This window comes from Leptodactylus fuscus, chromosome 11, assembly GCF_031893055.1.
Source record: "Leptodactylus fuscus isolate aLepFus1 chromosome 11, aLepFus1.hap2, whole genome shotgun sequence".
In the NCBI taxonomy this organism is placed as follows: domain Eukaryota; kingdom Metazoa; phylum Chordata; class Amphibia; order Anura; family Leptodactylidae; genus Leptodactylus; species Leptodactylus fuscus.
The window spans coordinates 16,875,169-17,019,347 of NC_134275.1; the positions used below are offsets into that span (position 1 = coordinate 16,875,169).

Here is a 144,179-nt window from a genome sequence, read left to right on the forward strand (position 1 = left end):
ATCCTGCATCTCTTTATTCTTTCCCCGTGTACGGGCTATGAGACATGAAGAAAAATGAGGGCGGGGAGGGTGACTTCAAACAGTTGCTAATATTCTAATCTCGACTGTGTTTACAGTGATATCTCTGGAAATAATGTAGCTAGTTCTGCAACTTTAATGTGATTGTATACAGAGTGTATAGGAGAATCTCCCCATATACATACCTGACACACGTCCATATAATACCTAAGGTATTCCGTCCAGAGGAGTCTGCATGGGACCCCCCGAATGGAATACCAAATGCAATTGCTATGCAGTAATAAAAGCACACGGACCCCATGGACTATAATGAGGTCCATGTGCTTGCCGTGCGGTGCCTGCACGAATCATGCGGACAGGAAAGTAGACTGTGAAGTACGTACCTGTCTGCATGTTCCCTGCGGAGATCTGGCGGCAAGCACACGGACTCAGCACCGCACCTCCCATGAGGCGACCTGAAGCGACTGCTTCAGGCGGCACTATGCCAGGGCCATGGGGAGGGCGGCATTTTTGCTGACCTAAGCCAGTCCAGGACAAGCTGTCCTGGACTGGCTTAGGGTCACCGTCACTGAGCGGTGGATTGGGGAGGCCGCTGGAGCAGCGCTGCTCCAGCGGCCACCCCTCACGCTCAGGCAGAGAGCAGGTTCTCTCTGTGCCTGCTCTTTGCCTGCTAAAGACGCTCACTCCCGCGGGGGGGGGGGGGGGCTTTCTGACGTCTGCTTTAGGCGGCAGAAAGCCATGGTTCACCCCTGCACGGACCCCATTATAATCTATGTGGTCCGTGTACTTTTACTGCACAGCGCTTGCAATTGCATTTGGTATTCCGTTTGGGGGTTCCCCATGCCGACTCTCCTTGGATGGAATACCAATGCAGATGTGAACCAACCCTTATTCTGAATACAGAAATATGGGGAAGAGTGAAAAAATGCAGGATTTCACAGAAAGGAGAATTAGTTATTAAAATATATTACAAAATGTATTAATGCCAGAAAATCAAGAGTTGTCTGAAAATTTAGTTAGGGTAAGTTGAGATGGAGATTTTTGGTCAGGCGGTATCCGCCTCAAAATCCTGACCAAAAAGAGAGCTCCATTTGAAATCAATGGGAGCAGCTCAGGAGTTTTTTACGGGAGCCATTTCTTCCGACTCCCGGAAAAAAGAAGTGAGGTGCTCATTCTTCAGGCAGAGTCACCTCGCGATTTGGTCTGAAGACACTCCCTCCTCCTGACAAGGCCCTTTCATTGGGCCTAATCCGGAGCGGAGTGCGTGACTGGGTGCTAGTGCACCGGCTTTCAGTCACAGCTACCAGCTAGCCTCCGCCTCAGGTTCTGGACCAAAAAACTCCATCTGAACTTACCCTTTCGGTTTAAACCCATCTTTCAATGTGATTCCTCTCTGGCTTTCATATGAACAGAGGGCTCAGACCAGTGGCGTAACTACCGCCGTAGCAGCAGAGGCAGCTGCCACAGGGCCCGGGACATTAGGGGCCCGGTGACAGCCGCTACCGCTGCTATCATTATATTCGGGGTCTTTTCAGACCCCCAAGTATAATGATTGGCGGACTGGGAGAGGTAAGAAACATAAAAAAACACTGTTACTTACCTCTCCACAATCCGTGCAGACTTCGGCCTAGTCGTCTGATGTCTCGTGACCTCGGCCTGCGTCCTGGGTCATGTGACGTCTGACGTAATTGAAGATCGACTACTGGGTCTCCGATTATTATACTCTGGGGTCTGAAAAGACCCCAGAGTATAATAATTGTTTATAGGTGTCCACAGTGGGATATAATACTGTGTGCAGGAGCCACTATGGGGCACAATAGAATGTGCAGGAATGCTGAGGAGGGGGTCGGTTGAGGTCTTCGGCATCGGTGTCGGTTGGGGGGCCATGTCAAAAGTTTGCCACGGGTCCCCGCCATTCCTAGTTATGCCACTGGCTCAGACATTTACACAGCTGGATCTTTCTGTTGAGTAAATTCATACAAACCTTTCCAGCTTTGTTGGAATGAACGGCCACTTTAGCGGCCATGTTATATTTTTACACTTGCTTCAAGGTATAAAAACAACTGCTGCCCTCTGAGCATTGAAATCAATGGCTTTTTAACCCATTGATTTCAATATGTTACGCACGCTAAACGGAACCCATTGAAGTCAATGGGATTCTGTTTTGCAGCGCTGATTCTGACACGAGTTGACTTGTCAGAATCAACGTCGCGTTACATCATGTGAATGCCCCCTAAGGGCCTATTCACATGGAGTAAAATGGCGTGTAATTTGGAGTGTAATTTTTACACGTGTAAAAAATTTACACGTGTATTTTGGAGTGTTTTTTTTACACGTGGCGTTTCAGTAGCGTTTATGGAGTGTTTTTTGGAGTGTTTACAGAAGCGTTTTTTTACACGTGTAAATGCTCCAAAAAACGCTCCGTAAACGCTACTGAAACACTATGGTTCCCCCATAGCACAGGTGATAAATGAACCTAGATTCTTCCTTGACACCATCAACCATGCGGCTGGAAACTCAGAGAAAAAAAAGAGAGTGGCCCACTGTTGCTTAAATCAAAAATAAAATCAGCAAAAATATATTTAATTTAATAAATTGAATTTATTGACAAATACAAGATGATTTATGTTACAAATACAATAAAAATAGAGAAACAAAAAGGGGAAGAGGTCGCAACAACACCAGGGAACGACAATAAATAACAATCTACAGTGGCAATTTCATAATCTGCTTAATAATATTACAATACATAATGCAATTCAATCAAGTATAAATAGGAAATGTCATGTAATAAAAGTAACTATAATAGTCCATGACTGAAACTGCAGTGAGGCGACGGTCACACAAAAACTGTTGCACAATGACTAAATATAATATATAAGATTGCGAGGTCGCACGGCATCTAATGATAGTGAATGTTCTCGTGTCCTGACCCCCTGGGCTTTTGTATGACCGCGCTCACTATCATTAGTTGTGACTGGCGGGGCGAGATTTGAGGTTAGAGGTGACACTGCAGGGGCGTAGCCATTATGTCAGTGATGGATAGAGGTGAGTCACATAATAACTATTAGGAAGGAGATTGATCCATCTGCCATGTTATATAATGCACTGACACAATGTCACATAGGAGGAGAACATCTCCAGGACATCAGTAGACAGAAGGTTCCCCGCCTTGTGTCCTGGCAGATCCGAATCATTCTCAATATTTCATGTTAGTGTAAAACCTTTTATACAGAAATGTGGTGTAATAATGATGTAATGTACTATGCATATCATATCAGAAGAGCCTCATGTCAGGATATACACTATAGTCATAGGGGATATCAGCCTCATGTCAGGATATAAACTATTGTCACAGGGAATAACAACCTCGTGTCAGGATATAAACTATAGTGATGGGATATCTATCAGCCTCATGTCAGGATATAAGCTATAGTCATAGGGGATATCAGCCTCATGTCAGGATATACACCACAGTCATAGGGGATATCAGTCTCATGTCAGGATATAAGCTATAGTCATAGGGGATATCAGCCTTATGTCAGGATATACACCACAGTCATAGGGGATATCAGTCTCATGTCAGGATATAAGCTATAGTCATAGGGGATATCAGCCTTATGTCAGGATATACACCACAGTCATAGGGGATATCAGCCTTATGTCAGGATATACACCACAGTCATAGGGGATATCAGTCTCATGTCAGGATATACACTGACTCCAGTGACAGGGGATATCACCCTTATGTCAGGACATACACTCCAGTGACAGGGCAGACACTTTGTGTCTATCACATGACTGTGGGACTATACTGCCCCCTCAGGACGCTCCAGGCTGCACTTCCCCTCTCTCCCTGACTGGTCGCTGCAGAAGTCTAGCGTTGTATTTCCTGGAAAAGCAAAGGAGCCCCGAGCAGAGACTGCGCCTTTAAGAGGAGAGAAAGGCAGGAGAGGAGGAGGAGGAGGGAGGAGGCGTCTGCTCGGTCACAGTCTGTCCGGGCAGCTCAGGAGGAGGCGCAGGGAAACCTTCCTGGAAGGAGCGGGGACGTGACAGGCTCTGCTGGAGGACACAAAGTCCTCACCTGCTGCTGGAGGACTCTCGTATGGGCGGTGGGGACGGTGCCATGTCCGAGGAGCCCCCTGTACCGGCTGCCTGATACACAAAGACCTCCATAGAGAGCAAAGCAGCAGCAGCAGCATCCTCCTCCCTGCACCCTGCTCATTGTGCCCGGGAACCAGGTACTCACCAGCCTGCCCATCATCCACCTCATCTGTACTACTACCCTGCCCATCATATATATAATCTATATTACCACCCTGCCCATCATATATATAATCTATATTACTACTCTGCCCATCATCCAGAACATCTCTATTACCAGCCTGCCCATCATCTGTATTCTATATTACCAGCCTGCCCATCATCCACATCATCTGTACTACTACCATATACCAAACCCATCATCTCTATTACCACCCTACCCATCATCTATATAATCTCTATTACCACTCTGCCCATCATCTGTATTCTATATTACTACCCTGCCCATCATCCTCATCACCTATATTACTACCATACCCATCATCGAGACCATCTCTACTACCAGCCTGCCCATCATCTCTATTACTACCCTACCCATCATCCACATCATCTGTATTACTACCTTACCCATCATCTATATCACCTCTATTACTACCATACCCATCATCTGTATTACTACTTTGCCCATCATCCAAACCATCTCTATTACTACTCTGCCCATTATCTCTATCATCTGTATTACTACCCTACCCATCATCCACATCACCTATATTACTACCCTGCCCATCATCCACATCATCTGTATTTCCACTGTACCCATCATATCTCATCTATAGAGTTGAGCAGGCTCATCCACCACCACATACATGTATATGATTATATGATGTGTATACATTGGAGTGTGACAGTCATAAGCCTGTGCTCCCACTTCATACAATCAATGGGTCCATAGTCTCCGGTGGTCCTGACCATGGGCAGAGTGTCTTTCTGTCATAGGCCTTGCAAGTATTTGTAGATGTAACCTTGGCCTGCTCCGTTGCATTTCATTGCATACGTTGGAAACATTTCTTTCTTATGCCAAATGCAAATCCCATGGACGGAGCCTTCTAATCACTTCTGCTGCACTGCCTTTATATGTGGATAAATGGATGTCCTAGGAGTATAAGGGTGCTGTGCACCGGCCATGGATACCTATCATGTGTATAAGAGATCCAGGAGGATATTATCAATATTGTTATTGTGCTCACTATTTACCTGTATGATTCATGGTGCAGTCTCATGTTCATATGGGATACATATTATTATTATTATTGTTGCTGCTGTTTTTGTTGTTGTTATTATTGCTTTATACACCAGGACTACAGTATATATGTCATATGAGCTCCATGAGGATATCCTTATTGCTGTTTAGACTAGGACTATACATGTGAATGAATAAGAAATCCCTGAGGCATGGTCCAGTATAGGTGTAAGGGGCGGATGTCACGTTCATAGAACATTCTTAATATTATTCTAATAGTCTTGTTTATATGACATCCATGAGGACCGAGGTTCTTGTTTTTCTTGCACTTGTACACAGCACCACGTGTGTTATATGGAAGCCCCAGGGACGTGAGATTGCAGAGACCTCGGTCTACCATACATTAGCAGGCCGGCTATCAGGACACCATGAGGATGTTTGGCAGGAAGAAATCGGGGATAACTCCAGGAAGACAGATGACATTTGCTTTAGTTTTCTTGTCGTCCTTGCATTGTTTAGCAGCTGTGTAGTTCACCTGCGCAGACAGAACGGAGTGACATCTTGCCGTATCCTGGAGGCTGGTTATTTATATAATGGTTTCCTGGCCAGTAAGACCATGTAAATATTAACTTTGGTGGTTTAATACACGTGTTATTGTGAGCGAGGAAACTGCTGCCTTTATAAATGTAGTTTATGTAAAGAACTTCCCCCGGACATCACTGGTGTCTGTGTACGTCTTTGAGCTGTCAAACAATCCCTACGTCTGGGAAAGCTGGGTGACAACCAATGGGTCGATTACAGATTCTGCATGAGCGCTCAATTACAACTTATAGGATTATGATTCACAGATATAGATATTGCTCTTATATGGTTCTACTAGTGTAACATCCCAGGTAACCCTGCACGGTAATACAATATGGTGAGCCCAGCCCGCTCACACAATACTTATTTACTGACCATATTTATTGAGTTGTGTTACATTGATCTCAACTGAAAAATTGGCAGGACTTCTATTAGACTCTAATGGCCTCATCGTACATAGGATGAGCAGGTAAAAGCCTTGGGTGCCATTTTTGGGAGGGAGATTTAGCAAAACTAGTGCAGATTAGAAGTACAGTAGATAGATCAGTAATGTCAATTGTTACTTGATTTGTTGTTATGGACAACTCTTATACTTTTACCCCGCTCTGTTTATTGTAGATATTGTGTAATATAAGGCCAGAGCCCTGGGGTGAGTTCACACAGTGCGTTTTGCAGTGGGACCCACCATACAAAATATCCCGTTCACTACAATGGGAGATGTGGGGAAGAATCTGAAGATCGGACAGGGTGTTTTTTCCCTTCTACTTTACATCTGTGAAGCATGGGATTTTTCAAAAAAACAATCAGGTCTTGAATGATGAAAAGAATCCAAGGAGTTTATTTCAGGAAGTCCAGTTTTAACAAAAAATAATAATTCTTCAGAAAATCTCCATAATGTATACAACAAACACCTTGTACCTCAGGCTGCTGTAGTCTCACAAACTATCCATCATGTGAACTTCACCAACACATACCCAGCTTTCTGGGAATTGGAATCATTTTATACCTTAGACATTTCCCATAATACTCTGCAGTTTTCCCTATAAAACCCTGGAGTTGCTGCAGACTTGCCTCTTATAAGATCAGGGGAGACACACCCAGTGCAACTCCACTACTGCAGGTAAATATACAAAAAACACTTTATAAATCCATGTTAATGTGAACAGTTCCTTAGTGTTAGTATATGGTTCCCAGATGGTAAGACAAGAAATAGTAGGAAAATAGAGCATTAGGTGGCCAGCCTAATGAGGAAAGAAAGAAATAAGAAGCAGTAATAGAACATTCACACAGAGATATTACCAGATCTGGGGACTTATGTACCACCACTAAGGTTACAAAGAAGAAATCACATGGAAACATAACACAAAATAGTTTACCTCTTCACATTCCTCCCCCCTTAAGAAGAAGCTTGTCCTTCTTCAGACAGCTTTCACTTCAGCACCATACCTAGACAAATGATCGGCATTTTGGTGCTTGCACCCTGACCGATGTTGTATCTCAAATTTAAATGGCTGTAATGCTAAATACCATCTAGTTATTCTGGCATTTTTGTCCTTCATGGTATGAATCCAAGTGAGGGGATGATGATCCGTCACTAAAGTAAACTCTCTTCCTAATAAATAATAGCGTAATGCCTCCAATGCCCACTTAATCGCCAGCCCTTCCTTCTCGATTGTAGAATACTTTTGTTCACGGGGAAAAAGTTTCCTACTTAGATAAAGAATAGGGTGTTCCTCACCATTAATCTCTTGACTCAGGACTGCCCCAAGTCCCACCTCAGATGCATCCGTCTGTACAATAAATGGTTTGTCAAAGTTTGGGCTTTGTAAGACTGGTTCTTTACACAAAATTTATTTTATTTGTTCAAAAGCTAAATCACATTCTCTTGTCCATATCACGTCCTCTCTACTGTTCTTTTTAGTTAGGTCGGTTAAGGGAGCAACGATAGTAGCAAAGTTTGGAATAAAACGTCTATAATAGCCAACAAGACCTAAAAAGGATCTGACCTCTTTCTTTGTGGCTGGAATAGTCGCAGATTGAATGGCTTGTACTTTGGATATCTCTGGCCTTACTTTACCACTACCCACAATAAACCCAAGGTACTTTGTTTCTTGGAATCCCAAAGCACATTTACGTGGATTAATTGTAAATCCTGCTTTCCCAATTTCAGTTATCACCTTTTCCAAGTGATACAAGTGCTCTTCCCATGATTTGCTAAAGATTACCACATCATCTAAATAAGCAGCACTGTACTCCGTATGATTCTTCAAGAGTAAGTCCATGGCTCTTTGAAACGTGGCTGGAGCACCATGAAGACCAAATGGCATGTTTCTGAACTGATACAGACCATTAGGCATCACAAAAGCAGTTTTTTCTTTTGATTTCTCATCAAGTGGAATTTGCCAGTAGCCCTTACATAAATCTAGGGTAGAAATATATTCTGCACACCCCAATCTATCTATGAGCTCATCAATACGCGGCATTGGGTAATTGTCAAAACTAGATATAGCATTAATTTTACGAAAATCTATGCAAAATCTTATTGTCCCATCTTTTTTCCCAATCATCACTACAGGTGATGACCAAGGACTTTTAGAGGGTTCAATAACTCCCAATTTAAGCATTTCTTGAACCTCATTTTCAGCCTTACCCTTTAATTTTTCAGGTATACGATAAGGTCTCTGTCTAATAGGTGGATGATCTCCAGTATTTATTGTATGAGAAACTAATGATACACGGCCAGGCTTACTTCCAAAAATATGTGAACTAGACCCTATAATCTTCCTCAGATCACAATGTTGCTCTTTAGATAACTTTGGATTCAATGTTACCTCTGACCAGTGAGCACAATTTTTCAACAAATCATAGATTTCTTCAGACATATCCTGTGAAGACTCTGAGACAATATTACAGGTAGTGTTATCTTTAGGACCAACCTCTGGTTCAATCCAACGTTTCAATAAATTTACATGGTAAACCTTATTTTTTTGTTTTTTATCTGGGGTTTCAATTTCAAAGTCAACAGGACCTGTTTGTCTAACCACTTTATATGGCCCTTGCCATCTGGCCAACAACTTATTCTCACTGCTGGGAAGTAAGAGAAGAACCTTATCCCCAACTTTAATCGATTTATTTTTGGCATGTTGATCATACCATTTCTTTTGGTAAACTTTTGCCTTGTGGACATTATCATGAGCTACCTTAATCAATTTCATTAATCTTTCTCTCATTTCCAATACATGTTCTACCACATTTTTCTGATGACCATCTTTACCTTCCCATACCTCTTTAATAACATCCAAGAGTCCCCTGGGTCGTCTCCCATATAACAATTCAAAAGGGCTAAACCCTGTAGACTCTTGTGGAACCTCACGATAGGCAAATAATAGAAAGGGCAACCATTTGTCCCACAGTTTTGGATCGTTATGTGCAAATTTCCTAAGCATGTTTTTCAAGGTTTGGTTATACCGTTCAGTCAACCCATCAGTTTGTGGATGATAAGGGGTAGTCCTGAGAGGCTGTATACCAAGAAGCTTATAAACTTCTAACAGAAAGGAAGATGTAAAGTTACTCCCCTGATCAGTAAGGATTTGCTTAGGTAATCCAACCCTGCTAAACACCTTCAAAATTTCCTCTGCAACTCTTTTAGCAGTAACTGTGCGCATAGGTATGGCTTCAGGATACTTGGTACAGTAATCAACAATTGTAAGAATGAAACGGTTACCTTTGGAACTTCTTTCTAGTGGACCGATAATATCCATACCCACAGTATTAAATGGTTCATCAATTATTGGTAAGGGTATAAGCTCTGCTTTGGGAGGAGCTGAAGCAGTGTACTGACATATTGGGCAACTACGACAGTAAGTAGTGATCTCATCATAAACTCCAGGCCAATAGAACCGATAGAGTACTCTGGCCAAAGTTCTTTTATAACCCAAATGTCCAGCAACAGGAATATCATGCGCTAATTTCAAAATTTCTGCTCTAAACTTTTTTGGCACAACTAACTGTTGCACTTGTTCTCCTGTTTTTGGGTGACTACACACTCTATATAAAATATTGTTTTCCACCAGATAATAGGGTGTAACAAGCTGCTTACCACTTTCTGCAACCACTTTACTGTTAGTTAAACCGTGTTCATACAATGCATATAAGTCAATGTCCTGTTTTTGTTCAAATGCAATATCAGTGTCCCACAAGTCAGCATTTTTATACTTGCCATCCAGGGAAACTCTTCTCCTAGAGACATCCTGCTGTCCTGGAACTCTCAGAGGCTTGGATGATGGCGGCTCCATGATGTCCTCATGGAATGGGAAAATGTCCTCCAAAGTCTCACCTCTCTTGTGTGCCTTTGCTTTAGCTCTGGTAGTCACAGCAGACAGCTGGCTTTTCCCCATTAGCAAATCTTTGAATCCGGGTGTGGTTCTTCCAAGGATCACTGGGACTTGTAGTTCTGGAACAACAACTACTGGCATAGTAAAACATTTTTCATCCAACTGCAGGTCAATATTTGATGTGGAGTATTTTTTTGTATCTCCATGAACACAAGTAATTGGCACTTTGGGAGAGTCCATCTTCTGAGTTATTAGGTTCTCCTTTACCAAGCTTAGTTTACTGCCAGAATCAAGCAAAGCATCCACGTTCTGTCCATTAACTTGGATTGGCAGCATGAAGTCACTGCTAGCAAAAAACAATCCAGACTTTGTGCCTTTAGTGCTTTTTCTGGGGCAAAATTTAGCTATGTGTCCCTTTTCTTGGCAAATATAGCACATTTTTTCACTGGTGACAGTTTGTAATGGACTTCTGGCTTCTTGACCTCTCCCTCCAGAGAAAGTTCTGAATGGTTTGGCTGGGCCAGTTGCAGACCTGCTTAGGTCTCTTTTTGCTAGGATAAAGTCCTCTGCCAAAGAAATAGCTTTGTCAGCATTTTTGGGCCGATGTTTTTTAACCCAAGCAAGAACATCAGCTGGAAGAATTTGTAGAAACTGTTCAAGTATGATCGCTTCACTAATCTGCTCAGTCGTCTTGTTGTCTGGTTTCATCCATTTCATGTATAAGTCTTGCAGGCGAGTAAAGACTTCCCTTGGACCATCAGTGTAGCTGTACTTGAGTTCTCTGAACCTCTGTCTATAGGTTTCCTCACTGATGTCATATCGCCTTAGAATAGTCTCTTTAACCAAGTCATAGTTATTTGCATCATTCATGTTCATGTGGCTATATGCCAGTTGGGCTTGTCCAGTAAGATATGGCGCCAGTCTTACCACCCACTGTTCCTTAGGCCACTGACAGGTATGTGCAATTCTTTCAAATGTGGATAAATAGGCTTCAATATCATCTTCTGGAGAAAGTTTAGTCATGCGAGGGTCTTTCCAAGCAACAGGCGGTCTCAGGGTTTGAAACAGCTCCCTCCAGCGTTCATCCTGACGTCGCAATTCCTCGCAATTTCTCCTGGCTTCCTCCATTTGCCTTTTTTCTGCATTGATCTGCTGCACAGTTAACCATTTCATAAGGTCAGCAATGCTCTCTGGTAAAGTCTTTTCAGAAGGCTCAGCAACACTTGGAGTTAATGGAGCAGCTGTGGCTCCTTGCCCTTCTGCATCCTCCTCTAGCAGTGCTCTCTGTCTGACACCTTGACTTTCCATATTCACCAGCTTCCTTGCAACAGTTCACTTTGCAGACTTAGTTGGCTGCTTTGCATTAATACGCCAGGAACGTGTCTTGTACATAACTCCTTTGTTTCTTTAGGCTTGAGTACTTACAGCAATACTCCAAAAATCATCCCACTTCTGACACCATATGTGAAGCATGGGATTTTTCAAAAAAACAATCAGGTCTTGAATGATGAAAAGAATCCAAGGAGTTTATTTCAGGAAGTCCAGTTTTAACAAAAAATAATAATTCTTCAGAAAATCTCCATAATGTATACAACAAACACCTTGTACCTCAGGCTGCTGTAGTCTCACAAACTATCCATCATGTGAACTTCACCAACACATACCCAGCTTTCTGGGAATTGGAATCATTTTATACCTTAGACATTTCCCATAATACTCTGCAGTTTTCCCTATAAAACCCTGGAGTTGCTGCAGACTTGCCTCTTATAAGATCAGGGGAGACACACCCAGTGCAACTCCACTACTGCAGGTAAATATACAAAAAACACTTTATAAATCCATGTTAATGTGAACAGTTCCTTAGTGTTAGTATATGGTTCCCAGATGGTAAGACAAGAAATAGTAGGAAAATAGAGCATTAGGTGGCCAGCCTAATGAGGAAAGAAAGAAATAAGAAGCAGTAATAGAACATTCACACAGAGATATTACCAGATCTGGGGACTTATGTACCACCACTAAGGTTACAAAGAAGAAATCACATGGAAACATAACACAAAATAGTTTACCTCTTCACAACATCCTACTAGCATCTGCCCGCGACTTCTTGTGCGGGTTGGTGTTGGTGCTGAGCCGTGTATAGTTAGGCAGGTGCTGCTGTGTATGATCTGCAGCGTGCGCCCCATTCTCCCCCACCCCGCTTGGACTCCTTACCTACAACTTGCCCCAGCCCTTTGTCTATGTCCATTCCCCCATGGCCCTACCCTCCCCCCTGCTCCCCCAGACCCCCCTCTTCATCACGGGCCCCCCTCTGCGGGCCCCACCTGCGCACCCCTTCCTGCGGCGTCCACCACCCATTGTTGCTGAGTTGTCGATAGGCATGCTGCTGAACTTTGCCCCAGTCCCCCCCGCCCTCCAATGTACTCACCGACACGGTTGACCTGAGCCACGCGTTGTACTCCAAAAAGCAAGGCAGCATGCTTGCTGCACTCTGTCCCGCACGTGAGACGCCATCTTATTCACTTTGCTCGGTGGCCGGCTTCTTCCTCTATAGCTCCACCCACACCATCCCGCGACCCTATCGTACAACGGCTGAAGGACCTGAGATGACGTCACCTCGGGTCCTTAAGCCTACATCGAACATAACTCCGGTGCTCGCGGTCGGGATGCCTGGTCCTTCACGGGAATTTTAACCAGCCTATGTTCTAATCCGGGTGCCCTTGCTGGTATGTGTGAAATTTCATGCAAATCGGTTCCGTCGTTTTGGTGTGATCGAGGAACAAACATCCAAATCCACAAACATCCAAACCCACAAACGTTCACCATGCAAATCGGTTCTGTTGTTTTGGCGTGATTGAGGAACAAACATCCAAACACACAAACATCCAAACTATAATATTAGTAGGATTGAAATGACTGAGAGGTCATCTGAAAACCTGAGCACGTAAGCGTGCCCTTAATATAGCCCTGGCCATGGGGGACAGCACTAAATTTCCTTCACCTTGCGTGACAATACTAATTTCTCAGTGACAGGACAATATAAAAGCTTGGGTAAATTTACGGGAAACCGGCTTAGATGCCTGCATGTTTTTTTGCCTTGGTTGGAAGTAACTGGGATTTCCAAAGGAAACGTACAAAGAGAAAAAGAGTTTACGGAAACTTCATGCCGGTGGAATATAAATGCACCAACAACTCATGGAAGATTTCTTGTCTTTTTAGGAGACACAATGGGTCATACTCCCCTCGAATTCAGCGACTGCTACTTGGACAGCCCGGTGTTCAGAGACAGTCTGAAGGGTTATGAACAAGAGCTGGAGAGGACCAATAAATTCATTAAGGATGTGATAAAGGATGGAAATGCTCTCATCAATGCCATAAAAGGTAAGCTGAACCCTGGCACCCATTCAGATCAGCTCTATGGACAATATATCCACAAATATATCAAGTCACATGTACATGCGCTTTCCTGCATCCACATTGTAGTGCGTCTTACAATAGATGGGCTTCAGTGCAAGTGTATTGGAAATAAAGACGGTATACTTATGTACAAAGAATAAGGCACTACGTGAAGGCTGCAGTCATAGTCATGGCAGAACTGCATTTCTGTGTTGGGCTGAAATCACATGTGCAGTTTTTGATGCAAATACCTGGATCCAAAATCAGTCTTTTATTTTGTACTTAGATCCGCTCCTGGCATTGGCTAAAAAAAAGTGCATGTGTGTTTTCAGCCTTACCCTTGCCAATGCAAGTTTATGTATTTTCTGAATTCGCCCTTTAATAATGTGTTTGCTACCGGGAAGGATTGTAGAAGAAACTAAGAGCTGGTTGTAGTGTGTTAAGACGTCTTGGCCTGGTGTTATGTCTTGCTGATGTAGTCATGTTGGGTTTTACCTCCCGTTGTGACTGGCCTTACCTGGGAATCTGCCTGAGGTGTGTCTGGAAACAAAGAGAGGTGTGTTGTAATCTCTGTAAATAACATTGTACACAGTAAGACCAGCCGACGGTTCATATATTATTGCAAAAAATGCCCGTGTTCTAGGGTGACTCATGGTGCAGCCTATAAATATAGTGTATCATCTGAGAAGGTGGTGGTTTTTTTAAAGCGCATATTAAAAAAAAAATATATATAAAAAAATCTGAAATATTCCAGCTAGCCATTGGTGCACTTGCCACCAATATAGGGTATCTGCAGTGCTCCTGTTCCGTCAGGAAGGGGTTAATAGGAGCGCTGCAGATCCCCTATATTCAGCCAGGCTGAATTCCAAGTGGGGGAAAAAAAACAGTCCTCAAGCTCAGGGTAGGGGCAGACAGACAACCAAAACACCCCCTCTCCTTCCCAAGCACCCAGCACCTACTGCACCCAAAAACTCCGACCATTTTAATTTTTGAAATTTTCCAGTAGCTGCTGCATTTCCCCCCCCTCGGCTTATACTCGAGCCAATAAGTTTTCCCAGTTTTTTGTGGTAAAATTAAGGGCCTCGGCTTATATTCGGGTCGGCTTATACTCGAGTATATACGGTACTAATATTTTGCTAACCAATAAACTGTTACCAAGATATTGGGAAATGACCCCCCCCCCTCCACAATAGACAGATGGCACGCTGGGAAGTGCAGTCTTTCAAATCTGTTCAAAAAATGTAGGATGTTTTAGTACCCCCAGCCAGTGATTTTTGGGGTCAGTGTATGTTTAGCAAAAATATCGACCTCTAACGTAATTTGTTATGCCGTTCTCGGAATCCACCACTCCGCCAATCTATATCTTTGTCTTTCCCTGTCCGCCCCCTTCTATCCCTTTCCTGTTTGATAGTTATAGTTTTAGTTTCTCACTGGATACTAAATCTATACCGTGTTATTTTCACATACAGTGCATTTTGCAGCGTGTCACTTGTACTACATGTAAGAATTTAGCGGATGTGTAAGAGAACATCGTCGTGTGGAGAATTTCCAAGCGCTGTGATAAATGTCGTCATCTGTGTTCGGCCCATTCCATTCCCTTATGCACATGAAATATGCGGAGAGAAAAGTCCTGTAAGCAGTACTTTTCTCTCTGCATTTTTCGTGTGGAAACCACACGGACCCCGTTATAGTCTATGGGGTCCGTGGGTTTCGTAAGGTAACCACTTTTTTATGTAGGTAGGTTTCCGTTCCGTTGTGGACTCTCCAAACGGAAACCCGAACGCTGATGTGAACCAGGCCTAAGAGGTCTATACCAGAGATGAGCGAACACTGTTCGGATCAGCCGATCCGAACAGCACGCTCCCATAGAAATGAATGGAAGCACCTGTGACGCTGACTTTGCCGGCGGCCGGCCGTCGTCACAGGTGCTTCCATTCATTTCTATGGGTGCGTGCTGTTCGGATCGGCTGATCCGAACAGTGTTCGCTCATCTCTAGTCTATACGAGTCTGATATGGAGAGACCAATTCCTCCACAGCCTATTTTGCCTTCTTAAGACGCTCCGTCTTCCTGCACGGCTTGTCTTTTGTCTGGTTACCTTTGAGGGTCTTGCCTGGTTCTCTTTTCTGGACTAATCTGTTGTCTTGCGTTCTCACCACAATCATTGACTTTTTTTAAAAAGATTTTTTTTTAATGAATTTGAGGATCTTTCTACTGATTTCCTCCTCCCTGCCATGGAATAGGCTGAAATAGGCTCTTTCTAAAGCCTTAAGTGTCTGTAATATGTCTTCAGCGCTGGACTCATCCTTGCAATAATCCTTACTTGTAAGAAGTGGCATATGTTCACACAGCCTTTGTCCTGCTTCTTTAGTATAAGTGCAGTCCTGCGTTGGGGGTGCTGCTCACATTTAGGCTCGGTTCACATCTATGTTCAGTATTCCGTTTGGGGACCCCCCCCCCCCCCCCCCAGACGGAAACCTATACATATTAAAAAGCTAAGAAACCACATGGACTCCATAATTACATAGTAAATGCGATTGGATGAAGACCTCAGTCCATCACATCCATAGACTATAATCCATACGATTCGTGCGAAAACCACACTGACCCCATTACAGTCTATGGGGTCCATGTGGTTTCTTAGTTAACCGCTTTTTAAGGAGTCCCCAAGTGGACTCCCTCCCTGAATGCAGATGTGAACCAGGCCTTACATTGTTTTACCTCCTCTTGAAGCTCCAGGTACTGTGTCTAGATATTGTCTATCATTTTGAGGATACTTGCCTGGTCTGTCTATGTCTACTGGCACAACGGTTTCACATGTCTAACCCCTTTGTAAAGATTGGTTGGAAATGATCTCTTAAGGCTTCTTGCTTTGCTATAGACGGTTCGGTTTGAGTATGGAAATCTAGTCTGATATCTGAAATTCTCTGCAGCTTTGCTGTGTAGCCTGTGACATGAAGAGCGGTGTTACTTCTATGACATGAATGAGGTTTATTGACTGCTCTGTTGGAGACTTAGATACCGCACTATACAGACACGGATAAGACAATCCTATGTCACCCGAGCTATCTGGAGGAGGCAGCTGTGCTACACCACTTCCTCAGCACTATAATGGTTTGCTTACATGTATGGCCGCTGCTCCGTACACTTCTATGGGAATGACTATGAACTATAGTCTTTGTGCACTATTGCTCCATTTATATAAGGGACCCTTATGTCCTTTCAGTATTCATTTTAATATTTTCTTGGATTTTCCCGGGTGTCGCAGTTTTCTCCCAAGTGCAGGAAATATTGACCCCGATGTGGGAGTCTGAAATCTCTCTGGACGTTGCAGCTTAATAAGATGATGCTGTAGGAGAGAAGAGGAGAAGATAGATGGCTCCCTAGATGATCTGAGCTGTCAGCGCTGTGCACCTTATAAATAGTCTGTCAATCCATCTGGCTGGAGAAGAAGCAATATGGTGCTGAATCCAGTCTGTCACACGGCGCGGGCTATCACTGCAGTACGACATGTCAGCTGCGGAGAATAGAACGCCGCTGCTCTCTTGTTGTGTGGGGGCTGCCGAGCAGGTGGAATGAGACACATTTTTCCATCTGGCTTTTGCAGTTTTTTTTATTTTATTTTTTTTGCACAGTCTAATTATACGACATAGAGAACAAGGCGCAGCCAATAGAAGCCAAGATGGCATCTGCTATTTTAGATCTCTAAACAGTTGTTGCCATGGATATTTGTACGTTGCAGGTAAGTTGGAGTCATGTCTAATGTAAATGCATTTGCTGTGCGGTGGATTCACGTGTTACGTACCTATGGATAAGTATGATCGAGGTTATTATAAAACACGTAATGTACTGTAGGAAGGAGCAGCTAGCAACCTAGATAGCAAAATATTGAGTAGCATTCATTGGGCCCCATATTCATGTTCAGGGAAGAATTCGGTAAGAACTCAGATTTGCAGCGCTGGAGTCCTGGGTTCAAAACCTGCCAGGAACAACATCTGCAAGGAGTTTGTATGTTCTCCCTGTGTTTGCGTGGATTTCCTCCCATTCTACAAAGACATACTGATACGGAAAATAAAATGTACGTTGTGATCCCTATATGGGGTTCACAATCTACATGAAAGGGAAAAAAAAAGAATTCAGATTTCATTTTGACCCCTGCACTAAAGAAATGAAGACTCATTGACTCTGCTTACCATGCCGGGATCTATAGGAGACAATTTAATTTATTTCCTTATCCTGACTCATTGTAAGGCTAAGGCCCGGTTCACATATGCGTTCGGTATTCTGTTTGGGAAGTTCGCATGGGAACTGAATACTGAACGTATTGATAAGCAGTGAAAGTACATGGACCTCATAGACTAAAATGGACGCAGCCATTGGGAGCTCCAAACCTGGACCCGGCATCGATCAATCGATTCTGCTGAATTTTGGCACCAGGCTCTATAGAGACAGACAGAGCCAAAAGCAGTTCTGCTCCTATTCAAGTACTAGTCACAGAGTTATAGCTCCATCCACTGTACAGTGGCCGTGCTGGAGTACTGCAGCTCTAGCCTTTGTACTTGAATAGGATTTTGTTATTTTTTCCACAGCAAACAATAAGATTTCACTAACCACACTGAGAAATCTAAACATGGCCTCTGCTTTCTGTGGGCAACCGTGCCAATATGAGTGTCTGAGACGGTTTTGCTAAAGGAGGCCATTTCCTTATCTTCTTATTCTGACTCATTGCTAAGTTTAGGAAGTACTAAATCATATAACAAAAATTATTTCAATATAGGAAGACCTATTATATAAGAAGACGTATTAAAGTGCTTATTGCTCCAATATATCTAACATAAAAGTGAAGTAACATTACCATATAGTAAAATATGCAAATGTTTTGTGGCTCCATCTCCTATGCAGACCTGTGTATATATGGTGAAACTAGCATATGCCCGCGACTTCGTCTGTGGGTTGGTGTTGGCGCTGAGCCACTTATATTTAGCCAATTGCTGTTGTGTAGATCCGCCTGCTCCCGCATTTCGGCCCTGCTACATCGCAGCATACTCAGTTGTATGTACATCTCTGCATATGGAGAGCATACTGAGCTGTGCTACAGTGCTGCCTAAGCTCTGCTACATCTGGCCATTTGGATTATAGGGGTGTTCTTATGTCAGTGTGTGAGCAGTGTTTGTGTTACAAAGGGCTGAATGGATGTTGCTGAAATGTGCCAAAGTTCGATCAGCCTGCTCCCGCGCCTTGGCTCTGCTACATCGCTGTATATGTGTAGAATTCCAAGCTGTATGTACATGTTTGCATATGGAGAGCCTGCCTACAGAGGTGTGCTACAGCGCTGTGTAAGCTCTGCTACATCGGGCAATTGTGATTACAAGGGTTTTGTTATGTGACTGAGAAGCTTCTGTGTTACAAGGGGCTGAATGGATATTGCTGAAATGTGCCAAAATCCCCCCCTCCCCCATCAGAGGCACAACACCACATTCCCCGTCATACTCACTGAAACTCTACACCAGAAATACTCCTCTTGCCCACACACATCCTGCATGTTCTGTAATCTCCTGATCTTCCATGAGACTCCATTTTCAACAGCTTTCACATAGTCCAATATCATCCTATATAGCTCCGCCCACAAAATAGCACGTAGCTCCGCCCACTGCCTAGCATGATCCTATCCTAGAATGGCTCAAGGACCTGTGATGATGTCATCACAGGTCCTTTAGTGTTGTGTGAACCTACATTCCTTCACTGTGGTCGTGTAGTGATGTCATTTACCGGGATAAAAAGTAGCCTATGTTTTAATCGGGGTTCCTATCTATGTATGTGGCAAATTTCATGCAAATCCGTTCAGCCGTTTTTGCGTGATTGAGGAACAAACATCCAAACCCACAAACTTTCACAAGGACTCGTAGGATAGGATACAAATAAAGAATCGTCTTTTCCCGTATCATCAACACTAAATATCCACTCATGACGCAAAAGTAAAATAATCTGATGGTCCTTAAAGCAATGATAAATTACATTACATTTCAAGCAGGTAAACAAGAAGTGAGAAATGGAGGAGCCATATGCAGATATCATCCGTGTCCTTGTAATTTTTGCAGTGAATATATGTAGTGCTTGTTCCAAATATGAAAAGCCAAACTCCCCATAAAACTGCAAATATAAACTTGCTTACATACACAGTTTCAGCAAAAACACAAAAACTGCCTGCTGCTCAGTAAATCTCCTTTCCACTTCCTTCTCCATCTCTGTATTTCTCTAGATTATTTAGGTACTTGGGTACTTTTTTGAGCCAAAATCAAGAGTTGTCTTGAAAAGGAATTGGAAATGTATAGGAAGCGCTGACATTTCTCCCTTCTGTTATAGTAGAGTTCTGGCTTTGGCTACAATCACATAGTACAGATAAAACTATATCAGAAAAGAAAAAAAAAAACTACATGCAGTACTGTATATAGTGAAGAACTCTCTACTTATACTATGTATACTCTACTCTTCTCTTCCTGTACTACATGTGTGGTATGGATCTTTTCTCATAATACATGTACTGAACTGCTTCTGCCTTTATTATATTGTATACTAGCAGTACCTGCAACCTCGTCCACGCCCCCCCTGACGCCCTGCGCAACTCACCTCCTGTGCACGCCCGGGCCCACCGTCCTCAATGCACCTGCCCTTTTTCTCCTGCGCCCATGTGTCTCCCCCACCGTGGCGCATCCTCTGCAACCAGTCCTGCCCGTGCGCCCCACTGGCCCCTCTCCGCGGCTCGCAACAATGGCACCCGTCGATTGAAGACCTGCAAAGCACCCCCCACTGCACCCCAACCACAGTTCCCTGCGGACCAACCCCTAAACACCTGGCCCCCCTTTCCCCGCTGGACCCCCAACATCCCTTTCCCCCTAACCCCAACAACCAACAACCCTCTTCATCCCCAGACCCACAACATCCCCCCCCCCCCATCCCCACGCACTGTGAAAGCCCCTAACCCCTGCAGCTGGCAACCTCTACCTGGAGCCGCTGTGGTCTCTGAAGAGGTGGTGCGGAGGTATGTGTCCATTCTCCCGCGGGTGTTCGTCCAGACGGCAAGTTACGGGTGGCGATGCGGCCATGTGCCAAATGTGTGGTGATGCAGGCAGAACTTATACCGGCTCCATGCTGCCGGCCGGCTTGGCTGCGTCGCTCCAGAGCCGGGAGAAGCTGCCATTTTCTCCGGCGCGGACTTGCTCACTGGTGCTGCCCACGCAATGCCACCAACGTATCAGGCCACTCTGCTTTCCCTGCGGCCTGCCCTCAGACTGCAGCCAAGCAATCAGAGCCCAGCTGAAAGACCTGTGATGATGTCATCTCAGGGCCTGCAGCGGAGGCAGAGAGAACGTTCGCCGGTCGCGGTCGGGATTCCGGGTGAGTGTGGAACCTAAGAAGTAGCCTGTCTTTACTTCCTAGTGAATATCTAGGTATGTGTGAAATCTCTCCTGAATCCGTTCATCTGTTTGGCTGTGATTGAGGAACAAACATCCAAACACACAAACTTTCACCTTTATAATATTAGTAGGATACTGAATAGTCTTCTCCAGGTGCCAGGATGAGCTCAGCCGTTCCATGGGGCAGATAAGGCCGGTGTTGCACTTGGGTGTTCATATGTTGCCCTATGAAGTGCTGACATGAGTGTAAGAGGAAGCACAGAATTGTCTTCCAGGAACCACAATGTTATGCAATTCTGAATTTGTTTTCCTCTGAAACTCCGGATCTACCATTTGTGTTTCAGCGTTCGGCTTACTAATATATATATAGAGGTAGCAGCCATAGCGATATTTTTGGCTTGACCAGTTACAATTTCTGCCATTACAAATATTTAAGAAGGCTTATTATGGCACATTTATATAACTCACATTTACTATAGACAGAATGGTGAGCCCCAATGGAGTAGGTCTATCGAAACATTGACCGTATAAAATGTTACAGTGTAGGGGCCCGTGCACACAGAGTTAACGCGCGCGCAATTTAGCATAATACACGTGTATAGAATACACGTGTAAAAATAACACTCCCATTGACTTCAATGAAATTTTTTACAGGTGTAAAAAAAAAAAAAAAAAAAAAAAACGCGCATTTTTTTGACATGTTTTAAATATTTCATTGAAGTCAATGGGAGTGTTATTTTTACACGTGTATTCTATACACGTGTATTATGCTAAAATGCATGTGCATTAACGCAGTGTGCACGGGCCCTAAGGCTGGGTTCACACCTGTGACCGGTCACCATTTGGGGATTCTGTCTCCGAATCTGCTTGAAAAATGCAAAGAGAACAGTTTTGCTTCCAGGACCTGTCATTAAAGGGATTCAATCATTAACATTCAATTTTTTTTTCTCTAACAGGTTATTTTTAACCTACCTTTAGATGTCTTCTCTGCGCCCATGTTCGGTAGAAATCCCGGTTTTCTTCTGTATGCAAATGAGTTCTCTCGCAGCACTGGAGGCGTCTCCAATGCTGTGAGAGAAATCTCCAGCAATGCCACTATCTTCATCTGGAACGGCCTCTCCCTGCGTCTTCTTCCAGCGCTGGCTTCATACTTCTAGGCCCGAGGCCCAATGGCAGAGCCGTCTGCGCATGCTCGCAGCCATGTTCTTGTGGCCGCTTACCCCAGCTTACTGTGTAAGCAACCACAGAAAAATTGCTGTGGGCATGCGCAGTCGGCTCTGCCCGAGGCCCAATGGCAGAGCCAACTGCGCATGCCTAGAAGTATGAAGCCAGCGCCGGAAGAAGACGCAGGGAGAGGCCGTTCCAGACGAAGATAGAGGTGTCGCTGGAGATTTCTCTCGCAGCATTGGGGACGCCTCCAGTGCTGCGAGATAATTAATTTGCATACAGAAGTAAACCGGGATTTCTACTGAACGGTGGCTCGGAGAAGACATCTAAAGGTAGGAGAAGAATAGCCTTTAAGGCTATTCCTACATGTTAGGGAGAAAAAATGTAATTTTAATGATAGGATCCCTTTAAACTAGTCACTCAGAGAGGGTTCACGATGCATAAGATCCTATGTAGTAAAATATCTATAAATACTACATGTACTAGCAAAATATATTTTACAAAAGAGGAAGGGACAATGTCTGTAAGCTTCCTATGACGAAATCCACTGCAGTTCAGAAAAAACCCCAAAAACCTAGGACCAGTATTAACCTCAAGTTTCGAGGACTGAATGCTTCTGTTGGCAGCGCTTCACAGGACACACAGGGGCTTGTTTCCACGACGGAGGTCTGTGTTTCCTTCTGTATTATTGGTAAAGAAAGGAACGTTATCCACAGGAAAAATGACAGCAGGTTAGTGTCATGGCATCTCTTTGTTTAATACCGAAGCCGGTGATCAGCTCATTGCTAGGGATCCAGCTTCAGAATCCGGTGGACCTGTAGTCCAATTTTAGGAGCGGTCACTGACCTTACATTTGGGAATGTAGTATTACATGGTGGCATGAATGGACTGTCTAGTTTCTCCGAGGAGGAGTCTGGGATGGGGTTTAGTATTGTTCACTTCTGGGTTCAGAAAAAAATGGCCCTCAAGCTCAGGGAAGGGGCAGACAAACAACCAAAACACCCCCTCCCCTTCCCCAGCACCCAGCAACTACTGCACCCAAAAACTCCGACCATTTTAATTTTTGAAATTTTCCAGTAGCTGCTGCATTTCCCCCCCTCGGCTTATACTCGAGTCAATAAGTTTTCCCACTTTTTTGTGGTAAAATTAGGGGCCTCGGCTTATACTCGGGTCGGCTTATACTCGAGTATATATGGTATATCGGAGGAAAAAGAACGTGCGGCTTCATTCCATTGGTAATGGAAATAGCTGAAATAAAGTACTCTATCTCCGGTGCTCCCATTGAAATAAATGCAGCGGTGGCACACATTCTTTGCAGTTTCTGGGGTGAGGAAGGAGCGGATTCGATGGATGTTCTTGAGTTGGAGGCGGCAGGGTTTCAATGTGCAACTTGAAGGATAGGTCAGAGTCCAAGGTTATCCCAAGGCAACAGATTCATGGGACAGGGATACGCGTGGTTCCATTAACTTTGGTAGAGGGGCCGTACGGGATGGGGTGAAGATGGTGAACTCTGTTTGCTCCATGTTGAGTTTGAGAAAGCGGAAGGAGAGCAAGGAAGCTATGGCCAAAAAACCATCAGGAACTCTGGCCAACATAGAGGTAATTTCCGCTTCAGAGAGGTATAATTGAGTGTCATCAGCATAGCAATGGTATTGAAACCCATGAGATTCTAGGAGTCGGGAAACCGATCTGGTGTAGCTGCCATAGCTCTAGTATAGAGGGAAACCATGACGCTACTATGTGCGGGGTCTTATTGTGCCTGAAAAGCAGTCCAGCTAGGCCTTATATTTGTCAAGATCGTCGCCTGGAGTAAGTTTGTGTATCTTGAAGCCTGCAATATGTGTCAGAGAATGAAGTGAAGCTGGTTTTGACAATTGCACGTGTTACAAGGGATCAATATTGACTTAATGATAAGTTTATTGATAAATCTGCAGCAACTTGGAAAACCTCACAACGTGCAAGAGGGCAGATTTCCTCATATGCTGTACAGAGGGCAGGGGGAAACAATATTAAGCTATTAGTGAGGCCACACGGTGGCTCAGTGGTTAGCACTGCAGCCTTGCAGTGCTGGAGTCCTGGTGTTCAAATCCTGCCAAGGGCAAAAAACAATCTGCAAGGAGTTTGTATGTTCTCCCCGTGTTTGCATGGATTTCCATCCCATATTCCAAAGACATACTGATAGGGAAAAATGTACATTGTGAGCTCTGTGTGGGGCTCACAATCTACATTTAAAAAAAAAAAAAAAAAAAATATTAAGCTATTAGTCAAAATCTTAAAGTCCAGTTGAACACCAGCAGTATGGAGAGGGTTAATAATGCACAAAACGGGTAGAGACTTGTTCAGCTATACAAATGAGTTTACTGAGCAGGGTCACCACAAAGGAATAGGACGCTTCCTAAATTTCCCACCTCCAATGAAGGGATGAATGTGTCCTAGACTATACCATGGGTACTCCGGTGCCACTAGCAGGGATGGCGCTTTAGACGGTGCGGTTCTTGCTGGTGGCAGCACAGCGGAAGAGAAAACAGACTCTAAGCTTCACACCAGAGAAATAAGTTCTTACTGAAGTGACAGAAAAAAGGGGTCCAGACAAAGAAGATGTTGTATGTAGGACACGCTGAGTCTGCTACGTCCACCGCTGAACAAGTGTGCCCTTGTTTACCTCCGCCAAAAAAAGACGTTTTGAGCCGGCAGGGTTACTGAGGGAGTTGCTGACTCTTCATTCACTACAGGCCCAGATGTGCCCGGACATGAGGACTGCTCTGCCCTAGGTCTGCCCACTTACTACATGTCGCCCGGATCTGAAGGGCACTGAAAGTGCAATCTAGTTTATTAAATCGAAGAGTTCTGTATATCTTTCTCTTCTTCCCTCTTACTAAAACTCAGATCAAAACCTCATCTTTCTGCCATCCCACCTTGGCTCCACTCTTTCCCCGGTCTGTAACGTTTCTTAAACTTGCTCTTCCCTAAACTTGGAATCAACAAAAATGCTTGTGCATCTCCTCATCTTCATCATCATATTGACAACAGCTTCTCGGTGGTCTCCCATCTACCACCTGCCAATCCACTCTCATTACTACTGCCCAGTCAATCCACCTTCTTTGCTCCTCCACCCTGTGCCAATCCCTTCACCAGCTATGTACTGTATTGCTCAGTGAATCCAGATTATAATACTAAGGCTGGGGTGAAGCAGTCGGTCGCTGACAGTACTGTCCAGTGCTATCACGGTCTCATACTTGGGATGGGAGATGTTCTCCAGCATGGAGGTCACCATGGACAATGTCCTTCTGTCACCCACCACCTGTACTGGGTCCAGGGGGCTCCCCAGGACAGAGCTGCCCCTTCTAACCAGCCTGTCATGTCTATTCCTATCCCTGGCTGCTATACTACTCCCCCAGCAGGCCACTCTGAAGAATATGGCTGATGCTCCCACAGAGTTCTAGGATCTCTTAGTGTCCGTCCTTAATTTTCTTTCCAGCTAACCCGACACAGATGTGACCATAGTGTAACAATAACATATAGTTCCAGGCCGTCCACAAAATCTCCCTTCATGTGCCTCTAAACTAATCTCCAACCATAACAAGACAACATTCTCTGCTCTCGTCTTATCTGCTCCTCTTGTATTGTCCCTAAAATATCTCCTGCACCTCTCCTATGCTTAGGAACTTTATTGCCCCAACACCTCAGACTGTCCGACATCATTGAAACCATCGAAAGCAACTTAAAACCCTACAACCTACAGTAACACTGCTGCCAATAAAGTCCCATAAGTAGTTTGTACCCTCACTTATTGTCTCGTATCGCCCTCCCTTGTAGATTGTTAGCTCACTAGGGCAGGGTCCTTACTCTCTCTCTGTAACAGTTTGTTCATTTTTTTTTTTTCTACTATATATGTAAACCAGATGAAATGTGTATGGCGTCACAAAACTGCCTGCAGGATTCTTCTAACCTATGACCTTCGACCAGGGGAGCATTTGTTCCTGCAAGGATTTTCAGATTAGTATCTAGTGTGTATGCATGGTCATGGTCATTGAGTAATACTAAGACTGTGGCAAATACAATTTGTATTCGGTTTACTCCTTTCTCCTTTGTAGGTTCAGTATGGTGTTTGCTATGCAGGCGGCTAGATGCAGAACTACGATTGTACTTAATATGTTTATGGCGATAATGTTTAAAGAAGTTGGTTCTTTATTTTATTGCAGACTAGCATGTGCCCGCGGGTTGTTGGCGATGGCGAACCGCGCACATCTGCTGTATGGGGGGGGGGGGGTGACTATCCGCCGTGCTCAAAGACGGATCTCCCTTGCCCCTGCGTACCTTTTTGCCCCCTTCTGCCCTTTCTCCCTGCATCTACCGTGGGCCCCGGAGCACTCTCCCTCCCCCCGCGAACCCCCATCCCGTGGTGGCCCCCTGAACCGTACTCTGGGGCCCCCTCCCGCGCACCACCGTATATGCATGCCCCAGTAATCCCTTGGACAGCCTACTGTCCTGGTTTTCATTGTGCTGCGGGGCCGGGTACCGTCTTTGTAGCTCCTAAAGTGTGGGCCACGCAGCAGCCTCCCATGGACACCCTTGGCCCTGTAATGGCTTGTTTGTTGGCCCCCACTTCTAAATTCTAGTGTTACTTGTCGCCGGCCAGGGCCCCTGCACACATTTGCCCAGAGCTGCAGCCTATAGTCTGGCGTGGTGCTTACCCGGCCGATACAAGCGAGTCCCGCGGTGCTGCCCAGGCCCCCTGTACACCCTAGTCTGTGGGCACGGCTGTGGGCCGTCGTCCCGGGACTGTGGAGACTGGTGGGGTACTTACCCAGGTGGCGAGTGCTGGTGTGGACCCTGCAGATTTTCTCTGCATTTCCACGTGGCTGCATGCTGTGCGTAACACTTGCTCCCGTTGATGGTGTCGGTGGGCCCCGCAGAGCCAGGTGGTTTGGCTGCGGCACGCCACTGCAGCGAGCATCTGCCATGTTGGCCGGCATAAAACGCTCACCGCCGCTCACGGCCAGACAGCTTTCTCACCCATTCAAATGAATGGATGAGAGAGTCCTGCAGGTTTCCATCTCCTGCCTCTGTTTTGTGCAGGAAACGGAAACCTGCAGAACGGACACCGGGCGCAGATGTGAACGAGCCCTTACCCTGTTTATTTTGTTGCATCTCCTTCAATAAAACGAGTTTAAAAAAAAAAATAAATCAGAGCCTATCATGAGAAAACAACTAGAAAAATGCAGGATTTACCGTATATACTCGAGTCTATACAGTAAGTCAATGACCAAGCGCAGTGTTATGCACCCAACATGTTCTGAAGTCACGTGAAACAACAGTATACTGTACACGATATTGTGTATTCTAGCAGGGAATCTTTGTTCTCACTTGTGCTGAATACGGCAGATTCCACAAGTGTGTATATATTATTATATTATGCCGTAGACACTGTTGTGGGTTACTGTTGTGATAGGTTGACGGCTCAGGAAATAGTTTGCGACTGTGTTGGGGCTACAGAGAGTTAATGTTTCGGATGTAGCAGAGGGAACCTGAATTTCCACCCTGGCCTGTCGCAGATCTCTCACGAGGTGTTACTGGAAAATCCAAATGTATTGTTCCTGCCGAAGACTGTTATAGACATAGTAACACCAGCTCGTGTGGAAAATTGAAGGTTTATCAAGGTTTAACTTTTTGTACATTAAAAAAAAAGCAAAAATCCCACTATGGTGTAAGTAGGATGAGAGGGAAATTAGCAATTCCTTCCTGATCCGGTAAATGGTGATTGTGGACTTTCCGTTCGCCCCTTGGGCCAGTGTAATGACAAAACCCCATAAACACATTAATTCTAGTTTATTTCCTTTATGATGATAGATGCGAATAAATACAATGAGGGGAATTCTAAAGTGCAGATTGTAGAGACCGAGCGATAGTGAGCACCACCTATATAGCTACGTCTCGTGCTCCGAGTATGCGCGATGTTATTTCAGGGGAGAGTTGATCGCAAATGAGGATTGGGTAACCAAAAAATGCGGCGTAGTGGCCTGCCAGTATGTCTCGTCATGTCTATGCACATTAAATATATAAGATACTAGCAGGAGGACCCGGCTTTGCACGGGTATATTACATTTTATGTTTGTGTAGTGGCCCCATAAGAATTGTCCAATTTTGCACTGGTGTATTTTGTATGTGGTTTGTGTGTATGTCCATAAGCGTCACGTGATTGTGTGTATCTCATTTTGAATATCCGTGAAAAACCTGTGATCAGTTGTTATGGATACCTGGAGTAAAGCTGTATCCTAATCCTTCCCCATGTAGTACTGTGTTTAGACGCAAGTATCTGATCCTTGTTGGTGTGGTATTGTGTGCAGATGCACATATCTAATCCTCTAGCGTGTGGTACTGTGTGCAGATGTGTGTATCTAATCCTCCCCCATGTGGCATTGTGTGATGAGGCGTGTATCTAATCCTCCGGTAAGTGAAACTGTGTGCAGACGTGCATATCTAATCTTACGGCATGTGGTACTATGTGCAGATGCGCGTATCTAATCCTCTGGCATGTGGTACTGTGTGCAGACAGGTGTATCTAATCCTCTGGCGTGAGGTACTGTGTGCAGATGCACGTATCTAATCCTCCCCCGTGTGGTACTGTATACTGAGATGCGTATCTAATTATCTGGCATGTGGTACTGTGTTCAGACGCACGTATCTAATCCTCCCCTGTGTGCTATTGTGTGAAGAGGCGCGTATCTAATCCTATGGCGCGTGGAACTGTGTGTAGACACGCGTATCTAATCCTACAGCATGTGGAACTGTAAGCAGACGCGCGTATCTAATCCTACGGCATGTGGTACTGTGTGCAGACGTGCTTATCTAATCCTCTGGTGTGTGGAACTGTGTGCAGATGCGCGTATCTAATCCTCCCCTGTGTGGTATTGTGTGATGAGGTGCGTATCTAATCCTACGGCGAGTGGTACTGTGTGCAGATGCGTGTATCTAATCCTATGGCGTGTACAACTGTGTGAAGATGTGCGTATCTAATCGTCTGACATGTGGAACTGTAAGCAGATGTGCGTATCTAATCCTACGGCATGTGGAACTGTGTGCAGATGCGCGTATCTAATCCTCTTGCGTGTGGTACTGTGTGTTGAGACGCGTATCTAATTCTCTGGCTTGTGGTACTGTATGCAGATACATGTATCTAATCCTTCCCTGTGTGGTATTGTGTGAAGACTCGCATATCTAATCCTACAGCGTGTGGAACTGTGTGTATATGTGCGTATCTAATCCTTTGGCGTGTGGTACTGTGTGCAGATGCGCGTATCTAATTCTTCCCTGTGTGGTACTGTGTGCTGAGACGCATATCTAATTCTCTGGCTTGTGGTACTGTGTGCAGAGGCATGTATCTAATCCTCCAAAGTGTGGTACTGTGTTCAGATGCACGTATCTAATCCTCCCCTGTGTGCTATTGTGTGAAGAGGTGCGTATCTAATCCTATGGCGTGTGGAACTGTGTGTAGACGCGCGTATCTAATCCTACAGCATGTGGTACTGTATGCAGACGCGTGTATCTAATCCTATGGCGTGTACAACTGTGTGAAGATGTGCGTATCTAATCGTCTGACATGTGGAACTGTAAGCAGATGTGCGTATCTAATCCTACGGCATGTGGTACTGTGTGCAGATGCGCGTATCTAATCCTCTTGCGTGTGGTACTGTGTGCAGAGGCATGCATCTAATCCTCCAAAGTGTGGTACTGTATGCAGATACACGTATCTAATCCTTCCCTGTGTGGTATTGTGTGAAGAGTCGCATATCTAATCCTACAGTGTGTGGAACTGTGTGTAGACGTGCGTATCTAATCCTTTGGCGTGTGGTACTGTGTGCAGATGCGCGTATCTAATTCTTCCCTGTGTGGTACTGTGTGCTGAGACGCATATCTAATTCTCTGGCTTGTGGTACTGTGTGCAGAGGCATGTATCTAATCCTACGGCGTGTGGAACTGTGTGTAGACACGTGTATCTAATCCTACGGCATGTGGTACTGTGTGCAGACGCGTGTATCTAATCCTCTGGCGTGAGGTACTGTGTGCAGATGCGCGTATCTTATCCTCTGGCATGTGGTACTGTGTGCAGATGCGCATATCTAATCCTCCCCTGTGTGGAACTGTGTGCAGATGCGCGTATCTAATCCTCCCCCGTGTGGTACTGTGTGCTGAGACGTGTATGTAATTCTCTGGCTTGTGGTACTGTGTGAAGAGGCATGTATCTAATCCTCCAAAGTGTGGTACTGTGTGCAGACACACGTATCTAATCCTCCCCTGTGTGGTATTGTGTGAAGAGGCGTGTGTCTAATCCTACAGCATGTGGAACTGTGTGTAGATGCACGTGTCTAATCCTACGGCATGTGGTACTGTGTGCAGATGTGCATATCTTATGCTCTGGTGTGTGGAACTGTGTGCAGATGCGTGTATCCAATCCTTCGGCATGTGGTACTGTGTGCAGATGCATGTATCCAATCCCCCGGCGTGTGGTACTTTGTGCAGACGTGTGTATCTAATCCTTCGGCATGTGGAACTGTGTGCAGAAGCGCGTATTTAATCCTCTGGTTTGTGGGACTGTGTGCAGACCCGTGTATCTAATCCTTTGGTGTGTGATACTGTGTGCTGATCTGTGTATCTAATCCTCTGATGCGTGTATCTCAGTTTGGATATCAGTGTTGTATTGTGCATGTGGAGTGACCCTGTGTATTGCAGTTGGAATATGAGTGAAAGTCTTGCAGGTTTGTATTGGCTAAGGGGGGCATTGTGTTTGAAATGCTGTATCTCAGCAACGGTACGTCCGAGCGAGTTGGAGTCTCGTCTTAAACCTTCCCGGATACCTGAAGTATCTCTGTACCAAATTTGGTGAAGATCGGTCCAGTCGTTTGGTTCGCATTAGAGAACAGACAGACAGACAGACAGACAGAAATTCATTTTTATAATATAGGGAGATGTTTGTTTGTTTTTTCATTTCTGAAATACTGAGATTCTAGGAGTAAGATACCAATCTTGCCGGGGTGTTTCACGTCATTTTATGTCCCCCGCAGAGGCTTAAAATGGAAAAAAATGATATATACTTACCTCTGTGTTTGGCCAAGGATTTTGAGGATAGTCTCTGTTTGGGTCCTTGGTGTTCCTGAATAGAGATGAGCGAGTAGTATTCGATCGAGTAGGTATTCGCTAGAATACTACGGTATTCTAAATACTTGTACTCGATCGAGTACCACTCGCTATTCGAATGGGAAAATTCGATGCAGAACCAGCATTGATTGGCCGAATGCTATACAGTCAGCCAATCAACGCTGGTTCTTCTCCTACCTTTAGAAGTCTTCTCCGTGCAGCGTCCCCGCGGCATCTTCCGGCTCTGAATTCACTCTGCCAGGCATCGGGCCTGGGCAGAGCCGACTGCGCATGCCCGCGCTACAAGAAAATGGCCGCTTTGACTGATTTTCTTGTAGTGTGGGCATACGCAGTCGGCTCTGCCCAGGTCCAGTGCCTGGCAGAGTGAATTCAGAGCCGGAAGATGCCGCGGGGACGCTGCGCGGAGAAGACTTCTTGGAGAATCCAGCCCGACCCTCACTCGTGGACTTGGTAAGTATAATTTGATCGAACATTGCCTACCCCTGAAACGAGCATTTTCCCCCCATAGACTATAATAGGATTCGATATGTGATTCGAGTAGTCGAATATTGCAGGGCTACTTGAAACGAATATCGAATATCGAACATTTTACTGTTCGCTCATCTCTATTCCTGAATTTTCGGCCTACATGGGAACCATACAGCCAATCGGTGATTGAGATGGTCTGTTGAAACGGAGGACCGCTACTCAACCAGTGATTGGCCGATACCCTCATAGGTGGGCAGAGTGTCACCAAAGACCGGGAACCTGAACCATAGGCTCTCTGCTGCCGCCCGGCCGAACACAGTCCAGTGTTTGTTTTGTTATTTTAAAATTCTGGGAACGCTCCTTTAAGAAAAAATTCAGGTGCGACTTTCTTACTGTCTGGTTTTCTGACTGCAACATGATCTCAGGGAAGATGAGGGCTGGTCGTGTTAAATTTTAGAAGACATACCTGCTTGGCCGTGCTGAACCCAGGCAGACTAGATACAGAAGTATTTGGGATTTGACCTTTTACCTTCCACAGCTGCGACTTCTGTTGTTTCGTAATAAGATTCACTTTAATAAGTAATAAGATGACTCTTTAGTCTTGGCAATTTATTACTGGGCATTGGTATTGCTGTAATGTAATGTAAGAAATAATAGAGTATACACCATATATATATATATATATATATATATATATATATATATATATATATATATATATATAAACATTCCCATTGTTTCTAATCCACAGCCCTATATTAATAATATCTCTTTCATAATAAGGCCGAATGTCGTCAAATATCAGCAGTTCTGACAAATCCCTGGAATGTTTCTCTCATTGAGGTCTTATGACTGAATTTATGGGTTTGGGAAGCCCCAACGTGTTCCCTTTCTTCTACTTGGGACTTGGCACAGCTTTCCGTACAAACCCTAAATGAAAACCAGGTTTCCTATCTCTCAGTTCATAGCTGTCCTTAGTGGTGTAACTAAAGTCTTGTGGGCCCCGGTGCAATCTTTTGTCCGGGGCCCCCTATCGCATCCCTACAGTGAATTCTTGATAGTGATGGTTACGGGTACTAAGGAGTTTCATCCACCTTAGTGTGGTTAGGGTCATCTATGGGTCTCCTTGGCTTATGGGCCAGATGGAAGCTGCAATCTCAATACTGATGCCAGTGCTTATGGGCCCCCTAAGGCTCCTGGGCCCCGGTGCGACTGCACTGTTACACCCCTGGTCCTTAGGGACTTTACTTTCTCCTCTGCCTAGTGATGATTCCCGCGTTTCACATTGTGTTGCGGCCGATTGTCAGGGAAAGTGTCCTAAAATCCTGCATGAGACATCTGAGCACAGCCTTGAACCACCCACACTTCTCCGAGGAGACTGTGAGCTGCAAACGTGCCCCTTGATCGATCGAGCGAGCCTGCATCCTAGCATGTGCTCTCCATATGTACAGAGCCGGCAGCATTCCAGCTTGGATGGGCGTTGTGTTTGTGTCCTGGAGTTTGTGGTAGTACAAATCCCCTCCGCTGTGCTGAGAACAAGCGCTTATTATTCAACCCTTATCAAGATTTCCCTAAAGTGAAGATGGTGTCGTGATAAGGTTTTTATACTAATCTGTTCCTTGGAATGTGACGTTTGCTACTTTCTGTTTTTTCCATTGGGGCCTTGCACAAGTAAAGAAGCAATGTGGCTGCGTAATATTAATAATAGCGTAGTAACTAATAACTATTCCTCGGGTGACATCACTAGAAACTTCTGAAGACTGGCCTTTAGTGTAAAGTGGTTTGACACTGGTGACCCTGCCCTAATATATAGGTGTATCACCTAAGTATCAGGTGCCTCAAGTATTCTGTATTAAATGAATGGCTCATGCACACAACTTTATTATAGCTTTACACAATTTATGAGCTTTCTGGTACACCTACCTTTCTACAGCTGAACTACTACTGTTTCCACCATCTAATAGATCTGTCCCTGATATATCCATTGCAGTCTCAGGCCTTACTATAACTCCTAGGCAGTATGGCCGCTGCCCCAGGGTTATGTTTGACAAAGAATTTTCCTTCACACCCCCCCCCCATATCCAATCACTCGAATGCTCGTGTCCTCTACACTTCAAACACATCTCCAGAATACGCCCTTTCCTTACCACGGAAACATTAAAGACCCTTATTGTGGCCCTGATTCACTCTCACCTTGACTACTGTAACTCCTTGGTCTTCCCCTCACTAAACTCTCCCCTCTACAATCTATTCTGAACACAGCGGCCAGGCTCATCTATCAGGCTACAGCGATGCCTCGGGTCTGTGCCAGTCACTACATTGGCTGCCTATTCATTACAGAATACAATATAAAGTTATCACCTTCATCCACAAGGCTCTCCATAATGCCACACCTCCATACATTTCCTCCCTCATCTCCCACCCCAACCCTTAATGACCTAAGACTTACATCTTCTATTATCAGAACCTCCCACGCTCGTATACAAGACTTCTCCCGAGCTGCACCACTTCTCTGGAATGCTCTACCCCGGACAATCAGATTAACTCCCAATTTCTACAGTTTCAAGTACCAACTAAAGACGCATCTTTTCAGACAGGCCTATCACAATTCCTAATGCAAACCCTAAAATGAACCCTCCTCCGTTCACGCAACCCCATTACCCCACAGGATATGATATTGTATCGGACTGTAACTTTATATGTCCAGGGACCATCTGCACATTAAATCACACTGACTGGTGACGGCTCATACAGCTTTCTATATGTAATGAAAGTAACCTCTGTCACAAAAATGTCTGGGCCACTCTATAAGCAATGCTACCTCCAGTGCCGCCCCTGCTACCGCTTGTGTCATGACTGCAGCCAAAAACTATCTGTATATTTGTCCTATACGTTGCACAGGCTATAGGAAGCATGGCCAGACTGATGTATGACTACCATCAGTTCAATAAGCATCATAGGGAGGTAGAGGATTTTAAGACGTTACATCTGACTCTACAGAGCTTCTGTATTTTGGTCAGCCGAAGGTAATGGTGACCACCAACTGTCTAGTTTGACTTGTTCAGGCATGGGCGAATCCCTAGACTTGAATGCGCCTAGTTACACTTCTCCAAAATAATGCACAATGGTAAGAAGATATCACTTAGATACTTAGATGAATGTCCTCAAGCTCGCACTGGATCTAACGCCTTAGACGGTGACGCCATCTCCAGTGGTTTCTGATTTACATGGATACAATATTTCAGGGGAGAAGTCTGTCTTGTGCTCTTCTTGCACTGTCTAGGAAGCCGTTCCTTATTTAGATATGTAAAATTTGTATGAATGCTCCAATTCATCTCTCTCCCTGTCCATTGCTCAAAGAAGCCTTTCATTGCTGGGCCGAGGACATAGCTAAGGGGTCGTCCCCCATGTAGGGGAGGCACGGTTCTCATATTGAGTTCTTCTGCGGCACAGTAGGAGGACTTGCTACCCCTTCAGCCTAAACACCCTGTGTATGTAGTAAAGGCACATGTAACCCTTTCTCTGCTTACAGAATCTCGAAACTTCTCTGTCCTTTCCTTTTAATACTAGGAACATCTTATTGTAGATACAGGTCTTACCCTGAAGCCCCACGTTGCGGAAACGCAGCTGTTTTTGTTGCAGATTTTGCTGCGGGGATGGGGAACAGCTTCCTATAGTCATAGGGCCGGTTCACACTTGCGCCCGCTTTCGGTTTTCCGTCTTCTGCTGAGAGAAACTGGACAGGAGACGGAAACCCGGCAGTCAGTTTTCAAACCCATTCACTTGAATGGGTTTGCAAAGTGACCGCCCGGGAGCGTCTTCTGTCTCTCCGTAGCAGTTTTTTTCTCTCTAGCTATTTTTTTTAGCCATAAGGAGAAAAAAAAGCGACATGACTTATCTTCAGGCGGATTCTGCCTTGAAAAACCTATCAAACTCAATGGGAGGTGTAAAAACAAGCATTTTTTAAAGGGAAGTTTCCAGGTCCGTACAGTGTGCTGGAGCAAAAAACCTTGATGAAAAATGCAACAAAAAACTCATGTAAAAGGAAAAAAACCCGTCAAAGAACCATTTCCTAATTCCTGAAGCAGCCTACAAAAACTTAGGCTGGGTTCACATGGGTTTTTTTTTTTTTAGCTGGATTTTGACGCGGAATCTGCGTCAGAATCCGGCTCAAAAAACCGCCTCCTTTCTTCAGGTGGATTGGGCAGCTGAATCAGCCATGGATGTCCGCCTCGCGACACTCCCTCCCGACTAGGCCCATTCATTTAGGCCTAATCCGGTGCGGAATGCTGCGACTTGATGTCGGTGCACTGTATTAGCATCCAGTCGTGGCTAGTCATTTTTTGGGGAAGGGCTTTGGAACTGGGCATTGTGTTTATGAAAACTGTGTTGTAGTTCTAGGAGTCAGAATTTCCCTCCGTGATGTCACATAATTGCATTATACACTTTGCACATACTGTCATATTGTTACGTGGGCGTTCTGCCATGAAGACAATAAGCAACCAAATATCTGTTCTTTCTGCTCCAGGCAGTTCTGTGACACCTGTCATACCGCACATTGGAAGGGAACTTCATGTTACTGTGACTTAGATACAGCAGTGTAAACAGACGGCAAGTTCTCAATGCAAATGTCCCCTTAATGAGTCCTCCATTTGTCTGACCCTTGTCTGTATACACCTTAGCCCTCCTGTATCTCCTGAGTACACCACATCTCTAGGAATCTCTTATGCTGTCTCCATACTTGGTTTTATTTCATCCATAGTCTTACGCATTTCAATATTTCAGTGGTCATCATAAAAAAAAAATATATATAAAAAGGAGACACTGCGCGCCAATATGGTGTAGTATTGTAAACCAATCCGTAGGGTAAGGCAAGCTAAATTGGCCTCTTACCTTTTGGTGTTGTGATGAGTCGAAAAGTGGTTTTAAAGAGGCTGGCAGCAGATTGTTCCCCTTGCGCTAACCGGAGTTGCGCAAACGTCACATACAATGGGATCCCTCAAGGTTCCGGACCAATCGGGTAAGGAGGAATGGGATGGAACGCGCACAAACCAGAAAATCCTCACGGAATGTCCAACACCTTTATTTAATGCTAATCACAACGCGTTTCGGGCCAGGGCTCGTAGCCGAACTCATCTGATGCGGAAACAACACTTCCACCTCAGATGAGTTAGGCTACGAGCCGGCTATTATTTCCCTGGCCCGAAACGCGTTGTGATTAGCATTAAATAAAGTTGTTGGAAATTCCGTGAGGATCTTCTGGTTTGTGCACGCTCCACCCCATTCCTCCTTACCCGATTGGTCCGAAACCTTGAGGCATCCCATTATTAGTGGTCATCATGTCAGGTTTTCCTTGGAAACCGATATAATAGAATTTACTATTGACCGTATTGTATATTTAATAGCCGCGGCAATCCTAGTACACCGTATATACTTGTATTTTTCAGGCTACTCCAGTGCAATCCAGAAATTTTCTCAAACGTTGCAGAGTTTCCAGTTTGACTTCATCGGTGACACCATGACAGATGATGAGTTAAATATCGGTAAGGAAAAAAACAATTTTATTTCTGGAGTATTTCTTGTTATTGGCTAAAATCTGTTCCGTCGTGCTTATCCCAATATTGCAGCCCCTCAACTATCTGCTCCGTGAGAGTCCTGGCTGTTGGACACCAACCAACTTTCTATTGATAGCATAGCATGTCAGGCTTATAACCCTGGAATTGCAAAGGTGTCTGTTCATCCCTCTCATGATAAAGAAGAGTAACCATATTTCCTTATTTGTTGGGATGGACATCAGTATAATTTTGGGGTTAACAGCAGATGTTTCAGTGCTGGTCCCTCTGTACCTGAGCCAAACAGTGACTCACCCTCCGAGATCAGCTGCAGCGCTGCTCACTCCCTACAAGAGGCCCTGCCTGGGTGCACATAGTGGGGTCCTCCCTAGAAAGTGCAGATCATAGACACAATCTTGAGATATTAAGCTGAACTGGACAAGGTAACATGTAAAGTTGAACAAACTTCTTTTATTCAACGCTGTAGGACAGTCACAGAAATTTCTGCAATATACGTATACAGAGCATAATAACTTTAGTAACATACTCTATGTAAAAATTTGTCACATGAGCATTGATCATAAGAAAGGGTAGTATCTGTTCAACTAGATGTTACACCAAACTGTTCTCACCAGTTTCACTCCTGATGCTTACCAGTTCCCTGCTGGTCTCTACTTGCTGGTCCTGTCTCGTCCATTCGGAAACATGGACTGACAATGGTGGGTCATTGTTATAGCCAGTGACTAATTGGGGACTACAGGACATGAAACTGTAAGATACATTGGGGAAAAGGGGGGCCCACAAATTTAGCCAGTATTGGGCTCTAAAATTCCTAATGGCAGAATAGAATAAAATGCAGAGTCAGTGCTAAAAGGCAGACTAAGAGGAAGATTACAGCGGCATAAGAGGCAGAATACAGGTAGGGACTTTCATATGTGACTAAGTACGGTAGACAATGGTCTTTGGCTAGGGTTGAGCCGATCTTGAGATTTCAGGATCGTTTTTAAAATCAGATTTCCGATCATTTTCCATTCGATCCCGATCCCAATGCAAGTCAATGGGATTTTTTTTAATAATCGAAGATCGGATTTTAAAAACGATCCTATTCACTACCCAGCATGGAGTCTAAAAATTGAACAATGTAATTGTTAGACTCCACGCTGTGTAGTGATTAAAAAAAAATCCTCTGGCCACTTTGTCCCCACTGGTGTCCACTTACCTGCACAGAAGCGCTGCCACTGGTCCGGTCCCCACTGTTCTCGCTCCTCTTCTCGCCTCGCTGCCCCCGCCTCCCAGGTTAGTATTACAGACCTAGGAAGAAGGCGGGGCTTGTGGCTTAGGAGAGTGTGGGCGGGTACAGGGCAGGGAGACATGAGTGCATCGGCTGTGTTCTGGCTGCAGCCATTCATGCCTATGGGACCTAGCTAACATTTGTTAGTTTTCCCACAAGGCTTGACCAGTTGCAAAGCATTGTGGGAAATAACCTCCGACTTTGATCCCGCCTAAAAAGATCAGGATCGGAATTCCGATTGTGAAATTTACTCGATCGGAGTCCGATCCCGATCGCTCAACCCTAATCTTTGGCAAAATTCTCATCCAAAACCGGGTCCCGCATTCAGAAAGCTTGGGAACCGCTGCTCTAATACTTAGTTGGATCGCTTTGTTTTCTGAGCTCCACTTATTAAAATGCTATAGTACATTCATAAGTTACGCTTTATTTCAGAACGCTCGGTTTTCTACTTTATTTGCTGACCGCGTACACAAAGAATCTACATTTTTGGGAGTGAGCAGATTTTAGAGAACATTCCCCGGAGGTTTCTATAGAAAGTTCCAGATGGTAGTCAGACCCTTACAAGAACCATATGCAGATGAATGACATAATCACAACATTCAGAATATCCCTCAGTAACAGAACAAGCGTGGAGGATACTGGTAATGAATAACCTCCTAATAACATACACGTCCTGCGTCATCTGACCAGAGAGCGTCACACAGTCGAGCACTATGGTGCAATACAGTTATCTGAGCCATGTTTTCTAACCAGGGCAGATTTATACACTGGGAGTATAAACTAGGTTATCTAAAGGGATCCTATCATTAAAACTTAATTTTTTTTCTGCCTACCACATAGGAATAGCCTTAAGAAAGGCTATTCTTCTCCTACCTTTAGATGTCTTCTTTGTGCCGCCGTTCCGTAGGAATTCTGGTTTTTGTCGGTATGCAAATGAGTTCTCTCGCAGCACTGGGGGCAGGCCCCAGCGCTCAAACAGCACTGGGGGCGTCCCCAATGCTGTGAGAGAAATCTCCAGTGCCGCCTCCATCTTCTTCAGGAATGGGTCTTCTTCCGGCGGTGGCTTCAAACTTATAGGCCTAGGGCAAAGCCGACTGCGCATTCCTCCCTGCCACAAGAAAATGGCTGCTTACAGTACTGTGTAAGCGGTCATTTTCTTGTGGCCAGCAGGCATCCGCAGTCAGCTGCCCGAGGCCTAGAAGTTTGAAGCCACCGACGGAAGAAGTTGCAAAGAATACCCATTCCTGAAGAAGATGGAGGTGGCACTGGAGATTTCTCTCGCAGCATTGGAGGACGCCCCCAGTGCTGTTTGAGCGCTGAGGACCGCCCCCAGTGCTGTGAGAGAACTCTTTTGCATACCGACGAAAACTTGGATTTCTACGGAACAGCGGCGCGGAGAAGACATCTAAAGGTAGGAGAAGAATAGCCTTTCTTAAGGCTATTCCGACGTGGTAGGCAGAAAAAAATTGAGTTTTAATGATAGGATGACAGAAAGCAGAGATTTTGAGACAGAAGATTTATCGTAGAACATTCTATGAACAGCAATATTTCTTTGCTCACACCGTCACGTCATACATGGCCATATTAAGTCCATCGGAGCTTGACCAGGAGATAGATTCTGTACATGTAGAAAGATGGCGGATGTTTTATTAGTTATGGTGTAATATATTCATGCAGTTATTTTCTTTTGTTCATTTAATCTCACAGCCGAGTCCTTTAAGGAGTTTGCTGACCTGTTACAGGAGGTGGAGGATGAGAAGATGATGATGGTAAGACGTCTTCTGTACTGTATGTACATTTCTAGGGTCGTCACCGTGTTTCTAAATGTGCCTACATAAGAACATATCTGATGTGTCCCTGTAAAGTCAGAAGGGGTGTGTATTATCAGCGTACTGTATAGAACTCCTCTATTAAAGTGGTAGAGTCGTAGTGCGGGCATGTTTGATGTCTTTGTAAGTGACATAATGGGGTGTACATGACAGAAGCAAGCTGATTTATTTATAACCAAGTGCACGGTCTGGGTTTTATTAGTCTTATTCCTTGTACGTGTATGGCAGTACTTGCAGAGCACAATGCGAGATGCTTTCTTTGCAGCCTACAAGCACAGTATGTACAGTCATTCCTCCTTTTAAGTGCTATAACGCTGAACATCCTCCCACACTCCTTTCACCGTTTACACAGTGGGAACAATGATCATATTCTCCCAAAAATATAATAACCTCTTCTTTATACTGTGTATATAAAATATTACTTTGTGTAAAAACTGTCACTCACTTGGATCCCACCTTCACCCGGTGTTCATGTTGGCTGGCTCTAAGTATACAATATATATATCTGATCTGTGGGGTGCCAATATCTAGTACCCCAACCCCTCGAAGAGAGACTGCAGCATTCAGCATGCCTATGGGCTGAATACAGTAGATTATGGAGGGGCCTCTTCCTGGGTGTCACACCTTCACCGATCAAATAGGAATCACCTACACTATGTTTACATCTTCCCTCTGTCCATTAAAAATTCCATACAAATTAGAGAGGTTTCTTGTAGGGAAATGCCCGACCCCATGTTGAAAGCCTTAACTGACCCATTCTAGTCAAAGGTATCCATCATATTGGGCATCTAGTACTTTCGTTGTTCTGTTCTCATGACAAAATAATGGAAATAACTAATGCAGATGTTAACAGAGCCGAAGCCGCGTTGCTGCAGATAGTCTATGTGATAAGGGCAGTACATGTGACAAGCCCGGCCTGTCAGTCTTTCGCTTCGATTGCAGCCTATGGCGGGTAGACTGCAATTGAAGCGCCTGTTTTATGCAATACACTGCATAGTGCCTCTATTGCAGGCTACACAGCGTAGGCTGCAATAGAAGCGAAAGACTGACAGGCCGGGGAGCCAGCGCAAGGCTCCCGGCTGTAATAGCAACATGACGCCGGCCCCAGAGAATCCTCCGGGTGCCGGCGTGGAGAGGGGACATGGCTGCACCCACGCACCGACGTAGGAAATGTGTTCAGGGTGAATGTGGTTGATCCCTGGGGACACCGTCCGGGACACCGACCTGGGGCAACCCCCCATCCCCCCACCCATCACCCTGTATCCACTGCACTGACCAGTTATGTGGTGTGTCGGGTGCACCAGCCGCCGGCATGTGCACTCCTCTTTAGCCGTCCGCAAAGTGACAGTGTGTAGGTGGCCTGGGATAGCTGTGGTGCCAGGACCATGTGGGCTGCCGCCAACTTCCTCACCGTTTCCCTGCTCAATCGGTACACCCACATTTAGCCCCCAACATATGGTGCCACAGCCCTGGCTGCATAGGCCACCCACACCCTGCCATGCACCAATAGGAGGTGCGTGGACAGACCAGCGCTGGCGGAATTCCAGCTGCTACAGCAGAGCCGGAGGGTTCATTGGAGGGTCACGGTGGCGATTTGGGGTGAGTGACCCACATCTAAAGTAGCCTATCCTTCCTTCCTGGGGTGTGTGCGTGCGTTCAATAAAATCCATTCAGCCGTTTGGCTGTGATTGAGGAACAAACATCCAAACTTTCACCTTTATAATATTAGTAGGATAATTGGCTGTAAGTAGTTACTGTATAATTAAGATTCTGAAGAGCTTCTCCTACTAAAACACCATAAATAATGGACACGACTATGTCTGCTGGAATCGTGCTCCCGCACTGGGATAGTGCCTGCTGTTCCTGTATATTCCAGACAATTATTCTAGTAAACCCGAAACCTCAAACCCTCTTCACCTTCTTCTTCTGTGTTGTTTTTTCCGTGCACTGACTATTTCTCTGTTTTTCCACCGCAGCTTCAGAATGCAGATGAACTCCTGATCAAACCCCTGGAGGGTTTCCGCAAGGATCAAATTGGGCTCACTAAGGTACTTCCACATCCTGCCCGTGGGTTGCAAAAAGCTTGTCCTGAGAAAATCTGTGTCCACAAGGACTATAAATGGTGTTTCCTCTGCTTTAATCTAGGCCACATCTTCTATAACAATACGTCTTACAGGAACATAAAGGATCAAAAATAGAAACTAAGATGACACACATGGTGTGTGTCTCCAGGTCATACAAAAATTACTACATACACACTTGTGCACATGACTTTTCTAGTAGTAGAAGCCAGGTACGTCCTCTATCACTGATGTCCCCATACTCTTTCGGCATTCCCTGTCTTTCATATCTGAAATTCTGCGGTCATGAGTGCAATAGAGTATATAGCGGCATAGTTAGTGTGTGCTCACATATGTCCAGTGATACAGATTCCCTCTGGCATAGGTGTGCCGGATCTAAAAATGGTGACTGCATGGTTCTTTGGTGGGGCTTGTGTTACCCCAATTGAGGCTATAGTGTACAGGATAGCCGAATTGGCCCATTGTGTCTGGTTCAGGTTTAATACAGCTAGATAGATAGATAGATAGATAGATAGATAGATGACCAGGTGCAACACGGTGACTCAGTGGTTAGCGCTGCAACCTTGCAGCCCTGGGGTCCCAGGTTCGAATCTCGCCAGGAACATCATCTGCAAGGAGTTTGTATGTTCTCCCCATGTTTGTGTGGATTTCCTCCCATTCTACAAAGACATACTGATAGAAAAAAAATGTACATTGTGATCCCTATATGGGGCTCACAATCTACAAAAAAAAACCTAAAAAAAAAAAGATATATATGGCCCAGCCTAGGAGAGGGGGCTTCTTGACTGAGAGGTGTGGTTGGATGGGGAGAATTAATATTGGCCACCATGATGGCTAATTTGTGTTCCAGAACTGATCACTATTATGCTAGGTTCCCACTAACGTTCATCTCTTCGTTGTTCGAGTCCTCATGGGGACCTGTCCGCTAAAAAAGCAGTTACCCCTATACTATAATGGACAGTGCTTTTCTTTGCGACAATTTTAGACACAATCTAGATTCCCACCCAGATGTGAACCTAGTCTGAGCGGACTCTGCAAGAGTAAGACCCTGATTTTCACATTTGACTGGACTTGTGCTCGGTTTCGGACCTCATGCACATGACCGCAATGGTGGATAAAAGTACAGAGGCATACATCTCACTGGGCCCATACACATAGCGGTGGTTTTTCTGGTTGTGTCCGTCCACATTTGATGCTCGGACGGGTCAGTGAATTCCAAGGATGACACCTAGATACCAATCCAGGTATGGCCCGTGCCATTTTCACTGACCTGCAGACTGCACATGATCGTTTTTCTGAAGCCTAACTATGGCCGACCCTTCTCCCAATGGAGATCCCAATGTGTCCTGTAACTGAGCATGCTGTATAGTTGTGCAGCTACAAGCAGCATATTGTATTGTGTGTCACCCACCATATACCTTAGTGCAGCTCTGTAGTCCTACAGGGAGTCTTGTATATAGTCGGGCACTCCTGCTATATATAAAAGGTCTCCATATCCTCTTCTGGTTTTGGTTTCGTCAGAACCCGTATCCCGCTGCACGATGTGAACCTGGCCGTACGGCACATTACAGACCATCTTTAGTCTATTACTTTAGGATCCGCTGACCTTTGCCTAAAAAGATAGGATAATAAAATGACGCGGGAATTTATAAGACCTGCTTTTCACATAGTAAATGGCCACGCTGACAAGTAACCCCCAAAATGAACCGAAGATAATAATAATTGGATAAATTAGAAATGACAATCCTAAATCGATTGGCGTTTTGTCTGAATTTTGCAGTATAAAGAACATTTTCTTGCAAGGTGGCCTCTGCGGAGTTTGCACTAAAGCCAGAACTGGATGTGCTACTTTGTGTGTGAGCGTAAAGCGTTGTCTCCTTATTAGGACTGTACTGGGGGAGGGGGCCACATGTTATAGTGAGGGGATGGATCCTCTCAGGCCATCTGGAGGCCGCCAGAACGAGTGAATTGGGAATAGGCATCAGCCAACAAAACCCTGGAAACTGTACAGATCCCGATCCCACCTCCTTCGTCGTAACCCATTCATTCCCAAGCACACAGGCCAAGGCCGGGCCAACATGACTTCAGCTGCAACTTGCACTTTAAATCCTGGATTCAGGGAACACATTGTCATTTGGCTTTATACTTTATGGGATCAAAGACTCGGCATGTTATTCCATAAAGCTTCATTGCAATAGTGAACCTTCTGTGTTGCGAGAAATCCCATCGACAGAGGTTACTAAAGGTCCTCACGACATCTTAGCTCTGCTTTATGTACACACCTTGTAGGCAATGCTTGTTCCTACAAATGTATTCCTAGCAAAGTCTGGGAAATGTGAAGGCGTATCTATTGTGCGCCTCCTAGTGGACAAGGACTGTAGTCAAAACCGATCTGTGGAATTTAGTTTTTTTCTTTCCATATTTCTGTTTTGTATTATTTTTAATAACATTATTTTTTAAAAAATAATAATAAAAATATTATTATTAAATTTATTAATATATTATTTATTATTATTATTTATTATTTTTATTATTATTATTATTATTATTATGCACCACAACCAGAGTTCAGCTTTAATTTCCTCGATTGTATGGGTTTACTATAGAGTTGCAATGGATATATTGTTAAGTGTGTGGGCAAGGCAGATGGAAGAATAAAGCATCACTACCCCCTCCCCATCTGCCATTCATATTGGCCAGTACAGTCACGGTTGCATTAAGTGTAGCCCCTCTTTGTGACGTCGCACACTCACATCTGTTCCTGCATTTGTTTTTAGCTTAAATTTGTTTCAACCTCTTGTACTTGTTTCTTAAATTGTTATGAGGAATTAAAAGGGTAAGTAGCAGCCAGGGTCTGCTTGATCATCAGCAAGCTGGATCGCCTCTATAAAAGTAGTTTTGGCAGTTTGCTGGTCGGAAACATTCAGGCATAGGTCAAGTAGGAAAGAGATCAGCAATGATCTTACAGAAGCAATTGTTGCAGTCCATCATTCCGGGAAGGGATGCGAGTTTCCAAGTAATGTCCAAGCAACTTCACCCCAAAGTCAGATTGGGAAATGACCAGAGAAATTGCAAAAGAACCCAAGAGCTACATTTAAGACTCCACAGATGTCAGCATGGTAAATTGTTCATGTTTATGACAGCATCAATGCCAAGAGAAAGCTTAGGAGGAGAGCAGCTTAGGTTTGCAAAATTACATCTGCAATTACTACATTACATTTGCAAAATTACATACTAACAATGACCGCCTGGTACAGTGGGGTACAGGGCCCTGCCCACAAGGTCTTGCAGTCGATGAGGGAAGAGGGTCATGCAACATGATAGTGATCCCAAACAAATCCTCAGGCACATGCAGGTTTATGTACCGCACTGTCGGCTTTCCTGTTATGTGCCCCGGGAGAAGAGATATCTGTGCATTTACCGATAGCTCTTCACTGTCAGAAGAGTGTTCCTGACAATCTAGCTGGGAACGCTCCTCCTGATGGTACTGTGTGTAGTGCTATACCATCAGAGGGGGCGTACCTTACTGTCCAGCCATGACGCTGACAGTATAGCACTACACACAGTACTCTGACAGTGAAGAGATACCAGTAGCAGCACCGATAGCGCTTCACGGGGGCACATAGCAGGAAACCCAACATTGCACTGAATTCATATGTATAGAAAGCCGCATGTGCCCGAGGACATGTCCTCTTTAAGGTGTTGCAATAGCCCAGTCAAAGTCCAGACCTCTCTTGTAATGCTGTATTTGGACCGTAACAGAACTGTGCATAAACAAACGCCAAAAACTTTAATGAACTGAAGCAATGTTGTAAAGGCTGGGCCAAAATTCCTCCAGAACTGAGAGACTATTATAGAAAATAATTATTTAATTATTATTATTATTATTATTATTATTTAATTTATATTTAATTATTCCAAGGTATTGCCGCCACAGGTGGTTCTACAAGCGCTCGGTACATGGGGTGCACTTAGGTTTTCACTCCCAGCTTTTCCATGTTGCCTTCATTTTGTAGAATATAGAATGAAATCTGCAATCTGTTGTGGTGTTGATCATCTGAGGTTGCATTTACCTCATTTTTTTCCCTTCTAAGCACCATGTATGTAAAACCTGAGAATTAAACAAGGGTGTACTTTGTTTTTCCCATGACCTGTATAATTGTATGGCCTTGACTTTCTCTGCAAACACTATTAGCCAAAAGCAAATTAATAATCTATAGTCAAAACAGTGCAAATACCGGCGGCATGTCCCGTGTGTGACTGTCTCACTGCGTGCTTACACCCTGATTTATTGCTTGAATTGTGCAGTTCCTCCGTTGTTCCTCCTGGACATTACTCCATTGCTTGCCGGGAGGCCATGTGTGTATACGTTGAACTGTGAAGGGACACACCCTATTGACAAGAGGAAGACGCCCAGCTGCTTGCTTCTCTCTCGGTTTATATCTATGGCCCTTGGACAGTGACTCTCTTCTTACACTACATTTATCTAAGTATTCTTTGTGTCTTATCTTTCAGAGGTTTCTCTACAAGCTCACAAGTCACATTTGAGTATAAGACATGTTTCTTGTCCGTCAGCCATGAATACATTCCTGACGTCTGAGTAACATCGCTCGGTTTCATCAGCTCCTTATGAGCTTCGTACATATTATAATCCAACAATTTTTTTTCCAGTCGTGACTCAGAGAAAGTTATGTCACCGAGTCTAACGGCGAGATGAATAATACTGTGTGTAAGACAAGGCCGCGCCGTCACAGAGAGGCTTTGTCTCATCTGTATGGGATTGCCCCATTGGGGTGAAAAGGATGTATTCATAAGCAGGCGATGTGTCGCAGATATTTCTGGGATTGTCCCATTCGATTGAATGAGGGTTGTAGAAATAACTTATGTGTAATGGATAATTAGGAATTCCTACTACAAAATGCAAAATATTAATTATTATTATTATTATTATTATTATTATTATTATTGGGACTGTGTGCAGGTAAAGGGTTTCTGGGACAAATCTATGAAAAAGACAATAAGTACAAGTTAAACAATATCTGTTTGCATTCTAACAATACGTACATATTCCAAAAGTATACGTGCTACATATTATAACTTCACATTGCTGTCATTGCTCTTCTCCCTCTTCTGAGGCAGACAGAGACCCTTCCGTTTGCATTAACTATAATACATAGTCCAGTCTCTCATTAATGTGACCACCTGTCCAAATCCAGAATAACCACCTTTGGCAGAGCGGACCACTGCGAGACGTGCAGGAAGAGAGGGGATGTTGTGATGATGTCACTGGGATGTTGAGCCATGCCGACTCCAGTGCCGTGGCCAGCTGTGCTAGGTTACGCGGTAGAGCATCCATGGCATGAACAACCCGATTGAGGTGGTCCCACAGATTCTTGATTGGGGTCAAGTCCGGGGAATTTGCTGGCCAAGGGAGTACGGTAAACTCATCCTGTTGCTCCTTGAACCACGCACGTACACTGCGAGCTTTATGACACGTCACATTGTCCTGCGGGTAGATGCCATCACCCTGAGGAAACACAATTCACATGTAGGGGTGAACATGGTCCGCAAGGATAGATGCATACTTGTGTTGATCCATCGTGCCTTCCACAATGATGAGTGATGGCTGATGACACGTGCCTTCTGCGATTGGTTATTTAATGTTGCAGTGGTCACATTAATATGACTGGACTGTGTATAACATTCTTCTATAACCTATACTTACTTGTCAAATAAAGACTGTGCCTTGCATATAACTTTAGGATGAGGGCAACGGACTGTAATGCTGGAAATGTGAATTTAGCCTTCTTTTGGTAAGGTGCTGGCTATGATTTATAATTGTAGGCAAAATTTATTAACCAGCTAAAATATTAACCGATATTTCAGGAGCGAAAAAAGAAGTTTGACCGAGACAGTGAAAAGTTTTACTCCTTGCTGGATAAACATCTGCATCTGTCTTCCAAGAAGAAGGAAGCTCAACTCCAAGAGGTATGGTGTCAGGAGTACCAGTGGATTTTAGATCTTAGTTTTGCGCCTCACCCAGCATGGTTGAGATACATGACTGCTTTCTGGCAAAACAGTGCCACTCCTGTCTGCGGGTTGTGTCTGGTACTACGGCGTAACGCTATTAAAGTCAATAGAGCTGAGCTTCAATACTACAGACAGACTGTGGGACAGATGTGGCGCTCTTTGTGGAAGAAATAAAATTACTGAACAGCTATTTTAAATAAATTTTTAATTGAAGACCTATTATCAGGAAACCCGGAGACATCCAGGACCCCCGCTGATCAGCAGTTAAAGGAATATAGTGCTTGTGTTTAGTATTGTGACCTCTTTACTATTTACATCACCTGCTGTTTGTTTCCTAATGGCCATGCAATGTTGTCTCATTCACTTCTACGGGTTATTTAAGCCATAAAGGGGTCACGGCTCACACAAGGGCTGCTGACTCCTCAAACAGCTGATCAGCGCTGGTCCCAGGTGTCAGACTCCTACTCCATCTTTTTTTTTTTTTTTCAAAGATGATCTTCCCTGAGGACAGGTCATCAGTGTAAAAGGACTGAACAACCCATTAAATGTAAATGACAATTCTAATATATTGGCATAGTTTTGTATACATGTGTAGCATTTCCCATTATCAGTATTTCTGCTCCTTTCAATGCAGGCGGATCTACAATTAGACAAAGAGAAGCAGAACTTCTATGAATCGTCACTTGAATATGTCTATCAAATTCAAGAGGTTCAAGAGAGTAAGAAGTTCAGCCTCGTGGAGCCGGTAAAGGAGTTTATTTTAGTAATACTACTAATATTAGAAATGTGAAAGTTTGTGTGTTTGGATGTTTGTTCCTCAATCACGCAAAAATGGCTGCAGGGATTTAACTGAGATTTGGCACATACATACCTTGGGACCTGGAAAGAAACATAGGCTACGTATTCCACCGGTACATGCCTGCACCTCGCGACCGCAAGCCCTGAATTCACCAATCTGCAAGGCTAACGGAGCTGAGATGATCTCATCCACTCTGCTTCAGGCGCTTTGCGATAGGCCCATGGGATTAGGTGGGCGGCGCTACGTACGCTGGACACGCTGGTGAACATGGCGCATACTCCATGCTCCCGAGCGTCCAGCGGGAACCTGCGCATGCGTCGCCTGTGCTGCTCTGTGACTCCGACAACGGATTGTACTCAGCAGCCTTTGCTGGCTGTGCAGCAGGGGTCAGTCCGCACTGTTAACAGGAGTCAGCGCACCGGAGGATCGGGGTGTTGACCGCTTACACGCATTCCTATGGCAGCGAGGTATTCGACAAATACTATTCGCTCATCTCTATCTGTGACGCTTGTTCGTGCCATGAAGGTGCTACACATTGGCAAAAAAGACGATTTCTGGTTCCCCGTCAGTACAGTGAAACGCTTCATATCCGCACGCTGGCATCAATATTTGGCAAGTTGAACCTCCTACTTTTTTGTATACACTGCAGATATTTATTTTGTCCCCACATAACCCCTTAAGCTTATGCATTACTAATATATGACTGTTAGTAAATGGAAATCCTTTCCTAATAATATCCTATGGGCAGCATTGTAGTGTGTAGGGTTCTGTTACATCTGCATTCATCAGGTTCATTGTTCTGCTCTGCTATGGGAACAGAACAAAGAAAACCACAGACTCGTTCTTATAATAAATCTGTTGGGTTTCCAACATGGTGTCGATCATAGGGGGAAAAATAGAACGGCATACTGCACTATTTTTTTGCAACATTCATGACAGACAGAGTCCAATTTATAGCAAATATGATCAATACTTGCCTTATTTCTTAAATGTTCTTATGTTTCATGAGATCTCTGTCTATCTCTCAGGTTCTGGCCTTCTTGCATTGTCTGTTTACATCTAATAGTCTCACGTTTGAGTTGACTCAAGACTTCTTACCCTACAAGCAGCAGCTACAGCTCAGCCTTCAGAATGTAAGTTCTGTGTTCTTACAATATCTTTCTGTGGATTTGGCCCATAAACCTGTTTCTTTGACAAACCCTGTCCAATTCCCTTTCCCGTGGGCTGACCCTCCATTGTATGAGCCGTTTTTTTCCCTCCTCGTGCTCTTTGCCGTTACGATAACCTATAAGACGCAGACTAATGTCTTCTCCCGTAGACCCGTAACCACTTCAGCAGTACGCGGGAGGAACTGGAAGATCTTAAAAAGCGTTTGACCGATGCACCAATGGTTTGCAAACTGAAGGGGCAGAGCACCATTGAAGGATACTTGTACTCTCAAGAGAAAAGTAATGTGGCCTTCTAGGTTTTTCTTTTCTCTGGTTGTAATAAAACTTTTACTATCCCTTATCTGACAATGGGGCACGTTGTTAGGAAGATGGGGGTGTTGTAGGCAGGGCATTGTCTTGCTGAATTGATATCTAATGTCTTTATACCCTTTCTTCTTTCTTTTCTTATGTGCCTGCTAAGGGAGAGATGTTTTATCACTTTGCACAGGTTGAAACCCATTTGTACTTCTCTGACTGTTCATATCAGTCTATTCTACACCATTGACTGTGCTCGTCGGGTGAATGTGCTTACATTGCTTGCACATTACCATTGCGACTCCATTTTGTCACCAAGTCATCGATGACATGTCTTCATTGAACAAGGAAGGATAACCGAAGAGATGGGAATAATATGCTTCTTTTCTATGGATTTCAGGGGCCCTTGGCCTTACCTGGGTGAAGTATTACTGTAAATATGAGAAAGAAGGAAAGATCTTAAGTATGATGCCGGTAGAGCAGAAGCCGGGCTCCCGACAGGTAAGTCTAGTCCGTTTTGGCAAAACAGAGATTCTAATTGTTAAAGTATAAAGTATTTAGCCCATGTACGTGGAGCCTAAAATAAGAGCGAATTCCATCAACTACTTCCCAATAGTATGGTGGATGTTCGGTATTTAAATATGGGATCTGGGGTCTCTGCTGTGTTATACAGCAGAGACCTGGTGCTAATGCCTGTTATAAGTACCCGGCACCGATGCAAAGTACCGAACCACCGTTTGTTTTCGCTGTTTCACCTCTGCTAAAAATTTCAACAAAAAGTATTCAAAGCAATAAACATTCTCCAAAGTGGTAAAACTAAAATGTACACCTGGTCCCATATAGATGCCCTACACATCCCCATACATGGAAATATAAAAGTGTCAACATTTGGCGATATTAAGAAAAAATTTTTTGCAAAGTTTTGGATTCTTGTTAAGGGGTTAAAATGTAAATAAAACTATGTACATTTTGTATCCCCGGAATTGTAGACTATAGGTGAAGGCAGGTTCACATCTGCGCCCGGTCTCCGCTTTAGCCAATCCATCCAGTTTCCGTCTTCTGCCCCACTAAACTGGACAGGAGATGGAAACCTGGCGGTCAGCTTTCAAACCCATCCCCTTGAATGCAAAGGTGACCGCCCGTGTGTGTTTTCTGCCTCTCCGCGGGGAATCTGTTTTTTTTTCCTGCATATCCGACTTTGTATCCAGCTAAAAAAAAACCTGGTTTCCCCGCGGACAGGCAGAAGACGCACACGGGCGTCACCTCTAGTGAATGAGTTTGAAAGCTGACCGCCGGGTTTCCGTCTCCTGTCCAGTTTTGTGGGGAAGAAGCCGGATATCGGCCAGATTGGCTAAACTGGAGAACGGGCGCAGATGTGAACCCGTCCTCACATGTCATTTTGGCTACACAATGAACACTGTAAAAATGTAGCCCATAAGAAAGTCACAAATGCACTTTTTCTACAATTCTACCCCATTCTGAAGTTTTTCCCATGTTCTCAGCACATTGTACAGAGTAGTAAATGGTACCATTATGGAGAACAATTTGTCCCACCCTCATATGGCTCTGTGAACGTAAAAATAGAAATGTTATTGGGTTTGGAGTGGGGGGGTGAGGTAAAACAAAAATTGAAAAAATATCACTGGCGGGAAGTGGTTCATTTCGGAATAAGAAATATAAAAACCTAATTTAGACTATATATACAGAATATTCTCTCTCCACCTAATCCTACAGTGTAATCTTATCTTCAGCCACCCATGTATTTTCTATAATCCATAGGTACATAGAGTTGCTGATAGTACACGGCCACATTACAGAAGTTGTGTCATTGTGTCTGTGTTTAGTGACAATGTAATCCTGTTTACCTGTAAGGAAAGCCTGTGTGATAATCCTGCCTGACCATCTGTCGGAGGGAGACACTCATTGTATTCTTATTCCTGCCCTCTACTTGGCTTTTCATCCTTGTGACCAACGTGCTTGTTGCTGTCGCACCTTCCTTCTTATTGCTGCTGTCTTGGGATCTTACTACTCTTTCTTCTCGGCATACATTCAGTCTTCCCTCTTTTACACTATCTTCTTACATCTTCCTTTCCGTGACCTTGTCTCCTTTACCATTTCCTTCCCATTCTCTTGTACACCTTCTTGTTCGTGTGTCTATAACCAGTGATCGCTATATCGTGTCTCCCATGTCTGTGTATAGGTAAGCCAAGAACTGACCCTTAAATCTTGTACGAGAAGGAAAAGTGACACCATTGACAAGAGATTTTGCTTTGATGTAGAGACCAATGAAAGGTAAGTGTTCCGATACGATACCATTGCATGTTCTTCATATGTCCTGGATGGTTTAGCCAGGTCATAATCATATATTTGAATATTTTATACATAATATTATGACATTGTCCTGCTCTTGTTTCAGGCAGGGCACCATCACTTTACAGGCTCCTTCCGAGGGCAACAGACGCTTGTGGCTTGAGGCAATGGATGGGAAAGAACCGGTAAGTGTCTACAATTTAGTAATGGACGGGTGTAACGATCACCGGGTCCATCTAGTCTGCCCCTCTATTATTCTTATGTGTTTATCCCAGGCGTTGTAGATTTCCCAACCACATCTAAGCTTCAATATTCTAAACAAGGGATTGTGGCCATCGCGCTGCCAATACTAGCGGGCACCATGTATGTCATTAGTTATTCCTAATACGTCCTCCTGCCATTTCTAGAACACTTTTATGGCCCATTAGCCTTACAGAATAACAAGGTTTCCCTGAATAACAATATTTGTCATGGCCATGTAGTCTATTACTGTCAGTGTACACAAATGAATGATGAATAACAAGCACGCATGAAATGTTGTTAGCATTTTGTATTAGAACTAAAGAATTCCTACAATCTAAAAAAATAAAATGACAAATGGATTCCTCTTCTATAGATTAAGGCCCAATGCAGGTGACCGTGGTGTTGGTCAGTGTGCTATACATTTATTTCACGGATAGCACACTATGCTATGGGCCTGACAGTCTGGGCCGCATCAGATAGGACAGGTCCTCGTTTGAGGCACGTGGTTCCCATTCATTTAATGAAAGAATCCGCAAAAGCATGGCACCCGCGCAGGTGGCACATGGGGACATCCCTTTGTTCCCCCATGTGTAGCCCGTGCTTTTAATGCAGGGCAGGCCATTTTCACGGTCATCTGCAACCAGCCTTAACCCTACTTAAAGGGCGTTTTATTTTACTTCCTTCAGGACCTGTGGATTTTGGACTAGTTCCGACTGCAGGTCTTGGGAACAGAACCAGCGCCCGTCCCCTTGCTTACCTGCCTCCTCCCTACTCTCCTGGTTTCACAGGTATATACCTGTACTATGGTAGACTAAAGTAAACCCAACCCGCATAGCACAGAATACTGTATTACTCTCAGCCTCTTTGCCCCATATGACTGGTAATGGGAATGGTGCCGTATTTTAACTGCTAGACTGCCATCTTGTGGCCACTTACTTACAGAAGAGATGCTATGAACTTTTTCTAAAAACTCAGGTATGGAGAATGCTGTCCTATATCATCTTTACAACTGTCCTGCTTTAGCGTCTCCACTAATATATATATATATATATATATATATATATATATATATATATATATATATATATATATATATATATATATATATTCTTTTTTTTTTTTTTTTTCCCATTTCCTCCTATTTACTATCTGGTGCAGAGCAGTCTGAAGACTTCTTCCACCTAATATTCACCTTTGCCATGTTTGCTGCCTAGGTTATACCACCCTAGGAACAACCATAATGTTCTTATGCCAGCCACATTACTACCAAGTGCCATCAGTGCCCCTTATACCAGCCAACTATTGCCTAAGCTCTTCCCACCCTTGTTGGCCTTCTAGAACCGATATGTCATATGTGAAGGGAGTCTATCAGTGGACAGTGTGAGTTGATCCTCCCAATGCCCAGAGGGACGAGCTAAATGCAGGATGGGCCTGTTTAGTGATGATGCAGCAATGCTCAGTAATAGAAGAAAACTCCCCCTGTACTCAAGATCTTTATTTGAATAACAAATAAAAGTGATTTTTCTCTGCATCCCTGGGGCTCTGAAACATAAGAAAGGTATTATTTTCATTCTGCTAACAGCTCTCTGCATCCCTGGGGCTCTGAAACATAAGAAACGTATTGTTTTTATTCTATTAACAGCATCTACTGCACTATGGGAGCGGTATAAAGTAGCTGAGGGTGGTGGCAGACTCTCTTTAAGGCTCCAAATATACAGTAGAGAAACATTGTTTCAACCCACCTTTTTTGGTCAAATCAATCAACTATCTAAATGTGTATGGGGGCATCATCTGTTGAGGAGGGGGGTTAAGGATCAGGCATAGACCCAGGTGATTCCTCTTCTAGCTTCCAATAGTACAGCACCTTAAGGCAATCATTGACCAGAGCACTAGACAGAAGACCTGGGTTACATGGCTCTTATACCCTGTTCTCGTGATGCTAAATACAAAATTGGATTTTTACAACTTGGTCTGTAACCTAATGCCCCTGCGATAAAACTCTGCAGCACCCAGTACCCAGGAGAAGGGTTTATTCATTAATCCACTTGTTCGGATGTAGCAGAGTTGAGTTGCCCGTTGGCACAATAAGCTTTCTCGGTGCCGTTTATTAAATGTCTCTGCATAGTGCAAGAATAAATGTTTGTACTTGTGACTTGTAAATGAATGTCTTCCTTGGACGGCTTTCTCCACAATTTCTTAATGTAAAACAGTAGAACAAACATTTGCTCATTCCTCCGCGCCTCCTCCGTTCGGCCGCCAGCCCCACTAGGCATCCTACTAGACACCCTGCTACAGACGTGCAATTGACTGCTCTTACAGCTCCACATCTGATGTTTGGCCATGATGAAGTGTGCTTTGTGTAGTGAGCTGTTCCCGTCCTTGTTTTATAGAGGATTTTATAAACCCCATCTCTATACAACAGTATAGGATAAGATGTCATGATATGTAATGGCCACATACACAAGGCCTCGATAGGGTCTGTGTGGATCACGGATTTTGGCTTTCTCATGGTTGTGTCTCTGATAATTTCATTTTCTCTCCCTATAGATTTATCACAGTCCGATAACAAAGCGAGATGAAAGTAAGTACATCGTATCCCCTGCAAGTTCTGTTCTAGCTTATTGGGTTCGGTCATGGTCACATCTGCCTCGGAGTCTAGGCCGCATCAGTTGTTCTTGAAAGGGAAACTTTGTCCTTCAAAAGACAGACCCCATTATAAGTTTGTTGAGTCGACTGGTTGATCCGACACTGCGTCAATCCTGTTGTGAACAGAAACTTACTCTGGCAGCAGGAATGTTCAATTTCCTCTCCATTCACTCTATTCAAGTCTATGGGGCTGCCAAAAATAGCCAAACCCACTACTCAGCTTCTCTTCGGGACCCCCATAGTGATGAATGGAAGTGCAGACACTTTGCAGATACTCTGTGGTTCGGCAATAAGTTGAAAATGAAGGAAGTGTATAGATGTAGTGAAGGAATAGAATATGTTACCATGGCTGCAGATCAATTCAACTGAATTGTCGGCAGGACCTGCTTCCTCCTGCCCTTCTCCTGTTATTAGTGAGGGCGGGAGCAGTAGAGTAGAAAATGGGGTACAACCTATTGGTGGAAATCTTGCTGTTTGATAAGGAGTGTACAGGTGTAGAATTTAACATGACTTAGGCACAATACTTTGTACCTGCAGCCATTGCAGGAGCTGCAGATCAATTCAAATAAACTGTCGGCAGGACCTGCTTCCTCCTCCCACCCCCTCCTGTTATTAATGATTTATCCCTGTACAAGACATTAGTGGCACAGTGAAAGAAGACAAAATGTAGCAGAGCCTTGTTTTCTACAGCCTTAGTAAGGTTGGGTTTATTTAGACAGCACAGCGGCTCAGTGGTTAGCACATTAGCCTTGCATAGCCTTTGTATGTTCTTGCCATGTGTGCGTGGGTTTCCTCCAGGTACTCTGGTTTCTTCCCATACTCCAAAGGGATACCCATATAGGATTCAGATTGTGAGCCCTATATAGGTCAGGGAGTGATGACGATACCTGTAAAGCGCTGCAGAATACGTTATAGAAATGAGCAGATAAGAACTTCTTTTGTGGTTAGAATATAGAAATACATTTGTCTGCGCTTCACTTTTACTATGGAGATTCTGGTAGGTCACGCAGTGGCGGATCCATCACACAAAGGTCACCAGCGGCATCTGATGGACGGCGTTAACTCAATAGGGTTCAGCTAAGGTGCCGCCTGTTTACCCAGAACGTCCGCAACTATTTTGCCTGTCAAATGGAGGTGCATTACAGATCTTCTGATGCAGATGTGAACACAGCCTTATCTGGTATGTTTGCATGTTGTATGTGGTGTTAGAAGTGACCGATATACATCTTGTTTCTCTGTAGTGGAACTGAATGAAATTGGATTTCGGTTTGTCCGGAAGTGTATCAATGCTGTGGAGGCAACAGGTATGATGAACAAGAAACTCTGTATGATGTGTATATTATATAAAATATATATATATATATATATATATATATATATATATATATATATATATATATATATATATATATATAGCGGTATTATTTACTACTTCTACCATAAGGACAGATCTGGAGATGTGGTCCTCTACACCTGTCGGGGTGCAACAGGGTGCAATGAGCCGGGCCCATGAGCCTTAGGGGGGCCCATAACTTAAATGGTTCATCTACCATTGGTTCCATAAGATTGGGGGGTCCATAAGTCACATTCACCACGCAAACTTTTTTTGATCACCTTTCTGAATTCCTCTGATCACTGGCAGTTTACACATTGGAAATGTATTACCCCTGTTCTCTGGTGAACTGGAGTGAGAAAATGTATGATACTTAGCCTTCCACTGTCAAAAAAGAGAAAATTAAAGGGGTTGTCCCATAACAAGGATCCTATCTATACTTCTAGTTTATGACTATTAAAGGGGTATTCCCATGACGCTTGTTCACTAACCTGCAGGCTGTTGTGCTCTCTTCACTTCCTGCTTCTCTCGGCACATTGGTGGGCGGGGTTTCACTTGCACAAGATTGGTTGTAAATGAATTACCACAGTGTGAAGCTGATGTAGCAGAGCTGGATTTGAGTCAGTTTGCATTCCATACAGAGGTAACAGACTCCCTATCTCAGCCCTTATCAGCCAAATTCAATTAAACCAACTGATATGAGCTCAGACATCCCGGAGCTCTCACCTCCCCTATCTGAGAAGCTCCACTACCTAAAAGACACAAACGGCTCGGAGCTGCTCCCAGCCCCTCTCTCCCCCCTGGGAGCAGGCAGCTACATCACTTGACAAATGAGCAGATAATCCCAAGGACCATAGAAACGGAGTGTAAACAATGAAGTGAATACATTAATATAGCGGCCAAACAAAGCCGTTTTGATAAAGCAATGCATTTAGGAAAAGTCTTCTATCCACATAAACTAGCAGTATAGATAGGATTCTTATGATGGGACAACCCCTTTAAGACTTAAGAATTAAGACTTTTCCTAAATACAATGCTTTATCAAAACTGCTTTGTTTGGCCACTATCTTAATTTATTCACTTCATTGTTTACACTGCATTTCTATGACCAGGGCCCCAGACCAGGCTTATCTGCTCAGTCCCCAAGTGAAGTAACCCCTCTTATCAGTTGGCTTAATTGAATTTGGCTGATAAGGGCTGAGATAGGGAGTCTGGTACCTCTGTATGTATTACAAACTGACTCAAATCCAGCTCTGCTACATCAGCTTCTACATCAGCTTCATACTGTGGTAATTCATTTACAACCAATCCCTCATTACTGACTGCAAACATAGCAGATAGCAAAGCATGTGAAACCCTTCCCACCAATGTGCTGAAAAAAACAGGAAGTGAAGAGAGCACAGAGCCTGCAGGTTGCAGAACAAGCGTGATGGGAATACCCCTTTAACCTTTTCATGTCAAATGGAGCAATGGTACTGAGTATAGTCAAGGATGGATTCTGTGGGGGAGGTTGTACCAAAAAAGGAGAGAAATTTGATGTGTGGGGCCCAAGCTAGGCTTTCGCACCAGGGCCCTGAAGCCTCTAGTTACGCCATTGACAGCAGGGATTGTGTTGTATGGATTGCTGTGTGATCTTCTACGTCAATGTTTGCAATAATGTCATAACATTTCATTCATTCAGGATGACCATTAGTTGTTCCTATATGATGTAAGTCCCACCATTGTGTCCCCCTGCTTTTTGTAGGTATCACTTCAGAAGGCGTATACAGAACAGTGGGAAGTAACATCCAGGTGCAGAAACTCCTCAATGCGTTTTTTGGTAAGAACGTGCGACCATGAGCTGCTCAGGTGTTACCCCTAGTCATCTACCTTTACATCTTTATTATAAAATCTCTATCCCTGGCTGACGGTCTCCAATATCTAAAGATAATGGATGGAAATATACTTTGGTCTCAGCGCTATGACATTACACAGTGTGCACAGATTCGACATCCATAGCCAAGGACGTAGCAGAGGAATAATTTAGGTGGTGGATTTTATTCATGGGACAAACTTCAATAAAACTGAGATCAATACGACACGGAAGGGATGCCATGTTTTAGTTTCTGACAACTTTCCCTGAGTAAGATCTACCAAATTTCCTTTACAATATGATGAAAAATAAACTGAATTGTGAATATCCGTCTGTGTTCATGTAAATGTTATCAGTCCGGTGAACTATTCTAATTTAGTTTAATTTAATTTGTATTTTGCAGATCCCAAATGTCCTGGAAATGTGGACTTACAGACTAGTGATTGGGACATTAAGACCATCACCAGTGCGCTAAAGTTCTACCTCAGGTATCTGAGTATGCATTATATTGCATTGTATTGCATTGTATTCTATGCATTGTAGTGAAAGGGAATGGTCATTTCCCCTCAAAAATTGCCATGTTGGACGGTTTATCAAGGACCGAGATGTTTTTAATGGGGTTTTCTGGCCCAGACTGTTGACCCATCCATCAGTATCGGATCTATGGGGGGTCCAGTAGCGGATACAGTCTGCTCCTATTTATGTAATACAGTGGAGCCACAGCCCCCTCACCAGGGGGGGGGGTAACTCCCGGGGTAGCAGCTGTTACAGGGCTCGGGACATTAGGAGGCCCTACAGCAACTCCTGCAGGTAACAGTATTTACTTACAGACCCTGGCTCCTGCTCACGGCCGCCGCCACTTCCCCTTTTGCGTGAGCAGGAGCCGGGATCGGTAAGTGAGACAGCGGGCCTGCAATGGCCACAAACACTATCTGTATACTCGGGGTGGGGAGGTCTTTTCAAAAGTTCGCCACAGGGCCCTGCCATTCCTATCACGCTATCGTAGTGATTCCAGGGAACCCAACTCCGCTCCGGTTACTTTAATAGGATCAGACTGTACTAGAACATCCGAGCTGTGCCTTATCTAGATGTTGGGTAGGTCACCTGCATGAAATATGTATTGGGGGCTGAAAAACCCCTTTAAGAAATGCATAAGTATTTTTCTGTGCAATCTTGATTCTTCTTTCTTGTTGCTTCGGATTCTAACTTTTCCTTCTTTGGAAGTATTAAGTATGTAAGCCGGGGCCCTTCCCGTGCGGTGATATGTGCCGTAACTACCCCCATACCCTCCCCCTGGTGATACGTGCCATAACTACCCCATACCCTCCCCCTGCTCTGACTCCTTTATGGCACATACGTACTACACACTCTCCATGTCCCAATATTGTGCCTGGTTATTGTATCCTGTGACCTCTGACTTCTTTGCACCTTCTCGTCACCCTTGGAGCACCTTACATGTGTTAGAGCGAATGCTCCTGAATTTGGGAGACAGGTGCTAAAAGTTGGTTAGGAACTCGTTCCTAATAATATCTTACCCAAGTGTCTCCCTGTAACAATGGGAACAGTTCTGATAATAGAGATAAACAGCAACCAGGAAATCAAATCCCCCTGCACCAGGTCTCAGAATGAGGGGCCATTTATGAGAACAGAAAAGCAAATTTCATGCACAGAGTTAATATATCCAAATGTGCTAGTAGCATAATGCAAAATAATCTACTGCCATGGTGTTCTCTTGCAGGAATCTCTCTGAGCCAGTTATGACCTACAAGCTTCATCGGGAACTTGTATCTGCTGCAAGTAAGAGCTTGTATTGTTTTATGTGTATATTGAGCCCAAGGGAGAGTAACATACTAGTTTCTTGTATACAAGTAAGATAGATAGATAGATAGGTAGATATGGAGATTAAAAAGTCACATTTTTTGCCAAAAAAATTCAGACTTTGCAAAAAAAAAAAGTGACATTATTCATGACTTTTATTCCTTTTAGTGGATTTATGGTGCACTCAGATTGGGAGATTTGGGGCCTATTACCCCAACCCTGTCAGTGAGGTTGTTCTTGGTGCATCGAGCCTATAAAATCTCTGGTGTTCCTACGTATAATTGAGTTGCATCCTTACCCTAGGCGCCCTAGCTACAATATGGATTGAGCCCAATTGTTACAGGTGTTATAGGGGTGCACCTACCCGTCATTTGTTAGTGGGCTGGCTATCTGGGTGCTGCTTAAGTGGTCAATGCAGATTGAATATTAGGGTCGTGTTCTAGCCAGAAGGTGGCGCCATTATCAAGAATATGGAAAGCGTACAGTTGTCAGTTATATGGCAGAACCGGGAGAGATGATGAAGCATGTGCTGCAACCAAGACAGGACGTGAAGATGGGATAGATGTGCTCCGAGCAAAAGCAGGGAAGAGGATTGATGCCGAATATTTTCTGGCCAGGAGATTAGAGGCCCTGGAAGGATATGATGTATATAGCAGATCTCCTGTATTGTCTATACGTAGGCCTTGTGCTCTTAGAAATAAGAATCCGGTGGTATATGCATGAAGGAGAATGCCTCAGGCAGGGACTATAAAGGGGTTGTCTGGAATTTTAAAACCATAAAATAGGGGAAGAAAGTGGTATACAATAAAAAAAGATGTATTACCTATGAAATTCATCACCATTCCAGTACTGGTGGTCTCAACAGTGATCCCACCACGTACAACATTCACATGAGTAGGGCACCCAATAACTGGGACAGACTGGCTGCACTGGGGTGATGGATGTGATGTCCTTACTCCAGGACCACTGGGGCAGCGATAATGGAAAGGCGCGGTATTACTATATACCATATCTTTCCCTTATTTAGATTTCTTAGACTTCCAAGACAACATGTTCATACTGTATGCTTTTCCTTCAGGGCATATCTTGTACTTAACATGTATTATTCCTTTGTATCCAACAGAATCTGAGAATTTGGATTACAGACTGGGAGCCATTCATTGCTTGGTGTATAGACTGCCGGACAATCACCGAGAAATGCTGGAGCTTATTATACGGCACCTATCCAGGTAACCGCAAATCACGAGGATGGTATATAGTCCGAAATGAGTATATATACATTATGGTCATATTGGATCCCATTCTTCTGATTAGCAACTCTGATCTATCAGACATGTGTAGCCTATTGCTACCTGTAAGGACTGAATTTTTAGCATTGATAGGTTAGAGTTGCTTTTGGGAACTCCGTCTGCTCCATCCATTAAGTCAATACGAGGTCTGTAAATGTATTCAGATCATTTGTTACCAGGACATCGGCGACTGGGAATCTGATTTCCTCACGACTGCTCTCAATTATTAAGCAGGGCTGGTCCCTGTAAAGGGAGCGGATCAGGTGACAACTATATATTAGGAAGTTTCCATTAATCGTTCCATGGATGCAGAATTGATTCTCCTCGAAGTCCCCGGCATGCCTGATGTAAATGAGAATCTGCTTCATTCTCTTCAGGGTTTAAGAGACCGTGAAGAAACTGAAATTGAGTGAATGCTCACGCACTGGTCAAACAAGGCGTCTTTCCCAGTAGATCGTTCAGTAATACACATTTATTAAGATGATTAAAGAGTTTGACAAAAACATCCTGGGCTCTCAGTTGTGTGTTCCGAGTTTCCTTTCCCTCATGTGCTGGGGGACCCGTGTCGTGTCATGTCGGACCCTAAGTGGAGAAGTTCACGTGACCCCTGAGATCAAAGAGTGGGCTCAACATTCGGTTATGTCACTGATTGGTCCGCCGGTCCCGTGGGCTCAACATTCGGTGTTGTCACTGATTGGTCCGCTGGTCACGTGGGTCAACATTCAGTGTTGTCACTGATTGGTCCACCGGTCCCGTGGCCTCAACATTCGGTATTGTCACTGATTGGTCCTGTGGGCTCAACATTCGGTGATGTCACTGATTGGTCCGCTGGTCACATGGGCCTCTCCACTTCCAGCTGGATGAGCCCTGACACGTAAGGAAAAGGGAACCCGGACCACACAACAGTGCTGGGCATAGATGAGTGTCTTTTTTTCCCTTATAATCTTAAAGAATCCTGCTCCGATTCATTTCTGTTCTTCTGTGCTGGTTTCCCTTGTGTGACTTAATGTCCGCTGTATTACAGAGTATGTGAATACAGTAAAGAAAACCTCATGTCTCCTTCTAATATGGGAGTTATATTTGGACCTACTCTGATGAGGGCCCAGGAAGATACAGTGGCCGCCATGATGAACATCAAATTCCAAAATATTGTGGTGGAACTTCTCATAGAACATTGTAACAAGGTATGGAATCCACGTCCTATAGTCAGAAGACCACGTGTCTTATCTTATTCTATTTGCTATTACGGATGTGCACTTTATAAGGAGTGAGTGCTACGCGAACAAGAAATATTGTTGTTTGTCAGAATTCTCTGAATGATCCTAAAACAAGCCTTGTTATCAGAGACTATAGGTGTTAATGGGAACCTGTCAGGTGGTTTTTTCCACCATAAACTGCCCCCATTGTTTGTAGGATGAAGCGATTTCATCCTCTATAATGTTGTTGGTGGGAAAAACCATCTAACAGGTTCTCTGACTTGGGGGGCGTAATATGGTAAAGGGCAACGGGCTTATGGAAAGGCTTACCGGCACTGATCCTAAACCTCAGACCCCCCCCTCCTTACAGCTGTCAGCTGCATCCCATCTGTACAGTTTCGTAGTATTGGCGTATATACGTAAGATCGCAGTGACCTGTTCATACGTTTGCCAACAAGTATTTTAAGACCAAAGTCAACAACAAAAATAGTTTAGTTAGAGAACGGCATTCACAGTCAGTGCTTGGGTAGTAAATTCTGGGACAGTGGACATTGCGGCTTACACATTAACCATAAGTTTTGTTGTCAGCAAGTCGGGAAACTACAAATTAACGTGATGTCATCGTGTCCGAGATTCAGCTACTTTTTAAATCATGTTTTTATGCTGAACTTATATTTTTTGATACTGTTTGTTGGTAATGTCCCTGTAATGTCATCTGTATCAGCTATTTAAGATATAAATAATAACTAACGAAATTTGCTGTTCTGCCTACTAAGGGCGGGTTCATATTTGCGACCGGTCTCCAGTTTAGCCAATCCGGTTTAAGCCCGTGAAACTGGACAGGAGACGGGAACCCGGCGGTCAGCTTTCAAACCCATTCACTTGATTGGGTTTCCAGAGGTGACCGCTTGTGTGCGTCTTCTACCTGTCCGCGGGGAAACCATTTTCTTTAGCCGGACACAATTGGACATGCAGGTCTATGTGTCCGGTTGGAAAAACCGTTTTCCTTGTGGACAGGCAGAAGAAGCACAAGTGCGATCACCTTTGCATTCAAGGGAATGGTTTGAAAGCTGACCGCTGTTCAGTTTTGTGGGGCAGAAGACGGAAACCGGCCGGATTGGTTAAACCGGGGACAGGGTGCAGATTTGAACCCGCCCTAAGAATACAATTAGGCTAACACTTCCTGTTTTGTAGAGATCACTTTTCAGTAGTCATCACAATATCAGCAGAGGCATCAGTGCAGCGAAGGTACCACAGGTCACAGAACTCAGCTAGATGCTTTCTTACTGTCCTTGCCACTGTTAGCTTTGATGGTACATGGCAGGGTGCCGGAGATATTGGTGCCATTAGTTTCATCACCAATATTTCATCCCCGTTAGCAGGCGGGCCTTATTGCTCAGTGTCATTGCTGGACAGTAAAGAACGACCTCTTTTGTAAGGGGGGTATTCATTACCACCCAGTAATGACATTAGCAGAAAGAGCCGCCCTTCTGACAGTGGAGAGATATTGATACCAAAACTAACGGCGACAATATCTCCTCCACCCAGGCGCACGTCGGAAAAGCTAAACGCTGCAGTCAATATAATAGCACAGGTGCTGGAGGACGTAAATGACCCTCTTTAAGTGTAAGACAAAAACACCAATACCAGGTTCTAACCCTGCCCCGGACGACACAATAATATTTGTCACCTACAGGGGCAACACGGTGGCTCAATAGTTAGCACTGCAGCCTTGCAGCACTCGAGTCCTGGATTTAAGTCCCACCAGGAACAACATCTGCAAGGAGTTTGTATGTTCTCCCCGTGTTTGCATTGATTTCCTCCCATTTTACAAAAACATACTTAAATGAGAAAACAAACAAAAAATGTACATTGTGATCCCTATATGTGTATGTTCACAATCTAGCTCACAATCTACATTAAAAAAAAAAAAAAAGTCGCCTTCATAAAAATGACAAAAAATCAGAAATTACAAACAACATGAAAGTGAAGCCCTAGGTATCACCAAAAAAGACACAAATATTTGAATAAATTAAATAAAGAGTAATTTTGCATTATATTTTTCGTCCCATCCATACTTTAAAAAGTTGCATGAGTGGTGGACAATGGCAGAATATACACAAAACACGACAAAACTCCTGCAAAGGGTTCCATGAATTTAGTGTTTTTGTCCCTTTTCAGCCTCCCGTGAATTCCTGTCCCCCGGCAGTAGCTGGCTCTGGTTTCCTCTGCCTGTTCCAGTTGTTAACCCCGTCACACATAATTCTCTTAGCCCCAGTGTTCACATTTTATGGACCGACTTTTTATGTGATACAGTATCAGATGCCTTTGAAAAATCCAGATACATCCAGTCTAGAGATTACCTACCACCTCATAAAAGCTGATGATATTAGTCTTCCACCACCGATTCTTCATAACCCATGCTGATACTTATTTTACCCACCATGATGGTTACAATTACAGTCCTATCATTTCCCGGATCACTTTTGACCCTTTTTTTTTTTTTTTTTTTTTTTTTTGATTTGCTATACAAATGTCCTCAGAACCGGCCCTGCCACGTTGGAGTCCTTAAAGGGATTCTACCACTAAATAGCTATTTTTTCATCTTTAGAAAGGCTATTCGTCTCTTACCTTTAGACGTGGTCTCCGCGCTGCCGTTCCTTAGAAATCCCGTTTTTTACCGGTATGCTAATGAGTTCTCTCGCAGCAATGGGGGCGGGCCCCAGCGCTCAAACGGCGATAGGGCGTCCCCACTTCTGCCCGAGAACTCTCTCCAGCGACGCCTCCTTCTACAGCTGCATCCTCTCTGTCGTCTTCCTTCTGCATCAGCTCCGACGCCTGCGCAGTCGGCTCTGCCAGCGAGACACTAGTAGAGGCGACTGTGCATGCCGGCTGGCGGCCATATTTTGGAGGCCACATTTGAGCGCACGCGCAGTACGCTCCTTGGAGTCTTCGCTGAAGAGAGCATACTGTACATGCTCAGTAAGGTCTGTACAGACCCTCCGAAGCCTGGATGACTTCACTCGCGTGTCGGAGGTCCATACAGACCTTACTGAGCGTACTGACCGAGGAGCGTACTGCGCGTGCGCGTAATTGTGACCTCGAAAACATGGCTGCAGTCGGCTCTACTAGTGTCTCGCTGGCAGAGCCGACTGCGCAGGCGTCGGAGCTGACGCAGAAGGAAGACGACAGAGAAGGGGAGAATGCAGCTGAAGACGGAGGCATTGCTGGAGAGAATTCTTGGGCAGCAGTGCGGACACCCCCATCGCCGTTTGAGCGCTGGGGCCCTCCCTCATTGCTGTGAGAGAACTCATTTGCATACCGGTAAAAAAACGGGATTTCTAAGGAACGGAGCCTTTCTAAAGACTATTCCAACGTCTAAAGCAGAAAAAAAGCTATTTAGTGGTAGAATCCCTTTAAATACTAAGGATGAAACTGTTCACATACAGACAGGTTTACGGTGATCTCTTAATTTCTGTACCAATTTCACAAAGTTCAAGACAATCTTTAACATTTCGATGGACTTTCGCATAGGTCTTTTGGGAAACAGAGTCAATAGCAAACGAGCGAGCGACCTATGTAAACGGCTAAATCTCTGGTTAATAGGAACACAAGAGACACGTTGTCCTTTCGGCATGTCCCAATGTATCAACTTTATATCAATAAAGCAAATGCAGACATGCACAGTATGGATTGTGATCCGTGTAGAGCTTTTAGGGAAACCTACACATGTAGCGGTGCTGAGTACTTTGATATGACAATGTGCTTTTCCGTCAGACTAAGTTGTCTTGCAGGGAAATGTCATTGTGGTCAGAAGAAACCATTAAATCACATATTCAGAGATTTACGTGTAAAATGATCGCTGTCTCGTGAAGTGTATCGCTGCTCAGTAAGATACAGACCTTTGTTACCGTGAAAGCTGTTACTTGCCAAGAATTAAGTAGTGTCATGTGAATTAATCCCTGGAAGAGTCTGCGAGGGGGAAATGTTCTCAGAATCTCCCGGAACATCCTACCTAATATGACCTGCAGCGTCATCCTCCATGCATGTACTTACATACACGATTCCACAATGACGTCAGGTTTAGGTTTCAAGTCCAAGTTTTTTTCCCCAGTGGATTTTTTTTTCCCCCCTTCCTTTCCTTATGAGAACTTCTGGTGTTAATTCATAGAACGTTACTGCATCTACAGCGATACGTCATAGCGGGGGAAATATCTGTAACATGTGGAGCTCGAAATGACAAGAAACAAGCACAAAGCATTCTGCTCATTCCAAACGTCTTCACATTAGTATAGGAGTCATTACCAGGCATGTATTCTCTATTATGCAAGTGCTTTAATGGGACATTGTTTCTACATGATGCTAGTATAAAGGTATAGAATAATATCCACAGATTACAGTGTGTGTATATATATATATATATATATATATATATATATATATATATATATATATATATATATATATATATATATATATATATTCATATATACTGTACATGTTCAACAGACTAAAGGGAACCGACTGGACAGTCCCCCTTTATATTCCTTCCCTATTACTTATTCGCTTAACACCCCGACACTCATTCAACGCCTCTGATGAGCTCCTTCTTACCCACATAAAAGATCCTTACTTTTATTTTCAAAGGCCTAGGGGGCGCTGTTTCTCCTTGTGGGGACTACTAGTTCATGTAGAGGATATTTATGGCATAGTACCATTGTATAGTATCAGCTCCATCTACTTGAATTAGTACCAGGTACTTTGTTTTTCTCTGTAGGTATAAGATCACCTCAAAGTAGCTGGCCATCCTAGAGATGCCATATGAAGATGTTGTGACACAATGTAGCTGACCACCGTAGTCAGTGGCGTAACTAGGAATGGCGGGGCCCCGTGGCGAACTTTTGACATGGGGCCCCGTGGCGAACTTTTGACATGGGGCCCCTCCCCCAACCGACACCAACGCCGAAGACCTCGACCGACCCCCTCCTCTGCACTCTATTATGTCCCTTAGTAAGCCCTGCACACAGTATTATGTCCATTAGTGGCCCCTGCACACAGTATTATGTCCCATAGTGGCCCCTGCACACAGTATTATACCCATAGTGGCCCCTGCGCCAGTATTATGTCCAGGATCGGCAAGTAATCCCACCCCATGTATGGGACCCTGATGGGACTTGGCAGCACTGTAAGCGACCGTCTGCTTCACCCCAAGTGTGAGAAGGAGCGCTATCGCAGGTCCTTCCTTCCAACCGCGACCAGGCTGTATAATCTACATCAGACCAAACGAAGAGCTCTCCGCACAGAGAACTAATGATTATGAGGATGACCATGAGGTCTTCCTCTTTCTCTTCTGTTTTTCCTTAGCTGCCATGGACTCCTAGTATATCTTCTCTTCTCAGCTTATCTGTGTCTACGTCTGTAACATATTACTCTGTATTATCCTGTATCTGTATTACTATGCTGCTGTAACACGCTGAAATTTCCCCAAGGTGGGACTATTAAAGGATTATCTTATCTTAAATAGGGCCTGTAGCGGCCAATTTAAAAAAAAAATAAAAATAAACCGCAGTGGTAGTGGCTGTCACCGGGCCCCGTAATGGCCCGGACCCTGTGGCAGCTGCCTCTATGGTAGTTACGCCCCTGACCGTAGTGTTGCCACATGAAGATGAAGTGACACAATGTAGCTGACCATCCTAGTGATTCCTCATGCAATTTTAATGACATTTTGGTATTGTCTCCGCTCACTTGGAATCTCATCTGAGGTGGTACCAACCCCCCCAGGTACTATCTGTAAGGAACATGAAAACATTTTAGTAAACTCGAGTGCAGTTAGGTCAGTTCCTTGTGTCTGATTTCCTCGGCCATCTCTTCTGTGCTCCATGTACAATGTAACACTTGGCTTTTACGTTGGATGACCTTACAGACTAGCGGTCCTGGCCTCTGTGTTACATTGCACCATGGATACACTTTCTGCTGACCCCTTTTTATATATTTTTCTTATTATTTCTTGGATTACGCACTTGTATCAAATCTTGACAGTCCTATGATTTGTGTGTAGTGTTTGTATGGTTTATATTATATACTCATTGTAGAAATATGTTGAGAACGCTCTTTGTTATTTATTCCTTTTCCTCGTACGCAGTTTCCTTTCCTACAAATCTGTTTCTCACTTTCCTGTAGATATTTTCTGGCCCTCCTGAAGACACTGCGGCTCCTCCCGTCCCTCCGCCTAGAATAACACCCCGGACCCACAAACCCATTACAATCTCTAAGCGGCCAGTCCGAGGGCGAAATGCTTTATATCTTGGACAAAGTGAAGAAGGTAAATTTGGGTTTCTTCATTGTCAAAAATAAACGCTAGATCTAACACATCAGGCTATTTCTTGAAGAAAGTCAGCGAAGCTTCTGGTAATGGTAAGTCATTGTAATGGCTCCCTGGCAAAATCGGCATCTTTACTTTCTGAAAGATATATCCTTTGGTCCTAAGGGTCCTCAAAACTCAAGAAAAGACCATTTGAAGACAATAACTTGCTGCCGGGGCTATTTCTTATATACTAATAACCTATTAGACCTTATTTATGGTTTGTAATGGGTGTGCAAAGATACCTATCATTACCAGACCCCAGAAAATCGGCCTAGCCCCGGAGACACACAGGTCGGTGCTTCAGGTGCCAACATATTGCCTTTCTTGTTGATATAAGCTCTTTGGAGCATTGAGAGTATTGTCCTAGGTGTTAAGCGGAACCCCCTCATTGCTCTGAACCTCAATAAAGGGGAAGGACACCGTCTGACTCGGTTAATCCGTTAAGCTGATATTTGAGTTGAGCCGATCTGGAGATTTCAGGATCGATTTTAAAAACCGATTTCCGATCATTTTCCATTCGATCCCGATCATGAAATTTGCTCGATCTTTCCTGATCCAGATCGCTCAACCCTATGAATGATATATATGTGCATAGGGTTAAGCCGATCTTGAGATAACCTCTGACCTCAATCCCACCGGAAAAGATTGGGATCAGAATTCCGATTGCGATCGTGAAATTTACTCGATCGCCGATCGGAATCCGATCTTTTCCGATCCCGATCGCTCAACCCTAGCTGATAGTCACATGTTAGTTTTCTTCCATCTTGTTTATACGTTCTTCTAACAAACAACAAGGAATAAAGCTTCCGTCTTGATTTACATTAGGGTGAATGATGGCGGACGTAGACCCCATGTGCTCAGTCTGCAAACCTTATGTTGCTCTTGTCCTATGGCAGATAAGAGCAATGGACTAAAATTAAACTGATGTGACCTTAGTAGAGATGAGTGAGTACTGTTCGGATCAGCCGATCCGAACAGCACGCTCCATAGAAATGAATGGATGCACCTGGTACTTCCGCTTTGACGGTAGCTGGCCGCTTAACCCCCCGCGTGCCGGCTACGTCCATTCATTTCTATGCAAGCGTGCTGTTCGGATCGGCTGATCCGAACAGTACTCGCTCATCTCTAGACCTTAGCCTAACCTGAAAATAGACGCGCATTCCATCTAGCTCAACCCATTATTCTACAGTGTTAGGCTCCAAGCACACAACCGCTTGCCATGTTTTTCGCAGCTAACTCACTGACCCCTGTATTATCATGGATCTGTGTAATGGCTCTGTGAGCCTGCGGCGTAACTCAGGACAGGTCCTATATCTCACTGTTTTGCAGGAAATCAATGGGTCTATGGAGGAACGGGCAACACAAAAAATTTCATACATGGCCGTCCATTCCATTGAACCACGGATACCGCACATGTACACACTGACATGCTTCCTTATGGAGAGGGGGAAGAACCCATTTTGGACTGGGTCACTCAAATGATATTGTTGTCACACGTTCCGGGATGGACCTAAAAAATCTCAATCTAACTCCGGTAGCATGACGTTCTAGAAGATATTGCATAGCATGTGTTTTGTGTTGCTTTGTTCCTAGAAGTAAGTGACTGCCCAGGGATAATCTTGAGCTTTCCATATAATAGATTGAGGCCAGATCCATATACTGTATTTGATCTTTGAACATCAAGCAGGGGGGAGGAACGTTGGTTGCACAGAGTCCCAGAAGAGATGAGCCGCTGCGGCTTTCCTCTTGTCCTGAAGAGCCAGCCTTAGAAGAAGAAGACAGCCATATTGCCACCACCTGCTGCACTTGGTGACAAGAATGGATTGAGCTGTGAATCGGAAGATGGCCGTCAACATCTTGTAGCCATTTGTGACTTTCTTTTCTTTTCATTCTTGTACTTTTCCCTGTCAACCATTTTTGTTTCCAAATACAAGCGTCCTCCCTATAAAGTCTCCAACGGGAGGAAACTAAAAATATTGATGGGAGCGCTTGGTTCATATGTTCTTATATAGCCGAATTTTATCTTCGGAACAACTTGTCTGGAAATGTCCAATTTGGAAATTCCCTTTTGTAGGGCCTGACTTTGGCAGTCAGCTGTAATCTGCATGGAAACCTGATAGCAAGATTTCAGTTCCTCTGTAGCGCCACCACAGGTGAAATGTGATATTGCACAATGTCCATGCAGATCAATTAGCTGTCTGTTAGGTCCTCCAGGGTGCGATACACTTTGGAGCCACGGTGTGCTTGAATATAGTCTTCAACATATGTTATAGATGAGGGGATACATAATACGTTGAAATTTGCTGAACTTTAAGTCAATACCTAGTTTGGAGATACCTTTAATGATTTCATTTGACAGAACTTATTGTGCGGAGCCGTCAGCAGATCTAGTGGTCCTTGTTGGCAGATTATAGTATCTGTACTACATTGGGGCTGCAGATGGCATCAACCTGGCAAGTATGGCGCCGTACATGCAACATTCTCTACGTCAGATGTACTCAGAAGTGTCTTCTCCAAATTGTTGCTGCACCGTAGACATTCACTTTATAATAACTTGGGGTTATTGAGTCCACTTTAGAGACTTGCTGCTCAGTCTATTTAGAGAGGTTTTTTTTTTTTTTTTTTTTTTTTTTTTTGAGAACTCTTAACCACTTCCGGACCGCCCATAGAGTATAAATGTCCGGATAGTGGTTGCCTTGTTCTGACAGAACGTACTGGTACGTCCAATCAGAACACAGCAGCTGCACGGAGATCGTGAAGCTGCAGCTGGAGCTCCCAGAGAGAAGGCAGGGAAGGTTTATTCCCTTCCCTGCCTTCTCGATCGCTGTGTATACAGCGCTCAATGAGCGCTGTATACACGGCTATGGGTGCCGCCATGATGCAGCTGCCCTCTGACCCGGTGGTCACGTGATCTGCTGGTCTCAGTGTCTTACAAGAGCTGCTGGATCCTACAGGACTCAGATCAGCTCTGTATACTGTGTATACATTGTGTAGGAGGCTGGATTCCTCCTGCAACTGAGGCTAAATGTACCAGCCCCAGTTATAGGAGAAATCAGCCTCCCTAACAACAAAAAAAAAGCAATCAGATGTCCCCAAAGGTCTCTTATGACTTAATGGGAACACGATCTGAAAAAAAAATAAAATATAATAAAAAAAGTTTTAAAAAAATGGAAATAAAATAATAATAAAAAAAAATACGCTAATAAAACGCTGTTATTAAAGGTTATAGCCCCACCCCCGACGACACCATACAAAGTAAAAATTACCATAACGGAGAGAAAAAACTATTTTATAAAGTTCTTCAGTGACACTTTGTGTTATTAAATTAAAAAATAATAATAAAGTGAAAACCAGACACAATTTCCCTGTAATGTCTGTAATGGGTCCCTATCTACCTTGTATCACGCCAATGTACATCCAGGTTTTGTGGCCGGAAAGGAACTCTAGCCATTGTCTCGAACAAATGTTGGGTAGTACATAATGTGTACATGCGCGAGATATGATTTGGAAGGCATTGTGGGCCGTGCTGGTGTGGGTCATTAGTTTGTAGGTTGGGATTGAGGATGGTACTGAACAGACCTTGTGACATTGGAAGCTTTAGTAGTATACCGGGTGCAAAATATAGCCATGAATCACACAGGTAAATTGTCCGATATCAGAAGCACACTATAGGAGAGCGAAAACAAATGTGTTGAATGGTCGTTCCTGGAGAAATACACTAAGAATGGTGATTAGGGTTGAGTGATTGTGTTTAGAAAAAGATTGGATTCCAATCGGCAATCGAGAAAATTTCACGATCGCCATCGGAATTCTGAACATGATCTTTTTAGGTGGGATCGAGATCGGTGATTATTTGGCTACTGGCCAAGCATTGTAGGAAAAGCTAACAATGTTAGCCTTCACACTAAGTATACGCTCCAGTCATTCTGAGCAAAGTGTATACTCCGTGTGAAGGCTCCGCTGCGGTTCCATAGGAATGAATGGAAGCAGCCGGCACAGAGCCTTAACCCCCTGTGCGCCGGCTGCGTCCATTCATTCTAATGGGAGACTAGCTAACATCTCTAGTAGCTACTTACCTGCAGAGATGGCTGGTCCGGTGCCCGGTGTTCTCGTTCTTCTTCGCCTCGCTGGCCTCGCCTCCCAGGTTAGTGTTTAAAGAGCTAGGAAGTAGGCGGGGCTTGTGGCTTAGGAGAGTGTGGGCGGGCACAGGGCGGGGTGATGTGACATCTCCCCTCCCAGTACCCGCCCACACTGTCCTAACCTGAGAGGCAGGGGGCAGCGAGGCGAAGAAGAACGAGAACACCGGGCACCGGAGCAGCCATCTCTGCAGGTAAGTGGACACCAGGGGGGACTAAGTAGCCAGAAGATTAATAAAAAATCCTCTGGCTACTTAGTGATTAAAAAAAATCACTACACAGCATGTATTCTAACAAGTAAAGCATTCAATTGTTAGATTCCATGCTGTATAGTGAATAGGATTGTTTTTAAAATCCGATCTCTGATTAGTAAAAAAAAATCCCATTGACTTGCATTGGGATCGGAATTGGGATCGAGATCGGGTTCGAATGAAAAATGATCAGAAATCTGATTATAAAATTGATCCTGAAAAGTCAAGATCGGCTCAACCCTAATGGTGATCCTATAGTAGGTCTGAGCACCACTAATGTGGCTTCTTCATATACTATTCCGTAGTTAACTATTTAATTATCCATTAGTTTGTTTCTATTCAGATGACGTCTCCATACAGAACGGCAATGGCGTCATCACCAACAGCGACCATCCTCTTCCTGTACAACGAAAGAAGCTCATGGCCCGATCCGAGACCCAAAGTTCCACAGACGAGTGCCCTGAAGTGGACGTTGCAAAAATGGTTTCCCTGATGCAGGAGAGAGGGGTGAAAACCAACGCTAACCACGTCAATGGAGATCTGCCTATATATTCTGTGCCAAATAAAGCATCGCCTGTGTATTCCAAAAGGCCTACAGTTCGCCCCAGAGAAGGTTCGATTATCTCTGTTACTCACTGCTACCATTTTGAGTACGAGTGTGCCCGGGTCATTAACTCCTTTGTTCCCATATGTAGGTGATCTTGAGAATATCAGTAAAGTTCGCTCACCAGGAGAGCGGCCGGTTATTTCTCGTCCTCCAGTAAGACCACCTGATCCACCATGTAGGGCAGCGCTGATGCCCAAAACAGAGCCCAGAGCAGAGGTCAACTCTGGTGTCAAAGAGGATATCCCATCATCCGTGTGAGTAATACGGACAGATCGCAAGATCAAGAGTAATAAATGATTCTATGATATCCTCCGATATTGATGTGATTTATTTTACTTTACAGTGTCGCCTCCCGGACCAAATTTTTTGAGAAGGCGTCAAGGCCAAGAGGAAGGTAATGTATAAATCGATAATGCATGCTCACATCTGCGCTATTGTTGTCCATTGACTATATAATAGGATCTGTCGTATGTCCTTTATTTTTTCACGGGCTTTGTTGGATGAAAAATTTGGGCTTGCAAAACATTTATGTCCAGAATCTTTTTGTCTGATACCGAAGATACAACTTTATTAATCTAAGCAAAGGGAAATTAAAACGTAGTCCACCGGCATTCGGCTCCGGATTAGGCCCGACTGAATGGGCCTAATAGAGAGGGAGCCTCGCGCTGCAGATGCCGCGGCTGAATCTACAGTAAGATAGGGCAGCTCACTTCTTTTTTCCGCTACTAACTAGCGGACAAAAGAAGCGAGCGCCTCCCGTTGATGTCAGTGGTAGCTGTTTTTGGTGGATTCCATGTCAAAATCCGCTGCCAAAAAATTCTGTGTGAACAGACCCTATGTTTGCTGGTGTAGAGGCGCCTGACACATTTAGGGTGGTTTTCAAATTAGTGGTCACGCAATTGTACCAGAAAACAGGTATTTTACCTGCAAAACCCGTGACATTATATGAATATTATTAGTAATGGGCACATTGTTGTGCAGGTGAGACAGTTCTCCAGCAAAACTGGGCGACCACCATCAGTGTGAAAAGCACACCGAACCTATTTTGGTGGAGTTGCCATCCAGATCACTCTTTTATGATCGGTATAGGGGGATGCTGCTATAGCCACGGTCCAATGGTTGGTTCTGCTAAATGAGTGATGGGTATCTGTGTATGCTACGTTCAGAGAAGGCCATGTATTTCTCAGACCTGCTGCCAGGGGTGAACCTGCCCCTTTCGCCGCCCGAGGCGAACGACAGAAAGAGGGGCAGGGCTAAGCAAAGGGGGCGGGGCTTAGCGGCGTTCGCAGGCACGGAGAGGACCTGCTCTCTGCCTGAGCGTGAGGGGAGGCTGCTGGAGCAGCGCTGTTCCAGTGGCCTCCCCAATCCACCGCTCGGTGCTAAGCCAGTCCAGGACAGCTTGTCCTGGACTGGCTTAGGTCAGCAAAAATGCTGCCCTCCCTGGGGCCCTGGCATAGCGCCGCCTGAAGTGGTCGCTTCAGGTCACCTCATGGGAGGTGCGGTGCTGCCTGCTGCGCCCATTAAACTCCTAAGCCCAGTATTTGCCTGGCTTAATATCAATAAATGACCGGTTGCACCATATTATATATCCGTATGCTCAGTACTTCTTGCTCTATAATATGCTACTTGCAGAACGGACTGCATTATACAATACTATAGGTTTCTTTGGAGTACAATATAAGCAATACATGCCAATGTAGTAGCTCATACAGAGCCATTTGATTGTCCACCACCTAGTCTATACCTAAAGCAAGCCTGGTTGTATCTATTGCAGGACATTTGTTGCATACATGGTAGCGCATACTGGGCTGGCATGGGGTGCAGATGGCTGGTAGAGGGTAGCTACATTCGGACATGCTGCATTGTTAGGGGCTTGGATCTCTGATCACACTTCACTAATGTTACTTGTTGCTTCTGTCTGTGTTCTAGGTCCAAGTTTTACTTTAATAACATTTATTTTTTTTCATTTCCCGCATAGCCCTCCTTCACCTCCCCATCGAATTCTCACAGAAGAAAGCTGAGTCTTTAAGGTATAAAAGTCTTATTAAGTCTCTCTTTTTGTTTGGCCGCCCCCAGGTGCGGGGACATATTGAACATGCATATTTCAAGGGGCTGCAGCAAGTTCGTTTTCCTTGTCACATTTGCAAAGACAGTCTTATAGAGTTCCTCTGACCGGATCGTACTTCTGAATATATTTACAGATCCGCTTATACTCTATAGAGTCACATAGATCCTATAGATCTGATATTATACATCATAGCTCTGTGCTATTATCAGTCTAGATCCCTTTTGGTATAAACAAGGGGATTTGTAATCTCAGGCTCCCTGTATTACACGTAGAAGAGGGCGCCCGGGTTATCTGGAAGGCATTGTGTAAGCTTCTTCTCGCCGCCACATTTCATCAGCTCACAAAGTAATACTTCAGCTCTGACTTGGATTATGGGAATTGTAGACCTAAAGAATAGGCGGTATAGGTATAAAGGATGCGATGGATGCCATCGAATAGAATATAACACGTTACATCAGAGATTGTTCCCTGTTATTTTTGTACTGATCATAAAACTGGACTGTGTGTATTGCACAGTAAATGCAGCGTTGTTACTATATATAATGTGATCATGATCAATATACCGTATAATAGATTTATTCTTATGCCATGGAAATTATCCTATGTAGCCCAGATCAATCCATACGGGTTCTGAACACTGGTCCGGGAATGAAGATGGGAGAGGGTCTTTTTTTTTTTTTTTTAGAAATGTTTTATAAATCCAGAAAATCCCCTAAGGGCTAGCTCACACGGGGTATATTGGGTCAGATTTTGACGCGGACTCTGCATCAGAATACGGCTCAAAAACCCGCCTCCCATTGAAATCAATGGGAGCCGGTCATCTTCTTTTTCCGCGAGAGTTTTTTTCCCGCTCGCGGTAAAAAGAAGCGACATGCCCTTTCTTCAGGCGGATCCGCCTAGCGACACCTCCCGCCCGACTAGGCCCATTCATTTGGGCCTAATCCGGAATGGAATGCCGCGACTGGATGCTGATGCACTGCATCGGCAACCAGACGCGGCTAGCCGTTTTTTGGAAAGGAATCTGAGGCGGCCTCCGCGTCAAATTCCGGTCCAAAAAACTTACGTGTGAACTAACACTTAATCTCATCATGCCAGGTTATAGCTTGCTGAATTACGGGCGACTGATGCGGACCCCAGGAGACTGTGGTCTGGATATACCATCTTAGGACGAGGGGGCTAGATGTGGGACTAGCAGGGAATGTTATGTGATTCCTAATACCCGACCAAGGGGCTTCTCTGGCTTGTTCTAGTTTTCAGATTGAGGCCGGGTTCACACGATGTATTATGGCACGTAATGTGGTACGGAGACGACGCGGGAGCTTTTGCGGGCCATATATGCTCCCATTGTTTTCAATGGGAGTCAGTACCGTATACGCGGTGCTATTTTGCGGCCGTGATTTTGCAGCGGCCGCAAAATAGCGCCGCGTATACGGTACCGGCTCCCATTGAAAACAATGGGGAGCGTATACGGCCCGCAAATCTCCCGAGCCGTCTACGTACCACATTACGTGCCATAATACATCGTGTGAACCCGGCCTAACACCTTGCACCGCTCCCTATTTCCCCAATAGTCAGACTTCCACTAGTAAGTAGTCACAGCAGGCTACCCCCCACTCCTGCCAGTAGTCACCGCAACAATAACTCCTTCCATACGCTCCTGTAACGCACCTACCAGGAAGCTACAGTACATACAAGTCGTCTAGAGCTGTATGTAACGTCTATGTCTCTGTTCACACATATAGAAGAAGCACAGAGCAGTCTTCTGATAAATATGTCTGCTTTCTATTCCTAGTAGGAGCGGTACTGTACATGAACTTGTCTGCTAAGTGAGATGTGGTCAGTGACCGTAGCCTGCTCCTTGCGTTCTGCTTTGGTTGGAAGCAGCAACCAAAACTGTAATAAAATAAAATTATTTCAAAGCAGCGGCGTGAGTAGTGGAAGCCCTGGACCCCGCACGGCTGTGAGCTGCATTTAATATTACAATATTTGACTTATCGTGGATAGGAGAAGACTGAGCGGTCCTCAGGACATTGCTAGTATCATGACCTGCAGGAATGCAACATTCACGGCCTCTGTGTTCACCCAGTTTATCGAATATTTTCTAGAACTTTTCATAAATAGGTAAAAGAAATGTAATAATATTGTAATATTTCTTATTTAAGAAATAGGTTTCCTTATCCATCCATCCATCCATCCATCCATCATGTTACTTTTTATATATTAGTCTATGGAGAGGTGAGGGGGAGGAGGAGGCTGCTAGGAAACAAAAATAACTGTGGCTGTACTCTGCTATTAACTTTTTAAGGCTGGGGCCCCGTATTGTGTAAACGCCCGCCATCGCAGCATTTTACAGTCAGGGCAAAGTGGATGGGAGTCTAGCGAATCCCATGCCCACTTTGCAGTAAAAACCGCAGTGCGGACATGCAGCGGTTTTCCCATAGGTATAATTGCAACAGAGAGTTCCTGGAGGAAACCTCTGCACACTCTGTTTAAAGCGTTGCGATGCGTTGCAGCACTTTTATTGCTGTGGGATGCCACATGGGGCCTTAGCCTAATGCTGCTAGGCGTCAAGATAGCAGGCTACCACTACACAGAATGGAGCAATAACTCAGTGAACAGGCTCCTCCTCACCCTCCCCTCTCCGTAGAGTTCCGTTCATGAAAAGGAAAGCATGTCTTATAAGTAAAAAAGGAAACCGATTTCTTTAATAAGATATATTACAAAGTTTATTCTATTCACAAGTCCTATCTCTATATGTAAAGTTGTTTTATAATTGGAGGTGTCTTCCGGACTTCTACATATAGGTTATAGGCTTAGAACGTACCGGGCTTTCCAATGTATATAACAGCACTTTGCATCTCTTTTTCCAAGATCTTACAATCATGTTCCATGGCTGGTCCAAGGAAAGAGGCCGATGGTGTTGCCAGGGTGGTTCCTCCTGGCATACATAGACAAGGAGTACATTCCATGGTGGACTAGTGAGCAGGATTCAGATTGAGCCACTCCATTCATTCTGCTGGGAAGTTTGAAGAACAATGACTTTGTCCCCTGTGCCATACACCTGCTAGAAGTGATGTCTGCAAAAAACACCCATCAGAGCTTTTGCAACTTTTACCTATTTGTACAAGGAAAGGACGATACGTGAAGAAAACAAATCTCAAGCCGTGAGTCTTTGAAGTTATCATTTGGGGATCGGCTACCTGTGTTTGCTATAGCAGCACATAGCTTACCCCTGGAATAAGCTGAAGGCGTTGCTCAGTACAATTCTGAATTACACAAGAGGATTCAGAAGAAACGGATGGTTAAAATACATCAGCCTGGACGGAAGAATTGTATCAGGGCAGCAGAAGAGCTTTCGCACTGTCTTGTATTATTTATTAACTGGTTATAGGAATATTCATATTAGTTCCAGCCGTCTACCAGTGTTTTATGTAGGTCGTATAAAAGCATCAAATAAGACAATTTTAATTCACCTTCATAGGAAGGAGTACGTACGTAGACCTTTTATGGCACGGTGAAGATGAAGGGCAATTCTATACTGACACATGAATGCAAATGTACAGTGCCTTGTTAACAGGAGAGAAGTCAACGAGGCATATGGAAGTCCATGGAGGAGTAGTCATCTGAAATGGATACCTCCTGTATGGTGGAGGCGCCTGCGCTACAACCTTTCCTGATGTGATCTAGTCATTCCCTCTTCATAGTCTTACATGATATCATTTCCAAGCCAATTGCATAACCTACAATCTGTATCGTGGAGTTACTCAACCAGTAACCTCCGCGTGAGCCGATGACCAAATCTACATTGTCATGTATAACTACAGTCTTGGCGATAAGCCGATACGTCGAGTATTTCATCTCATTCCATTGACGTGTATGGGACTAAGCTTCAGTAATGGCAACAGTCCATGACTGTCTCTGGGTCTATGTCCCCACGTCTTCAACAATAAGAGATAAGATAAGATAATCCTTTAATATGGCCCTTTGTAATATATCATTAGTTGTTGCTTCTGATATATATGAAGGTCAGTGGATCAACAGAGCTCTGGTGTAGGAGAACCTTTCATCACGAACTCCATGACGTTGCATCCGTCGATAGGTGCCGCTCTACTGATTCTGGCACAGATGGAATATTTGTTCCTGAGCAATGGGTGCTGTTAGTTGCAGCATCCAATTAGATAATTATCTGGGACCACCCACTTGACAGTATAGAGCCTAATTAGCATATTGGGTGCTGAAGCTAACAGCAACAATTGCTCCGGGGCTAGAGAAAAAATTCCAACTGCACTAGGATCTACGAAGCAGTTGGCATTGGTGGAGGAGCTTGACGTTCATCTTTAAGTGCAATAGAGCTCCAAAGTGACTTATAATACTAAAAGCTGAAACGACTCCAACTTTTAGAAGCTGGGGTTATGCTTTAATATGGTAATTTAAAGGTTTGCCCGATATTTTAATCCAGAGAACAGGTGACAAGTTTCTCACCAGTGTCTGATATCTGGTAGCCCCACTGAACAGCAGTGCAGGGTCACGTGTGTCCCATTTGGGATGCATGGGTGCTGCATCTCCATTTAAAATGGGGTCGCTGAGCACGGTGTTTGTCAGAAGGAATAAGGTGCAAATATTCTGCAACTTAAGACTCCGGTTAACAAGAACGATGGTCCAACTGTTGGTTCCATATTGACCACACACTTATCACCTATCCCATGGACAGGTCTTACGTTTCAGTCTTGGGACAATGCCCTTAGGCTGAGTTCACACTGGGTATTTTGGTCAGGATTTTGAGGCCGTATTCGCCTCAAAATCCGGACCAAAAAGACGGCTCCCATTGAAATGAATGGGAACTGCTCAGGTCTTTTTTCTGGGAGCCATTTGTTCCGGCTCCCCGAAAACGGAACGGACATGCTCATTCTTCAGGCCTTGCGAATCCGCCTGTAGACACTCCCTCCTCCCGACTAGGCCCATTCATTGGGCCTAATCCGGAGCAGAGTGCTGGGACTGGATTCGGTGCACTGCATCGGCATCCAGTCGCGGATACCCGTTTTTTGGTCCGGAAATTGAGGCGACCTCCGTGTGCACTCAGTCGTAGGGTATGAATGAAGGTGTAAACTCTCTATAATAATCTGTACAAGTCTGCAGCACAGATATGTTCTCAGATTTTGGCACTGTCTCAGAATTCTGATCTGCTTTGTTTGGCAACATTCCCCATTGTTTCTTTCTTAAATCTGTAGGAAGCCAGTCCCTGTAGGTTCCAGGCTCTTCCATGTTCACAGATTGGAAGGTGTAGTGACAGTGCATTGTAATATAAGAAATGAATGAAGGCCTTAATGAAGTTGTGAAAGATCTTAAGGTGCAGCCGAGATGAGACCCTGAAGACCTCACCTGCTGTCCCAACGAGGATACATTGTTGGAATTGATCTAACGTTCCATCCTGAAACTCCTTGCTATTACTTGACCTGTTATGGACTCCACTTTTAATGACTTGCCTGGATGTTTTCGGGATTCTCCATTTTGAGAAGAGCTCCTTTATCCTCTCCACAGTCTTATTACATGGTGCAGTGATGTGCAGGTGAGAACATCCAGGTGTTTTATGCTCTACAGACTGCCAACATTTTAATCCTGTGATCTTTGGCGCACTTTCAATTGTGTTGTAGCTTTTCTTGTGAATAGTTCTGTAAACTACTCTGTAAATATTTCAGTGTCATTCCTATTTTAATGAAGGGTTACATTTCCAAAGTATGAAGGAATTAGACAATAAATGTGATGTTGCAGGTCACGCTTGTGTTTTGTTTCTTGGTGTCTTAAGTTGAAAGGAATCCACAGTCCTAGAAAACGTCTGCCCGTTGCTTCATCTGTAGATGTATGATGATTGAGGGGATATCGTCACTCCATAGGGAGAGAACCACCATTAAGGTGTGTGGAGTCTTATTAAGCCATGAGCGCTCCACTGTGCAAAGGAACATGGGAAGAATATGCAAATCGGACTTCCATGATGTAATTAGGAAGCCAGTGCCTCAAGAATGCACACCAATAGAGGGCGCTGACTGAGAATGTGCAAGTCTGTCTTCCATGACCTCTACCAGGTTATAGTCCTCTCTACATCGGGCTGATGAGATGCAAGTACATCGAAACAGCTGTCCTCGATTGAGAGACTATACCTGGTAATAATCCGAGCGTCATTGCAAAACAAAGGCCTCTTGGAAGGTCGGACATGACGCAAAAGGGAGCAACCTTTATTGGGTTATGTCACTGGAATTCTGTCTTCCCAACTACATCAGGGAAGATAGGCTTGCACATTCCAGTGAGCGCCCTCTATTGGTTTGCAATACTGAGACAAGCATCTGACTTCCATGATGTAATTAGGAAGACAGATTTGCATATTCTTCCCATGGCAATTAGGAAGACAGAGTCTCAATCAAACATACCATGTTCCTTTGCACAGTGGAGCGCTCATGGCTTAATAAGACTCCACACACCTAAATGGTGGTTCTCTCCCTATAGAGTGACGATATCTCCTCAACCCTGTCTAAGCCTCTCACCTCTGCCAGATCAGTCCTCTCTACGCCAAGCTGATGAGATGCAAATACATCGAAACGGCTGTCCTTGGCTGAGAAGACTGTATCTGGTATAATCCCAACATCATTGCAAACAAAGGCCTCTGAGAAGGGCGGGCATGATGTTAAAGGGAGCGCCCTCTATAGGATTGTTTGACTGAGACTCTGTCTATCTAATTACATCATGGAAGATAGACTTGCACATTCTCAGGGAGCGCCCTCTATTGGTGTGCATACTTGAGGCACTGACATCCTAATTACATCATGGAAGTCAGATTTGCATATTCTTCCCATGTATGTATGAGGAGTTATTAATGTATGTATTATGATACTCACACATAGAACATGGGCATATGCAGTTTTATAGACTGGTAGAAAGCCAACAGTTTGCTGAATTCTGGCATTCCCGTTACGTGCCCCGGGACTGGAGATATCGGTGCCGTTACCGATCTCTACCCACTGTCAGAAGGGCATTCCTCAATAGCTGAGCTGTGAGGAATACCCCTATTATATATACCCCTGCTATATTACTAAGACTACTCTGTATGACGGTGTCTATGGCTTCATAGTATGGAGAGGTGCCACCAGTGGTGAACCAAGCTTCTGGAGTTCTTCGACATTGTGATGCCTAGAGGTGGCAGCGGGTCTGTCCTCGACAGCAGTGTGGACAGGTGAGTAAATGATCATCTACCTATTGCAATAATACAATAAGCAGCGACCTATTAAAAATGAATTCCGTCCCCCCGTTTATGCCATGAGGCGCTGCCCCCGGGCGCCTCCCTACAAGCTCTTTAGCAACATAAAGATACCGAGAAAAGAAATCTGCGCAATGTCTTATGTGAAACACTTCAACAGTTCAATATTTATGGTGAATTTTTTTTTTCATTATAGATTTCCTTTACTTCAAGCTGAATTTCACATTCTGAATATATATGGATATATTACCTCTGTTATCTGCCTTTATAATGGGCTTTTTTTTAATCATCAATCCTTTATTTTTATGCAGCGCCATCTCTGACTTTCAGCTGTACCAGGGTGTAGAAAATGACTTGAGCCCCAATTATCACGCAATACTGGAAATGCTCCATTAAAATGTTAATGCTCCAATGGCATCTGCTGATCGATAGATGTAACATGGTGCGGTCTCAGCTGGGATCTACGGTGCTTTTAGTTCAGGTCATTAGACCCATGGGCAGGTCAAGATTTGCAGCCATATTATTAACTCTGAATATTAATTCGTTTCCACCATCCAAATGAGGCCTTAGCTGACTGCCGTAAAATCGACCGTGACTGTTATTTTAATGTAACGCGATTATGACAGAAGATACAATAATGAAGCGTGGCGACAGGAGCGGGAATATAACCATGGAGCGCAAATGTGACAACACGATAGCTAGAATGGAAGTGGATTGTTCTATCCTCACTTTAAAGCCTATACAACCTTTCAATAACTTTCCATTTGTGGGTACAAAGCTATAACGAGTAATGAGATTAATAAAGCACTTGGGGGAAGATAGAAACTTACTCTATAGCACCAGCTGCCTGTGTTTCTGTCTCATTCACCTCACCTTTAAGGAGTGCTGAAGATTAGCAAATGAGTGTTTAGTACCGAGCGACAAAGCAAGATGATAATAGTAATCTCATCCGTATGTACTACCTACCTGGTGAGGTGGTGCTTGTAAACTTCAACCAAAGCAAACAAATGGAGCTGTAGTAAGGAGGAAGGAGCAGAACAGCCACTTCGACCACCAAGGAAAGAGGCATGTGTCAGACTATATCTCACGTCTTAGGTAAAAGGTAGCCGCTAGCTGTGTCTTGATCCTGCTTATATGCAGTCAACAAAACACATAGCAGATAAGCTTAATCCATTATCTAGGGGCTTTTGTACCAGTTTTTAGATCTCTACTTGAATACCATTTCCTACGTTGCAAGAGCTAAAGTGATTCCATAATCAAAATGAATGAGGCAATTGCTGAATGTTCAGTTCCCTGCACAGAGGTGAAACACGTCCATCATATAGGTTTACCTTGATGGTTTTATGAGTGATGTACTGTAGAAGTTGCAAAAATTGTAGATAATGAAGGCAAACTTTGTAATACTTTCTTATTCTGAATAGCAAAGGAGTAGGTATATCTTGGTTTGGAGGAGTTATATCGCACATTGGCTGGTAGGAACCTGATGCAACAAATAACTCAGTAAGTTCTGGGCAACTAGAATCCCCAAACACTGAGGCAAAAACAGTCCTAGGTGTGCTATGCTCTCCCAACCGGAGTGGAACCAGGCCTCAGAGTTCTTCACCAGAGCTCCTGATGGTGGAGATGGACTTGGTAATAGTCCGAGTTCCGGATCCGCAACTTCCCAGAGAGTGACGCACACCCAGCGAATCCCAAGAAAGAGGACACAGACACTAACCTTAGAGTGAAGTCCAAGAGAGCAGGAAGGAATGGAGTCGCAGATGAGCAGAAGGGTGATCCAGGGAATACACGCAGATATCCGAGGAACAATTCTGTGGTCAAGCAAGCCGGGTCGATAACTGGAGGCCACGCGGTAGCAGAAGCAGAGGCAGAAGCGTAGTCATGGAACCTGGGTCATACACAAGAGGTCAATAGAGTAGCCAAATCAGGATCCAAAAGGGAGGTCAGGAGGAAGCCAAAGTTCATACACAGGAGGTCACGAAGGTACCAAATCAGGATCATGGAAGAGAGGTCTGTAAGGAAAGCCGGGTCAAACAATCCAGGGAATCCAAGAGCAGGGACAGGAGAGGAGCAGGAGAGGTGACTCTAGGGAGCTGATACTGTGGATTAACATAACCAGCCTAAATAGCCTCAGGCCCGCCGCTGATCCCCTTGACCCGAAAGTGCTGGCTCCAGCGCCGGGGAAAACCAGAAACTCTGCCAACTCCAGCAGAGGCCTCCGGCCTATCCTGCGCCGGAACCAGCGGCTATTTCAGTGCTGAACACAGAGCGGGCGGGGAACCTCCACTCAGCACAGCGGAGTCCCCGGTCCAACCTAACATTGGCTATCAGCTTCATGCTTCTTCCAGTTTCCTATGGCTTCAAGAATTTGTTCTTCCCAAGGTTCGCACACCAGCAGATCTGATCATTATAGAAGATGCATAAAACAAATACGGCATTATTTTTAGCATTAGTAGCCCAGTCTTCCAAGATTCCACAATGCACCAGGAAGCCAACAAAATTCATCTTGAATTTGGGATTGATGTAAAAGAATATTTTCCACATTCTTCTTGTATGGATCTATTTCTATTACCCCTATGAAGCCATAACAGTAGCAACTGGCACTGGGGCCCTGGGGATTGCGACTTCAAAGGCCTCTTCTGTACAGTATATTTATCCACTCGCTCAACAACTACTTTGACTATGAGGAAGTTATATCTCACTCCCGCTCTCCCTATGGGCAGAAGTCATTGGATTTGCTTGTGAGGAATAAAAGCTCTGTCAGCACATTACCATCTATAATACCGTATCAAACAATGTGGTCAAAGTCATGCAAAAACTCAATCAATTTCAGGTCCGCTGAGGTCAGCAGAATGATACATATGTTCTGTATTGTGTGAGACTCATACATCAAGTCGAGAAATCCCTGGATGTACACTGGGCTTACATTCCAAGAGATTTTATGGTATTAACCTTAAATTGGTTATATAAACTATAGGTATTAGGGCTTCCCATTCGCAAACTGTGACTTATTAGAGTAAGCTGCTCTACAACACACACGGAACGGATTGTGGAATTGTTCAAGCCCAATAATCTGATATCCTCCTCCATCGTCATTCAAGATTTGGACTTCTTTAGAAAGTGACTCTTCTCCTTCCGCCAGATATTTCTCTCTACAGTATATAGCGTATGTCATACTGCGTCACGGATACAATCTCAATGGAAGGTCCATCATAAAAAATGAAGAGGTCCTTATATTTTTATTTTATCAATGAAGTAGTACGACATAGCCTTAGAGTCTTGGAGAAAGTCTTCCTCTTGTATCCATCAGAAAGAGAAGCCTAAATCCGCTCATCTCTAGTGGTGACCACAGACCATTTCTTTGTTCTCATCCTTTTTGGATCTTGTTTTGGTCACTTTTGCATGTTGTCATTGCTCTGACCCCCTAGAGGTAGCATGAGGCGATGTCTACAATGCACAGAAGTGGGTAGTGCAGCTGATACAGGATGACACATCAATGGCCAGAGTATGGAGCAGATACCAAGAGACAGTCCAGTAATACCAGGAGAGGTGGAGGGGGCCATAGGAGGGCAACAACCCAGCAGCAGGACAGCTACCTACTCCTTTGTGCAAAATGACCTCCACTCCAGCAGGCCACCAATATCCAAGTGTTACTCAAACTGCCAAAAAGACTCCATGAGGTTGGTTGTAGGGCCAGACGTCCACAAGTAGGTGTTGTGCTTATAGCCCAGCAACGTTGCAGGGAGATTGCCAATCTTGCTGTTCTTTGGCAGATGGCAGATTCAACATTGGTGCCCTGTGCTCTTCACAATGAACACAGGTGACAGACGTGACAAAGTCTGGAGATGCCATGGAGAAAGTTTCTGCTGCCTGCAACATTCTCCAGCATGACCGGCTTCGCAATGGCTTAGTAATGGTGTGGGTGGCATTTCCTTTCATGAGTAGCCAGAGGTACCCTGACTGCCATTAGGTACTGGGATGAGATTTTCAGACCCATTGTGAGGCCATATGCAGGTACAGAGGGCTCTGGGTTCCTTCTGATGCATGACAATGTGGCTGAAGCATGTCTGCAGTTCCTGCATGATGAAGACGTTGACGCTATGGACTGGCCTGTCCGCTCCCAAGAGCTGAATCAAATGGAGCACATCTGGGACATCATCCACCAACGTCACAATGTACCACAGACTATCCAGGAGTTGACGGATGCTTTAATCCAGGTCTGGGAGGAGATCCCTCAGGGGAATATCCGCCACCTCATTAAGAAGATCCCCATATGTTATAGGGAGGTTATACAGGTATTTCCTTGTATGTTCTACTTTGATTGAGTATCATTCCAAACCCCGACCTCTGAGGGATATTCATTTACATTGATCATTATTATGTTTTATTGTTCTCAACACATTACACAATGTAATGAATAAAGATTTGCAACTGGAATATTTAATTCATTGATCTCTAGGATGTGGTATTGTAGTGTTCCCTTTATTTATTTTTTTTGAGCAGAGTAAATCAAGCCAGGTGCTGGCAAAACGCGTTGGGTTGCGTATTCTCTCCTCTCCCATATGTTCTACATTGAGACATAAGTTATCATTACTATTGCTTATTTACTTCTACCTGCTATACATTACTTGATTCTGCAAGGGCGGGTTCACATCTGCGCCCTGTCTCCACTTTAGCCAATATGGCCGGTTTCCATCTTCTGCCCCGCAAAACTGGACAAGAGATGGAAACCCGGCAGTCTGTTTTCAAACCCATTCACTTGAATGGGTTTGCAAAGGTGACCACCTGTGTGAGTCTTCTGCCTGTCCACAGACACAAAGCAGGACACTAAGTCGGACAGGACTTTGTGTCCGGTTAAAAAATGGTTTCCCCACTGATAGGCAGAAGATGCACATGGGCGGTCACAGTGAATGGGTTTGAAAACAGACCGCCGGGTTTCTGTCTCCTGCTCAGTTTTGCGGGCAGAAGACGGAAACCGTCCAGATTGGCTAACCCGGAGACCGGGCGCAGACGTGAACCCGCCCTTATTTTGATAGTCGTTTCTGCATAGTTTTTGTTATTACCATTATCATTGTATAAAATTCCTGGGTATCTCTCCTGACTCATAGTGATGTCTCCTATAACTGGAAGAATTTGCTTTTTCTTCGTCTCGCCCAGGCAGCCAATATGACTTCTTCCAGCCACCAGTTGTGTGCAGAAAATAGAAAAAATGCAAGGCCATCTTAACACTTTGTGGTTTCTTTTTCCGGAAAGCATTGAGGGATCGGTTGTACGACAGGAATCTTGGCAGTTTTGGGCAAAATGAAGAGGAAGAAGGGATTTCCTCCAGTCAGAGAAGACATCACTATGAGTCACTGGATTTTAAGGTTCATCCTGGGGCACCCAACGCCAATGACTTGTAATGAGGTTATTTTGATGGGATAATAGCACCATTCCTTATTTGCTCTGACAGAATCTGGGCACATGTGAACAGAGCCGAAAGTATTGTTTTGTCCTTTTCTGCCAGGGTGTTAAAAAATCAGTTTCGTTATTACTTAGTCACATGTTGGATGACATTACATGCCCTGACGTTACAACTCTAACCCGAATGGTAAAAATGCTCAATCTTTCGTATATTACTATGTAACTAGGCACAGGAGGACGTCGGATAAAGAAACAAAGCCAAGGAACCTCTGACCCAGAGAGCACCCCAAAGACCACCTTGTATCCCACAATCATAAGATCTGTCAAGCGGTGGTAGACGGCTCTTCCAAAACTACCACTCCCAGCCAAGTACATGACACGAGTCCAGGGCATTAGAAAAACGTGATGTGAACCTAGTCTAAGACGTGTATTCATGGTGCAGAATAGAATGGTTTCAATGTATTTGCAATGCTGTATCTGCACTGGACATGACCTGTGAACTATGATGACCTGAACTGTTCCAGCACCTTACCTTATTAAACAATAACCCCCCTCACAAACCGCCAATGTGCAATATGTACAATACATTACAAAGGCCTTTTAAAGTAAAATATACCAGCTTTTGTGTCGCTGCATAATATACCCAAAGGGTGAAATGATTCCGGTAATTGCAGGTTAAACAGAGGTGTTGTATCTTGCCGTAACATTGCAAGATACAACAGAATAAGGGCTCCGTTCCAAAACTTTCTTATTTAGGGCTGACGCTTTCTTTATGAGCTATTAAACTGATTACAGAAGCCGTCTACTGGGAATAGGGTATTCACCTATGTAATCCTACTGATACAATGGCCTAAGGGACCATCTCATGCCACACCGTGCTTTGTAAGTGAGCCAACATGCTCTGGGCACTGGCCACCTCCACATATGCCCAAAATGAATCTATTTAATTTTACTTGTTCCTGGAACTCTCATAGACTGTAAACCCTTGTGTGCAGGGCCCTCTATCCACTGTGCCAGTCAGTCTCTGCTAGTATTACTGTATATTTGTTTTGTATATTATGTGTACTGTATGTAAACCCTCAAATGTACAGCACCATGGAACTAATATAATAATGTACAGCACCATGGAACTAATATAATAATGTACAGCACCATGGAATTAATATAATAATGTACAGCGCCGTGGAATTAATATAATAATGTACAGTGCCGTGGAATTAATATAATAATGTACAGAGCCATGGAATTAATATAATAATATACAGCACCATGGAATTAATATAATAATGTACAGCACCATGGAATTAATATAATAATGTACAGCACCATGGAATTAATATAATAATGTAAAGCACCATGGAATTAATATAATAATGTACAGCAAAACGGAACTAACATAATAATGTACAGCACCATGGAATTAATATAATAATGTACAGAAACATGGAATTAATATAACAATGTACAGCACCATGGAACTAATATAATAATGTACAGCACCATGGAACTAATATAATAATGTAAAGCACCGTGGAATTAATATAATAATGTACAGCACCGTGGAATTAATATAATGTACAGCAAAACGGAACTAATATAATAATGTACAGCACCGTGAAATTAATATAATAATGTACGGCACCATGGAACTAATATAATAATGTACGGCACCATGGAATTAATATAATAATGTACAGCACCATGGAATTAATATAAGAATGTACAGCAAAACGGAACTAACATAATAATGTACAACACCATGGAATTAATATAATAATGTACAGAGCACCATGGAATTAATATAATAATGTACAGCACCATGGAATTAATATAATAATGTACAGCACTATGGAATTAATATAATAATGTACAGCACCGTGGAATTAATATAATAATGTACAGCACCGTGGAATTAATATAATACTGTACAGCGCCGTGGAATTAATATAATACTGTACAGCGCCGTGGAATTAATATAATAATGTACAGCGCCGTGGAACTAATATAATAATGTACAGCACCATGGAATTAATATAATAATGTACAGCACCATGGAATTAATATAATAATGTACAGCAAAATGGAACTAATATAATAATGTACAGCACTATGGAACTAATATAATAATGTACAGCAAAATGGAACTAATATAATGTAAAGCAGCATGGCATTAATATAATAATGTACAGCACCATGGAATTAATATAATAAAGTACAGCACCATGGGATTAATATAATAATGTATAGCACCATGGGATTAATATAATAATGTACAGCACCATGGAATTAATGGTGCTATATCAATAAACAATAATAATAATCTTATACCCAAATTACAGAATCCTATTGACTGTGACCACAGCTTGTTGTTTCAGCTCTGTGTACAGGATACCAGGCAAGTGCATTTGGCAAGATAATGGTCGTTCAGTTACAAGTATAAATAGCGATAGTATAAGGATCCCTTATTGATGTCTGATTCAGCTCTTCCTCCAGCGGCCTTTCACTCCGGCACTGCCAATGTTACTGCTTTATGAGCCAACGTTTGCATTAAGTAAAGATTACAGCCATATTAGCAGCCGTGTCGGCAGTTTTATAAGATCAGCAGCATTTATTGAGTGTTAGGTTCTACAACGTAGTTAAGACCTCCAATGTGTAAATCCATAGAAGATAATAGCACTGAGCGTCTTGTTTTCACGAGCTAAACAGACTGAAAATAATAGTAAACTTCGAGTGAACCTGACGGGGATGGCATCCGCTACGTGTGGAATTTACATTTAATTAAAGCTTTTTCTTTTCATTACATTTATAGGGAACATTATTTGTGTAAGGGGGAAATTGCGCTATTAAATTTCAGGAAAATTATTTGCAGGTCTGATCAAGTAAATTAAACACGGTGACCTCGCATGTAACTGTAAGAGGGGGATCTGAAGTTCACATTAACGTCTTTTTTTTCAGACTATAATGAGATCTTTAAAGCTAGTGCAACAAGATAATCCCAGAGACATGAAGCTGAAAGTATCATATCAGCTAGAACAACACCGTAATATGACAAATCTATAGGTCTCTTTCTGTCCCTGGTTGATATACTGCTCCCCCAGCAGGCCACACCGAAAAAGATGGCTGAAGCAACCACAGAGTTGAAAAGGGCCCTAAGAAGTGGCCCCTGGACTGCAAAGGCCCTCAGCCTCCTGAGCAGGTAGAGTCTGCTGTGACCCTTTCTGTGCAGCGCCTCCAGGTGATCAGCCCAGTCTAGTTTATTATTGAGGAGCACAACCAGGTACTTATAGGTGTTGACTATATCAATGCCCATCTGTTGGATCTCCACTGGAATCCGAGCACTTCTTCACTTACTAAAGTCCACCAGCATCTCCTTGTTCTTCCCAGCATTAATACTGACAACAGGGAGTACAGAGACTTAAACCAGGATTTAGTGGATTGGTGTCAGCGGAACCACCTCAGGTTTCATGCTAGGAAGACCAAGGAGATGGTGTTTGTCTTTAGTAAGCGGAGACATGCTGAAAAACCAGTGGACATCTAAGGGACAGGCACTGAGATAGTCAAGATCTATAAGCACCTGGGCATGTTCCTCAATAATAAGTTGGACTGGGCTGATCACCTGGGTGCGCTGCACAGAAAGGGTCACAGTAGACTGTACCTGCTCAGGAGGCTGAGGGTCTTTGGAGTCCAGGGGGACCTTCTTAGGGTATTTTTCAACTCTGTGGTAGCATCAGCCATCTTCTTCAGAGTGGCCTTCTGGGGGAGTAGCATATGAGCCAGGGACAGAAGTAGACTTGACAGGCTGGTTAGAAGGGCCAACTCTGTCCTGGGGAGCCCCCTGGACCCAGTACAGGTGGTGGGTGATAGAAGGATACTGTCCGTGGTGACCTCCATGCTGTAGAACAACTCCCACCCCATGTATGAGACCATGATAGCATTAGGCAGTACTGTCAGTGACCGACTGCTGCACCCTAAGTGTGAGAAGGAGCTATCGGAGATCCTTCTTTCCAACCACGGTCAGGCTGTATAATCAACATCAGGCTAAGCAAAGATCACTCCGCACAGAGAACTAAATGATCCTGAAGTTGTGATATCCCTCTTACTATCTTCTTTGCTTTATCTTTTTATCTGTACCTACTGTCACTGTAATGTCTCTACCATGGAGCTGCTGTAACACAATGAGTTTCCCCATGTTGGGACTATCAAAGCATTATCTTATAACCCATGGCTTTGTGAACAAAGATCTTCCATCATATATCCCAGTCAGCACTATCCCGAGATAAGAAAAGAAGATATATTAATGATAGTATTACATTCTTTCGGTGGCTTGGTCTATGACCTGTTTTCCATCCCTTATCTAGTCTAGTGTATCCGTCATGTACGGAACGTGTCCAGTGACGGGTTCTTATAGGACATATAGTGCAAATAACAACACAGAAGCCAACGGGGCTGCACGCAGGGATAATACATTGCGTATAGAAGATTTCCATTTCAATATTCCTTTAAAACCATCTCTCTTCTGTCAAATATTCTTGTTAAATATTGTATTATGGATCTGAGCCTTTACATAATGTAGTGAGGAGCAGGGGGTAGTGTACGCTGACATTTCCAGAATCTACAACTGTTATTTCCTTTCTAACTTATCATTTTTATAAACAGTTTTGACCCTGAACTTTTCAGAGTTTAATGAAAATGGGTCAAGAAATAATAGCAAAATACTCTGTAGCGGGAAAGAGACATAGCAAGGCTGGGAATCTCCTCCCGCTGGCATTTCTCAGTCCCCGGCTTTCAGTGGGCAACGTCTTTCCATTGATTTACTGCAAGTTATCTGACAATCAAGTCTAAGAATCCAGACAAGAAGTATTCTACATAGAGATTCATGGGGAACAAAGGGCTCCGAACTACGGGGGAGACGGTGGATCCTTCCTGCCAAAGTGGATCCCTTCTCCGATCACTACATTAATAGAAGTGGATCTGAAAATTCCAGGGGAGAGGTCCGCTGTACTATGAGTCCCCAACTCCTAAAAAATATATTAGGAATAGAGATGAGCGAGTAGTACTCGATCAAGTAGGTATTCGATCGAATACTATGGTATTCGAAATACTCGTACTCGATCGAGTACCACTCGCTATTTGAATGGAAAAGTTCGATGCAGAACCAGCATTGATTGGCCGAATGCTATACAGTCTGGCAACTAACGCTGGTTCTTCTCCTACCTTTAGAAGTCTTCTCCGTGCAGTTTCCCTGCGGCGTTCCGGCTCTGAATTCACTCTGCCAGGCATCGGGCCTGGGCAGAGCCGACTGCGCATGTCTGCTTATAGTGCCCAGGCCCGATGCCTGGCAGAGTGAATTCAGAGCCGGAAGATGCCGCGGGGAAGCTGCAAGGAGAAGACTTCTCAGAGGATCCAGCCCAACCCGCACTCGTGGACTTGGTAAGTATAATTTGATCAAATGTTGCCTACCCCTGAAACGAGCATTTCCCCCCCCCATACACTATAATAGGGTTCGATATTCGATTCGAGTAGTGGAATATTGAGGGGCTACTTGAAACAAATATCGAACCTCAAACAGTTTACTATTCGCTCATCTCTAAATAGGAACAATGGGAGAATATAATGGACAATATTTTTGTGCCAGTTGGACTAATAGTTGAGCAGAATGCTCTCGTCACAATATCAGGTGACATCCAGAATAGTAGAACTTTATATCAAGGACCTTTCCTTAGGACAGATCACTAATATGAGATCAGTGGAAGGATCCAGGAGCCTCACGGATCAGCTAGTTGAATAGGCTTGTTACTGAATACCAAAAATTGCACTGTACATATTGTAGGAGCTGTGTTTGGTATTGTAGCTCAGCCCCATTCCCCTGAACAAGATGGAGCTGTTCCTGTACCATGTGACCAGTGAACAAGATGTCATCAGCTTAGGGAAGAGGCTGCAGCACTTGTGAGAGGCATAGTCTCTCCAAACAGCTGATCAGTGGGGGCCCCAGGCGTCAGACCAAGGGTAAAACATTAATAAATTATATCTTCACTAGAGATGAGCGAGTACTATTCGAAACTCCCGTTTCGAATAGCACGCAGCCATAGGAATGAATGGACGCAGCCGGCACGCAGGGGGTTAAGGGCCGGCCCCTGGCAAAGTCTGCGTGTCGGCTGCTTCCATTCATTCCTATGGGTGCGTGCTATTCGAATAGTACTCACTCATCTCTAATCTTCACTTTTTTGGATAGCAAACAGAGTGCTTAGATGTCTATTTATATATTACCGCTCCGCATAGCACCCTAACTAACTACATGGAGCGCAGAATAACATTTTATACTACAGAACTGTCTCTTATTCTATCCGTTTCCATAATAATGCTCCACACCCTTGCATAGGATACTACAACAGCACAGGATACCATTGCCAAAGTAGGTTTTTCTAATGACATCCTACAAGATGCTGGTTACAAACTAAGAACATGGGACTACGACAGAGATTCCAAAAAATCGATCTCTCCCAAGTTACATTGTAGTACCCCAAACTAAATCATATCCCTTTTGGTATGCGATCAGGACATAGGACAGCATGGGATACTGCAACAAGTTCGAGGCTGTCCTAAACAAATGCTCATTGGACCTTATCGCGCATCTTCAGTCATCCATGCAGAGTCTATTAGAGAAAGTCAAGACTTTGGAACGGCAGCTGAGTACCAAGTGGCCTGACACCAAGGAAAAGATGGACAAATAACTTGACGAGTACTGGAAACCCACAGAACCAATCAAGATTATCAACAAAACAGGATATACAGATAGTGCAACCCCGTCACTTACCCAAACCACCCGAAGAGGTAATAGGTAGCTCAATTATGGTTCCACGGAGTTACGGTTCAAAGCAAATGTGATGATCTGGATCTTTCATGATAATAATAGACCTGTAGGCCTGACCTACTGTGTGTAATTGTTAGGATTGGGTCCCGCAGGATTCTCGCTCAGCGCACAGCGCCACCTGCGGGTCAATCTAACTCTCCCCCTCGGCCTCGGATAGTGAGGTGTCTGGAGTGTAAGTCCAGCTTTCGGCCTACTGAGCATGCTCAGACATATTGGAGCCGCTCGCAAGCTAAGTGCCATTTCCTCCCTACTGAGCATGAGCGGTGAGGTCATGACCACCACCCCTGTTGGGCGGGGACTTGCCTTTAAATAGTGTGAGCCGACGCCCGCGGGGGGCTCACACTTTGAATCAGAATGACTGAAGTTTGTTAAAAGACAGTAGTTCAGGGCTAGGCTCCGGTATCCAGGCAGGGGTTCAGACTAGGCCTGTAGTTAGTACCCTGTAAGTCCTGAACTGCCAGCTCTATACCAGGGTTAGGAGCAGTAGACACTGTTCCAGCCCATAGAGTTGAAACAGGTTTGGGCTCTTAGATAGCCTCTTTACTGTCAAACTTCCTTACTCTCCTGGCTGTTGCAGGAGCATGTTTAGTTGCTGATGTGGGGTGACTGCTAACCCTTGGCAGCCTTGCTGTGTTAGCTGTACTTTTGCACCTGTCCAGTGAGGTTAACTGGCAGGGCTTTCTTGCAGCTTGTTCACATTAAGTATGGCGTCACATATCAGCCAGTGCAGCTTAACTGGTAGAGGACTATTCAGACATACAGCCGCCCACCATTGGGCCTGTGGACCTCGCTGCAGTGTCTTGCAGACTAGAGGTTCTGTTGCTTAAAATATTAATTATATATATATATACACAGAACTGTAACAGTAATAAGAATGGTATCAACGGAGACTGTCACATGTCCTAAGCTCCTGCTCCCCTATTGTATCTGCGTGAGATTGGTTTCTGATTTGCTGCAGCATTTTCATATAAAAAGCTTTAAATCAAGAGATTTTGCAGCGCAGCCAGCATGTCACATTCAGGTGGACTGGTTAGACCAGTCCTCTATACAGTGCTGGGTATACAAAGATGGAAGCATTCCAAAGTAAAGCAAATACAAGGAAAGATTTTTATATGCCAAGTGTACAGTATTGTGTAATAGCTCTATGGAACCGTTTCAAGCATTATTTTACGTGTGGTAGTGCCGGTTTCTGTACATGTCCAGAATTGATTATAGTGGACAGAACAATGACCATATGTCCGTATACAGGGTATCTGCGCCCACTGGTTGAGGAAGTAGGAAACAGTCCAGAAGGTTCTTGTAGAGTACCTTTTTATATAAAAAAAGAAAATCTAGCGCCATATTTATGACGACATAACTGTAAATTATTGTAAAATTACACATTAAACAACAACAAAAAACACGGTTGAAATTGCTGTGTTTTTGCTCATCGTAAATGGAATATGAAGCATTCACAATGCCAGATTTACTGTACCTGTGAATATTCCAGGTTGTGTCTAAGGAAACGAGCTCTCACGCAACGCATTCAACAGACAAATGAAAACGTAACGTAATGTAGTGACAAAACAGGATTTAAGGCTTATTAAGCCGGCCCGCCGCAATCATTTTTCGTTTTTAACTCCCTGCTTACAAAAGCTGTAACTTTTTAACTTTTCTGTACTGCTTCTATTTTTCGAAGGACAAACTGCAAATTGTATTTTGTGATATCATTCAATATTCTATTTCCTGTACTGGGAAGTTGGAAAAAAAAATACAGAACAAGTGGAAGAAGAAAAGAAAAACCCCTGATGTTTATCAGTATGATCGCGGCGCTACCGAATTTAATACGTTTATAAAAATCCGAAACTTTGAAATATCGAACAATTTTCAGTACTCATATTTTGACAACCATAATTTTGTTTTATATGTCTGTATATAATACGATATTCTATAATTCTGAACAGATTCAGTCTGGATAAGGTGAGCAGACGAATCCCCGGATGGGGCGCTAAGCCAGGGTAGGCCCCCAGATTCCCTCGTGCTAGAAAAGCAGTGCAGGAACAGTACACTGACTGTATCCCATACAGATAGGCAGATTATAGTATCTCATCCTGACCACACATTCATATAATAAACTGAATAGATTATTTAACAAACTAGCCAGTTTAGGCTGCGCCCGGTCTCTGTTTAGGCAATCCGGCGGGTTTCCGTCTTCTGCCAAGAAACTGGACAGGAGACGGAAACCTGACAGTCAGTTTTCAAACCCATTCACTTGAATGGGTTTGCAAAGTGTCCGCCCGTGTACGTCTTGTGCCTCTCCGTGGTGAAACCGTTTTTTAACTGGACACAAAGTTGGACATGCAGGACTTTGTCTCCTGTTAAAAAATGGAGAGGCAGAAGATGCTCACGGGCATACACTTTGCAAATCCATTCAAGTAAATGGTTTGAAAAATGAGTGCCAGGTTTCCGTCTCCTGTCCAGTTTCTCGGGCAGAAGACGGAAACCCGAAAGTGAAGTCCGGGAGCTGGTGTAAACCTGCCCTCGTTATTATATATTATAGATGCCTTTGGTGACATAGATGACATCTGGAATCCAGGATCAATGTATACCCCCTCCCTCCCCTGCTCACCAAGGCATAGTCCAAGACCAGAGGCAATCGGCAGGTTACTGACAAGGCCCCAGGACAGAAACAGTTTAGACCACAAGATACTACTGAAAAAAAGTGTGTCTTCGTGGTTTTAGAAATTTGCAAATGGGGGTTTGGTAATAGTTGCATGTCGTTACACAGGGGCCTCTCAGAATAAATTTCCTTGCAAACCCAGTGGGTCTAAAAGTGAGCTACGATTCACTGATATGAGAAGTAGATTCTAACTATCTAGGACCAAATAACGGAACTAATACCCGTGGATATGTTGGACTTCAGCGGTTTCTGAATCTATCCCACCCTATGTGTATACACATCTGCACTTTAGGAGAACATCTGGACTTAGAAGCAAACAAACTACCAACATGAATTCAGCATATGGCAAACACCATGATTGTTTCTTCTTCCCTGGGGTCATGGCTCTGTGTATTGGTCTACATGAATCTATTCTCTTGTGTTTGTAGTCTGGATCTCGAGGGAGAACCTTAGAAAATGACTGCGTACATTCCCATTTCCTCCAAGGACCGGGGCCAATTCTGTCAAGGCATCATAAAGTACACAATTTATGGTGCGAAGTTAAAAAGCACCAGGGGAGTCGTCCTGGCTTTGACCAACAAATAAGAATTAATTTGAAGAAAATCATTATAATGTCTAAGAAATATAATGAAATAGATTCCAACGTTATCGGAGAGATCCGTTTATGGCTCAGGAAGACAGATGAAACATCATTAAAAGTCCATTGTTACCAATAACTCAAGCGTGCAACTAGCAATTGATGGATTTAGAAAAAGATGGAGCTTTTATGTTGGGAATTTTGGCAAAGCAACAGTCATTTTCTGTTCTTTATTTATCTTCTTATTAAGTGTGTAAAGTTTTCATGACATGCCAAAGAACCGAGAAGAAGTCAAGATCTCCTTCACGAAATTGCTCCTCGAGTGATTGTATCATACCAATGTCAATAACGTTGACTTCAATGAGCGCTGGAGGTAGTGTAGCTGTCACTCGAGGTAATAAGGTTTATTTATTATATGGAGAGGAGATCCGTTTGAAAGAAGAAGAACGTGGACGAAGTTGGCCTTTGCCAAGATAACCATACATATCCCCCAAGGACGAAGCAACAAGAAAATATCCAGTTTCTGTTTTTTGACCATCAAAGGTATGGTTACGTTGGATGAGAGCTATTCAGGCCTATAGGGTGACTGATATGACACTTTATGGTGGTCACTAAGGAGCGCTGTACAATAAGTACAGCGTGATCAAAGGGATTTCTGATAGTAATTAGAGATGAGCGAACAGTAAAATGTTCGAGGTTCGATATTCGTTTCGAGTAGCCCCTCAATATTCGACTACTCAAATCGAAAATCGAACCCTATTATAGTCTATGGGGGCAAAATTCTCATTTCAGGGGTAGGCAACATTCAATCAAATTATACTTACCAAGTCCACGAGTGAGGGTCAGGCTGGATCCTCTGAGAAGTCTTCTCCGTGCAGCGTCCCCGCGGCATCTTCCGGCTCTGAATTCACTCTGCCTGATGCCTGGCAGAGTGAATGAAGAGCCGGAAGACGCCGCGGGGAAGCTGCACGGAGAAGACTTCTAAAGGTAGGAGAAGAACCAGCGTTGATTGGCCAACTGTATAGCATTCGGCCAATCAATGCTGGTTCTGCATCGAACTTTTACATTTGAATAGCGAGTGGTACTCGATCGAACACGAGTATTTCGAATACCGTAGTATTCGAACGAATACCTACTCGATCGTGTACTACTTGCTCATCTCTAATAGTAATCCTATATATCATTACTGGGGACCAAGAATAGACCTCAGAGCTGTTTGCAAAATAGTTTATTGTAGTGGAAGTTTCTCTTAGTCCTTTCATTGGGTGAATGGATGAATTCAGATGGACTGTCACATGCACATGGGTTTCCTCAAGCCCTAGCCCTTTATAGGATGACCCCACCCTACAAATGCAACTCATCAATATAAGAAAACTCACCAATATTAGCAGACAATCACATAATATTCCAAACAAGGTCCCTGAAGACAGTCTCATTCCTCTCTGTGTGTTATATGACCCATTTTCTTATGCTAGGTTCACACCTGTGCTCGGGTTTCCAGTGTTCGGGGTCCACTTAGGGACCCAAAAAACAGAAAACCAATTTGCTTACAAAGCAGTTACCCGTGGAATCCATGGACCCCATATATTATACTTGGGTCAGCTGTTTTTACACCCAAAAAATGTAGGACCATTTTTCACGTAGAGTGGGGGACAAAATCCCCTAAAGGGCAAAGAGCACAGGTGTGAATCCAGCCTTAGCTGCACTACCTTATCGAAAAGCAATATTAAGTACGTCTGACTAAGAAAAAGTTATACGACGCTGCTTTCATGGTAATATCCATTGACAACTAAAGCTGAGTTCACACAAAGTTTTTTGGACCGGATTTTGACAAGGAATCCGCCTAAGAATCTGCCTCCAAAAAAATGCCTCCCATTGACTTCAATGGGAGCCGTCCACTTCTTTTTTTCCGCTCGAGGAAAAAAGAAGTGAGCTGCCCTATCTTGCTCGCAGCAGAATCCGCCGTGGCACGACTCTCCTTCCCAACTAGGCCCATTCATTTAGGCCTAATCGGGAGCGGAATGCTGTGACTGGATACCGGCAGCCCCGCATCAAAATCCGATCTGAAAAACTTCGTGTGAACTCAACTTTATCGGGAAAAATCACTGTCACCGCGTGTATTTTAGATGTCTGGTGGCACTTCTAAGGTTATTAAGGTGCAGGCAGGAGTAGAAGTACTGAGCGGGCAGCTTTATAATGCAGAGCAGGGAGTACAGTAATGAAAGGCCAGGCTGCAGATATCTATATGTCTCTAGGTCAAAGATATGGGCACAGTTCACTGGGAAGACTTGGATTACATGTGTGCAGGGGCAAGGTCATCTGTATAAAACACCAGGCTTTGGAGAAAAGTAAGCGCGGAGTTAACAGATAAGCATAACATGACTCGCGTGAAATGTGCACAAAATCAGCAACCAGAGCTCCATCTCCTCCGAGCAGGTCTGAGAACGCAGCACAATTCAGAAAAGTGACACATCCTGAGGGTTACTAAGTTAAGAGATGAGCAAACACTATTCGGAACAGCCGTTCCGAATAGCATTCATTCACCCCCCGCGTGCCTGCTACGTCCATTCATTTCTATGGGAGCGTGCTATTCGAAATGGATGTATACTAACACTTACCCAGGATTTACCTTCATTCACTTTAATTGCATATACATATATTGTTCACCTGTATAGAAAGTACTTAATCCTCTCTAAGGGAGCGTTCACACTACCGTCGGTGTCCGACATGTAGTGTCCGCTCCTAGTGTCCGCTCAAAATCTGTCACGGACACTAGGAGCGGACACTAGATGTGTCCGTGACACCTGTCATTCACTTGAATGGGCATCGGGTGCGTTCTTTTGCACTCCGTGCCCGTCCTTTCCTGTCCGCAAGAGAAGATGTCCGACTCCTCAAGCGGACAGAAGAACCCTGCATGCAGGGTCGCGAGTCGGCTGAACCAGCCACGGAATCCGCCTGAAGAAAGGGCATGTTGCTTCTTTTTTCTGCGAGTGGAAACAAACCGCTTGCAGAAAAAGGAAATGGCCCATGGGAGGCGGTTGTTTTTTAGCCGGATTCCATATCAAAATCCTCACCAAAGAACCCTGTGTGAACCCGGCTAAGGGGCTTGACAAAAATTCTTCACTGTTTCAGGGCTTCAATTGTATCTGGGTAGGTGTCTCTAAAAAGAGCCTAAGTCTCTTCCCTCAGGTGCTGCACAGTCTCTTCCCTCGGGTGCTGCACAGTCTCCTCCCTCGGGTGCTACACAATCTCTTCCCTCGGGTGCTGCACAGTCTCCTCCCTCGGGTGCTGCACAGTCTCCTCCCTCGGATGCTGCACAGTCTCCTCCCTCGGGTGCTGCACAGTCTCTTCCCTCGGGTGCTGCACAGTCTCCTCCCTCGGGTGCTGCACAGTCTCCTCCCTCGGGTGCTGCACAGTCTCTTCCCTTGGGTGCTGTACAGTCTCCTCCCTCGGGTGCTGCACAGTCTCCTCCCTCTGGTGCTGCACAGTCTCCTCCCTCTGGTGCTGCACAGTCTCTTCCCTCGGGTGCTGCACAGTCTCCTCCCTCGGGTGCTACACAATCTCTTCCCTCGGGTGCTGCACAGTCTCTTCCCTCGGGTGCTGCACAGTCTCCTCCCTCGGGTGCTGCACAGTCTCCTCCCTCTGGTGCTGCACAGTCTCTTCCCTCGGGTGCTGCACAGTCTCCTCCCTCGGGTGCTGCACAGTCTCCTCCCTCTGGTGCTGCACAGTCTCTTCCCTTGGGTGCTGTACAGTCTCCTCCCTCGGGTGCTGCACAGTCTCCTCCCTCTGGTGCTGCACAGTCTCTTCCCTCGGGTGCTGCACAGTCTCCTCCCTCGGGTGCTGCACAGTCTCCTCCCTCGGGTGCTGCACAGTCTCCTCCCTCGGGTGCTGCACAGTCTCTTCCCTCGGGTGCTGCACAGTCTCTTCCCTTGGGTGCTGTACAGTCTCCTCCCTCGGGTGCTGCACAGTCTCCTCCCTCGGGTGCTGCACAGTCTCCTCCCTCAGGTGCTGCACAGTCTCTTCCCTCGGGTGCTGCACAGTCTCTTCCCTCGGGTGCTGCACAGTCTCTGCACAGGTCCATTCTGAACCACAGCAAGGACTAGCCATGTAACAGACTCTGAACACTTCCAGGCTCCAGCCAGTGAGTAGTTGACATAAACCAAATCCTCTAATATGAGAGGCCATACCAGAATCAGAGAGAATAACAGGGAGACACGTAACAAAAAGGGAAGCAGCAAAACATATATACATGGTATACATGGACACGGTGGCACATGCATAACAGAAGTTAGCAATGGCATGCTGCACTTTCTATTACATTTACCCTACAATTTACATATTCAAGTAATTAGAGGAGCAAAAAAAAAAAAAAATCATCCTAAAAAATTTTTTTGGCTTAGGAGACATTTTATTGCAAAACCATAATTTTCATTTTCACTGCCTAATGGAAATAAAATCTGTGAAACAGTTCCCGGGTCAAAATGCTCATTATAGCTCTTTATAAATTCATTGAGGGGGTCTCCAAAATTGGGTCATTTGTGGTATCTTATCATTGTACTGATATTTTAGGGGTCTGCAAATGAGGCACAATGTGTGGAGGCAGCAGTCAGGTGATGGACGGATAACAGGGTGCTGGTTCTGTGTAGGGCTGAAAGAGAGATAGAACCGCACTCCAATAGTGGTTATGCTTCAAAAATTTTTTCCTTTGCAACTTTTTGGGTGTTTCACCTTTCATCAGGCAATTTGAAAATTGTCAAATGATGTGAACAAGCTGCAATGTAGTCCGGAGTATGTAGACTCCCAGGCAATAGGGCTGGTGAGCCTAATGTGACTAATACCGCCAGGGCGGCTAGGGTGCTGGTGTGGACCTGTCAAGGAGATATTTTAGGATATTTAAAAAATTCTGCCTACATCAGGCTAGGACTAGGTTCACACCATTGCTTGAACTCCGTTCGGGGTTTCGGTCCCCGAACCCGCTTAAAAAATTCCGGAGGAAAAGTCCTGGGGTCACCATATTCTGACCTCTCTGATGGAGATATGCCAAGGCTCTTTATTTGCAGGACAAGTTGTACTTATTACTACTAATATTTATTATGTGTGACTTTCTGATAATTTTTTGTTATTTTTTTGGGAAAGCAAAGTGCCTTAAATAAGTTCATTTGCATATTGTAGAATTTTTTTAAAAATTTTTCAGCGTGCAGTGTATGGGTAAAACCCCCCCCCCTACTTTTGGATATACATGTGGGGATACCTAACATGGTCTTTTATTTTTCTTTACACTATAGATTTTTTTTAATATAAAGGTGTTTTTTAAAAAACTTTTTATTACTTGTTTATTTTTGTGCGTTTTTACTATGTGTGTGTTTTTTGTATTTTTTCCCCACATTTTTTACATGTTCCACAAGAGGACTTGAATCTGGGATCTCAGCTCTCCTGTACAATGTCCTACAATGCATAGTATTGCAGAACATCGCGCAGTAGTTCTTATGACACCCAATTATTCCGTGACATCCCCCTTGCACTAATCCAGAACACCAGTGACTGTCTTTCTGCTGTCTCAAATATCATGTCTTCACTGTATATCAGGGGTAGGGAACGTACGGCTCTCCAGCTGTTGTAAAACTACAACTCCCAGCATGCATACTTGCTCTGCTGTTCTTGGAACTCCCATGGAAGTGAATGGAGCATGCTGGGAGTTGTAGTTTCACAGCAGCTGGAGAGCCAAAGGTTCCCTATCCCTGCTCTATATGAAACTGAATCTCTTTAAGGCTGAAGCCCCACATTGCAGAAAAGCAGCTTTTTTTTTTTTTTTTGTAGTTTTTTTGAGCCAAAGTCAGGAGTGGATTGAGCAGAAGATAGATGTCTCAGAGCTTCCTATATATTGCTCATTCCTGCACCTTGAAGGACACGACCAGTGACTTTCTTTGTATTGTATCTTTTTTGTCTGTACTTGAATCCTACAAATTGTACAGCGCTGCGGAATATGTTGGCGCTATATAAATAAAATGTATTACAGGGAAGTATGCATAGCCAGGAGACCGATGCCCATGGCAACCCCTCAGATCCCACAATCTTATCACAATGCTCAGTGAGGTGACCGGGGTGGGGTGGGGGTAGATCTTTATCTTTGCAACAGTGTGACATCATAGGCACATGATAGAAACATTGCATAATCTAACCATTCTGGCATATATTAACATATTACATTCTAATATGAACCATAATCTATAACTGTATTTTTCAGGAAGTTACGTGGATTTAGGGTGCAGAAAGTTCTATGAGGTCAACAGGATGACAAGGACACAAACACTACACGGCAAGGAAGATACAAGCAGTGGGTGTTGTCTGGGACAGTCAATATAGAAATATTTCTGAAAGTTGTCTTGGACCGTCACTATGCAGACTTGGAAAGTCACTAGATAGACAATTGTAATTGACTGTCAAAGAAGTGACGACAGAGAAGATAAAATCTATCCATCTGTTTCTAGTTAAAGTAGGAACCACATTTATCAGTCATTCAGACGTCCAGCAGTCACTTCTGGGAGGAGAATACATGAGTGCTGCACATATCTAAGCAAGCATTAATCTATAATGCCCCCCCCCCCACCGCCACAGTATGACAACCCATTCCTGGCCCCCACACAGTATAACAACCCTTTGCTGGCCCCCACACAGTATAACAGCCCTTTCCTGGCCCCCACACAGTGTATCAACCCTTTCCTGGCCCCCACACAGTATAACAGCCCTTTCCTGGCCCCCACACAGTATAACAGCCCTTTCCTGGCCCCCACACAGTATAACAGCCCTTTCCTGGCCCCCACACAGTATAACAGCCCTTTCCTGGCCCCCACACAGTGTATCAACCCTTTCCTGGCCCCCACACAGTGTAACAGCCCTTTCCTGGCCCCACACAGTGTAACAGCCCTTTCCTGGCCCCCACACAGTATAACAGCCCTTTCCTGGCCCCACACAGTGTAACAGCCCTTTCCTGGCCCCCACACAGTGTAACAACCCTTTCCTGGCCCCCACACAGTATAACAGCCCTTTGCTGACCCCACATAGTAAAACACTCCCTTTACTGATGCCCACATGATATAAAGCACATTTTTGAAGAATTTGACAAAAAGTTGAGATCCCGTTTAAGCCATGGATGGACAAAATTTGGTTGAGATTGATTGTCCCTGGTGATCTTGTCATTTACCAGCACTACTTGCATTTTACTTCTATGTGTATTCACCCTTTGTTAGTCAATAATCACATAAAAAAATTTTTTTCTAATGTAGATTGTGAGCCCCATATAGGGCTCCCAATGTCCATTTTTTCCCTATCAGAATGTCTTTTGAAATATGGCAGGAAACCCATACAAATTCCTTGCAGATGTTGTCCTTGGCAGGATTTGAACCTAGGACTCCAGCGCTGCATGGCTGCAGTGCTAGCCACTGAGGCACCGTGTTGCCCCAAGGCTTCATCTATTCTGTCACAGATAATTTCATTGCTTTGTACGCTTCCGGCAGATCTGTGCATGAACATGACACTATACGTGGAACCAGAAATGAGTGTTCATATATATAGCTTCCTGCCAGAAGAGAGTGTATGGGGAAGATAAAAAGCACTACATGGGGGGACTACATGGAGGAAGGACACCATAAGCCAGGTTATTGCATACCACAACAGAACCATGGTGAAACTGTTACAGTTATGTGGCCAGAATTACTGTTTACAAGTCTCCAGCATTGTCCCATCTAAACTTTATTTTATATTGGGATAAAACCAGCTATTCTGGTGAAGCAATGTGGTAAGCCCACCGCAGCATTTTAGTAAGTGTTCTTCCATGCTGCGGACAAGGCATATGCTTGATCATACCAGTCTGGTTTAATGTAACCCTCGTGCCCTTGCTTTGTCTCCTGTCTGCCTTGGACTGCCTTAGCTCATTATACAACACCTTCACATCTTCCAACAGTAAACCACACACACACACCATACAAATACTGATTCACCGCTATTTAGTTACTGATCCGCACTCCTTCCCATGCCTACTTCCTCTTAAACTCTCAGGAGCTCATGTGCACCATGCTGAATAGCATAAGCAAGTTCATTGGGGCCCACTAGTAAGAAAATATAATAAAATTCTGAAAATTCAGCTTATGTGGGATTGCCAAGGTGTTGGGTTACTCGATATTCAGCCCACCTAAAAGTTCAAACTCAATGCCAACGCAGCTGTCACTGCTGCACAGAATCAAAGACGACAAATCAAGACATGACCAAGGATAAGCAGGGGCAATGTGGAGGCCGATGCCCCATCACTACTGCGGTCTATGGCATCGACAATCTAATGATTGTTTGTTCGTGGGGGATGAAAATGAGATATAAAATGTAAAAATAATAAAAAAAAATTAAATAAAATACATAGCCTCAAAATATATAAGGAAAACATGTAAAAATAGTTATCCCATATGGTGAATGCAGTAGTGGGGGAAAAAAAAATCTAAATGCCCATACCACTATTCTTAGAATTTCCTACATTTGCTATTTATGTAAGGAAGACAGTAATGGTTTCCCTGCATTTGGCTAGAAACACTCCTCAAAATGCTAAGAGAAACATTTTACTAAAAATTAAGGCAATCTGATCTTTGTAAGACGTTTTGTAAAATAAGACTATTAAATGAAATGCAACTTTTACAAAAACAACATTTTGCACCAGAGTGTGATATTGTATAGGACATAATAATAATCTGCAGCACCAAACCCTTTATTCCTTACCACACAATGTAATAATCTCACCACTGTTCTGATGTGGTATGAAATAACCTGGCTTATGGTGTCCTTCCTCCGTATAGTCCCCCCATGTAGTGCTTATGTTTTAATACACTCTCTTATGGCAGGAAGCTATATACTGTATATATGACCACTTATTTCTGGTTCCACATGCAGTGTCATGTTCATGCACAGAGCGTACACTGCAATGAAGTTATCCGCGACTGTCTCTGACACAATAGATGAAGCCTTATGTGATTAATGACCAACAAAGGGTGAATGCACGTAGGAGTAAAATGCAAGTAGTTCTGGAAAATGACAAGGTCACCAGGGACAATCAATCTCAAACAAATTTTGTCCATCCATGGCTTAAACGGTATCTTAACTTTTTGTCAAATTTTTCAAAAATTTTAAAATATACCAGGTAGATGCATATAATATAGTCTAAGGGAAGCTATAATGTCCAGGGGTCTATCATTGATTATGGTATGTGCCGGTCCTTGTCGAAGTGTCAGGAAGTCCTGGCAGCAATATCTCTTCTTCTTTGCAAAACGACCAAAACGGTATTCAGCGGGAAACAAGAATCCCAGACCTACCTCACCCCAATCCCATCTCACTAATGAAGACAAATCGATAATCTGTAATGACAAGTCTCTAGTCTTCCCATCCTAAACCCATCTCATCTAAACCCTAATTTGTGCCAAATTTATATTGAGATAAAACCAGCTATTGCAATGAAGCCCCTGCGCAAAGCAGATTAGAAAATATGTTTCCACTCTATGGAGAAGGCATATGCTTGAATTTACCAGTCTATCTAATGTAACCTTCATGCCCTTGGTTGTCCTCTGTTGGCCTTGGACTGCCTTAGGCGACAGCTTAGCTCATTGTACAACACCTACATGTCCTCCAACAATAAACCACACACCGCAGTACAAATACTACAATCCTACAACACAATGTCCTTGCCACTAGTTCAGAGACAAGACATGAAAAGCATCAAGAAGGCCAAATAAATATCTCCACAGTACAGGGAAGCTTTGTATTTCTACTGACGTTCCATGTCCGGGTATCCGCGAAGAAAATGCAGAACCACAAAATAGACGAGCGTTTGCAAGTTCTTGCGTGCAGCATTCTGTCTATAGTCCTTGAAACCCTAAGAAACGGGACAGGAGACAGAAACCCGGCAGTCAGTGTCCAACTGTGAGTGTCTTTTGGTCTCTGCGGCGAAACCGTTTTTTAAACTCATCTACTTTGATGTCTGCAAGCGCCTCCATTGTTTTCCTCTTCACCTCCTCCACGTCGGAGAAACGCTTCCTCTTGAGGTTCCTCTTCATTCGTGGGAATAAAAAAAAAGTCACTGGGAGCCATATCGGGTAAATAGGATGGGTGGGACAAGGCAGCCATTCCGTTTCTTGCCATGAAAGTGGTCACCGAGATGGTGGTGCGGGCTGGGGCATTGTCGTGGTGGAAAAACCAATTACCAGCTTGCTACATTTCGGGCCTTTTTCGCCGCAAACTGTTGCGCAACCTCTTGAGAAACCCCCCCCCCCCAAGTAGAAAACCTAACCTGGTTGACGGTCTGACCTGTTGCAAATTCCGAGTGCACAATCCCTTTTGCATCGAAAAAACAAATGACCATTGTCTTCACATTGGACTTCACTTGACGAGTGACGGCTGGACAAAATAGCTCTTGCAAGAAAATTCACTGCGGGTAGACGAAACCTTCTGCATCAATGCCGCTTCGCACACTGACTGAGAAGATGTAGTTGAACAAATAACTAGTTGCAGAATCGCATACTACGAAAACTGTGCACGCAGCAGCCTCATTCTGGAAACTTTTGGGTCCCTCCTTGTATGCCATGTATATTGTAATATCATAATATTTAACAGGCCCCCCCATGATAAAACTGGCTTAGGGCAGGGCAGTTGTCTATACACCTGCTAGAACCTGACATGTAAATCTGCTGTGACTGCAATACAACAAAGGTGCAGCCATATCCTGCAGGAGATGTTTAGGAACATAATATTTTTACTCCTCTAAAAGTTATTACCGCCGTATTTACAATGCTTAAAAATCTCAGGCTTTTCGTACTCCTTTTGATCAAATGGTATGAGCCCATGGCAAGACCTCCTCTCTCAGATGGTCAGTACACTAAACAATGCACCTGCATTGCAAGAGACTTACCTCATTTTTGTATATTTGCCATGTTTGTACTTCAGATAATCGGTTGGAGCCTCAATAAACATTCTTTAATTAAAAATTAAAAAAAAAAAATGCAAAAAATGCAAAAAATGAGCAGGTGCAAATATGAGACAAATTATAATGTATTAGCATAAAGATGTACAGGAAAATAGTCTAAGCTTAAAATAAAGATGTAAAATAATCATTGAATAGTATCTAAACGAAAAGTAATAGTCATATTATAGAGTGATATGTATGTATGTATAAAAATGACTATGTGGTTTGTATCCGGACTACCGTTACCGATAACTGGAAGATCTAAATCAAAATACATATAACCCCATGTAAACTGAGATGGTGCAGGATTTACGGAAACAAAAACAGCAGCTGATATTCATGAAACTGATGTATTTGTGTTTTCAGCCATATCCGAACATACATGTATGCCAACCGTTACCCATCGGTTTCCATTTGTTTGCTTCATTGTCTTTATTGTTCTGCTGCCAAAATATTGCAATACAGTAAAAAAAAGTATCCGGATGTAAACCCGTCAGACATATGCCATAGAAACCATATAGGTAGTACATGTACTGCCCCATAGATGTGCAGTACATGTATGATGTACTATATATACTCTAGTATAAGCCAAATGTTTAAGCACATTTTCATTGTGACAATGGGCAGGAAAAACCTTTATCTTCCCCTGCCGTCCCTCCCCAAGCTGTAAATAATTGACACATTCAGCTGCTGTTCAGATTGGACCTTTACTTGATGGCAAAGTAATTGAGTACCCCTACCCTATTGGCCTCAGCAGCCCATCATGCCTCATGGACCATCCTGGTCCTGGTCCTCCCTCCGGCGCCATTTTTCTCAATGGCAATATGCTTGCGTCCTTGAGGCAAGTGATACTGCGCACATGCTGGATTTGAACCAATCCCGCGGGAAGAAGACGACGATGAAGCCGGGGAAGAACTAGGACCAGAGGGCGTCACCGAAAGAAGAAAGAAGAGGAAGGTGTGCCAAAAGATGACGCCAGACCGTGAATGATAAGTATAATTTGCATGTATGTTTTTATGGTTTTATTTTATAACGGGGAGGGGAAGGGGTTAAAATAAGATTAGCGGTGCCTGAATAGCCTCTTTAAAGGCTATTCACGCATATGTGGGCCGCATACAGCATAATTTTGCTGATAGAGCCCCTTTAAGGAACCGATCGGGGCCTCTGACCAATGCATTTGTATTAACAAAATGAGGATTAATAGTTGGGGCTCGGGACCCTGACTCGAGTATGAGCCGAGGGGGGCTTTTCAGCATAAAAACTGTGCTGCAAAAGTCAGCTTATACTCGAGTATATACGGTACTTATGGGTGGTCTAGTAAAGTTAGAACCCTGTCACTTCAGGCTGGCAAAATATCCAGTATGCAAAATCTTATAAATCAAATATGAATTTAATAACCAACATTTGGCGATCCATTTCTCCTGTATCTGGGACCCATCATCCACTACGCTAGGAAACTTATTCTGCACAGAAAAACACAGGGACATTTGAAGTACTTTTTGTCCAACTTTATTATTAAATTTGCAATGTTGCTTTTGCTTCTGTTGTCTTCATCTTCTCTTACCTTTTCTCCTTGGTTTAGGAGGATTACTGCTGACAGTATCTGTGGATTGCCAGCTTTCCACCAAGTTCCAGGCAATTTGCTAATATCAACAATCTGGGTGTAGCAGGAGCAATCCTTGTAACCAATCCTTTCCTGTATTCACATTGAGAGTTGCTTTAACTTTTTGGAAAATATTTACCTTCCATTTGTAGTAGATGTTGTATTGCTCCTAGAAGCATAACGTGAAGTTCTTGGGCCCCAATGTAATATCTGGACTAGGGCCCCAGTTCCCACTTGTTATTTATAATACTGCATCTTTCTATGTAGCATAGGATCTTTAGGATCACCCTAACATTCCTTCCTAAGCATCGTATCAAGGAGGAATCCATATTTGAAAGTGGGGAAAAAAGGATTAAACTGCTCATAAAACTTAGGCATTGGATTATTGGAAAGGCAAGATATGTAGCAAATGAAATTATTCTGATGGCATAACCTATATACTCTGTCATTCGTGGCAGATGAAATGTAATGACATGGCACTGTCTGGTGTGGTGCTGGCAAAATGGGAGTAGTAAACCAGAACTGTTACCTCTCCATTATGTGGTACAACCTGCAGCAGTGACCCCTTCCCCTCGCACCTTCTCCAATCTCTGTCGCCTGCTGTCACGACTTACCTTACTAAAATATCTAGCCTATCTCTCTGTTCTGGAATCTTCCCATCCTTCTTCAAGTCATAACCCCGCTATTGAAAAACTCCTCCCTGGACCCGTCCTGTTAACTATCGACCTGTCTCTAACCTCCCCTTCATCTCCAAAATCTTGGAACTCCTGGTCTATTCTCGTTTAATCTGCTATCTCTCTGCTAACTCTCTGCTTGACCACTTACAATCTGGTTTCCGCGCTCTGCACTCTACCGAAATGGCTCTCACAAAAGTCTCCAATGATCTCCTAATGGCGAAATCTAATGGTGACTTCTCTCTTCTTATTCTTCTGGACCTCTCTGCAGCTTTTGACACTGTTGACCATCATCTCCTCCTCACTATGCTCCGCCCAGTCGGCCTCAACGACACTGCGCTCTCCTGGTTCTCCTCTTATCTCTCAGTCCGCACTTTCAGTGTATCATTTGCGGGCTGTTTCTTCCCCTCTTTCCCTTGCTGTTGGGGTTCCTCAGGGCTCGGTCCTAGGCCCCCTGCTCTTCTCTCTCTACACAGCCCCCATTGGACAAACCATTGCCAGATTTGGCTTCAGCTATCATCTTTATGCTGATGACACCCAGGGGTGAACCTGCTCCTTTCGCCGCCCGAGCGAAGTACAGAAAGCCGCCCCCCCCTTCCGGGAGGAGGGGGCGGAGCGGAGGCGTGGCTTAGCAGAGGGGGCGTGGTACCTCGAAAGGGGGCGGGGCTTAGCGCTGTTCGCCGGCAGAGAGCAGGCCCGGAGACTGCCTGCGCTCTGCCTGAGCGTGAGGGGAGGCTGCTGGAGCAGCGCTGCTCCAGTGGCCTCCCCAAACCACCGCTCCGTGCTAAGCCAGTCCAGGACCGCTTGTCCTGCACTGGCTTAGGTTAGCAAAAATGCCGCCCTCCCTGAGGCCCTGGCATAGCGCCGCCTGAAGCGCTCGCTTCAGGTCGCCTCATGGGAGGTGTGGCACTGATGACACCCAATTATACACATCTTCCCGTGACATCACCCCTGCACTCATACAGAACACCAGCAACTGTCTCTCTGCTGTCTCAAATATCATGTCCTCACTCTATCTGAAACTAAATCTCTCTAAAACTGAACTACTACTGTTTCCACCATCTAACAGATCTGTCCCTGATATATCCATTGCAGTCTCAGGCCTTACCATAACTCCTAGGCAGCAGGCCCGCTACCTCAGGGTTGTGTTTGACTCAGACCTTTCCTTCACCCCTCATATTCAATCACTCACACGCTCATGTCACCTCCACCTCAAAAACCTCTCCAGAATGAGCAGGGCCCTCAGTCCCATTGTGTGAAGTGACTACTTCTTTGCAATATATATTTGTCTGTACAAGCCCCTAATTTTACCAGGGATAGGGATACCTAATGTGTTTGTGTCAGTCATTTTCTACTTTTGTGTCTATTCTAGGGAAAGGAGGGATTTAGAACTTTTAATTTTTTTATTTTTTTAAAGCTTCTTTTTCTTCCTACTATTTTATGGGAGATTCTATACATTGATATTGCGGATGGTCACAGACCTCCCCCCCCCCCTTAAAAAAAAAAAAAAAAAAATAATAATAATTTTTTTTTTTTTTTTTGCTGACTCGAGTATAAGCCGAGGGGGGCCTTTTCAGCACAAAAACTGTGCTGAAAAATTCGGCTTATACTCGAGTATATACGGTATGTTTAATTTTGCCGTCTGTGAACATAGTGCCAATGTGCCTTGCCAAAAAGTTTGCTTTTGTCTCATCTGTCCATAGGACATTCTCCCAGAAGCTTTGCGGTTTCTCACCATGTAGTTTGGTTATTATTACTTTTGTGAGATTCGAGTTACTTTGGTGACCATTGTGGGTTTTTCTTTCATTAAACAAGGGGTACCAATGATTTTTATTTTTTTTAAATGTAGATTGTGAGCCCCACATAGAGCTCACAATGTACATTTTTCCCTACCAGTATGTCTTTTTTTGGAATATGGGATGGAAATCCATGCAAACACGGGGAGAACATACAAACTCCTTGCAGATGGTTTTTTGCCCATGGCAGGATTTGAACACCAGGACTCCAGTGCTGCAAGGCTGCAGTGCTAATCACTGAGCCACCGTGTGGCCCCGGGGTACCAATGATTTTGTCCACGTTACAGTCAGGTATTGGGGGGGGGGGGAATTCTTTTGGTTAATTAATCTTAATGAAACAGTTATATAACTAAAAAGCAATGGGTTATTCCATCAATGTCTATTTGGCGCTGTTGTGACTTCCCTAACCTACAAAGGCCTTGATGCTGGTGTGAATAAAGCCTTAATGTTCAGCACTTTTCACCCCCGATAATGGCTGTCTCCACTGTATGTGGGTAGTGGCTGCACTTCAGATCAAGAAAACATGTACACTATGTCTTGCTGGAATATAAATCTCAAGGAGATGTCTCTCGTGAGCAGAATATTATCGCACTCCTCTCCCGTCTCTGTCATCGGCTTCTAATTATCCTCCACTTTCACCGGGACTTTAATAAATTGCCTGTTGTGTGGCGTCGGAGAGGACTGGTATTGGTACAAGGACGATGCACAGATATGATCCCCCCCCCCCCCACCCAAGGAGGTTTCAGTCTAAGAAGTAATTTCTGATTTTTGTGCGGTGTACAACTCTGTTCAGACCTGGTATAGTTCATAGTAGGCTTTTTAATTGAAGATCTCAGGAATGCTGATATGTGGTGTATATGGGGCCGCCCACACATCCCACCATGTATATTCAACATTTAATTGCTTTTCTGAGAAGAGGTAGGTCACCCTGACCACATGGAACCGCTCTCCAAATCCCCGGCAGGTTAAGTCCCCTGAGTCACAATGCGAATACACAAAACGAGAACAGACCGAAGCAGAAATCACATTCAACTTTATAAATGTGTTCAGCCAAATTATAGAAAGACAAGATGCAGGTTTTCGTTTGCTACTTTCTACAAGACACTGAGATATTTCAATCCATATAGGTTTACACATACACAGAAAATTCAAATACATACATTAAAAAAACGACAGCAATAGCATAAAAATGATAAAAACTGATTTTTTTTTGTTTTTTTTACCACCTAAAAATTATAAGAAGAAAAAAAAAAGCAGCCAAAAGATTCCCCAGGACCTATATATACGTTCAGCGTTAAATATTTGTATGGAACCGTCACTGCCACGGGGAACGAAAAAAATCGCGGCGGAGGAAAGGATGAGAGTAGGCCTTGTGGCAACAGGCGTCTGAAGCGTCAGATCTGTCAGTCCTTGTTCCCCGGGGATCAGGTCCCAAGCATTAAAACACGGCATCCATACATTAGCTCAATGTGACTATTGTAAAGTCTGCAGAGGTCATATACATAACTCAACAGGTCGAGCGTCTCTGTTGATGCTTGAACAGTCTGCAGTCGGTTCATAGCGTTTCCAATGCCCAACGGACTCCTGTAGAAGTTGGGTTAAGGCACTGCCCTGTCCCGTCCCATATCCGTTCCGTAAAGTTCTTACCTTCAGCTGGCCTCAACCACTTCACTACAGGGGTTAGTTTACCTGACAACTCAATATCATGACTCTGCTTTTAGGGTAGGGATAGGTAGTTCCAAAAGTCCCCATTAAAATCGGTGGGGGTCAGGTAGATAAAAGGCAACTTATGCTATGTGACACAGGTAGGTATCGTGCAATATACTCCAATACTCAGACGGAAGCAATAAAGCTGCTAGCAGTACTTAGGCTGATATAATATACTATAGGTAGCTGCTAGCTTCTTGTAGATAAGTGATATAAAAGCATGATGTGTGTATATATATATATATACTGTATATATATATTTACACCTTAGGTAGTTATTTGGCACTGGGCGGCTTTCGCGAAGCGATGAAGGCAATGATTAACCCCTTCCACTGCCGTAGAAATGTGCAGGTAGTTGGCGCTTGCTGAATCCACAGGATTGCAAGCACCGTTCTGCTCGGGCTCTTACGTAGTTGTTACTACTTAATCTCCATATTACCCAGCAGGGATTAGGAATAACGAGTATTCTTTTCAGGGACGGCTTGTAGCTCAGGCCGCAACGCAGATGCAGAGCCTGATTTATTAAATAAACACGTATATAGTAAGTGGTTTCGTTTTGACCCTGCAAGACTCAGTGTTTCATTACTATGCTGGGTGGCAGACTGTGACGCCCCCGGGGTTGTCATAAATGCATTGTTGAATGCAGTCATTTTACATCATTACGTGTTTGCAGCTGGGCAGACATTTAGGTGCCCAATTCACCCTTATGATATTTACAAGATGCTCGATAAATATTAGCTTAATGTTGGGGAAAGGTCTTTCCAAATAGTTACTCTAGCAAACAGCTAAAGGTCAGGGTGACACTCTAAAATTCTCCTTTGGTGTAAGATGAATGTAACATGTATTTTACTCTATGCACTTAAAACAAAACTCCCCCGACCCCCAATTATTCATGCTAATAAACCTGTACAACGGCATATAAAAAAAGTAAAACAATCTTCTTCAGGGATTCTAGGACACGTTCACATTCTATAGAGATAGATATACTTTGTATACTCTGAAAAGGACAGGCATTTAGAAATATATCATTTCTATGTGTTAACAAGAAGTATAAGATCAGAGCGTAGATCAAACATAGGAGAAGATTCAGTTTACTTCTGTCTAACCTGTACATGAAGGTATCCTCTAGATATTGGTTGGGTGATTTCTTTGGTACTTCTATACAATCAGATTAATAAAAATAATTCACATGAGTAAAATTCAGAAATCAACAAAGCAAAGTGCAAGCGCGACTAAGAAGTCAACAAAGCAAAGTGCAAGCGCAACTAAGAAGTCAACTAAGCATAGTGCTAGCGCAACTGAGAAGTCAACTAAGCAAAGTGCAAGCGCGACTCAGAAAAAGTCTAGGAAAAGTGCACGCTCAACTAAGATGTCAGCTCAGCATAGTGCAAGTGCAACTAAGAAGTCAACTAAGCATACTGCAAGCTCAGCTCAGCTCAGAAAAAGTCTAGGAAAAGTGAAAGCACAACTAAGAAGTCAACTAAAAATAGTACAAGCTGAACTCAGAAAAAGTCTAGGAAAAGTGTAAGCTCAACTAAGATATCAGCTCAGCATGGTGCAAGTGCAACTAAGAAGTCAACTAAGCATAGTGCAAGCGCAACTCAGAAAAAGTCTAGGAAAAGTGAAAGCACAACTAAAAAGTCAAAAGTCAAGAATAGTGCAAGCGCAAGTAAGAAGTCCACTAAAAATAGTACAAGTTGAACTCAGAAAAAGTCTAGGAACAGTGCACACTCAACTAAGATGTCAGCTAAGCATAGTGCAAGTGCAACTATGAAGTCAACGAAGCATAGTGCAAGCTCAGCTCAGAAAAAGTCTAGGAAAAGTGAAAGCACAACTAAGAAGTCAACTAAGAATAGTGCAAGTGCAAGTAAGAAGTCAACTAAAAATAGTACAAGCTGAACTCAGAAAAAGTCTAGGAACAGTGCACGCTTAACTAAGAAGTCAAATAAGCATAGTGCAAGCGCAACTAAGAGGTTAACTAGACATAATGCAAGCTAAACTCAGAAATCAACTAGGTATAGTGCAAACTCAACTGAGAAATAATCCAGGCATAGTGCAAGCTCAACCCAGAAGTCAACTAGGCAAAAAGCAAGTTATAGTGCAAACTCAACTCAGAAAAAGTCTAGGAACAGTGCAAGCTCAAATAAGCATAGTGCAAGCGCAACTAAGAGCTTAACTAGACATAATGCAAGCTAAACTCACATTCAACTAGGTATAGTGCAAACTTAACTAAGATGTTAACTAAGCATAGTGCAAGCTCAACTCAAAAATAAGATCTAACATAATGCAAGCTCAACTGAGAGATCAACTAGGCACAGTGCAAACTCGACTCAGAAATAATCTAGGCATAGTACAAGATCAGCTTAGGAATCATCTAGGCATAGTGCAAGCTCAACCCAGAAGTCAACTAGGCAAAAAAGCAAGTTCAGCTCAGAAGTCAACAAGGCATAGTGCAAACTCAACTCAGAAATAATCTAGCTAAAGTGCGAGCTCATCTCAGAAGTCTACTAGGCAACTCCTAAATCAACTAGGTATAGTGCAAAGTTACATTATGACATTCAGTCTGTGGGGTATGTACGGTGTCAAAGCTTGTATCAATCGAGCACACATTCTCTTTCTAAGGCCTCATGCCCATGGGGTGTAATACAGCGCCTCTATAGAAGTTCATAGGGCTGTACTGCACCAGTAAAGGTGTATAGAGGTTTTTTCAGCTGGATTCTTTGTAAAAAAAAAAAAAGTTGCATCCTGTACTAGGCAATACTAGAGGAAATCTCTCTGAAACAAGGCACCCAATGGTGGCACCATACCACAACACCTAGGGGGAAATTTACTTTAAAGGGCATGCCAGTTTTCTGGTGCATTATTGGAGCACAGCTGTTTCTCCAGACTGGGGTATGGACACCTCAGCCCAAAAGGTTATGCTTGAAGTCTACACCAGTACCTGACTGCTGTAAATTTCAATTTTGTTGCATGGGACCATGTGACCAAGGAGGTCAAAGCCGTTTCATAATTTGGATACATGCCATGCCAGATACATGGGGATGAAATAAGACTGTTGTAGGGAACATGGGTCACTTCGCCCCATGGTCCCTACAGGGCTTTACTACAGGGCTGCAGGCCTCGGCCCTGCACATGAGGCCTAATGAGAGATACAATTAATGAGCAGACAATATTTGTTTTGGGATCTCCAAACTGAGCTAATAACTTCCAAAGAAACCTAATTCTACAACCTAAGGCAAGAGATTAGGACTGATTGTTAGTTTGCTATTAGGATTGTGGCCTAACATTTGGACATAAACATATTTCCAAAAAACGTTGATATAAGTTGCGGATGAGATTTTGCAAGGTTGTATTTTCACAAGACACGACTGCCTTGCCTTGGTTCACAATACGGTCAATGTCCTATCGATGCATGAATAGATCAACTATTGACAAAGTAAATGCCCTTTTTGCAGGTGTTTTTGCAAGAATGCAACCTACGTTGCTTTACTCTGAACCCTGAGGTCATATAGAGAAACCAGTCTCCTCTATAGAGAATTCCAGAGCACCGCACAGTAGATGGCGCTGGTGTCAACACAACTTTTACGTTGTTCAACGATCTGCAAAAATATGAAAAAGTTTAACAAAACGCCCCCTCTCTAGACTTCCTCATTGACTCTATGGTATAGTAAAAGATAGCCCTCCGCCATATTAATAGGAACTCTACAAACCACAGTGTAATATAGGTCAATCTACTGTATGCTTAATATGGAATGAGCGCACAGACCGCACTAGGGACAGACAAGGGGCTCTGACTAAGGAACAGCTTGCACAAACCACAGACATCACTTGTCCTGCTAAAACGGTTCTTATCTTATCTCTTCTTTCCGAACAGTGACCTGTTGTGTCTACTCTCTTTGTGCAAAATGCCAAGTAAGCCGATCCATATAGAAGAGAAGGCTAATAAATCCCTATTAACCCCTTTCCCAATCGATCCATGGGTAACCCATCCGTTTCCAGTGCGAGAGGCCGATACATGTAAAGTGCTCGTCATTCAGTATGTCGCTTAGTAAAGTAAAATTCTATCCATACAAAAAATAAAAAAATACATTTTGTAAGTGGCTCAAAACTGCCAGGAAATGCCTACCGAAGTGTTATCTATAGTGCAAACTTGCTTGTATAGGGAACAATCTAATGCTCTCGTACTTTGGCGGCCTGTTTGGAATAAAGTCAGGCCTGTTCGCCGCCGAAAGTATCCGAAATATAAATGTTCTATGTCTAGTAGTGTCAATAAAATTCGTAAGTCTACGTGTTAAGTGGTGGGACGTAAATCTATATGTGCGAGTAGTATCAATACCAAGGATACAATGTACATTAGGGAATAGCTGAGTATAAAGGCACGACTTCAAAAAAAGGATCAACTTATACCCCTAAAGACACCCATCCTCCGTGGAATTAAAGTAGGATCGGCCGCTGATATCTCACGTTGTACGTAGGCGGACTGAGAAATCGACATTACGTTTAGTGTTTACTTCAAATATACATTCATGTTGTAATGTCTTATAGATGCCAGGTTAGATCTTCACCTCCTCTAGACACAAGATGACTAAAACAATTCATCTCGTGCCACTTATTCCAAGACGTACGGAAGGAGATATCGGTATGTCTATGGATCTGGATCGTCTGCAGATCCTATAATGTTTGTTAGCATCTATTAGTGGTGTCGTGTAGGTCGCTGCCCGTTATCCCGCAGGATTATTGGATAGGCAATGTATGGATTCTGTGGCTGACCTCTAGAAGCAGCACTAGAGTCCTGCGGCAGCTGTTGTCTTATCCCTTTTCATGGGGATTAACAGGCATACTTGCCCGGAGCCAAACATGAATGTTAATGGGAACCCTGCGGTGATAACTGTCAGCCACAAATTGTTTTTGGTCAGCATCAATCTTTCGTATGGCCTTTGCTGCGTGTCAGGAACAATCTGATTCTGACGATTACGTGAGAATCGAGGAAAGACTCCATGTAGTTTAGGGAACTTTCTGACATTCTGTTATAAACATGTTCCCTCTTTTGTCCCAGGATAGGCACCGGACTCCACGGCCAACAAAAGAGTCCGGCCGACAGCGACCAGTGAATTGTCCATCAGACTTAAGAAGTAACTCAACTGTGAGTATTGAGTTTTTATGGCTTGAGAGGTTGGCTGTGCGTAATATACATTCTATTCTATATCTGTAATGGTTGTAGGCAATGTAATTTACAGGTATTACCGAATGCCATTGTCTAACAACAGGCATCAGGCTAGAGTTTGTGAATGGGAATCTTAGGAAACGTCCAACGCTGCTCTGACAACCAAGAATTTGTTGTAATTGTGATTACTAGTGTAAGGCCTCGTTCAAATCTACGTTGGTATTCCGTCCGGGGGAATCCGCATGAGGATCGGTGCAAGCGGTGTGCCAGTAAAAGCACATGGACCCCATAGACTATAATGGGGTCCGTGTGCTTGCCACCAGATCTCCTCAGGGATCATGCGGACAGGAAAGTAGTTCACAATCTACTTTCCTATCTGCATCATGCGCACAGCAAGCACATGGACCCCATTATAGTCTATGGGGTCCATGTGCTTTTAGTGCACACCACTTGCAGTTGTGTTCGGTATAGGGGGGTCGCAGATGTGAACAAAAAGAAATCTGAACTGACAAGGCTAGTGGTTCCAGGTATACAATATGTCTTTTCATATGGCCTTCAGTAATGTATTTGCTATATCTTGTATCTCTTATTTTTGGATGAGTTCCATTGGACATGTAAATGTAAATTATTTCATAAGACTATTCTTATTTTAGATTCAGAAATAATGGAGACTTATCAGAAAGCATCTGTGTCCGTTCAATAAAAAAAAAGCGTAAAAGAATACATTTTAGTAAATACGACATTTCTTATACGTGAAAGATTCGTTGTTATGTCATTTATATAAACTGTGTGGTTACTATTTAGATTCCAGATATATATATACACATGCTTACTAAAAAGTGTGATGTAGGTAATCTATCAAAAAACGCAAGAGGAGCGGGTTACACGGAGCGGAGGGTAGGAAAAAGCTTTAGTGTTTAGCTTTACTGACTTGGTCTTTAGGTTATGGTACGAGAACTGACGACCTGCACGGGTGGACCAAACCATTTAGCTTTGGAGGGGGGGCTGTCACTGAAACGATACTGACTTTATTCCTCGAGAATGTGTGTGTATTTATCTGACTCCTTATCCCCTCCGCCATCAGAGTCAGTCCATTAGAGGTACAGCTGTGATTCTCAATCACGGGGTCATGTATCAGAGGTGTTGTTTCAGTGCAGGCTCAAGTACTCAATCATCCTTTTGGCTTTTGATGTAGCCCTGACGTCTCTTGGCTGGAAAACCGAGAGCGTATAATCAGCATTGAATCTATCAAAGAAAATGGGCAAGGATAAAGTAAAGACTTGCCACTTTGCTCAGTTTGCAGCCAGGAGAGTAAGTGCTTTTTAGTGTATATGAAACCTCGGCTCTTCCACCCTGTGCCGCTTGAGTATATACTGATGTGTAAGCTGACGAAAAACTTATGCACAGAACTAAACTTGTGATTCCCATATTTCCTCAGAAATTACCGGTCTATAGTCCAAAACACACACAACCTCTATAGCCTGGTAGTGAAATCAGAAGCGTCTTTAAGATCAGTCCTCCAGTTGTTGGTGGGTCAATGACGTGGCACTCATCGTAGAAGGTTGCTTGGATGACGACGGTCCTGGACGCACACAAATGGATGAAGAGGTCATGCATAGGTGGCATGACACGATGAAGGCTGCAGGTAAAATCCATTTTGCATATCTGTACATGGTGACCCTTAAGGCACACTGCAGGGACGGGGAGAGAACATGGCCCAGGAGGATTTTTCATGAATTATGGAAGTAGAGGGGCTTGACTCTGCCAGACAGAATCTTGGGAACCTGCACCGAAATTATTTCTGACATCATTTCAGGGAAATCCACGCTCACCATCTGTGCCTTCACGAAGAGGTCAAATGTGAACTGGTGCAGCTCACGTGCAATCTGCAAAAAAGAAAAAAGGAGATGGGTAAGTAAATGAGCCGTCGAGGTCGATATAGTCTAGAAAACGGGAAGCCAGATTTAGGAAAGCGAGCGGGATAAATAACAGCGATGATTAATATCGCAGATGTCTAAATGTTTACATGAGCAACACCAAATGCACTTCAATAAAGATGAAATGCAATGTGCTGGCTTGCAGTTTCTGAAATGAGATGTGCATTGCTTTCGCGTCTCGCAGATTTATAGATCTACGAATCTTTGGCTCATTTATTCAGTTATAAGAAATGTTCCTTGGATGACTTCTAGTGAGAAGCGCTATTGTAGACTTTACATGCAGTCGGCAATACTGTGTTTTTCACCCTGAAGTCTCCTGGCAAAAGCCAAGGCCCAGCTGTCTTAACATACAACAACAAAAAAAAAAAGTGCATTTTTTTCACATTTTTGCAAGCTCATTCACATTGTGCATCCTCTTCAGGCAGGCCTCATATTTCCTAATATAACACTTCTGCACTTACGCTCCGTATATTGACCCTCCACATCATCCCATTGGACATGATATCTAAGTGTAAGCCTATAAGCCCGGGCATGTCCGTTCTTGCTATTGGCCCTATAGGAATAAATGACTAACATCGACATACTGCATTTTTTCTATCGCAAAAGAAATGCACTGGAAAAACTTCAGGAAAACAATAAGTATAAACTTGGCCTCGAAGGATTCCAAGCATTTTCTTTTCCTGACTTCCAGAATGACAACCCCCATTGTTTACACGGCTGGCTGCAGAGAGCTGGAATACCGAGCATGAAAGAAACAAAGTTTATTTTACAAAGTTACTTTTTATTTACGACTCTTATCAATAAGAGGTTACGAGAAGGTTAAGAACCCCTTTAACATTGTTTTCGGGAATAACGTAGCGCCGCATACCCATATACTAAAATATTTCTCATTTCTGTGTGTTGAATATTCAGGAAGCTTATTAGGAGATATTACATTATTCTTCTGTGCCCTATAAAAGTATTCTTGCTCCAGGCTTATATTTGCATGCATTTCAGTAATGTACTAACAAATCAGCAAGGACATTTGGGCATTTCAGCTTGTGCACCATCTATTTGGTTACATGTATTAGATGGTAAGATCCAGGGTCAATGCGAAGCACAACGGGGGATAGGGGACGAGAAAACGATGCAACATAGAAACATACAGTATGTATTGTAGATTGGATTCACATAGATGAATGACTTTCCATTGAACAGAACGTTACAATGAGCTCTATGAGCATTAGAAAACGTTCATATACTATTATATGTCATATAGAAGGCAGATTTTATAACAGTTTGTGGGCTACATAGAGTCTAGAATCTGAGTGTATACATCCTAAGGAAGCTACCTACTCTACTGCAGTGGACAAGCTTAACCAGTCTATACTCTCTATACTGAGACCAACGTAAGGGCTCGTTCACACGGGGGGCGGATTTGGACCATATTTTGACTCGGGGAGCCAAGTCAAAATATGGTCAAAACCCGCCTGCCACGATGTCACGGCTTCCCCCACCCCAGTGTGGCTCAAATGAATGGGCTGCGGAATCCGCCTGAAGAAAGGGCAGTTGCCGATAGCGGAAAAAAGAACGCTAGTGGTCTCCATAGACCACCATTGTAAAGGGGCGGATTATGATGTGGATTCTGCTGTCAAAATCCGCCCCTTTGGCCCCGTGTGAACTAGCCCTAAAAGTGAGGAATGGGAGACCTATAGCTACCAGACCCTTAGGGGGCATTCACACGGAGTAACGCGGCGCTGATTCTGGTACGATAACTCGCGGCAGAATCAGCACTGATAAAAAAGACTCCCATTGACTTCAATGGGTTCCGTTTAACGCGTGTACCATATTGAAATCAATGAGAGGCTTTTTAACCCATTGATTTCAATGTGTTACACACGTTAAACGGAACCCGCTGAAGTCAATGGGAGTCTTTTTATCAGCGCTGATTCTGCCATGAGTTATTGTGGCAGAATCAGTGCCGCGTTACTCCGTGTGAATGCCCCCTTAATAGAGATGAGCGATCACTGTTCGGATTAGCCTATCCGAACAGCACGCTCCCATAGAAATGAATTGAAGCGCCTGTGACGCTGACTTTGCCGGCGGCCGGCCGGCGTCACAGGTGCTTCCATTCATTTCTATGGGAGCGTGCTGTTCGGATCGGCTGATCCGAACAGTGTTCGCTCATCTCTACCCCTTAATTCTTTGCACTGGAAATTCTAGGGGCATACAGAAGTCTATAATATTACAATCTTATTTCCCCCAATAGCTACTGTCCGGTTACAGCTGGCAGAGCCCTTACACCTTAGACCATTAGTAAATCTTGAGAATTTAGCAGTATCCATTGGCCTATCCAATGTACAGTATATAGCAGGCTGAAGACCGCAAAGACACACATTTTGTACTGTTTTGCTTCCAAGTTTAGATTTTGGTTATATGAACCAGGATCTACCGAATAACCGAAATAACACTCTCACCGGTTGCACAGAATCAAGAAGTTTGGTAAGCTGGAAAAACCTTCGAGAACTAGATGCCGGGTTGCTTCTTTTGCAGGAGATGACACGATCCAACTCTTTAATGTAGTTCATCCGAAGTTCATCAAAGCACTTCTGATCCTTCAGACCTTCCACAGGAACTAAGGATGGAAGACACACATATAGTGTTACATCTTACGTCCTATAAAGAGCCGACACTTACTCATTCCTTTATATACATTAGGTAATCGAAATAGTTACAACTATACAAACATAACAAAATACGTTCTAATTTCCGCTGTTACTTATATTATTTCATGAAAGGTATACGAAGTCCAAAAGATGATGTTAATAAATCTGCTACATGGTCTTGTATTCTACACTTCAAAGACGATGCAGAAGAAATGAAAAAAAATGGAAGATCGGCGCCTTATGGTGCAGTAATACAATATCGTAAAGACTGGAGAAACAGAAGAGACAACTGCTCACTTCAAGGCGACTTCTTCCCAGAGACCACACACATCAGACAGGTCTATGGTAATTGGAATGTACCGAAAGGAGAAAACATCTGGGCAGATAAGCACGGCAGAAACCTCACACCTCGGCTGCCTTATACTACCGAGCCTCCTGTGGGGGAGAGTCTCAGGGGCTGCACAAATTCTGTAGAAACTCAGACATAATAAGCTCCCTATGTTTGTGTTATTTTGTGCTTGATTTTTTCATCTTTTCTCCGTTTATATACATATATGTAGAGAGAGAGAGATTTGCTTCTGATGCAATGATTGCCTGGACCCTGAAATAATCTACCGGTTTATGTGATGTGACACGCACATGAAATAGGACTGCTGCTAAGACGGATTATGGACTATCTGGTAACACCGCCTCGCCTGCTAGCTACTCATTTCCTTTGTCTTACAAGTTGGTCCTACTGTGTGTACCTGGAATAAGTATTTTGTGGTCCGGATGGGAGAGAAGACGATTTGGAATTAGAATAAAGCATATTTGTTAGTAAAATCCTATCAGGCTGCTCATTTTCGGATACCTCACGCGGGGTCTGTGCTACAGACGCACTTCACGAGGCTTCACATCAGCTGCCTGCTTTAGGCAACAATATAGACAGTGATAGCAAATTGGAGGGCAGACTGCTGCTTCCCCAGAATTACAATGCACCTTCCATTTATGTAAATAGAAAGAAAGCCAAAGAAGCAATCTACAATATACATGGGCTAAATGAGTCGTCTCGTTTCAGCAAATAAGTGTCATTGCTTGTACGCCGAAAAGTTCTACAATTGCTAAATATACTTTCTGTTCCAAGTCATGAAGGTTTTCTAGATTTCTGCTTTCAGTCATCCATTGTTTACCTCCAGTGGTTAAAAATCAGTCCGTGGTCATGTGATATTACAGTCCATGGTCATGTGATGAGGGCACAGGTGCACAGCTCGTTACCAGGCAGATGTCTAATTACTCTGCTGTGATTGTAATGAGCTGTGCACCTGTGTGATCAACACATGACCATGGACTGTATATCAAATGACCATGGACTGTATATTACACGACCATGGACTGTAGATCACACGACTATAGACTGTACATCACACGACTATAGACTGTACATCACATGACTATACACTGTATATCACATGACCATGGACTGTAGATCACATGACTATAGACTGTATATCACACGACCATGGACTGTATATCACACGACCATGGACTGTAGATCACACGACCATGGACTGTATATCACATGACTATAGACTGTATATCACATGACCATGGACTGTAGATCACATGACTATAGACTGTATATCACATGACCATGGACTGTATATCACACGACCATGGACTGTATATCACATGACCATGGACTGTAGATCACACGACCATGGACTGTAGATCACACGACCATGGACTGTATATCACACGACCATGGACTGTTAATCACACGACCATGGACTGTATATTACACGACCATGGACTGTTGATCACATGACCATGGACTATAGATCACACGACCATGGACTGAATATCACACGACCATGGACTGTTGATCACATGACCATGGACTGTATATCACATGACTATAGACTGTACATCACATGACTATACACTGTATATCACATGACTATAGACTGTAGATCACATGACCATGGACTGTTGATCACATGATTATGGACTGATTTTTATCCAATGGAAGTAAACAAAGACTAACACCAAGGAAAATTCTGAGGATTTGATAAAGTCTATCGGAAAATCACATAACTTTTCATTACACAATATGAATTTTCTGAAACTGAACAAACCATTTAATGGAGTGAGATTAATTGAAAAGTGGCAACCCCCCCCCCCCCAAAGGTCTAGAAGTATCCACAAATGCAGTCTCATCCTAAATGAAGACGATGATGAGGAATACTAGCCCTTGTTCCCACTGCGTCCATCATTAACATTTTAGAAGGTTACCTCTACCAGAGTCTGTTTCTCCGCTCATACACTCATCCTTCTGATTGTAATCTCTAATATGCACATTCCCCCGACTCGTTCCCTACACTTACGCTCCTATATATAAATGCCAAGACATTAATTTTCTTTACAATTTACATTACTTGGGAAATTCAACCATTATATGAATTAAATCTAATAATTTATTAACTCACTGCAAGGGAAACAACGAGAGCCAAACTAAGTTGGCAAGTGCCAGGACATTCATCTGGATGCGATCAGTAATAATGTAATACTCACTAATACTGAAGAGGAGAAGAGCCTTCATACAGAGGAACTCCTCAGGTGTGATCTGTAACCAACCAAACTCTTGTGAGAGGTGACGCATTCGGACGCACTGACTGTACATGCGCGACTTGTGCATGCGATACCTGTAGAATGATAGAAATAGGTAATGTTATATTTATAAAGTCACTGGACTCAATATTACAGGTAGGAAATCAGGATTATAGCAGTGAAAGTAATAAAAAGTAGTGCAGATTAAAATCCATTAAGACGCAAGTACGTCTCTGCAGAACTTGTTTTACTAAGAACCCATAGCCTTTAATGTGGCCCTATTGTACCTTCACTCCATATGGAGACATATAGACACATAGTTATCTAATAACTAGTGTAGACAATATAGTATTCGATCGAATACCTCACCGGCATAGGAATGCGTGTAATCGGCCGAACACCAAGGGGTTAAATGCATCGAATCCCTTGGTGTTTGGCCGATTACACGCATTCCTATGCCTGCAAGGTATTCGACCAATACTATTCGCTCAACACTACTAATAACCCATTCCCACATCCAAGCAGATGTTATGCGGTGTTCTTAAAGAAGTCTAACACAGAGCGGTTTGCATGTCAACTTTAGGCAAATTTGTTCATATTTTCCTTCCCTGCCTTCCAGTGGCGTAACTAAAGTCTTGTGGGCCCCGTTGCAATCTTTTGTCCGGGACCCCCTTCCTCATCCCTACAGTGAATTCTTGGTAGTGATGGTTACGGGTAATAAGGACTTTCATCCCCCTTAGTGCGGTTAGGGGTAATCTTTGGGTCTCCTTGGCTTATGGCTGCAATCTCAATACTGATGCCAGTGCTTATGGGCCCCCTAAGGCTCCTGGGCCCGATGCGATTGCATTGTCTGCACACTCTCAAGTTACACCCCTGCCACCTTCCAAAATTCACAACTTTTTTTTATTTTTCTGTCAACATAGCTATGTGAGAGCTTATTCTTTGTGGGACAAGTTGTACTTTCATTAGGCACCATATTAGGGTACATATAATGTCTTCATTAGCTTGTATTAATGTTTTTTTGGGTCCATTCCACAATTCTATCATAACATTCCAATTACGGCAATAACCTATTTACATTACACTAGCATTACCCGCGACTTTGTCCACGCCGCCCTCACTCCCTGAGCGAATCACCTCCTACGCGGCCCCAGCCTCCCCCGCAACCGTCTTCTTTCCCCCTGCATGCGCGGCAGCGCCGAGGCAGTTTCCCCACTGTGCCGCAATCAAGGGCGCCACTCTCATCCATGCACAGCAGCCGGACCCGTCCGCGTCATGTAACAATGCCCCCCGCCAGTGCTATACATACAAACTCCAACAGGCGGCCCCACTACCTATTCCTATTGTTACCAATGTTTGGTATGTATGACATTTTCATCACTTTTTATTGCTATTTTTTTGGGGAATACTTTATTTTGTGCATTGTGGTATATATTTTTTATGGCGTGAGTTTTTTTTTGGATAGTGCTGAATTATAAGCACGTGGGGATACCTAATGTGTTTGTCTATTTTTTTGTTTACTTTATGTTTTTTTATTTTTATAGTTTGTATTTTATACTTTATTTTAAGCTTTATGATTTTTTTTTTTCAATACTTTTGACTGTCCCACAAGGGGACTTGAACCGGGGATCTTGGATTCTCATTGCACTGAGATCCGAGTATATCACACAGGGCATAAGCAGAGTGGTAAGGGGTTAAGAATCTTGAGATTACACATTTCATGGCGGTTTCCGTCTCCTGTCCAGTTTCTCGGGCAGGAAACGGAAACCTGCAAAACGGAGATCAGGTGCTGGTGTGAACCCACCCTAACATGCCATTTTGGCTGTACAGTGAACATCAAAAAAACAAAGCCGTATGAAAGTCATGTAAACATAGTTTTTTGGGTAATTTCACCCCATTCTGATTTTTTTCCAATCTTTCTAGTACACCATATGCGATATTAAACGGTCCCATCACAAGTACACTTTGTACGGCAAAAACTAAGCCCTCACGTGGCTCTATGAATGGAAAAATTAAAAAAAATTAAGGCTTTTGGAATGCAGGGAGTAAAAAATGAAAAATGGCTGCGATAGTCAGTGGTAAAGTAAACTATTAAAACTTCTATTTTTGAACACGTTCTTATTCTTACTGTTCAGCATTTTTCCCACATCTGTCTACAACTTTTGCCAGACATTCTCGCTTACGTCTCAACTGTACTGGGACATAAAATGAATTTCATGTAAGGCATACCTAGTTTTATACAGTCCTCCGAAATGTAAAAGTCAACTCTGTGTAGAGGTCAACAACACCACTAAAATCCAGGAAAGACTCCTCCAGTCGCCCCATACAGCCAGATATACAATGTCAGCCCAACATAGGGTAAGATCAACTTTCCAAAATATTCCGAGAAGCGTGTGATTTCTTACTGTCTTTTGTATCGGGAAGTCGCTGCTTTTATGACTTACACCTGTAAGTAGTTCTATGTGAATGAGCAAGAAGCTACATTATGGCGTACAACACGGGCAGACTTGTCGACTGCCTGTAAATTAACTGACAGTCCATAAAAGTAAGGACATGTTGGCTTGTGTTCAGAAATTTGTGTAGTTATGGCTGCTTTTTAAATTTCCCAATGTGTTCATAAAAATGTTGGCAGTCTGTGTTTTTTTAAATAACGTTCCAGGAAGAAAAATAAGGAGGTCTCCATCTCTACAATGAGGATGTACTATCTGTGCTTGGAAACCTTCTAGCAAGATAAGATAAGATAATCCTTTAATAGTCCCACCATGGGGAAATTCAGTGTGTTACAGCAGCATGGATAATACAGTAATATATTACAAGAAAGACACATACAAGCTCATAGCAGATAGAAAAGATTCTAGGAGTCATAGCAACTAAGAAGAAAAGAAGACTCAGGATCATTTAGTTCTCCGTGCGGAGTGATCTTCGCTTAGCCTGGTGTTGATTATACAGCCTGATCGCGGTTGTGAGGAAGAGTCTCCAATAGCTCCTTCTCACACTTGGGGTGAAGCAGTCGGTCACTGACAGTACTGCCCAGTGCTATCACGTCCTCATACATGGGATGGGAGTTGTTCTCCAACATGGAGCTCACCATGGACAGTATCCTTCTGTCACCACATTGCTCTGGAACCCAACTACAGACCAAGATGGTGCTCATACAGCCACAAGGAAAAGAAAGCATCCATGTCAAATGAGTAGTGTATAATTTGTCCAATATTAAGGCAATAACTTGGACTCTCTGATTTGGATCTGGATTCTTCATATTGTTTGGAGTCCCCTTTTTTTGGCTTGAGTTGGGATCACAGATCACTTGTGGAATATGCAAATCTGTCTCCCAAGATGAAAATAGGGAGACAGTGCCTCTGTTATGCTGCCCTCTATAGGAAGCACCCTGAACATCATGCCCGACTTTCCCAGAAGCCTTTACTGCATAATGTGGGATTTTTACCAAGTCAATTTCTCAGCTACGGACGGCCATTTCGGTCTGTTTGGGCCTCGTCAGCTCAGCGTAGAGAGAACTGACTTGGTAGAAGTAAGAGGCTGAGAGACCAGATTATAGGGATAATGATGACAATATGTCCAACTGTATTCAGCAGTATAGAGCTCTCTATTACATAATGATGGATACACGCAGTTTTAAATGCATAAAATGGAAATATAAAATCTGAATATATACAGTCCTATGAAAAAGTTTGGGCACCCCTATTAATCTTAATCATTTTTTGTTCTAAATATTTTGGTGTTTGCAACAGCCATTTCAGTTTGATATATCTAATAACTGATGGACACAGTAATATTTCAGGATTGAAATGAGGTTTATTGTACTAACAGAAAATGTGCAATATGCATTAAACCAAAATTTGACCGGTGCAAAAGTATGGGCACCCTTATCATTTTATTGATTTGAATTCCCCTAACTACTTTTTACTGACTTACTGAAGCACAAAATTGGTTTTGTAACCTCAGTGAGCTTTGAACTTCATAGCCAGATGTATCCAATCATAAGAAAAGGTATTTAAGGTGGCCAATTGCAAGTTGATCTCCTATTTGAATCTCCTCTGAAGAGTGGCATCATGGGCTACTCAAAACAACTCTCAAATGATCTGAAAACAAAGATTGTTCAACATAGTTGTTCAGGGGAAGGATACAAAAAGTTGTCTCAGAGATTTAACCTGTCAGTTTCCACTGTGAGGAACATAGTAAGGAAATGGAAGAGCACAGGGACAGTTCTTGTTAAGCCCAGAAGTGGCAGGCCAAGAAAAATATCAGAAAGGCAGAGAAGAAGAATGGTGAGAACAGTCAAGGACAATCCACAGACCACCTCCAAAGAGCTGCAGCATCATCTTGCTGCAGATGGTGTCACTGTGCATCGGTCAACTATACAGCGCACTTTGCACAAATAGAAGCTGTATGGGAGAGTGATGAGAAAGAAGCCGTTTCTGCACGTACGCCACAAACAGAGTCGCCTGAGGTATGAAAAAGCACATTTGGACAAGGCAGCTTCATTTTGGAAACAAAAATTGAGTTGTTTGATTATAAAAAAAGGCGTTATGCATGGCGTCCAAAAAGAAACAGCATTCCAAGAAAAACACATGCTACCCACTGTAAAATTTGGTGGAGGTTCCATCATGCTTTGGGGCTGTGTGGCCAATGCCGGCATCGGGAATCTTGTTAAAGTTGAGGGTCGCATGGATTCCACTCAGTATCAGCAGATTCTTGAGAATAATGTTCAAGAATCAGTGACGAAGTTGAAGTAACGCCGGGGATGGATATTTCAGCAAGACAATGATCCAAAACACTGCTCCAAATCCTCAGGCATTCATGCAGAGGAACAATTACAATGTTCTGGAATGGCCATCCCAGTCCCCAGACCTGAATATCATTGAACATCTGTGGGATGATTTGAAGCGGGCTGTCCATGCTCGGCGACCATCTAACTTAACTGAACTTGAATTGTTTGTCCAAAATACCTTCATCCAGGATCCAGGAACTGATTAAAAGCTACAGGAAGCGACTAGAGGCTGTTATCTTTGCAAAAGGAGGATGTACTAAATATTAATGTCACTTTTCTGTTGAGGTGCCCATACTTTTGCACCGGTCAAATTTTGGTTTAATGCATATTGCGCATTTTCTGTTAGTACAATAAACCTCATTTCAATCCTGAAATATTACTGTGTCCATCAGTTATTAGATATATCAAACTGAAATGGCTGTTATAAACACCAAAATATTTAGAACTAAAAATGATTAAGATTAATAGGGGTGCCCAAACTTTTTCATAGGACTGTACATATATAGACTGGTAAACTTCAGCTACAGAGAAGGAAAGTAGAACAATCTGAATATTTGGTGACCTGTTTGGCTACACCGTCCCACTGTACTGCCTTACTGGTCACTGTAGCCATCACGGCTTCTCTAAGTAGAATACAGTAAAGGACACGCAGTCTTGTCAATACTTGATACTTTCAGAGATGACACCAGATACCTAAGCAGTAAAACACTGTAAGGCTCATTCATCATTCCCCAGTGCCAGGAAAGAGGCATTGAAAAAGCTGCATATTTTGAAACAATATCTACCAATAAGAAAAACATGGAGTTCCATTATAGTCTATGGCAGTGGTGCCCAATACTTCGATCACGATCTACCGGTCAATTGCAAAGGAAGTATGGGTGGATCGCGTAACATTTTTCATTTATTTTTTTTACTTTTTTTTGTTTGAACCAACGCATGTGGACTCCCCGAACGGATTACCGACGCAGATGTGAACAAGGCCTTAGATGCCGCCTCAAAGAGCATTTCATATTGGCTTCTTCAGGAGCAAAGAAAAGATTACATGTGTAGATATGTATCTAGAAGGAGATATGTATTACAATGTCACAGTTAGCTGCACCTCTAGATACAAAGTATATTCGGTATCTAAGTACACAGTGTTCCAAATTATTATGCAAATTGGATTTAAGTATCATGAAGATTTAATTTAATTTGGTTTTGGAAATTCCAGCCTGTCTATAATACCTACGGAAACGCCGGCGGTTTTCCCCATAGGTATAATTGAAACCTAAAAGTATCATTATAAAATAAGGCAATGCCTTGCTCAAGCTACAAAAATAGTAGATAGTTCACGAAAACTTAAGCCTCATCATCATTTTCGGAAGAGATTTGTGGCTGATTCAGAGCACAGACAGGTTTGTGCAGATAAAGGCATAATGAGGAAGGTTTCTGCCAGAAAAATTAATCGGATTAAGAGGGCAGATGATAAAAAACCACAACAAAGAAGCAAACAGGTAATTGAAGCTGCTGGTGCTGGAGTCTCACGAACCTCAAGATGTAGGATCCTCCAGAGGCTTGCAGAAAAAATCAGAGGCTTGCAAAAATATCTTAAAGGGATTCTATCATAGGAGTCCCTTTTTATACAAATACCTCGTGGGAATAGCCTTTAGAGAGGCCATTCTTCTCTTGTCTTTGTCATTCTATCCGCGCCGCCGTTGCTGAGAAATTTCCTATTTGTTCCTTAGTAGAGATGAGCGAGTAGTACTTGATCGAGTAGGTACTCGATCGAATACTACGGTATTCGAAATACTCGTACTCGATCGAGTACCACTCGCTATTCGAATGGAAAAGTTCGATGCAGAACCAGCAACGATTGACCGAATGCTATACAGTCAGCCAATCAACGCTGGTTCTTCTCCGACCTTTAGAAGTCTTCTCTGTGCAGCTTCCCCGCGGCATCTTCCGACTCTGAATTCACTCTCCCAGGCATCGGGCCTGGGCAGAGCCGACTGCGCATGTCCGCTTGTAGTGTGGACATGCGCAGTCGGCTCTGCCCAGGCCCGATGCCTGGCAGAGTGAATGAAGAGCCGGAAGACGCCACGGGGACGCTGCAAGGAGAAGACTTCTCGGAGGATCCAGCCCGACCCTCACTCGTGGACTTGGTAAGTATAATTTGATCGAACGTTGCCTACCCCTGAAACGAGCATTTTCCCCCCATAGACTATAATAGGGTTCGATATTCGATTCGAGTAGTCGAATATTGAGGGGCTACTCGAAACGAATATCGAATCTCGAACATTTTACTGTTCACTCATCTCTATTCCTTAGGCAAATGAGTCTTCCGAAAGCATAGGGGGCGTCCCCTGTGCTCCTCGAAGTCTCTCCAGTGACACCTCTGTCTTGTTCTGCCTCTCTGTTGCGTTGTTACACGTCATCAGTCGGCAGAGTCGACTGCGCTTGTCAGTTCGGCCATATTCATGTGGCCAAATGGATGCTCATGTGGCCAAATGAACATGCGCAATTGGCTTTGCCGCGGCAGAGAGGCGTTGGTGGAAGAAGACAGAGGCATCGCTGGAGTCTTCGGGGAGCACAGAGGATAAAGAGGGAATGCCTCCTGTGCTTTCTGAAGACTATTTTGCATAAGGAAGAAATAAGAAATTTCTCAGGAACGGCGGTGCGGATCAGAATAACAAAGGTAGGAGAAGAATAGTCCTTCTAATGTGGTCTTTGTAAAAAAAAAAAAAGGGATTCTAATGATAGATTCATATTGTGAAGAGATTTGTGGCTGATTCACAGCTCAGACAGGTTTGTGCACATACAGGCATAATGAGGAAGGTTTCTGCCAGAAAAATGAATGGGATTAAAAGGGCAGATAATAAAAAACCACAACAAAGCAGCTAACAGGGATTTGAAGCTGATGGACTCCCAAAAACCTCAAGGTGCAGGATCCTCCAGAGACTTACTAATAGGCCACCCCTAAACAGTGCTAATACGCCGAAACGGTTGCATATAGGAAGACTAAGAGTCTTTCAAACAGTCCTGCAACCCAAAAGGATGGAGTGGTGGATGGTTGGTGGTTGGCCACTATGTCCTAACAAGGCTGCGACATCAACATGGAGGTGGCAGAATCACGAAGACAGACCTGGTAGTCCCCTTTAAGGTCCCTGACAATGTGAAATTGACCTCTGCAAAGTATAGAGTTTCAGACTGACCACTATTCCATGGAACAAAAAGAAGAGCCGTGCTTTCCGTAGTAAAACCATCGCATGCAGCAAAGAAGAGCTTTCGGCTGCAATGGGTATAACAGGAGAGAAGCTCATGGAGTGGCCGCCATCCTCCCCTGACCAGAACCGTACTGAGAACCTCTGGAATATCGCTAAGCAAAAGATCTATAAGACTAGGAGACAGTTCACATCATAACAGCAGCTTTGGGAGGTTATTCTGACATCCTACAAAGAGATACAGGCACAAACTATCCAAAAACTGTCAAGGCTAATGAATGCAAGAATTGTGGGGGGGATATCACACTTAATTTTTTTTTTGTCACCATTAGAGATAAGTGAGTAGTATTCGATTGAAAACCTCTCTCCCATAGGAATGCGTGTAAGTGGCCAAACACCAAGGGGTTAAATGCATCAAATATTCACTGCGCTTAACCCCTTGGTGTTCGACCGCTTACACATATTCCTATGGGAGCGAAGTATTCGATTGAATACTACTCGCTCATCTCTAGTCACCATATGTATATATTTTAGACCCAATGGTGAAAGCTTTTGTTTCCATCCAACAGATTATCCACCCCACATACGTCAAAGTTAAAGGGGTCGTCCGGGATAACTATAAAACCCTACATTAATCTAAAAGACCTCCCCTCCCCCCCGCCTACTTGCTAAATTACATAATGAATCAAAAATGTATAGTTAATCAGACGTTTTATGATTTTCCGGTTATGATCCGTTTCCCCATTTCCGGAAATAGATTGTCACTACTCCGCTCCTCCTTCCTTGATGTGGGCACGCGCATGCGCAACAGAACCAGAGTCCTGGGTTAGCCCTGAAGCCGGCAGTACATCTCTATTGTGCAGACTGGGAGGCAGCGTGCTGACAGGAAGAAGGCGGGTAAGTATAATGGGGTAAGGGGGTGGCCTGAGTTAGTTGGGAAAGGCTAGCAGTGGGCGGAATAGCTAGGGGGAGAGGGAGGGGGATGGAGTGAGAACCTACAACTACCGGTTATGAAAAACCCATGCGGTTCTGAAAGATGCAGCAAGTCAATTTCAGCTGTGGAATCACAAGCAGTTTCCCTAAAATTCAGACAAGACTCAATGGAAAATCTGACGAATTATGACTGTGTTTTGTTACGTGAAGCCTGAGCTTAAGTCTGTATATCTTAGATTAACAGGATGTGTAAAGTAAACACTGCTAATCTGAAAATGTTTCTTAATCTTCCTATTGTGTATAATATCACAGTACCAAAGGGATTAAATCATCTAGTAATTCTTCTAACATCTGGAACCGATGCTTGCATGAAATACTATATTGTGTTCTGTTTGGTCTGAAGGGGGGTAATGGATGTAATGGTATGTACATATGAGAAACCCCGGATTTAATGCACTACACCTAATACGAGGACAGAGAGAGCCAGGAGAGGATCACTTTCCAAGAAAACATTTTAGAATATAAAGTATCTATTGTAACAGCCAGGGCTGCTTTATCCATAAGGTAAGCGATGCACTTGTAAGACTTTCTGCTCGGGGAACGCTCTACTCACAACTGTATCAGCGAGACATGCAGACCGATACAGTAGAAGCCTATGACACAGCAAAGTACTGTCATAGACAGGGCTGACGTTACAGGGGTGGAGGGCAAATCGGGCAATTGCCCAGGGCCCCACCACTATTAGGGCCCCCTGCCAGTGGGATACTATTCCGACTGTGTATACAGTATATCGGGAGGATGGCCCTGATATTTAATAGTTTTTGTACTCAAAAGGACATTTGCCTTGTTGCTTGTGCCAATGATCTTTAAAGACCCCCAGAATGTCCCTGGAGGAGCCAGAGATCAGCAGTACATCGCACTGAATTGTCAGAATGTGACGGTGTTGTAGGTGCAAAATATTAGCATTTCGGGCCGCACTTTGTCCAAAAACGGCACTGGTCATAGAAGATATACAATGATGGGCAGGACGTCCCGGCACAGGTGATGACATCACTGCATCGCGTCACCTGCCCCGGGCCTGGACCTGCACGAAAGTCCAAATACAAGAGAAGATGTCTGCTGCTCCAGTCATCGGGGGATCAGGGTAAGGTGTTTTTAAAGACAAAGGGGGAAATTACCGCTGATGGGGTACTTACTTCTGAACATGGACACATTATTTATAAGGGGGTATTATCTATAGTGGGGGAACTATTCTTTTTAAGGACGGCTGTTATAAGGAAGGAACTATTATTTATGAAGGGGGATTATTAAAGAGGGAGAATTACTGATAAGGGACACTTATTTATAAGGGGGCCCCCTTATAAATAATAGTCCCTGCATATAAATAAGGACCGCCTTATAATATAATTATTATTCATAAGGGGGCAGTTACTATTATTTATAAGGTGACACTACTATTTCTAAGTGCAGGGGCATGGCCACGTATATTGTATGGGGCCAGTAAGAAGGAATTTTACTATGCGGGGGCCATTTTAATTTGGATGGTCAGGTATGTTTAAGTGGTGGTGATGGGGGGGCCACTTATGACACTTTTGCACTGGGCCCACCAATGAGTTAAAACGGCCCTGGCTTCTCTCCCTTCTCTCTAGACTGGAACTGAGATCATTGCAGACTTTTGGGACATTATAACATCACATGCGCCTTACAACTTCAAATTTCCCATGATGCATTGCCTTTAGCTCTCCTTAGGTTAAATAGATGTTCCACTGAAGGCTGACATTTTTGCTGTGCTCTTTGAAAGCTGCTTACTTTGTGGGCTGAATAGGTGGACAGCATGGTTACTTATGATGAAGGGGTGTGGATGCCCTTGTGGGACCCTCCCAACATCTGGAAGAAGGAACTGTGCGGTCCTTAGGCTCCATGGTCCATCTCTGCTTCTGTGGAGTTGAACAAGTTGTTGGTTCCTAGTAGTGCTCATTTGGGTAATGGCCCGCTAGAAGTGTCTTGTTATTCAGCGTAGAAAATAATCAAGATTTTTCTTAGCAGACTGAACTATGTAAAGGCATCTCCATAAAAGTTAAGTGGTCCTTTAAGATGAAGCTCTTTGTACTGTTTAGTACAATGCCTGCAAGAAGAGAGTAAGAGTCGGTGACCCCGGCCTCATGGTGCATGTCCTCTCCTTGGTCACTTCTCAGTAATGCATAGATTTCCATCTGTTCTAATTTGCATACATTCCCACAATGCACTGCCTGAGGTTCTCCTTAAGTTAAATGAATGTTGCACTTAGGTTGTCCCTACAAAGACAAACCAGCCTAGATATAGAGTGTTTACTGCACTTGTGTGTGGTGGTTTAAACCTGATGTGCTCAGGACATAGTCTCCCTGGAAGCTTAAGTGGGAGACCCACTTATTATAATGGGAAATAGCTGGTATAGAAGGGTGAAAGTTGGCATGGTTTTGGTGGCTTTTTTTTTTTAATAAAAAAAAAAAAAAAAAAGGGTTAGGATGTTGGCATGCTCCTCCAGCATTGTTCAGCTTAGAAAATAATCAAGATGTTTCTAAGCAGACTGAACTATGTGAAGGCATCTCCACAAAAGTGAAATGGTCCTTTAAGATGAAGCTCTTTGTACTGCTTAGTACAACAAATGCAAGAAGAGAGTGTTATAGTAGGAGTTGGTGGCCCTGGCCTCATGGTGCACGTCCTCTCCTTGGTCACTTCTTCTCAGTAATACATACATTTCCATCTGTTCTAATTTGCATAAATTCCCACAATGCACTGCCTGAGGTTCTCCTTAAGTTAAATGAATGTTGCTCATAGGTTGTCCCTACGAAGGCAAGCCGGCTTAGTTATAGAGTGTTTTCTATACTTATGAGGTCTGTGTGGCCTGGCACAGGACTGAATTCAACGCACTGTTGGCTTTCCAGCAGTATATAGAACTGCCTGTGCCCCAAACCATGAAAGGTCCTCTTTAAAGATGTATACCATGAAAAAAAATTAACTCTTGAACTAGTAACCCAGCAATCCCTCATCCATGTCCTGATAGGACCAGATTATATACCCCAGCAGCTGAGGCTCCGCCCACCCCTGTTAGTACTCATTTGGGTAATTGCCCATTAGGAGGCTGGAGCTAGTAGTCTTTCTGTCCCAGAGGGATATAGCTGTGCTGGTGCCTTTTAGCCTGGGAATTTTTTTTTTTTTTTTTAAGGGCACTCAGGTGTAAGTTGGCACAGTTTTGGTGCCTTAAAAAAAATAAAAATAAATAAATAAAGTCAGGGCGTTGGCTAAGTAGGAGTCAGTGACCCCGGCTTCATGGTGCACGTCCTCTCCTTTGTCACTTCTTTTTAGTAATATGTATATTTCTATCTGTTCTAATTTGCATAAATTCCCACAATGCACTGTGTGAGAGTCTCCTTAAGTTAAATGAATGTTGCACTTAGGTTGTCCCTATGAAGATTAACCAGCTTAGATATAGAGTGCTTTCTGCACTCGGAGGTCTTTGTGGCCTGGCACAGAACTGCCTACTACTGCATGGTGATGGCAGAGTGGTGTAAGGCCCTGTGCTCAGGACATTGTCTCCTCTGGGTGCTTGAATTGGAGTTCCACTTATAATAGTGGAGTTTTAGGTCTGTCTACTGCTAGAGGAGCAAAGCAACTGCCTGTGTGTATGGAGGTCTGTACAGGGCAGCTATTATTTATACAACCAGAACAGTTTTTTCTGTAATATATTAAAAACGCACACCATGAAAAAAAATTAGCCCTTGAACTGTCATCCCAGCGATCCCTCAGCCAGGTCCTGGCATGGCCTGAATATCCCCCAGCAGCTGAGGCTCCCGCCCACCCCACCAGATCACAGCAATATTCTAGATTTTAAGACATTTTGCTTGATTTAATTTATTATTTACGCGATTCATTAAGCTCAGGGAGAGTTGCAGCAATGCATTCTGGGAAATTATGAAAATTAAACACTTTTGATTGGATAAGAAATTAATTTATTAAAAATGGCTGTCAGGTAGGTGGTCCATGTCATGAGGAAGCCCAGATCAGGACCAGGAGCATGGTCTTCTACCCTCCACATGCTCTGTAATACACAATCTGCCCCTGGATGGCCGACCTCCTGATCACCAGCTGGTACCGGGAGCAGAGATCGCTGATCGCAAGGATTGTGGAGTGTGTTATAGTAAGAGTTGGGGGCCCCAGCCTCATGGTGTACGTCCTCTCCTTTGTCTTGTCTTCTTGGTAATGAATAGATTTTCAGCTGTTGTAATTTGCATAAATTCCCACAATGCACTGTGTGAGAGTCTCCTTAAGTTAAATGAATGTTGCTCTTAGGTTGTCCCTATGAAGACAAGCCGGCTTAGTTATAGAGTGTTTTCTGCACTCGTGAGGTCTTTGTGGCCTTGCACAGGTCTGCCTGTTACTGCATGGTGGCGGCAGAGTGGTATAAGGCCCCAGTCCTCAGGACATGGTCTCCTCAGGATGCTCAAGTCGGAGTCCCACTTATTATAGTGGAGTTTCAGGTCTGCGTATGGCTGCAGGAGTGATGATGCTGCTGCATGGATGGAGGTTGGTGCTGGCCAATAGGACCAGCCATTCATTCAACGACCAGTATAATTTTTTTTGTAAAATGTTAAAAACCTACATCCCCACGATCCCTCAGCCAGGTCCTGGCAGGGCCAGAATATACCCCCCAGCTGAGGCTCCGCCCACCCCACCAGATCACAGCAAAATTCCAGATTCTAAGAGATTTTCCTTGATTTAATATATTATTTACACGACTCATTAAGCTTAGGGAGAGACGAAGCAATGCATTCTGGGTAATTATGCAAATTAGACACTTTTGATTGGATAAGAAATTAATTTATTCAACATGGCTGCCAGGTAGGCAGTCCTTGTCATGAGGAAGCCCAGATCATGACCAGGAGCATGGTCTTCTACCCTCCACATGCTCTGTAATACACAGTCTGCCCCTGGATGGCCGACCTCCTGATCACCAGCTGGTACCGGTAGCAGAGATCGCTGATCGCAGGGATTACTTTACAGGTCATGTTATTTCTGTCGGATTAGTCTGAGCACCTATAGATCTGTAACCACTTCTGGACCACCCATAGACTATATTGTCCAGGCAATTGTAACTCTGTAAGGAGGTTCAGTCTGCCAGACATGTCAGCTCATCCAGTATTCCTGGGAGTCGCCTGGTCTTTAGGTCTCCAATAAAAAAAGAGCAAACACTCGACTGCCGGGTCCTTAGTATTCACCGAGCAATGACGTCATCTCAGGGCCGTGAATGTTATTGAGGAGGTTCCCGGAGATCGTCCATGAATTTAGAGAGATCTCTATATAGTGCTGTGCTTTCCTATATAATGTATTGTATATAGAGATCTCTATACGCCAGGACATTGTGTTCTGAATAATAGAGTTACTAAGCAGACAATGTACTAGTATATAGAAAGAGAGTTCTCTACATATCGTATATAGTGTATACATGCAGGGAAAGGAGAAGACTGCTACGAGAAAAAACATATCTAATGGAAAAAAATTATTAGAATAAGATTATATATAAATACAAAAATATATTCAGTATCACCAAAAAAATTAAAATATTTAAAATGATCACTAAATGATGCAAATAAAAATGGCGCAATTGTTTATTGTAATTAATTAGTAATCTCATGTCTAATCAGCGTCAGACTGGTGCACCGGCCACATCGCTAATGGAAAGAGCCTCATCCTCATGAGCCGCCGGCCCCCTTCCAATAGAAGCTTGCCCAGTGGTGAACATTTACACTCACCTGTCCTGGGCGTCCGGCGTCATCTTTTGGCCATTTCTAGCCTGTATCTGACATTACGTGACCCTGGAGTCAACACTGCAGTCTGTGATTGGTCCTCAGGAGCATGCCCCATGTGACCGCTGAGGACCAATCACAGGCCTTATTGTTGACATTGAGGAAACGTGACATCAGCCGTAGGCCTGGAGAAGAAGCTGAGGTCAGCTGACCGGCGCGAGGATGTGCAGAAGAGGTGAGTATTAGTCTAAGGCACCATGTTGCGGAAACACAGATTCTTTTTTGTTGCAGTTTTTGTTGTGGTTTTTTGTGCCAAAGCCAAGAATGGCTACAAAAGGAATGGAGAATATATAGGAAGTTCTTCTAATTCTGCTCAATCCACTCCTGGCTTTGGCTCAAAAACCCCAACCCCCCCCCCAAAAAACATGACAAAATCTGCAACAAAAAAACCCCTGCTTTTCTACAACGTGGGGCCTTAGTGTTTCTTTACCTTCACCTTCCCTGGGACTCTACTTATTATTATTGGGGTCTGAAGAAGGAAATCCATGGAAAAATAAGAACAACATACAAATAAAGCTCTATTTATCACCAAAAAAGAGATGCAAAAATTATTTGAATAACCCAAAAGGAAAAAACAAG

General features: G+C 43.8%; 2 protein-coding genes across 5 annotated transcripts in view; one reads left to right on the plus strand and one right to left on the minus strand.

Annotated features, from left to right (window-relative positions):
* Positions 1 to 3,991: 3,991 nt before the first annotated feature.
* On the plus strand, positions 3,992 to 82,737 carry OPHN1 (oligophrenin 1). Of its 3 annotated transcripts, XM_075258935.1 has the most exons (26): positions 3,992 to 4,259; positions 13,435 to 13,596; positions 37,264 to 37,359; positions 40,367 to 40,428; positions 42,465 to 42,536; positions 48,456 to 48,557; positions 49,234 to 49,344; positions 50,427 to 50,531; positions 50,717 to 50,846; positions 51,028 to 51,054; positions 51,262 to 51,362; positions 53,062 to 53,153; positions 53,278 to 53,356; positions 55,962 to 55,995; positions 57,302 to 57,364; positions 59,138 to 59,212; positions 59,649 to 59,733; positions 60,984 to 61,042; positions 62,187 to 62,292; positions 63,377 to 63,536; positions 69,729 to 69,870; positions 74,643 to 74,912; positions 74,995 to 75,160; positions 75,250 to 75,300; positions 76,885 to 76,936; positions 79,846 to 82,737. In XM_075258935.1, the coding sequence occupies exons 2-25, from the start codon at positions 13,443 to 13,445 to the stop codon at positions 76,925 to 76,927; spliced, it is 2,385 nt and encodes a 794-aa protein (XP_075115036.1). In that variant the 5' UTR covers positions 3,992 to 4,259; positions 13,435 to 13,442; the 3' UTR covers positions 76,928 to 76,936; positions 79,846 to 82,737. The 3 variants fall into 3 exon arrangements, with proteins under 3 accessions (XP_075115036.1, XP_075115037.1, XP_075115038.1); XM_075258936.1 differs by lacking the exon at positions 51,028 to 51,054 and having other exon boundaries at positions 74,628 to 74,912; XM_075258937.1 differs by lacking the exon at positions 51,028 to 51,054.
* A 33,137-nt stretch (positions 82,738 to 115,874) lies between these two features.
* The window catches only part of AR (androgen receptor), a 221,744-nt gene continuing 193,439 nt past the window's right edge, over positions 115,875 to 144,179 (minus strand). Inside the window, exons 6-9 of one of the 2 annotated variants that reach the window (XR_012711808.1) lie at positions 128,800 to 128,930; positions 126,061 to 126,218; positions 119,060 to 123,553; positions 115,875 to 118,535 (exon numbers count right to left, since the gene is read on the minus strand). Coding sequence is in view for 1 of the 2 variants with exons in the window: in XM_075258938.1 (XP_075115039.1) it covers positions 123,398 to 123,553; positions 126,061 to 126,218; positions 128,800 to 128,930 (445 nt within the window). In the remaining variant the exon portion in view is untranslated. Of the gene's footprint in view, positions 123,554 to 126,060; positions 126,219 to 128,799; positions 128,931 to 144,179 lie in introns of both variants that reach the window. The other variant, XM_075258938.1, reaches the window with a different exon arrangement.

Coding starts and splice junctions, on each gene's coding strand:
- OPHN1 (XM_075258935.1), top strand. CDS start 13,443: ATGGGTCATACTCCCCTCGAATTCAGCGACTGCTACTTGGACAGCCCG. Junction 13,597..37,263: donor TCTCATCAATGCCATAAAAG/GTAAGCTGAACC, acceptor TGTATTTTTCAG/GCTACTCCAGTGCAATCCAG. Junction 50,847..51,027: donor CTTGTACTCTCAAGAGAAAA/GTAATGTGGCCT, acceptor GTGCCTGCTAAG/GGAGAGATGTTTTATCACTT.